The sequence below is a fragment of the Uranotaenia lowii genome, chromosome 1 (assembly GCF_029784155.1).
Source record: "Uranotaenia lowii strain MFRU-FL chromosome 1, ASM2978415v1, whole genome shotgun sequence".
Lineage (NCBI taxonomy): Eukaryota > Metazoa > Arthropoda > Insecta > Diptera > Culicidae > Uranotaenia > Uranotaenia lowii.
The window spans coordinates 20,208,490-20,352,668 of record NC_073691.1 but is presented as its reverse complement, the minus strand read 5'-3'; the positions used below and the strand labels follow the sequence as shown (position 1 = coordinate 20,352,668).

Sequence of the window (144,179 nt, the reverse complement as noted above, 5' to 3'; positions counted from 1 at the left end):
TAATTGGGACCTATATTTGGAGCATCTTGCTACTAAATTTCATGGATATACACCTGAAATTACTACTCCTCTTGAGTTGGATGAAGTGGTTGCAAAAACCACCGAAATTATTTTGAATTCTTATGAAGAAGCGTGTCCCCTACGAACGTTGAAATTCAACAAAAACAGTACACCATGGTGGAACTCAAATCTCAGTAAATTACGAAAAAACTGCAGACGCTCTTGGAACCGAAGGCGCACGGAAGGTTTTGATGCTTTCAAGTTGGCTCGCAGAGCTTACCGGAAAGCAACAAGAGCTGCCGAACGCTCAAGTTGGCAGAGCTACTGCACAAACATTTCAAGCTTGCACGAAGCAAGTAGGTTAAATAAAGTCTTAGCCAAATCAAAAGATTATCAGGTTTCATACCTTAAAACCCCTAGTGGTGATTATACATCAAACGACGAAGAAACATTAAGTTGTCTATTCAATACTCACTTTCCAGGATGTGTTGATCAAGATTCATCGATAGAGCCTGAGTTCTTTTCTGGAAGTCTAGATTCCTTGCATTTTGCTCGGAAAATAGTTACTACAGAATCGATCAAATGGGCAATCGATGGTTTTGCTCCATACAAATCTCCTGGAAGTGACGGTTTATTTCCAGTTTTGCTTCAAAAAGGTTTCGATCATTTCAAACACATATTAAGAAAAATAATGATAAACAGTTTTGCTCATGGATATATTCCTAAACTTTGGCGGCAGATAGCCGTAAAATTCATCCCTAAAGGGGGACGATCATCATACGACGAAGCCAAAAGCTTTCGTCCTATTAGTCTTAGTTCATTTCTATTAAAAGCACTTGAACGTTTAATTGATCATCATATCAGGCAAGAATGTCTTGTCCAACATCCGCTTAATGCGACACAACATGCATACCAAACAGGAAAATCAACATTAACTCTTCTGCACAACGTAGTACATAATATTGAAAATAGTTTTTCACAGAAAGAATCATGTTTAGGAGCATTTCTAGACATAGAAGGAGCATTTGATAATGTTTCGTTTACATCAATAATGGATGCGGCACTACTTCATGGAGTGCCTAGTGTTATAACTAACTGGATTAGCGCAATGTTAAGTAACAGGAATCTTCATTCGTCTTTAAGACAGGCTTCAATTACAAAAGTTAGCACACGTGGTTGCCCACAGGGAGGTGTACTATCACCTCTTTTGTGGAACCTAGTTGCAGACGGCTTGTTGAAAAAACTCAATGACCGTGGAATACCAACCTATGGATTCGCAGATGATTATCTTCTGCTGGTAAGAGGTTTGTGCATAAGCACATTATTTGATATAATGCAACAAGCTCTGCGCTCTGTTGAACGATGGTGTTCTCATGTAGAACTGTCAGTTAATCCTCTAAAAACTAATATTGTTTTATTTACTAAAAAACGTATCACCCGCGGGGTGCGCCCTCTGCTGTTTTATGGTTCCGAAATCACCGTGTCTAATCAAGTTAAATATTTGGGTGTCATTCTTGACTCCAAATTAAACTGGTCTGATCACATCGAATTCAAAATCAAAAAAGCATGCATGGCCTTCGGACAATGCCGACGTGCAATCGGAAAAAACTGGGGACTCAAACCTAAACATATTCACTGGATTTATTCCACAATAGTAAGACCAATTCTGGCCTATGGGTGTCTAGTGTGGTGGCAGAAAGGAGAAGTTGCAACAGTTCGGACTAAACTAAATCACCTTCAAAGAATGTGTCTTTTGGGGATGTCCGGATCGTTCACTACAACTCCTACTGCAGCACTAGAGGCTCTGTTTTCTATCAAACCTCTACACTTGTTCCTAAAACAGGAAGCCTTCTCATGTGCTTTTCGTCTACAGGCAGTTTGTCTCTGGCTGTCAGGAAGTATCGAAAGATCATCGAGTCATACAAATGTGTGGCCTGAATTAGTTAGATTAAACAAGTTTAATCTAGCGCCAAACGATTTAACACTCTCGAGTAGTTTTCCCTACATGGGGTTTAAAGTCAAATTTCCTTCTCCTCAAGAATGGTTATCAGGTTTCGTAGAGGACCAAATGTCCTCTCATATTGTATTCTATACTGACGGTTCATTATCAAACGACCGTGCAGGTGCAGGAATTTACTGTCACGAGTTGAACATAGAATATGCTCAACCTCTAGGAAAATATTGTACAGTCTTTCAGGCTGAGCTATATGCTATAATGTATGGAGTGCAAATTGCACTTCAAAAGAAGATTATGTTCAGAACAATTTATTTCTGTTCAGATAGCCAAACTGGTAATCGCATGCCGGAAAGCAATCGAAGAACTTGCTGAAGGCAATGGATTAAACCTTCTATGGGTACCCGGACATAAGGGAATTTTTGGAAACGAATGCGCCGACGAACTCGCTAGAGCTGGGTCGGAAAAGGAATTTTACGGACCAGAGCCGGCTGTCCCAATATCACCATGTTGGTTCAGAAACCAAATTCAAACTTGGTCCTCTAACCAGCATGAACGATACTGGGAAGAGTTGGACACTTGTCGTCAAACTAAATTATTTTTAGAAAAACCATCTCCAATCATATCGAGTTACTTATTAACTTTAAATAAATCTCATTGCAGCATCTTGATCAGAGCACTCTCCGGTCATTGTAAACTCAACTATCACATGCACAACATTCAGCGTGCCGAATCTCCAGTATGTGGTAGTTGTGAATCAGATGTGGAAGATCCCTTCCATCTTATATGTAGCTGTCCCTCATTTGCCAGACTACGTTTTCGTACTCTGGGTTCTTACGCTTTAAGCGAATCTGAGTTTAAGAAATTAAACTTAAAAAACATTCTATCATTCCTTACCGAATGTAGAAAAGAGCTTTAATGCTAATAATCCCTAGTGGAACGGCTTTATGCCATCTTAAATAGATTGAATTTATTTCTTCCTTTTATAGGTTTTTCAGGTTTCTCAGGTAAATGATGAAATCTTGGATAAAAAAAAAAGGCTAGGCACAATTTTCCCGTATGTTTGGATAACGTGCCGCTATTAAGCCTACCCCCATTCTGATACCTGATACCTGACGCAAGACTTTCCGGTCCAAAGTTTTGACCACCGGTCCCGATTTCCACCCAGATTTGTTTTGTCCACAAGGCTGCTTTCCTCTCCATACTTCCGAATCGAATTTCGGACCGCTCCAATGCTTACATCTTTCAATTTCGCCAACATCATTGATGCACAATATATTTGCGTTTTTCCCGGGCAATGCTTCTCAATTTCACGAAAATTATTATAAGTGAACCTCACGCACGATACGCAGAGTTTTAAGTTAAAATGTAAACAACAGCACCCAAAAGAAATCAGGTGTTTAAATGTTTTCCGGAATAAGCAGACCTGGGACACCCTATACAAACTTGTTATTTAATTTAAACCCTTGGCAAGACCTAGACCTGCCCAAGACAAACGGTTGCACATTAACCCTAAGTAGGTTATATCGGACATCTCCGATAACATGTCAAATTTTCGCCTTGCCTTTTTTTATTTTGAAGCTTTACACTCAGCAAAAATAACACTCTCTGGAGCCAAACTTTAGAAATTTCTTTTCTGGAGTAGTTATATTAAATCAAGTTAAGACATGTCTTCGCTGGGTTATTGAACAGAATTATCGATATTAATTAAAAAAAAAAACAAGAAAGAAAGAACCAGCCTTATTTCCAAAGCACCTGGTGCATAACCTGATATCAAGAAAAGGCCTTTTCTCGTAAAAATTAATTCAAACCACACGATATGTAGGGGAAAACTGTACAAGACGCTCCAACCTACGGTTCCGAATGAGGTGCTCCTGCATTTTTATCGAGGTTTCACATTGAGATTCGTAGCTTTTAAACTTTATTCTAATGCTGAATTCAAACATAAAAAAAGCTTCAAAATGGCGAACTTGCTTGAATTGAAAACTTAGGTTCACCATTCGAAATTCATATTTAAATTCAAGTTCACAACGATGAAAAATAAATATCAGAAATAATTAATTAGGATCAAAACCCTAAACTTCAAAATTTAAAATGAATACTCATACATGATTGAGGGCTCTGAAGCAAGTTTCTCTTTTTGGCTCTCATTTAATATTGTGATCTAAACGTAAATCGTGAATCGTAAACAGATTCCAAATTCAAATTTAGGATTCAGGATCAGAATAGATATTCAAAAAGTAGATTAAGATTTAGCCAGTTACAGAATTTTACAATCAAGATGGAAACCAAGATGGCTTTTTTTGTAGAGGAATTCAAGTCCCAAGAGATCGCAGATTTATTGTTTTGATTGGTAATTCATTATCAAAATTTTAAATTGTTTTTAATCAAAGACAGTTTGTGGACAATACTCTGTTAAAAGTCACAAATATAAAGTTGTATTTGAATTTATTTTACAAGTTGATTCATGAAAAAACTGAATCTGATTTTGAAAAAGCCATCTAGAGGCACTGAATTTTTTAACACATTGAGAACCGCAAAGAATCTAAGCCGAAAAACATCTAAATTCGGCTTTCTATATCTCAATATTACACCATTGGTCCAAATTCAACAAATTTAGTATTTTTGAGTCACCGAAAATGCTGTGTTCAGTTTCGTAGAACAGAATTTCATTATTAAATTAAAAACATTTGAGTTACGCTTCTAAGAGTAGCACATTCGCGAAAAACGAAAAACGAGATTTTTCATATTTGGTCTGCAATGTGTTAATTATGGACATTTCGACATTATTGATATTACAATTTATTTAAATTTCAATTTCAAACTAAAATCATAAATTCGGTTCGAGAATACATGGATCAGATTTGAACTGCAAAATTCAAATCCTTTTCTTTGAAGTTTGAACATTTGAAAAGTCGATGATTAAAATATTTTGATTTGCTCAGGAGTTTGATAGATTTAGATAATGTGGGGGGGAGGGTGTTTTTTCAAAAGATTCGATTTAAAAGTTTAAAACTTAAAAATTAATAATCAGTTGTACTTTTTTCCAAGTTTTCTTTAATTCATGCATTGCAAAAAATAATCATGAAAAAATTCTGTCAACAACCCCCTCCCACCCCCTTGAAGCGGTTCTTCCTACGACCCTGGTGCTTGCTGTTTTTTCTGATACAGATCAAGTCGCATGATCAGATTTCGACTTCAATCTTGTGGTTTAAATAAATAATTAACGTTCAAAATTGAAACTATATTTCTAAATTTAAGGTTTACTAATTTTAAGGAGACGTTTTAAATTTGAGTTGTGAATTCTAATTCAAAATGAAATCAAATTTCTGAACATCGTCGATGTTAAGGAAAATATTAAGAGTTCAAAATATTCATTCAAATTTGTATTTTAAAACTTAAATCCTTAAACAAAGCTAAAAAGAATAGCAATTCAGCATTCGAAACCCGAAATAGGATAACTTATTAAAGTTTTAAGTTTGTGATTCAGATTTCATACAAAGTACGCTGAATTCAATTTTCAGAATTATCATGTTTTCGGATTAGATTTTTTTAAAAGAAAAATTATTTAGCGTTTGTAAAATGAAATTATAACTTGTAACGCAGATTTCAGATTTAGAATAAGAATAAAATGTTCGGTTAATTTTATTTTATTCATTACTGAGATAACCAACTCCTGACTTAAGCTTTTGAAAAATATAAGTCTGATTAGATTAATTTTGTTTTTCAATAATTTAAACATAATAACAATTCAAGCTGAACGATTTGTTATGGAAACGTTTGTGTTTTGTTTGCACAAACATTTGCCAGAGTAGCCATGCATTGTTTTTATTATCTTTTCCTCCAAAACCCAAAATATAGATACCGTCAAGCATCTTGAAATACTTTTCAAGTTCAGAGGATTCTCAAAACTGAATGTCCATAGATAATTATACCGCCTGCACATCAAAAGTTTAAAGTTTGATGGGACATCAAATTGACATAGTCAGAAAAATTATAGGTTTCACCAGTTATTTTAAAATTTACCAAAACATGCGATTTTCACCCTACTAAGGAAAAGGGAAAAGTTGCAAAAAACTTTGGTTTTAATGAAAAATCAAATGAAAACGTTTGAAAATTTATAGTTTTTCATGTATTTGTGTTGTCATAATGCATAAAGTACAAATTACAGTAATTTTTCGATTGGTTCGAATTAAATTTTACATTTTTTCTGTCAAAAATGTTTTCAAAGAAAAAGCATAACGATACTGCATACATTTACTTAACAAAATTCTACTAGGTACCTGAAATTATAAAAAAATGATGTTTGGATGGACAAAGTTTTAAAGTTAACAAACGCGTGATGCAAACCAACCAGATTACCAACCAGCATTATAAAAGAAGATTAAAAAGGTGAATCTTTGATTTGCATTTTCATGCATTTTAGCACAGACTGGTAACTGAATTAATTTAAAAAAATTGATGATTGTTTTAAAAATCCAACAGTGTTGGTATGGGATAATAAAAGCAATATGAAGTTTAGAGGTGTTAAAAACTATATATAAAAGCTTGTTGAATAAAAAAGGGAAAAAAAGACGGACAATAATCCTGACGAACTGATTGTTTTTAGCTGATCAAAATAGCATATATTAAGCATCCCAGATTGCCCGGTTTATGCCGGGCATGTCCGGATATTCAATTAAAAATCAAAGGGCGGTTAAGTCTGGCCCGGTTAGCCGGATACCGTACAAAAAAGCTCAATTTTTGCCTGATTTATTCGCTTGTTTGCAAAGGCAAATGAAAAACTCAAGTTGAGCCATTAAAATGTATGTTCTTCACGTCCTATAGCAATCTGGAATTATGGACTCAATTAGCTACACGCCTTATCATTTTCCCTGTAGTCTCTGGAGCCACTCGCTTATAGCTTTGGTAATTTTCACAAAGCTTACGCGTAGAAAATCTTATCACTTCACAGGAAGGGTTGGCAATTCCTTCATTGAACAAAACCAAGCTTCAGTTGCGTGCCCTCAAAATTATTTCATAAATTCATCCTAAATAGACATGTTAAAACTTTAAATGATTTTGTTATCTTTTGTTTGGATTTGCTACCATTTGCAGCCAATTGTGGTTTCATTACCTTTTCACCTTTTGTTTCCACACTGCTGCTGGGTCGGTGAAATTTCATTGAAAACCATCAAACACCCGAGAGAGCACGCGGGCCGGCGCTTATTATGACATCTCATTTTCCCGCGTCGCCCGGACATGGTGAAATATAATTAAACGTGTCGCTAGTACAATTATTTTGCTTTTAATTAAAATCACTAATGGGCAGCAATTTGTCCCGCTTTCTTCTAGGTTGGGGGTGTGGTTGGGGTCATTGGGTCTCTCTGCCTCATATTTCCTTCTCCTACTCCCGGATGGATTTGGTTCTGTTCACACTGAACAATAACAGCGCACGACATGTCGTCCCCATCGTTGGCCACCATTTGTCATAACTTCCTGCGTAAAATAATAAATTCATTTGGGGTCTCTCTCTCGCTTTTTCTAAGAACAACCGCACGCTTCTGGTCTCTCCGTTTTGTATGTGTCTGTCTATCATACTCTATTGCTCCAACAATGGAACAACAATTTACGCTGAGCGCCCGAAAGTGTACCCAAGATTGAAGCAAAAAAATGAATAAACCAAAAAAATATTTCGTGTCCCTGGCCATGGTTTCGCACAATTTTTCACACGTGCGAAACCACCAGGGACAAATTAGGCGCGATTCTTCCTCCCCCACAAATTGTTGCTTGCTTTCAACTTACATTCTCTCGATTTTGTTAATCGGAACAATACATCCTCCAACGTACAGTCATTTCACTCGGGTCTTCCGTTTTGTTATTTTTTCTCCTTTTGGATTTTAACAACTTTCTGGTCCTTTAAAAAGGGAAATTTCTGCCAACGTTTGGCTGTCGGGCAACAAATGAGGAGGGTTCAATGTAAGTGTACGTGTGTATATTTTTGTTTTGTTTTCTGTTTTATAATGGGCTATCCTTCCAAATGGCGGTGCTGTGCCGAGTGAACTACTCAGAACAGAAAAAGGCAATTTTCGTGGCTTAGCTTTCGGTTTAATGGATGTTTTCCCACACCGCCCCGCGCCTAGAGGAGTGATCTGATTTCGTACGCGTAAGCTTTGTGATAAATTACCAAAGCTTCACGCGAGTGGCTCCAGAGACTACGCGGAAGTTGATTACACGCGCGCACAGCTAATTGTGGCCATAAAGAATGAGGAAGTATTTCGGGTTCTTTATTTGTGCTGTAGTATGATCTTCAAAAGATTTTCAAGAGAACTGAATATCATCATTATTTTAATGATTTAGCGTGTAAGACACAAGCTAAGGAAAGAGCTTACTGAAAAGTGTACTTATTTAAATATTTTGACTATAACGGATTTCCGATAGAGAAAACACCCTAAAACGAGAAAAAAAAATACCTTACTAAAAAGTAGAGGAGGATGGGTATAGTTGATCCCCTTTTTTTATTTTCATCATATTTTTTGGGAAAATTCAGCAACTCACCGTCTCCTGCATTTACTGTCAACGTTTAATTTTAAGTTTAAATGCTCCAATAGCTAGAACGATGCATGAACTCGTAGATGAACTAGAAGCATTTTCGTGCGACTAAAAAAATTGTGACATTTTTTTAACTTACAGGAGACTTGATCCTTTACTAAAGGAGACTTGATACTTAATCCAAGGTAGCCTGACCCTAGGCAAAAATCTAGCAAAACCGAAAGATAAATGTTCCGTTGACTATTTTTTGTCATATTAGTTCTCATTTCACAGTTTGTAAGTATCAGCCAAAGATAATTCTAAAAGTTTGTCTACTGAGTAGTAAAGTCATTGCATACTTTAAGGCGCAATTTTTCTGGATTTTAGATAAATACAGTATTCTTAGTCCTTATCAACAGATAATTACTGGATGAACATTAGTTATTGGACAGATATCAGTTACTCATGAGAATCAATGATCACGATCCAATCAGAAGAAAAATATATCTTTTTGGACTCTAGGGATTAGTTATACCCAGAACATACATTTTGGAAATTTTTTTCTTGAACAAAATTGAGAGTTTACTATTGCTTAGAAAATATGGCATTATGAAGTTCTTATTATACTCTAACGAATGACATATTGGATAAATTTTTTTTTAATAATTTTTCTACGTGAGAAACATTTTAAAGTGATGAAAAAGATCTTCAAATCACATTTCGTTAAGTTTTTCCATCATAGTTCAATAACTAGAAAAACAATTTTTTCATAATATGTTGAGATAATAGCATTTTTGTTTTGTTTTATTTCGTACATTTTTCTAGAACTTTTGATATTTGTAAGACATTCCTGTTTCGAGGAATCAAGAATCCCCAGGGATCAACTATCCTCATTCTCCCCTATACATTAGGGGGGCAATGGGTGTATGGGAAAAATGTCATGGTCGAATTTCGCACACCGACCATTTACATTTCGTAAATTGGCCCAAAAACTGACCTGTGCTAAATTTCAGCTCAATCGGACTTCATTTCGAGGTGCCTCAAAGAGCTCAAAGTTTCAGTTTTTGACCCTCAAAAATCAAATCAGGAGGGGGGGGGGGGGGGTGGAGGGCAAAGGAAATAGGAAAAATCTAAATTCCAATTTTGATGCCAAATGACCTTAAAATGCACAAAAGGTCGAGATCTGGTGATATCTTAAACAAAATTTTTGCCTAAAATCGACTTTTTGAACTATGTTTTTCAAAAGTCCAAAAAAAGTCGATTTATGGAAAATGAAAAAAAAAAATCGAGATAACACCAGATCTCGTCGTTTAAAGCATTTTCAGGTCATTTGGCATAAAAATTAAAATTTCGATTTTTCCGATTTCCTTTGGCCCCCCCTTACGTGATTTTTGAAATTTTGAAGCCAAATTTTGAATCAAGCGAGCTATTCTAATCTTCTTTAAAAAATTTTTTTTCTTAAGCAAATTTTGATAATGGAGGAAGGTTACTCGATAGTAACAATCTTTACGCAGAACTGATGACAAAACCTCGAAAACTAATCTTAGATTCAGAATTCAGCAAAAGTTTTTCAAAAGTTTTCTCACTTATTGTTAGTAATTCATTTCTTGATACTTAATTTTAAATAAGATTCAATTTATTCCAGAGATTCTGGTTGCTTATAATAAAATTCGAAATTATATTTGTGTTTTCATGTTTCGCATTGTGTATCCAGTTAAGGATTCTCGATTTTCGGTTCAAATTATCATTATAAACTGAAATGAAAAACTGTTTTTGAAATCGTCTTTTAAATTCAGATTAAAATTTTCTTTTAAAAATCGATTCATGATTTTTGAAACTCATACGCATTTTTATACATTTAGTTAATATTTTTCTGAATTTCAAGATAAAAATTTAGAAATCATATTATATATGATTAATGAAAACATAACAAAGCATCAAATGGCAATATAGATTCATCATTCGATATTTTTATTTTTATTAAGATTGGCAAGTCAGATTAGAAACTCATAATTGGAATGGAGAATAATCATTGAAACTCAAAGCATCCAAATAATAATTATGTATTCATGATTGAGGGCTCTGAAACTGATTTCAATTTTTGACTCATATTTCTAAATTCAGAAACTATTTTATGAATATTTCAGAAATCGAATTGAAATTCCAAAGAGATTGAAAATTCAAACTTCGAATTCAGTTTTAAAACTTAGATTCTGATTCAGATAAAATGCAAGAGATCGCAGGCTTCTTATTCTGATTGTAAGTTCGATTTTAAAATTCAACCAAAATCAGTTCGTTTGCAGAATTCTACTGAAAATGAAAAAAATTAGGTAGGATTTGAGTTTATTCTACATGTTTTGTCTTAAGAAAAACTGAATGAAAAAACCATCCACAGGAATTGGTTTTGAAAAGTAATTGATGATAAAGAAAAATGTATCTTCTCTCAAAGAAATTGCAGGGAATTCCATATGTTATGGCGCATTGTTCAAGATCATTAATTTTGCAGATTTTTAAAGAACCAAACTTTAAACTAAAATTTTAATCTAGGATCGAGTTTGCATAAATTCGATTTCAACTGCAAAAATATCATCTTTTATTTTTACTTTGGGGAAATTGGATCTTAAAATCTTAGAAATTTATATTTTCTAAATTGAAGACGTTTTAAAAAAAACTGATTGTTAGTTCAAATCAAATAAGCTAAATTCGGCTCGCAAGATTATCCTGTTTTATCCGGACTTGCCCGGATATTTATTAAAAAAATGGGAAAGGTTCGACCCGGCCCGGTTGCCCAAATTTTGTTGGAAAACATCCTGATTTTGTCCGGATTCATTCACATTTTTTTTTTTTTTTGGAAAATCAAACAAAAAATTGAAATTACATCATTATAATTTTAAATATTGTCGCCGAAAAAAGACATTTTTGCAAGCCACTTATTAAAATAAGCATTTTTAAGAATCTGAAGTACGATTCAAAATCCGGTTATATTTTTCGATAAATATCAGGGCCGGATTAAGCCGTCGGGGGCTCGGGCAGTTTTTTTAGGGGCACCTAATTTTTTTTATTCATTCTAATCAAAGATATATCTGCAGCAGTTTATTAACAAAAAAAATCCAGTTTATTTACTCTAAAAACAAGCTTTATTTTTGCTTAGTAAAATGCTAAATAAAACTGCAGATCGTTTATTCTAACTCTAGAGATTAATCCTGATTGAATTTTCATCCTCACAATAAAGTTTCAGTTGAAAAAGTCGTAGTAAAAATTAAAATCAAAATTCTCCTTTAGAAATATTCTTGTGAACCACAAAAATACCATTCGAATTCAAGTCTCAAATAATTGTGCAGAATAAAATTTTGAAAAAGCAAGTGGCTTCAACAATAAAGATTTACAAATAAAAATCCAGTGCCAGAGCTAGGTTCAGTCATCCAGATATGAATTCGAAATCAGTCTATAATTTTAAATTATTATTTATAATTATAACTATAATAATCAAAATTCTCACTAGAAAATGAATGGATAGTTTGAAGAAAGAGCATTTTTGTCATTACTTTATTAAAAACGGCTCAAACTTAAGGAACAATAATGAGCATCGTAATACTCAATAAAAGCATTGCAATGCATTGATTGTGTATCTGAGAAAACAAGCAGAAGAATTCTTTAGAACTCGGATATTGAATGCTGGCAGATTGGAATTTGAAAATTGAAAAATTAAGTACCGTATTCGTTATTTGTTATCAAATCAATTATCAAGCTCCGCACTCGAATAAAAAAAAATCAGTTTAAAACTTGGAATTTATCTCATAATAATATCATAATCCCCTATTCGAAACCAAAGATTTGTGATAAGTTGCTCCTTAAAATTATGCTTGTAAATAATTTGTTGCTTTGTCGAAACGTATGAAACGTAACTGTATAATTTTACCGTTTGCTTAACCAATACGAGGTCTTTAGAACCAAGGGGGCAAAAGTGAAAAAATGGTCAATTTTAAGTTTATAATCCATAACGATTTTTCATGATTCATGCTATATTTGGTGAAATTTTCAGATTTATAAAAAAAATTCATCATACTTTTCCGGTCGAACGAAAGTTATAACTTTTTGAAACATGTATTAAAAACTAGAAAAAAAATAGAAAACTTTGAAGCGCGTTTTCTCGGAAACAGCTTTGGTGCACGTTTGACCCTTCGTTTCATAAAGTAACAAATTTGCAACAATTAATGTATGAAAAAAGTGAAAAATCGTATTTTATTTTAATTTGTTTCTTGATGTACACATCATTTCCATCTGTTTAAAATGATTTTTAAGGGAAAATAAAAAATCATGAAACGTAGGGTTAACTCTGTTGCTCTAAGGTAAGCTTGCCAGATTGCTCGGTTGTATCCGGGTTTGCCCGAATATTTAATACAAAATTTGGGTAATTTTGGGTCCGGTCCGATTGCCCGGAATTCATTAAATATAGCCCGGATTTTGGCCGGATTTATTCACTTTATTTGCCAAATCAAACAAAAAAAACAAATATCGTTGTAGAATTTTTCAATTATGCGCCCAAAACGAAATATTTTGAGCAAGTATTATTGAAACAATCATGAAGGGTTTTTTGGAAGGCTAAATTACGATTGAATATCTGCTGATAAGTTTTGAGGAAAAAACATTGCCCAGATATTGCCCGGATTTTAGTTCGACTATTTTGAAGTCAGGTATGCCAGGTTTTTAGATAAAAAAAAAAGCCGGGATTTACTCGGCCCGGATACGTGCTGAAGAAATTCTTGAATCCTTAGTCTTGTTTTCCCCAATGTATATTTTGCCACTTAATGTTTTAGAACTTATGAAAGTTAGTGTACGCTTCTTCAGCAAGCTATGGAGGCATCTGAGGAAAATTATTTTGACAATTTAAGGTACACCGGGTCGTGGATAATTTTTTTTTTTTTCAATATAGTGTGTATTACATACGCTAAGTTACAAATCCTGAATTAATTTATATTATGGGAGGCCCCCGCCCTAGTTTAAGATTTCATTATTTTTGAGTTTTTTTTCTTTAAATAGTCTGCTAGTTTTGATAACTATTTAGAGAAAAACTTTTTTTCTCCACTGGGGGCCCTTTGAGCCGGGGGGAGGCAGGGCAATTGCCCCCTTGCCCCCTCTTCCCTTAATCCGGCTTTGATAAAAATATAATGATTCAAATGCTTTGTTTTCTTAATTTTGAATATTTCCTGGATTTTACCCAAATTTTCTCAGATTTTGCCCGGATTTTGGTTCAAATATTAGGAAATAGAATTTTGCGGATTTTTGCCAGGTTTTAAATAAAATAGCACGGATTCGCCCGACACGGATACGTGCAGGAGAACTTGTGGCATTCTTAAGCTCAGTTCACCAGATTTTGATGCAAATTTTAGGAATTCAACCATCGATGAAAGTAAGTTTCCTGTTTTGTTACTAAAAAATTCTCTGTACAAATCCTAATAAATGTTTTGAAATATTTCAAGATGTATTTTCAAAAAATTCCATTTAACACTAAAAACTGTTTATGAAAAAGAACTTAATAATGAATTATCATATAGTGGGGCTTATTCTGCGAGGCGAGTGACGTGAAGTGCTTGGTTTTAGAGTCTTCTTATTCTAGCAGGCGAATGCCGTGACTTGAATGAACTTTTTCTAACTGTCACCGTATTCTCAGAGGCGAATGGCGTGACTCGAGTCGGTCGCAAGTGACTCGGAAGCAAAACAAAATAAATTCAAAATTATTCGTTAAATTTATAAACTTTTTCGACTTCAACAATTAGATTGATCTTTTAATAGAGGAAAATGTATCACGAAGTTTCTTAATTGTATTTCAATCGTAATCAAGTTTTAATCTTGAGTGATAAGCAATCAAACAATTTAGTCAAATGCACATAGCTTTTTTCAATCCTAAATATTTGTTCCAATTTAGATTCTGGAATGAAATTTCAGATTGAGATTTCAATTGGGAACTTGTTTCAACACTTACATAGAATAAAATATTTGAATGAAAATGATAAAGGAAACTGATATTTAATTTCATGAAAAGTTAATTGATGGAGCCTTGAGTGTAAAATTGAACGCATTTTCGCTTGATGCCTGTGAGACCGGTTCCGGAGTCTACCGGAGAACCGCTACGGCGATCTCAATGATGCCTTCATCCGGACAAACGGTTGTGTGTCGCACGGCAAAACTGCGCGACCGTCGAGGCGCGCTAAAGACGAACGAATGAGAATTGGCTGGGCCTGTCACGATGTCCGGGAGAGAATGAGAAGGATTAGAGCGAGAAAGGTATCATTCGTGACGTTCGTGACAGATCTATCTAACAATGCTGGCAAATAGTGATGCCAGCTGCACTGTTTATCTTAATCTTAACATTAACATGATTCATTCACTGATATCTCACAATGCCCTCCATCAAAGTTTTTACACTGTCATCCGGTACCAGTTTCTCAGTTTTTTTTTTTCATTTTCTTAACATGCCCTTCACGTCTTTAACCGTCTTCTGCCCAGGAGCTCTGGGCGATCAATAATTTCCTCCAACGCAGGCGGAGTTAAATCAGCTTATTGGTGGGTTCACCTCCATTTTCGTTGAATCAACAAACACGACTTCGAGTTTGACAGCCTGTAAACAATACACATCAATGAGAAAGTGTGCAAAAAATTTGGTTGATTTCTACCCAATGGTCAAAAAAGTTATGCACTGTTGAATGTGTCGCAATAATTTCATGTTCGCTCTTTAAGTTGCTTCAAAATGATTATTGATCTTAATTTTACGACAGAATCTTAGTTAAATTGCTTTTTATACATCACTTTTTTCGACTCAGTTTTCTAAAGTATACAATGATGAAAGTTTTTTTGAGTTTTCAAATTTTTCAAACATATCTGAAATATATTGTGTGTTAAGATAAAAATTTTATAAACGTCGTTGGTGAACTGGCATCATGGCTGACTTCCTACCAAAACATATTGAGTTGTTTTATTTAAGCGTGCGCTACGAAATTTTCTGTTTTCAAATTCACATAAAATCAAGGTTTCCACAAATTCATTTGAATCGTTTGTGTATCTCATTCTTGTCCGTAAGAATGTAATGTATGTAGAGATACTCTGGTGGATACAGATTTATGTGTGGCAGCGTTGCATATAATACACTGTTATTTTTTCAAACACAACTGTCAAAAGTTCGGAAGCACACAGCAAAAAATTTCTAATAGTATACGGAATCTAAAATGAGAGGGATCTATTTTTCCACAGTGTAATTGTGGAAAGATGTAATTTTACACAGTTAAAATAAATTGTTCATAAAGTTTATCACTGTTTTTAGTAGCATATGAAACATCCAAAACCTGGATTATTTAACAAAAATTGAAAACATCCAGAACAAAGCTTCAAAAATTTTACATCGTCGTTTATTTTTACACGACAATAAGCTGTTCCATTTTCGTGCATTGTTTTCGATCTAAATTTACACGCCTCAATAGAATTTTAGATCAAAAACGATGTTCCGTTTTCGTGCATCGTTTTCGATCTAAAATTACACTTATTTTTCTTGCTGTGTAAGTTCGAGATTGGAAGTCCGGACTTCCGAAGTAAAATTTAGTGCTGGCGCTATAATATTTGCTATTGCACAAAGGTTTTTAAGGCGATATCAAATCCGCCGTTGACATGTAAATAGGACTTGAAATATTTCTCTCAAATGTCGTGTCAATTTGGGAGGACCGTGGAAAACAAACGTGTTTATGACAAAAAAAAACCGTGTAAATAGAAGTCATGTAAGAAAAACTGAGCGAAATCAATCCGCGTTAAAAAAAACCCCATGTGTACTTTCTATGAATAACGTTGGCTGATAGTTTACTAATAAATTTGGCAATAAAATTAAGCTTTTTTTAAGAGTTTCTCAAATGACCGCTTTATTCGGCTGTGTCCCACTTTTTTGTCGTGAAATGTCCCGCTTTTTTCTGAAAGTATCTGGCAAGTCTACCCTAAAATGTGTTGTAAGCCTACTTGGGTGAATAATTGTACTGAATCAAAGCAATTGAAAGATTCCCTTTAATTCAACCACGGCATAAAAAAAATCAGATACCGATATTTCGATAGCAACTTAATATCTTCCTTAGTGAGCGTTTTGGATTTGAATCGATTTCATCTAATTTTTATATATTTGATTTTTATTAATATTTAGGTTTTGAAATTCTGTTCTGCAATTTGTGAACCATTGCAGTGCCTGTTACTCAGAAGTAAGGGAGATATTTTTGATTTTTTTAAGCATGAGCAATGGGCATTTACTCACAGATTCAATAAGTTAAATAAAGTTCTACTAAAGTTTACCCCTTTTCTGATACAATGTTGGTTGAATCAACATTTTATAGTTGCCACAGCCTTTTTTTGTTGAGTTTACCCAATTTGACAAAACAGACATGTATAGGCAAGTTGAGTTCAAAATTGAAACTGAACAATCTGTTATTCTGAACTTTGAAATTTAATTTAATTTATCTTCCTCTCGGTTTCAGCTGATATGATTTCAATTTTTCATCGAAAATCAAGAGCAAAGTGGGAAGCAGCAACGGAGAGTGAAATAAATTCAATTTTTTTTTTTCACTGAACGCAATAGAGACCATGGCAATGCTGTATACACACACGCCCACACACCTATAACATGGACATACTTGAACCATACACAGCATACAATTCCTACTTCACTTGATCCGATTTATGAATACAAATAAGGCACAAATGGTACACAATCTACTACTAGCAGCAGAAGTAGCAACAGCGGACAGTAGAGGTACCAACATACCTCCTTTTTTTCTCTTGCAGTTATTGTCGTTAGTGCTCTCGGGGTAAGATTTTCTTCTATTGCTTTTTCATCCTTCCAGGATTATTCAGCCCTGATGTGGTTCTCAAACTTCGTTAACCACGTTTTTTTTTACTTTTTCAAAAAAAAAACAATATATAAACTTCAAGACGAAAAATAGGAAAGCTAAGAAATTAACATATGGCGACCGTGACAAATTCTCAAAATAACTTAAATTTCCGTAAATTGTTAAAAAAAAATGTAAATTTGTCACGGTCGCCATAGGACCCTAAATATTCCACTTTTTCTTGAACAATTTGAGCATTTTTGTCTTCTGAAAATCGTAACTGGATCGAATCTATAGGAACCACTGCTAATCCTTTTCCCAAGCTTAGCCAAATCGCATTTCCCAGCCTCAGCTTGGGGTTGGTTTGGGGAAAAGTTCGCTGGAATAATGCGAGAAGCACTTGGCTCGCTGGCTGACTGCCCAGTCTGTCGTGAAGTGAAATATGTTGGCACTTGGGGAATGCGTTGTACTTCCTCAGATTCCGCACACTGTTCCACCATGTTACGTTCCGCCACCCACTTGGCTGGTACATGGAAATTGTGGGTCTGTTGAGCTGCCATTTTATCCCCTTCCCACTCACACGAGATGGACACGTTCCGTACGTAAATGCGTATATACTTTTAGCCAGCCTCCGGCTGTCTCTCTGCTTTCAACCATACTGAGCGAAATTCGACGAAGAAGTATTAAAGTTTGGTACTTTGGGAAGTTGTGACGATCTTCTTTCATTCTGTTCTCATTACTCGAATGCACTAACCCAAAAAAAAACCTCATTTTCGGAACAATTTCCCCTAGACTAACCCAATGTGCAGCATTTGGGAGTTACATTTTCATCACAATCACGTTCTCGGGGTCATATTTTGCACTCCTTCAACGTCCGTCTTGCTACTGGTTAGATGTGGTGGGTTGTTGCTGGCTGATAATGCTGCCGGCTGGTTCCTAACTTGGAGGAGGGAAAAAAAGTGGAATGGAGACCGACGAAGCCTGCAATTACACTAAGCCATTTGTCGAGAGGTTTGTTGAAATCCTTTTTGAAGGATTTTCCCAGCAGAGCCCTTCCGCGTATCGTTACTGCTTCCCTTTCTGCTTTTGGCTGGGTTTGGTGGTCGATGGTTTAATGGAAAATTGTGGCAAATTGTGGCAGCAGTAGGGTTTTCGCGCCAGGAAAATTACTTGGCCCGTGGACATGAAATTCATCACATGACCCAACCAAATGCTCGCTGTTTGCTCGTAACCAAAATAAGGAAATGGATGAGTTGGTTTCTGGCGCTCCTTAAAGTGGAGTTGAATGAGAGAGTCGAAATTTTACATTTGGTTGTTTGCTGATTATTACGAGGTTAAGTTGGTTATTGTAAATTCTTTATGTATACGGAATTAACTTAGGTGGTTTGCATTTTTCCAAGAACTGTTTTAATTCTGATCTTCTAGATAATTTTACTTTTTTATCCCAAATCGTGTGATTTCACTATTTGATGTTCGAAGTTTAGAATTTTTTAGAACAATAATTCAAATCTTTTATGACAAATTTAGAAAAAATACTTTCGAACGCAACAGCAAACGCCGAACCGGATACGAAGTAATTTCACATTGCAGCTCTTTATCCGGGTTTTCGTCTGAGTCGCAATTTTCAGTTTGTGCCCTTGCATTGCATCTGATCCAAGTGGTTTGTAGTGCTTTTAATCCGGAGCATCGAAGAAATGGAATGGTAAGCCACTTCTTTTTCCTGTACCAAATGCTTTCAGCAAGAAAGGTTGCCATTTACAAAAATTAGAAAAATAATTTCTTCAATAATTTAATATGAACATTACCAAGTCGGTAGAAATCCATTGTACCAACAAATTTCAAAAATAAAGGTGTTTAATGACTGCAAAGTTATTCTTTCGTCTTAGAAGATGAAAATTTATATGAAGTAAATTTTGATATCTGGATTCATTACAGGTTCGAGCAAAATGACAAAAAATTAATTCGTTGATAAATTCTGAAAAAAAAATCTAGTTAGTCATGAAATGGTTCAAGACAATACAAAATATGCCTATATTTAAGCGTTTCAAAACAAGGAGTATGATAATCAAAATCTTGGGAACTGCAATCCTTTCTTGGCCATTGCCCAATTTTTTGGCTCCAACTATTATGAATTACGAGCATGCATCGACCGCTCTACAAATTTGGTTTTCTAATAGTTATTTATGTATCGAGTTGCAAAAAGTGGATTTTTTCAGCACGAGTCCTGAATTTATCCTACGAGGCTTGCCGAGTTGAATAATTACGTCCAGCGCTGAAAACATCCAGTTTTTCAACGAGTTGCATTACACAATGTTATGCAAATTCGAAAAAAATTCCTGAAAATTTATTAATTAACCTACAAGAAGTGCATGTCAACCAATATGTGGACTTTTTTTTGTTTCGACTCTAGTCGTTTTAACATCCTTATGTCATTCGCGACTTATATCAACGATGCAGTTGGCGAACAGTCATTGAAAAAATTTGAAAAAAATTAAAATGATATAAAGAGTGTATTCTTTTATAAAATTCCTAGAAGGTGAGCCTCATCAAATTGCACACTCAGGCAAATTCTTACTATAATTTTCATAAGATACGTCTTATGAACCGATTTTCAGAGAGTAAAATAGTTTTTCATAAGAATCTTATGAAATTCTTTCAATTTTCATACCTATGGAAAATAGAAGAAACGGCATTGTGAAAAAATAATGAACACATTCATTCCACCAGTCATCTTTTTCATCTTCGTCAACAGCATCAACCAATTGCCAATTTACTTCAATGTCAATGACCCTTATTCTGCGCCGCGAGTGACGTGACAGTTGGCGAGTCACCCCACCGTCACTCGACTCTTGTCACCTTATTCCGACAGTCGGTTGAAGTGAGGTGACAGCAAGGTGAGAGCAAGTGACAGATACTCATTCCGAGCTGAGTGACTGGATGAACCCATCTAGAAAAATGGCGAAATTTGCTCTGATTGTGTTGTGCCGGTGTTTACGATTCGGGTTTTGAAAATTGAATTTAAAATAAACGAGTGAAAATTGTGCCCCGTCCTGGACAATTATCGGATTGTACGGTATTAGCAAGCTGGTCAATAAGAAAAAAAGGACGAATTTGGCTACAAGAGTGGAAATTTCAGACACAACATCAAACTGGAGCAACAAAAACTCGAACAGCATGCTAGGCGACTGCTGTCTCACAAACCGGTGCGCAAAAAGGCTTCCGAGTATGTGCGACAACCTTAGCAGCTATTTCAGGTTGGAAAAATAAGTTGCTTCTTTTAATCTCACCATTTCTAACTTCTGTCTACCTATTTTAGGTTTTAGGTTTAGGTGTTGCGGCCAGCTTGGGGCGAAAATCAGCGAGGACAAGTGCTGATGGAATAAATCGACGCGGTTTTAGAGTCGGTGGTGTCGATTATCGTTTCCAATCGGGGCGAAGCAATGCGACCAGGTAAAGGAAGTCTTCCGCGGAGTCGATCAGCTAAAGGCTAATGTACAAGCTGTACCGTCTGTTGCACGACGTCCTCCAGGATACAAACAGTGAGCTGCTCGGAACGTACACGGACAAAAATACCAGCTACGCCCGGGAGGATGCCATGAAGTGTATCGTGATGGCCCTCGCCGATCCGAACACATTCCTGCTGGATCCGTTGCTGTCGCTGAAGCCGGTCCGGTTCCTCGAGCCGATTCAAAATCTGCTATCGGCGTTTGTGTTCGAGAAGCTATTTACAGTTTCTTCCAAATTTTTGTTTTATTTTACACCAAATTCAAACAAGTTTTGAGATACGTGTTAAAAAAGTTACGGCTACTAAATAAAAAGCGGGGTATCGACTTTTCGAAAGTGTTAACAATTTTGAATTATTAAAAGTTTATAAATTGTATACAAAATCATATTTTTCAAAATTTCAATCTCAATGTACCTACTGTTTTTGTAATTAATCCGGGCCCGGATGGACCTGAAAACTCGCACCGTGTACATCTCCTCCTGCCCTCAGTGGCAACAGTTAAGATTGCATGCCAAGGAAGATTTGGTAGCCTAATCCCTTAGATAAAACCAACTCTTTTTGTTATGTACCGGGAAATACGGATACACGAATTAAAAATACGCGAGATTTACATGATAAAATAGAGACTTTTATTACGAACTAAAATTGGGACGTGCGACTCGCTTGGACAACAATAATAAAAGCACGTTAATTAATATTTACATCCCGCTGGTTGGCGCGTCGATCAGCTGACAATAGGCTGCCAGCAGTGAGCCCAGCAGTTTTGTTGTAGGGTGTTTCACGCCCTAACACTTTTAAACTCCAACCCTTCTCGTAAAAAGAAATAATCGTTGTGTTTACAAATTTATTAATAAATTAAGCTAAAAACAAGCTAGGTATAATATTTTGATTGATTTTTAACAACTAACAACTCCGCTTTCTGTAATTTTTGTAATTTTTCATTCCATTTTAATCTCGTCACCACCTGAAAAGGTACCGACATTTGTCACCTAAAATCGTCACCCGAATGCGACGATTCTCACCCACGGTGACTACCAGAATAGGGTAAGAACTCACAAAGTTCATCCGAAGTGACGTTCCTCACCTAAACCGACTACTGGAATAGTGTGACTTGGGTGAGTCGACTATCGTCACGTCACTCGCGGCGCAGAATAAGGGCCAATGTGATTCTGATGTTCTAAATGGTAAGTTTTCGTTGCAATTTGATTTAAATGAAGGTTGATAATACTTGTAAACTCAATAGATGCATTTTATTTTTTATTTACATTACAGATTGACTACCGGCAAGAAGCGCGAAGTCAAAGATCCGAGGCGGCAATAAAATATTTTTGGAACCGGGTGTTGAAGGGCTGCTGATTGTCGCCACGATGTTATTTGAAACAAATTAAGCAAACAATAAAAAAAAAGAAATAATCTTGAATTATTTTTATTGTATGCGACATTTTTTTCCCATAAGAATCTTTATATAAAAAAAGCAATTTCTGTGGGTTTGTTTGTTTGTCCTCTATAGACTCAGCCATCTTAAGAGCTAGAGAGCTGAAATTTGGCATGGATGCTCATTAGGACCAGGAAAGATGAAAAATGTTTTTAGATTTTCGGATGACCCCTTCTGAAGGGGGTCGTCCATACAAGGCAAATATTGTTATCGCGATATTGACGTTATTTTTCGTCGGATTGTGATAAAAATTTGCACATGAAGGTTTTCAGAGATGAGAAATTGATTGCGTGTATTGAATTTCGGGTCAGGAGTCAGCCAAAGGGGGTTGTCCATATTAACTGTTTAATGTTTTTGCGATATTGGCTTTATTATACATTGGATTGAAATGAAAATTTCCACATGAGTGTTTTGTGTGATGAGCAATCAATTCCAGATATTAAATTAAGGATCAGGGATCGGCCAAAGGGGTCGTCCATAGAAGATAAATATTGTTTTCGCGGTATTGACGTTATATTTCGTAGGACTGAGATGAAAATTTGCACATGAGGGGTTTGAGAGATGACCAATTGGTTTCAGATATTCCATTTTCGGTCAGGAGTCGGCAAAAGGGATCGTCCATATCAACTGTTTAATATATTGGCGATATTGGCGTTTTTATAAATCGGATTGAGATGAAAATTTACACATAAAAATTTTGAGTGACGAGCAATTGATTCCAGGTATAAAATGCGGAGTCAAGGGCCAGCCAAAGGGGTCGTCCATATAAACCATTCGCTGTTTTTGCAATATTGACGTTATTATGCATCGGATTCAGATGAAAAATTGTACACGAGAGTTTTGATGGACGGGCAATCGATTTTTGGTAACGAATTTAGTAAAAGGGGCCGGCAAAAGGGGTCGTCCATATTACGTTTCAATATTTTTGTGATATTTACGTTATTACACATAGGATTGTGATGGAAATTGGCACATATGAGTTATTAAGGACAAACAAATAATTCCAATTTTCCAAATCTTGGTCAGGAGTCGGCCAAAGGGGTCGTCCATATTAACTGTTCACTTTTTTCGCGATACAGACGTTATTGTACATTGGGTTGCAATGAAAATTCACGCACGTGGGTTTTAAAAGTCGGGAATCCGATTTCAGGTATAAAATTTTGCAAAAGGAGTCGGCCAAAGGGTCGTCCAAATTACCTGTCTACTGTTTTTTTTTTTTTTTTGTAATATTTACGTTATTAAACACCGGATTTAGATGAAAATTAGCACACGGGAGGTTTAAGGATCCAGCAATCAATTGATTCCAATTATCCTATTTCGGGGCAGGGGTCGGCAATATTGGTGTACAGGGCCTGCCAATGGGGTCGTCCATATTAACTTGTGGTTTAAAGGTACGGGCGATTATATGGATGTGAAAATTAATACACGGGGTTTTTTCAGGTGAGACGAATTGATCCATATTGTGGAATTTTCAGTTTGGGCGATGAGGTTGGGCCAAGTTATCTATTGAGAATTTTGGATATTCAATGTCGGATAATTATGCAACGGAAAAGTGTCATTCCCATAAACCAGTAACATTTTTCGCGACATTTATGGATATTATACGGGTAAACGTACGAATTGAAAAACGGGTTTTGGAAAAAAACAGAAACGTTGTTAATGGGGGTGGTTTTCCAACTTTTCAATAAGAATACTGTTATTGAAAAGGAACTTGTTGTTCAGTGTAGAGAATATTTTACTTTATTTGAAAAACATCATCTTATTTTATCACATTTTTATAATTGCTTGCGAAACGAAGTTCGTACGGGATCAGCTAGTATCTCATAAAAAAAACAACAACCACTCATTGAAATCGGTGTTCATCCTTTGAGTTCATTTCCATCATAAGACAATCTTATGAATTTCATTATTTCAGAATATTAACTTTAAACTATTTGTGATTTTTTGGTTTTTATATTTAATTTTTGTTGAACACCATATTCGTACAATCGAACATCAGGCCAAACTCTACCCAAAAGATTTTGTATAACATCTTAATACAGCTTCTTCTTTACACAAACCAACTTTTTCGTATTTTGACGTAGAATTACGTCTTACGGCAACACTATAGGGGGGCAAATTGAAATTCACGAACGGATCTCGCGTCACAAAAAACTGCTGTTTCACAGACATCTTTTTCGTACATTTTTTTGGGTTGGCTATGTGTTGGTACACCAATACTCATTCAGCGCATATACGGATGGCACGGAAATCTTCCCCGCGCAGATATAAAAAGAAGTGCGACTCGTTGCCTCATGTTTCATTCGTGTTCGTGCTTTCAAGGAAACAACATCGCAAGCAGCTGGCGACCAAGGCTGCCTGATGGAGTGCTCCAGCCACCGGAGGAGTGAAGGAGAAACCGCATTGTTTCCGGCCTGGGTTCACCCATGGCCCAACACAAACCTACTGCAAGCCTCCACCCACACATCGTACATCACCACCAACCCAGCACCCAACCACCCACCGCACACCACCCACCCACCGCATACCACCAACCCTCCGCACACCACCAACCCACCGCACACCATCCACCCACTCACCATCCACCCATCGCATCCACCGTCGCTCGCCACCCGACTTGCACACCACCCACCCACTCATCGCACACCATCCACCCATCGCACACCACCCCCCCATCGCTCGCCACCCGACCCGCACACCACCACCCACCCATCGCTCACCACCCACCCATCGGTCGACATCCATCCGCACGCCACCCACCCGTCGGACACCAACCCACCCACACCCACCTATTGCCCCCCATTGCACTCCACCCACCCACCATTGGACACCACTCACCCACCATTGGAAACCACCCACCCACCCATTGCACACCACCCACCCACCCATCGCTCGACATCCACCCGCACACCACTCACCCATTGCACACCACGCACCCAACCATCACATAACAACCCACCCACAAAACAATTGGACACCACCCACCCACCTATCACACGTCACCCAAGCAACCAGAATTCCCTTAAAAAGGTTCCATAGAAGCTTAATCAGCTCTCGTTTGTGTCTGAAGAGAATGCTAATCAGCCCAAAATTTAAGTTCTTAAAGCTACTTTCAAGTTCGTTTAGGTGGCTGTAGAGAACGCTATTCAGCTTCTAAGAGAATGTCTGAGAATGAATTCTAAGAGAATTGCTCTGACAACCACATGTCAGATTGCTAGGTTGCCGGTCTATCATGGTCTATCTCATTGATTTTAATTATATTGTTTTGATTACAAAAGCTGCTTAGACGCCTAGAGAATTGAACCGCTGCTCTCTAGGTTGCAATTAAACTCACCAGCCTCTCGACCAATCCAGCAATAGTTGTTTGCCACTGTAATGATTAGTATAAACTCAATGTCATTTGAGATGATTGAGTGGGTTGGTCAATAGAAGGTACCTTATTTCGTTCAAAGGACTTTCAGTACACAATATGAATCATAACATAAATTCGCATCATCAAAAATTTATTCGAATATCTTAACATTTATAAGAAAAATTCGAAAAAATCTTGAATTCCATTTGTAAATATCAGTACAGATATAAACAAATCAAATACCATGACAAGAAATTGACAGACATTTTTGACATGTCGCTTAGAATTCCCATATAGGTTCTTTAAAACACCTTCAAGTATCTTAATGGTGCGCTTTAGAATGTTACGCGAACGTTATCGACCTTCTTGAAAAACATTTTTGACATGTCGCTTAGATTTCCCATAAAGGTTCTTTAAAACAACTTCAAGTATCTTAATGGTGCGTTTTGGAATGTTACTCGAACGTTATCGACCTTCTTGAAAGAAGTTCCATTAAAAGCGCTTAGAAGTTCCGTTATCGATAGTTTAACCTTTCAAAGGGCGATGGAAGTTCCTGAGTAATTTTTACGCGACAAGAGTCACCTGAAGTTCCCGTAAAACATTTTTTCAGCCAAATGTGAACTTCGGAGTTCCATCTTTAAGTAAAAACGCGAATTTTGGTTGCTTGGGCACCCACTCAACGCTCATCCACCGTCCAAAAAATGAAAACTCAAGAACCTCTCTCAGTTGACGACATCGAGTTTAATTCGCTGCTAGATTATACGGCAGAAAACGCTCATCGTGCCCCGATTGATAGTGCTCTGTTTACCCCGAGTCGACAAATTTAACTAAAAACACGTTTTAAAATTGATTAAAGTGAAAAATCAAAAATTTAATGCTGGTGAAAATTGAGAAACAATGTGTAGGTAATGTAGCAGTGCGTACATTTTAGATCAAGATGGTTTCAATGTCATAAAAGCTTATTCCGAGGTGCTCAAAAATTATAATATTTTCGTTACTTGAGAACCTAGGTGGTTTTTTTATTATTTCTGTAAAGATGATAAGGAAATTTCTTTTTTGGTTAAAAATTAATACTATAGGAAGTACAAAACAAATCCTCATGAAAATTTATTTAAGAAAATACGTACTTTTGTAGAATAGAGGAGTGCTCATTATGCCCCGGGTGCTCGTTATGCCCTTATCTCCCCTACTTATGCACGCATAAATTTTTCTACGTGTCATTAGAACACGCTGAGTAATTTTTAAATGCTATCGCCGGTAGGGTTGCCATCCGGCCCGCATTTTATTGAATGTCCCACTGTCCCGGTTTTTCCTAAAAATGTCCCGCTTTTTCTTGGAGTGAACTTTTATAAAGTTCACTTACTTACACTGAAAAAATCAAATCTTAGCCTAAATTTGAATTTATTGGTTCAACACAGAAAAGCATTCAAAAACTTTTTTTCACAAAGCAGCATTTTTCATATTTCATATAAGACAATACTGAATAACTCTGATGTTCTTAGCATAACAGAAAGATTCTGATTCAGTTAACCGTTCTTGGAGCACGTTCAACCAATGCAATTTAAATAACTTTGGTATGAATAAAACACGGTTTAAGTTGCTTCCAAATGATTATAGATCAGGCCCGTGCGAAGGACACGCTCATGGGGGGGGTTTTCAAAATTCAAATTAAAGATTTTCAAAGTTTTGAATCATTGCTCTCTCCGGCAAATCATCAATAAATTATTGAAAATAATGTTCCTTTTTCTGAACTAGACATTTGCTTAAAAACAAATACGAGGCAATCAAGTTTACAAATGTAACATCAGTATTTCTGAAAACACAGAAAACAAATGCAAAATAAAATTTTGAATAAAAGATTCGGGCATAAGAATAATAGAAATAAAATTCATCAATTTAACCTAGATTAAAAAAGAAACTTAATCTGAATTCTAAAATAAATTTAAGAAAAGATAAGAAATTAATCATGATTTAAAATTGTTCAGCTAAATTTTAATTTTTGTTTATTAATCGTCTTAGTTAACATTCCTTTCCTTCATTTTTAATCGAAGGCTTGATTGAAAAACTTCACTGTAATATTTTAAATTCGAAGAAATATTTAATCACCATTTTTGTGAAATCTTAATAAGGAAAAAAATCCATTTTGAACTTGAGAGAATACCTACCTACTTGATGATTAAATTTAATTTGATACAAAGAAGAATATCAACTTTATTTCAAGAGTACATCAAAATTAGACATAAAATCATTTTTTATTTCGCCCAGTTATCAATCTAAAAGACTGAAATAGTTAAGTTCATTTCTGAAGTTTACAATTATTACTTCATATATTTATAAAACAACATGTTCAGTTATTTATTTATTTCTGGAGTCTCTATTGAAAGCTTTATTGTCAAAGTACAGGTTGGGAAATGGGTGATTTCTTAAAAAATCAATAAGAAACTTATAAAAATAAAAATATTAAATTTGAAGTTTTGTTAAAAATATTCAAAGTACAAAGCAAATACTTATTTAATTTATTTTTTCCATTAAAATTAAGCTTTAAAGTTGCTGCTTCGAATAATTTCGAATCTTTTCATAAATGAAAAAATCAATAACGATAAAAAACAGATTATTCAAAGTAATAAAAATAAGTAAAACATTTATAAATTTTCAAGCGCAAGTTTTATAGTTTAAAATTTTAAGCTCTGAATATATCAAAGCCATCAACTTAAATACCGGGTCCTAGAAAGGACAAAAGGTAGAAACTAGGTTTTTCTTTTAAAAAAAATTAGATTAGTAGGCTTATAATGTTTTCAGAGCACCAAAATGCAGACTTGAAAAACAATGAGGTACTTATTTAAATTATTTCTAAAGAAATAAAAAATGTTTGACTACAAAAATCGGAAAATTCATGTGAAAATTTAAAATAAAAAAAAATAAAATTCGGTAACTTCAAATGAATTTTATATTCAAACAAAATAAGACGTTGAACAATATACGTTTCTAATATCGATGATGTGGAGTTTATAAGTATAAAAATGAATCAGTTTTAAGTAAAATCAATCATTGATAACTGATGTTCTAACAAATCTTTATGAAATTAAAAAAAAAACTGATTCCTTATTTGTTCATTATATTTAGGTTATTTAGGAATAATCATGATATAGAAAAGTTAAATTCGATAGTTTTTATAAACTTGGAATATATCATTAACATTCCAGCATGTCCGATTCTAGTAAGAAAATTTTAAATAGAAAAGATATTATTTAATTTTACCAATTTGTTGAAACCTGCATTTGTTTTTCGCTTAAAATATCTTAAATTAAATTTGATTTAAATGGAGTAACATGAACAAGTAGAAGACTGCTATAGCACTTTTCGCCGAAACCAAAATTAGTTGCGATCTAGAGGAAAGTGATTTGATTTGAAGCCTTTTTTTCATTTTTTATGTTTCAAAGATTTTTCAAAAAAGTTAAAAAAGAAATTCTTAAATGATTTTCACCTGTTTGCAAAGATTTGAGTTTCAATACAAAAGGTATTAACTGAATTGCAAATCGAAATCTACGTCTACAATTAACTAATTTCAACTCGTAAACGTCATATGGATCCGTAAAATGAAATGTCGTTAGCATAGAGAATGATTTAAGATGAAACTCTGCCGGAGGCGAGCCCAATTTCTGACATATTTTTCAACACTCATTTTGGGATCAAGTGATTTCCGATAAATTCTTTTCTTGTACTGAAAATTTTACTTGGAAAAAATCTCCATGGGGGGGGGGGGTTAAACCCCTAAAACCCCCCCGTTCGCACGGCCTTGTTATAGATCTTAATTTTTTGGCAGAATCTTAATTAAACAGCCTTATATTGTACATCACCTTTTTAGACTCAATTGATGGAAGTTTTCTAGAGTTATTAATTTTTTAAAACAAACATGATTTTTTTTATTACACAATGGTTTTATACGCGTTATTAAATCTGCCGTTTACATGTAGGACTTGAAATATTTTCTCTTATTAGTGAGATCCGTGGAAATTAAACGGGCTTATGGCAAAAATCAGGGAAAATAGAAGTCATGTAAGAGAAAACTGAACAAAATCAATCCGTTTAAAAAAAAACCTTAGTGTACTTTCTAAGAACAACGTTGGATGATAATTGGTTATATAATTGAGCTGTTTCTAATTTTTTTAAAGAAAAAAAAGCTATTTTTAAGACTTTCTCAAATGTCCCGCTTTTTTCTGAAAGTGTCAAAAGATGTGTTTTCGATGATCAGATTCATGGTTCGAATCATCTTTGTTTTACATAGAAATTTGGGTAAGGATTTAAAGTTCAATTTAGTCGAACATTTCATGAGGTGATCATGACCTTTCAAAATTCCGGTTCAGCATTCAGATGCAAATTCAAAGGGGTTAGATGAGAAATTGTGCATTTAAACAAATTTCAATCTGAAGAAAAAAGTAACACAAGTAAACTTTTTCCACGTCTCGACTTTATGAATATTTTTATGCTTCCTTAATGTTTTGTCGTTTCCTAGCAAAAACCTGACCACGTTTCATCAATATTCTCAGTCACTACGCTCCGCTCATCAACGTGTGCCCGAGACCGAAGCGTGAAACTTTTCGCATCCACCGAGAATGTCAAAGAAGCCGAAGAACAGAACGAAAGAGAAATTTCTCGGGAAAAACCGGCCGCCACCCATGAAGGAAAAGAGGATGGAGATCATCAGCTTTTCCACATCATGCAAGTGTCCAATCCAATCGAAGTGATTCGATTTGAGGCTAAAAGCTTTTTCGGATAAGTGATTCCGCTTTCCGTGCCAAGTGTCTTGAAATGTGTTTTCTTTTTTCCATCTGAATAAGTTTGAGTAGATATGGTAGGTAGGTTGATGAGTTGGTAGATGAAAAATTTTGGGGAGGGGGTACTCCGAAGGGGAAGAACATCACCGGATCTGGTCTCACGTGCGATTTATTGGATGGTCAAACTTGTGCTCTGGTGGAGGACGTCTTAACTTCGTCGTGTCGGTGAAGAAAATTGTGACCGAATCCAATCTTCACTCAGCCTTTCCAATCTTTTTTCCCTTCGAAGGGTTGCTTTTGGCGAAACAATTGAATCAGTGTTGATCATCTGTAATCATTTTGTCTGAACTATAGGAATAAGTTCGAGCCCATCGACCGCAAATCTCGTCTGGACGAGATGGAAATGTTTTCTGGTGGTTGTCCTTTGTGATGCAATTTGAATTATGTTGTGAGATTGTTTAACAAGAGCTTGTGCAATTCTAACTAAGCTTAGTTAGCCTAGGCTTCGAAAATAAACTTACGAATATATTCAAGCTTAATAATAATAACTAACTGATTATCCTAAATTTACGAATATTTGATAGTTTTTAATTTTTTTTCATTTCCTGCTGCATGATTGGTGGACGACTAGACCCCAAGCATTTGGAAGAAAATAAATGTCGGATTAATCAACGATTAATACGTAATACGAGTTCCTGAGTTTTGCGTATTCATGCATTACAGCGCTCAGGATAAGCATTTTGAATGGTTTCATGAATGAACGTCCTATGGAGAGGCTACAGCTTATGGCTTGTGTGTGGCGGAAGATGCAGCATGAGTCTGGGATTCATTTTATGTCTTTGAAAAACAAACATCGGTGGAATATAATTTCCGGTTGCACTAATACACTCCTTATGTAAAACAGAGAACGTACTTTTGAAACTTCCACCGGCTACAGGATTCATGATCATATCCTTGCCAGATCTTATCCATCGTAGGCAGTTCTGTTGATTACCAAACTAACGGCTGCTTCTCGTATAGGGTAAATGTACGCGACCTTGGCTCCTAAGGCACGGTTTACCCTTTTTTCAAGATTCCAACCTTCCTGTTGAGTGCACCATAGAACATCCTTTGAAGAATTAACTTGCTAACTTGCTTAGAGTTCAACAAAAATATGTTTTCTTCATGAAACTTTCATTAATGCGAGCAAAATGCATGTAAAGTACTTACTGCGGTGCTCCAATTACTTGGCCGCCGTACCAATTGTTTGCCGTTTCGATGATCCGATTCTTGGCCACCAGCAAAGTGCAATAGATCTTTACCAACAATGCTTAATTGACAGTTAACAGAATCGTTGGCTATTCTGAATATAAGGCCACTGACAGAATGACGTCAGCTGAGCGTAAAGTTCTATGCGACGATGGAACACCGGGCTTCACTCATACAACAAAAAGGCTTTTGAAAACATTGATGAAATTTGGGTGGAAGGGAAGCACAAAATAAGCTTTCATTTCAAAAAGTCGGAAGTCCAGAATTTCCGCATTTTTTTTTAATTTTTAAAACTTTAAACTTTTTACTCATTTGAACAAAGTGATGATTGGTGGTTTGAACTTTCTCTTCTTTATGAACATTAAATCCCTTTGATGAAATCTAAACTAACATATTTTGTAAGCAAACTTTTTAAACTAAACTAAAAGGCATGTTGGCACGCCAAGATAAGGACCATGCCAAAGTGGGGCTCACTTACCCAGTCATTTTTTTAAGAGTACCATATCTAGCGATATTTTTAGCTTCTGGGGAGAATATGATTTTCTTGCTTTAATTTCAATTTCCAATCTTAGGCTTTTTTGAAAGCTAAAACGATGAAAAAATTTAATTTTTTATTCAGTTCATTTTCCATATTTCTTGACCGGCCATATTGATTTTTTTTTACTTTTCAACGCCATGACAATTGAAAAGAGATGATAGAGATAATGTGAAAAAATGGTACGAATTCAGGCAGACAAAAAAAAATTAAAATCAGTTATTAAACCATAGGCGTATAAATGTTGTTAGCTTGTTAAATTGATAAATTTTAAAAAATTTTGGTTATATCTTGACACTAGATGAAGTATTGCAAATTAACCATTCCCTACGAAAAAAATGTTATATGAATTTAATTGTAGTGTTGAAACGCCTATTCTATGTTTCAATAAACGAAAACAATAATTAAAAAGGGCGACAATTTTTATCTCGATGGTATCAGTTCGTTCGCTCTCTTCCACTTTTGCCGGAACAGTGTTGTTGTTTTGATTACGTAATGGGAAAACAATTCGATCGAAACATTTCACAACTAAAACTAACCGGGCTCAACCAGCATATCGAATAACGAGACGGGTCATTGGATTTGATTGGATGGATAACCTGTTTTGTTTATCACCAAAAATTCCCCCTGCTTAGCCATAAATAATCCTGAAGATGGAACACATTGAGCATTGCAAAAACAGATTCTCGTCTTTTCTCAGGTGGAGATATCTTTTGAGCTTCTGCTAAGTAATACAGTAGCGACTTAGCACCGAGTCGTACTTACCCTCAATTGAGCTCAATTTCGATTAATTATCCGGGACGCCTGGTTTCACTCCCACGCACACGGTGATTCCGGTTTGTCACTTTTCAAAATTCCGAAATTCTGCAAATTTTAAACTCACTGATAAAAAACCGCGACAGGTTTGATATTACGCTTGATCAGTCCGGAGTGCTCGAATCGACTGCGCAGCAGACGACGTTTTTAAGAGGATGCCGAAACGAAACAATCATGCGACGGGACGCTTTAGCTGGCGTGGCGACGTCGTCAACAGACAGACTGTTTGCGCGAGAACGCGTGGACGCGCAAACCAAATGCGCATCACGTATTTAACGTCTGAGGTGTCATTACATTATTATTATTAGCTAATGTTGGTTGCTGTCAGCTTAGTGGCGTGTCGTCTACACGTATTCGATTAGTATTATGATGAATAATGCCAATTAGACTTACTCACTTAATGATACCGCGTTTATGCTCCGGCGCATAGGGCCGTGGTAAAAGACCTCCACTTTTGACGATCCGGAGCCAGCGTCTTCACTTGGTCCCAGTCAAGGTTCTCGTCGACAGTTCGGGTTTCTGCGGCTAGGCTTCGCCGCCACGAGCTTCTTGGTCTGCCTCTCCTCCGATGTCCTTCTGGATTCCATTCGAGCCCAGCTACCATGAAACTGGAGGGATTTCTGTGATGATCTCCATCGACTTGGTCTTTCCGATATTGACTTTAAGACCTGCTGCTTTGGAGCTTTCGGTCAAGTCGTCGAGTTTGCTCTGCATATCCGGTTGTGTTTGGGCGAGCAAAAAAATATCGTCTGTCAAGTGCCGGTCGTTTAGTTGCTCCGTTGTTGAAGGATTCCACAGTTATCTTCGGCTCGATGCACATTCGATCGATCCAGTCAGAATCTCATCCATTACGATTAGAAAAAGTAGCGGTGATAAGATACATCCCTGTCTCACTTCAGCAGATACCGGGATTGGATCGGACAAGACACCGTCGTACAAGACATTGCACGAAAATGCCTCGTACTATGCTTCGATGAGATGGACTAGTTTCTCTGGGATTCCTCTACGTCTAAGTGCAGCCCAGATGTTTTAATGTTTAAGTCGGTCAAATGCTTTTTCGAAATCAACGAACACCAACAGAAGACAGTCCTGGAATTCGTTAATTTGTTCCAGTATCATTCGTAGAGTTGTGATGTGGTCCACACATGATCGTCCGAATCGAAATCTAGCTTGTTGCCGTGGGAGTGTAGCGTCGATTTTCTCCTGGATCCTGTTCAGAGTACTTTGAGTGGTGTACAGATCAACGTTATGCCATGCCAGTTACCACACTCTGTTAAGTCTCCTTTTTTAGGGACCTTCACAACAATACCCTGCATCCAGTCGGCCGGGAATGTTGCAATAGCTCAAATGTCAGCGAACGGTGCAACATTTGTGCTGACAAGGCAGGGCCAGCTTAGTTGGATTTCATGTCTTTGATTGCCCCTTCTATTTCAGCCAGCGAGGGCGCTTCTGAATTGATGCCATTAATGCGACTCACGGTATGCTAAAAGTTGTTGCCAAAGTTCCAATTCAGTTATCTCTTGTCTCACTTTCCGTAACGATTGATTTATCAGGAGCAGTAAATTGTTAGCCTAAGGTCCCTATCCCGTGATGGGGCTGCCATCTTGGACTTAGCTGGTGAAGGCGCATTTTGAGTCGCCGCTAAAGAAAAAACGCGTGCGGCCACCTGAAATGAAACGGTTTTACCAAATTATGCATCTCCAGTTGTTGATCGCTCCGTTCGACTTTGTCATCCATCGGTTCTCGATTCGCATCTTCACCACAACTTTGTTCAAGAGCTTCTAGAGCTAGTGTAGCCTTCGGTAGGCTCTTCTCGTCATCGATCGACCGACCAGCTCGGGAAATGAGCATTTTCATGGAAATTTAAAAAAGGGAAAAGAAAGAAAATAAAAGCCAATATAGTGTTTATCTCAAATGCTGTGGAATGATGTTGCTTCCCTAAACAAAGAACGCTATCTCAATGTACCATTAAATTTACGAAATTGAAAAAACAATCATTTTTCACCAAATAGGCCTCCAGTGATTGTAAAATGCATACTCACGGTTTTAATAATTATTTTTTTCAAGATTTTTTTTTTCGAAAAATACTGATCATAAAATCTTCTTTGCCTGAAAATTAAAAAAAAATAGTGAAAAGATCTAAATGGATGTGATATGAAATAACGATTACCATTGCCATTGGTGGTCCTCCAGTCTAGACTTTCTACTTCGTATATTGAAAAGAATTAGCGCTCTAATTTTTCACAGACTATCAATGTTGTAATCAGTACCGTTAAGCTTTGTCAGTTGCAAAACATCATTGATTTTGATTGATACAAATTAACAGAATAATCTAGTTGAACCATGATAAGGTTTGTATATCACTTTCAATAAGTATAAATTTCTGATACCTAATAAGATGCAAAATTTACAAGCAAATGAGCAAGCGCACTACATCGGCTTAGTGCTTCAATGGTAAATAGATATATGAAAAAAGTTGGTGGCAAACGCACGCCAATGATAGAAATAACTTACAAATAACTATGCTTTAAATTGTCACTAAAGTAAACGGTTAGGGTATGCAGCGCCTCCAGGATGGCGACCAGCATCAGCGAAAGCGACAGAGAAGCAATTTTACGGGGATCCAGCTTGCCGCGGAGTGCTTCTAGGAGTTCCAGCTCCGGACAGCAGAAGTAATCGAGACTATCGTCGGCAGCGGTGAATATATCTTCTGGGAATTCCAAAAGGTCACCTTCGTTGTTTGAGAGCAGTTGACTGCTGAAGGAGCTTTTGATTCTTTGGATGCAGAGCAAACTGTCACAGGTATGCTGGGAACGTTCCGTCGCTATCATGGATGGAAAACTGGTTGTGGGCTCTGGCCTACTGGTTCTAGTTAGTCGTAGCTGGTGCAGGTCGTTCAAGCTAAGCGAACGCTGCATACGGATTCCGTGCGGGTGACACGCGTTGTCAATTTGGTTCTTCGGATGACTGAGTTTTGTTGAGAGTCGCAGAGATCGAGTGGCTAAAGGGGGACGTCCGTAAGCCGGTTTTTCAAATCACGATTCCACCACACTGTCACCGCCTCCGATTTCATCCTCGATGACCGGCTCGTAGTTGCGGGATTCTTCGACCTCCAGGAAGATTAGCTGGTGTAATTGTAAAACTTATAAGATTTTTGAAAGGTCGTTAAAGCTAAGAGATAAAATTTACCGGCGGATGATCCAGCTGCATTACTCGGAACTCATCCGTAAAGGTGAGGATGTAGAAGCAGAACGCCGTTGCCACGATCCACTCGGAAATTGAACTGGCCACGTGGTACTCCCAGCCACCATCCGATGGGTACCACTTTCGAGGGTCTGTTCCGTTGAACAGGATGTGGGATATGATTCCCGTAACTGCCACAATGATGAAGAACACGGTGCAGATTACCGATATGGCCAGCCGAACGTGTGCCTTCAGCATTGAGCCGATGTAGGGCTGAAGGTAGTATGAGATGTACGCCTAAAAAGATTTATCAGTAAAAACGTTTTCTAGAAACGAAGAACCTTGACACAAACCTGCATCCAGTAGTAGATCGTACCCAAACCGAATGCTAGGAATGCTCCCGCATAATGAACGGGTCTGACGTTTGTTTCCTGAAAGTTCCCGACCATGCTGACCCCGAGACAGGACCCCATCCCGACCCAGAAGGCGCGTCCATTCATTCGCTCCACAGCTCGCTGCACGTCCGAGTGCCTGAAGCCGATTTCTTGAATCTGTCGGTATCGGACGTAGATGGTGATTCCCACTTGAAAAAAAGATGAAAGAATAGAATATTATATCTAAACTGTCGCCATATCAAATTGATGTCTGTATGTGGAGACTACAATAGAAAATATACCTCATAAGCAACTCGGCGAGTTATTTCTGTCTTATCCAGTTATAATTTTAACTCAATGTTTTTGATTTTAAATTCCTCCAAGCTGGATTACATCTTATTTCGATTGACATTCGTTTGAACGATATTAAGAATTTGAACAGACTATGATTCCGGATTTCAATACAGGTATTCGGTGAATAACGTCTGTTGTTCGCTAATGACCGACTTGTTTTTTTTTACATCTAATCTATGTATGATATACTTGTGTTTTTCTCTCCTGATCGAGATGGGACTCAATTTGTATGAAACTTACACAAAACGCATCCAATGCTAATCAGCTGTCCGAAAACGCAACTTTCCGGTGAATAGGTGGCGGCATCGCTGATGTACGGAACGGTAGGCACAACATGACCTTGCAGTACGGCAGCTATGTACCTATGTAGTAAAATAAATAAAACAAACATTACGGCTTTGCTGATGCAACTGCACATATGAATCATCTCTGATACTGATTATTGCATTGTTAAACATTACTCACGTTCCAATAAATGTGAAGTTAAATAGCAGGAAAACAGATATCGGAAGCAAATATAGATAGGCCATTTTGCCTAAACGAGTAACTGATTAAAACGAGGAATAAGCAGTTGGCACCCTCGAGTTAAGGGCCTCAGCAGTGATCCCGGAGCAGGACGTGCTAATGGAATCCTTCGGAATCAAAGACAGCTATCAGTAGGGTGCATTTCGATGTATCATTTTCGTTTTGTCCTTTGCTCTGAAGATTGTTCTCAGCAGTCTGTCTGCTAATATGCTGACTAATCTCCTCAGGAAATCACCCCAGACCGGATCCTTCTCAACAAACGAATAAAACGAATTACAACAGATAACAAAACTACCACCTTATCAAGGATAAATTATCTGATATACGACACTGATTAGCTCCAAAAATAAACGTGCAAATTAAGTTTATTGCACGGTTTGCTTTTGGGAAAAACTGATCTTGTTATGACGTCGTTTATTTTTCTTCTGCTCGCTGCATGCTAACTGGAAAACAGTTCGTGGTGAATTTTCACAATTTGACAGCTGGGCAGCTGAATTCACCAAAACCGGGACCACTCGAGAGAGTGAGTGCTGGTTTGTATCCGTTAAACAGAGAGAGAGTTGAGTTGGTTTGTTTACGTTCTGTGGGTTCTGTGGAGCTTTTGCGGCTTTTGCACAAGAGTTTCTCTCTCATACAACTTCACGTGGATCTAGCTTACCTAACCCCAAAATATAACATTCGAGCGTTGCTTCAGAAATTTTGAAAAAAAAATCGATCACGTGAATGAGTGCAAGATTTTTACCAAGATTCTAGTCATGAAATATGCATGTAGATAACATATAAACAAGTTTTAAAACATGCAGACATTCAAATCGCAATGATAAAACGTCAAGGTAAAATAACGGTTCTCTTCAAAAGATGTCCTCGAACCGTTCAAATTGCTTATGGGAGGACGAAAAACTCTTCTAGTTTCCCAAATTAAGGGTATGCAAAACACTTCTTTTTTTGAATTTTGCCACATAAATTTCGTTAAACGGACATGTAAAGTGAGAAACGGGATACTACAAATTTTAAACTAAGCTTATCCTAAATCGGCTTACCGGGCTGTGAATCTGTTAAAGATTTGATCAATAACTTATCTTGGAAATAATGAATAATGTTTCAAGATAAAACTTATCCACGTTTTCGATACGCATCATTGTTTATATGATTAACAAAGTGTTGCATACCCTAAGGCTGGAGAAAATTCCTAATAATTAACAATTAATATTGTAATTTTTATTCAAAACCAGAAAAAAAAATTCACACAAGACATTTAATTCGAAGTTCGTTTCATGCTCTGGAGAGCTCTCAAAAAAAAAATCTAGCTGGCACAAGATAAAGCTAGCTGAAGAAACTTCTACAGAAGCCGCAATGGAAATGGTTGAAAACTTTCAACAGAAATTATAAGCTGTTTATTCAAACAAGGTTGTTCAATCCTGAGTTTAACATTTGAACAGAACCCAAATTTCACGTCTTAGAATCCGATTGCCGAGCAGTCCAACCTTTGAAGTTCGAAATCGGGATAAGACTCGTAATCAATCGATGTTTCTTATTATTTTAACGTAGGTATATGAACCCTCGATTCCTCCTAAGCCAACGCGAAAACTTCCACACTGGGTCGTGGTGGCCAGGCCAGGTTGATTCCTCGGTTGTCAGGTGGCAACCGCATAAACAATTTCCTAGTAGTCGTCGACGTCGTCGTCCCAGAAAACTGAAATTCGATCAGAAACAAGCGAAAAAAAACCAGTTCCGTGCTCCAGAAAGTAGGCAACTCCAGTCGATACCCATTCGAGTTTAGCCTGTTCTCGTGCGTGGTCGTTTCCGTCGGGAATAAATCTCCCGGAGTTACTGGTTGTTAAGTTTTCAATTTTATCGATTAAGTTTAATTATTTTCTGAAAATCTTTCGATTTCAATCGAAAGCTAGAAGTGAATAACCCAAAGATTGCATACTTCCGGGCCGTTTTTTTCCTTGTTAACAAGAAATTTTTTCTCTCATCATCTAAAATTTTGGAATGCAAAAACTCGACAGTTTCTCGTTTAATTACTGCAGCTGACACAGTGAATTTCGAATTGAGTTTTTCATTGCCCGAAGAAAACTGGGATCGCCTAAAAAAGTGTTCAGTTGGATTAAGTGAACTCTATAAGAAGATATTGGATACACACGGTGAAAATTTCGTTTCGACCACATCGAAAGCCGAGCTAGTCAGTTTTGGATTTCAAGGATCATTATTACCCAGAGGAATAGTTACGAGCCGAGATTAACCCGGTCTTCCGGAAAACCTGCGCTGGAGAAAAACAAAATGCTTTCGCCCACCAGTTTGGACGAAATCAAGGAGAGGATCAGTAAAAATGAAGAAAGTAAGTCAGTCATTTTCCTAAATATGCTTTCACTGTTATACCTAGTTGGTGTAATAAATTTTGTTCACTTTTCATAAACCTGTAAGTCAGATACCTTTATTTTTATTTGAATGGAGTTTTCGGAATTAATGGTGATAGCCTGAATTTAGGCGTTTTTGGTGTACCCAGAACAAAAAAATGATAATTACACAAGAAAAACAGCATTTTTTTTTTATTTGTGGTTGTCCTAAGACGGCCAAGACTAAAAACATTTTTGTTGCATATGTTTTTATAACTGATATTGGAAATTATGGCGTCCTGAAATAAAACCATTCGACGGGTTTGATCTTTCACCTCTAGTTTTGGTGATAGGGCATGTGGAACTTTTAAAATTGATAAGTTATGAGTTATGACTGTTATGAGTAAAACCGATCTTTGATAACTTATAAACTATAAATAAACCCACATGAATATTAAGAATTGATTTTGAATCTATTTACAAGCCATCATTCAAGCAAGATTCAGTTCTTGATATTTTAGTTTAAAAAATACAACGCTTTGAAAAATTTATTGTACAATTTTTTAGTTAGAATAGATGAGGCTACTAAATTTTTGACTAATTACACACTTCTCTGATCCTAAGCGCCTCATTTTTAAACATCATATCTGTTAATCAGAAAATAGATGCTGAAATATGATATGATATGTACAATAGTCGAAATGTTTTTGTAATATTTCTGTCCAACTTAGCTTCGTCAGTTGACAATTAATTTAGATTGCGTATTTAGTGGGAAGGCAGATGAAATTTCATCTTAGACACATTAAAAATACAAAGTTGAGCATTCAGCAGATGTTCCAGTTATGTAAAATCACATTTTTTCCTCTTCACGCTCGAGAAAAGCTTCAAGGATATGCATAAGTTCAGGGGTAAAGACTACAAAAAATCTGTACTTTTTTTATGACTCCAGTAAAAATCATGACAAAAATAACGAAATTCACAAAAAAATAACAAAATTAGCAAAAAATGATAACATTGATCTAAATGAAAAAACAATAGGGGAGAATGAGGATACTTGATCCCTGGGGATACTTGATTCCTTAGCTATATCTCGAAACTGGAATGTCTTACAAAGATCAAATGTTCTAGAAAAATGTGCCAAAAAGAGCAAAACAGCAATGCTTGTAGTTTAAAAATTTTTAACAAAACAATTGTTTGAGTGATTGAACTTTGTTTGAAAAGTTTCACAAATTGTAACTTGAAGATCTTTTTTCATCACTTTAAAATGTTACTTACATGGGAAAATTATGAAAAAAATATTTGTTCCAATATATCAATCGTTCGAGCATAAAATGAACTTCATAATGCCATATTTTCAAAGTTATGGAAAACTCTCAACTTTTTTCAGAAAAAGTTTTCTAAAATGTTGATTATGGGTACAATTGATCCCCTAGAGTTGGGTACAATTGATCCCCCTTCCAAACGGCATATTCTTCTTCTGAATTGATCGTTATGATTGCTGTTTACGAAATTACTAATATTTATCCAAAAACTAATATTTATCAAACAATTGTCTGAAGAATAGAGCAAAATAATTAATTTTCTCTTAATTATAAAAAATAGCGCCTGTAAGTATGCAATGATATTAGCGTTGAAACAAAGTTATAGAATTTTCTTCTGATGTCTGCTATAAATTGTGGAATGAGAACAAACATGACCAAAATAGTCAATTAACATTCTATCTTGGGGTTTTGATTGATTTTTATACAAGGATTAAGGCTTCCTTAATAAAATATCAAGTCTCCTTCAATAAGGGATCAAATCTCCCCTAACTTCAGAAAAATCGCATTTTTTTTACTCCCACGAAAATGCTTCTAGTTCATCAACGGGTTGAAGAATCGTTCTAAATTTTAGAGCATAGAAACTTGAAGTTACAAGCTGTCAGAAAATGTCAAAGACGGCGAGTTGCTTAATTTTTCCAAAAAGATATGGTGAAAATAAGAAAAGGGGATCAAGTATCCCCACTCTCCCCTATAAATTTGGCAGACAAAGTAACGATGGGTTATCTTCTTTCGATGGGTAACGATTGGTTATCTTCTGGAATTTGTTCTTAAAATTTTTTAAAATATATGATCGGTGTAAAGTTTTGAAACTTTATTACATTTAATCCACTTATTCATATACATTCAAAACGCCTAAATTCCTACTATTCACATGATGTAGAAAAGTTCATACGTCCTATAGTATATACTATACTATAGTATAGTAGTATATATAACGCCTTTGTATAGGCAACGAAAGGACTTTTTATAATGAAATTCAGTTTAATTTATTGCATTTCCTAGACGTTTACTTATCATGAGCTATTGTTTATTTTGCTTTTCAACCTTCCGCAAGCTTATTAATAGAGAAGAGCTCTTGGTAAAAAAGACTAAAACGATTTGCGAATGACAAAACTTTTCCTGACCCACTCCCATCCCCAATTTCGTGAAAACAAACAGGATTAGATGGCATCGATTACGGCGGAGCACGCCAGCCAGAGGTAAACGAATCTCGGGTCATGTGGTCGATCGTTTTGGCGACTAGTTTTCGGGAAAGTAGATATCCATACATGGGAAGGGGTATCGAAATGAAGTCACAGTTCTACCCACATTTCCGACTTCATTGATCCAACAAAATCCTTCTGCTACCCCACTACCCCATAGCTTTGCAGCTTGAGTGCGCCTAGGCCAAAACAATAACAACCACAACCAACAACTTCCGCAGGCCTAGGAGAAAAACAAAACAACAGCAAATGGTAAGTTGGCGTGTGCGAAGTTTTTGCAGCAATTCGTGTCCCGAGTTCCCACGGGAAGGAATCGATTTTTCTGTTTTCCAAACCGAAAATCGTTTCCACATTTCGCTAGTAATTTTGAGAGCCCACCCCTGCAAGATTACCCTCCTCAAAACAACTCCACATCAGGCCGCAACGAAGCCACGTGGCACACGTCGAGGAGGGGCAAAGCTCCGACCGAAGGCTTGTCGGAATAAACGGAGCTGAACTCAACCCGGAATAGGGTTAAGAGGTCAACGCGTCACTTCCGGGCAAATGTTTGTTTGGCGGAATTGTTTTGCACGAGGCTGATTCCCGGATTGTTTGAGGAATAAGGGGAAAGAAAGGCGAGAATTTGCACACACCAATCAAGTTTTGTTTTGTATCTTTGATGGATGAACCATAACTGCTCCCCAATCAGCACAGGGGCCTTCGGTTCCCGTACCATAACCTATCCGATCGACATGTTATGGAAAGTACTATTTCTTTACAACACGGCCCGGAGTCAGTGAAACTCCCAGCTACCCTGTAGGGTGATTGGATTGTAACTGCCTCGGTTTGACAGCGACTCATCTTCTGGAGCAGAAAAGGGTCAAGGCAGTAGGACATAACCGGGTTTCGGTTCGACCTGTGTTGGGAGAAATATTTTTCAAAGTTAACAAAATAAGTAATCGTTGGGTTCTGAATGATCTGGATAATTTTTCACTTCTCTTGTTGTGAATCTTGTTGGTTAACCCAATGAGGGTCCAAAACTGCCAAGCGAAATATTCTTCTCCAAACTCATAATTTCAATTTCCTAATCAAATTTTTAAGAACGACTAAAACGATTCAAGAGCAACAATCTTGACTCAGGACTAAAGGCAAATCTTCGAAATCTTACCTCAGCTACACAATTTTACTACAGTTTTTCAAAAATATTCTCACTTGTTGATAAAAATTAAGTCCCGATAGTCAAAATCCAATAGGATTTTGTCCGAATTTTCCACTTTTTTTGCAAAGCCAAACAGAAATTTCAATTGAGTCTTGAAAATTATGAATTTTGAAAACAATTTTTCAGGGGTTTCTTTGTTTCTTATCTGTTTTCCTTGAGGAAACAAAGGTGAAAAGTTCTTTGAAGTAAATATTTACTTCAAATAACTTTTCACTTTGAAATTAAGACAAATTTTATGATCCAAAATATTTTTCAGTTGAAAGAATCAATCGTATGTTTCTAATTTTTTCTTCTTAACACTAGAAGGACCGGCAAATTGAATATACCTATTCGGACCGTGACCAGTCAAAATGACTGGTAAAGGAGAAATTTTTTCTATCAAAATATTTTTAAATTTTTTCTTTTGAAATTATTTTGTTATTAATTCGATAACATTTTTGTTATAAAATTGAAATATTTTTTCACCATGGGTGCCCGGAATCACCTCAGTTTGGCATAGTTGACGAATGCGTGTATGTCATAAAATGAATATGTCAAATAATTATCAAAAAATTGAAACACATTATCAATCTAATAATAAAAACATGTTAGATGGCTATGGTTATTGACCATTGGTGCACGGTTTCACTTCAGTTTTGTTTTAGTAGATGTTTTCTAGCATCCATCGCTCTGAAGTTTTTCAACCCGATGCCTATAAATTATACCTGATATTGTAGGTTTTGAAGCATATTTTTTTTATATAAGTAGAGCAATTTGTTGGAGATAACGGTGGAAAACTGAGCAATCGGGAAAATAATAAACAACTGAAATTACCATAGTTACCTGTAAATTCAGCTATTTAAGAAACGATCAGTTCAAGTAAAAGTTAGTCTTAATAAACCTGTTAAATATACCAGTAGTCTTCTCTTGGTAGTCCGATCTATGGCCATAAACCTCCAATAGGTTATGGGCCCAGGCGTGAAGAAAGTACAAAGAACCGTTTCTGAAGTGTTGGTGAAAAACTCGTCGCAATTGGATTTGCCAGAAATGGACGGAAGCAAGTACGGAATCGAGAAACTCAACAGTACCAACTATGAAAGCTGGAGTTTCAACGTGGAGATGCTCCTTGTGCGAGAAGACCTGTGGAAGTTTGTTAGGAGTCGAGCCCCGGATCCGGTTACCGAAGCGTGGAATCAAGGCGACCAAAAAGCACGTGCAACAATTGCTTTGTTGGCCGAGCCAGCGAAGGATTATTCAGAGGTGCAACACGTCGAGCGAAACCTGGGACGCCCTGGAGAGACAGTTCCGAACCTGGAGTGTTACGTCGGTTCTGGCCATGTTGCGGAAGGTTATCAACATGCAGTACCAGGAAGGTGAAGATCTGGAAGCCCATCTCAACCAAATGGAAGATTTGTTCGAGAGAATCGCCAAGGCCGGGTATGAAATCCCTGCCAAAATTTCGATGCTGATGGTCCTGCGGAGTATGCCGGAGTCATACGACAATCTGGGCCTGGCTTTGGAAAACAAGCCGGAAAACGAATTGACAATCGAAATGGTCAAAATTCGATTGTTGGACGAAGCAATCAAACGGAGTGAAGGAAACCATGGCAACCGAAGTGAGTCCTTGTTACGTGTCCAAACATCGAAGCCGTTGCTATGCTACCAGTGTCGCCAACCAGGGCATAGGAGGCGTGATTGTCCAGCAGTGAAAAAGGAAGAAGAAGCGAAAAAGTTGCCAAGGAAACCGTTCAAACGTGAATTCAAACCACGTGCACGTGTCGCAACTGAAGAAAATTTTGCGCGTGAGAAAGAGTTTGCGTTTGTGACTTATTCAACGAAATGTGCTGCCAAATCCTGGATCGTTGATTCGGGTGCAACAAGTCACATGTGCGGCAATTTGGATTTTTTCGACGAATTGGTTCCGGAATCTGGCATGAGTGTGAGAGTAGCTGATGGAAACATGTCCGAAGTGAAGGCCAAGGGAACCGGTAAATTGGTGCTGTGCGATGCTGAGGGAGGCAAGAACATTATCACCCTATCCGGTGTCCTGTACGTACCGGGTCTAGAATCGAATCTGGTGTCCGTAAGCAAGCTGACTGAAAAAGGTGCCGAAGTGGAGTTTTCCGGAAGTGAGTGTTTGATTTGGCGTAACAATGAACTTGTGGCAACTGCGTTCAAGTCGAAAGGGTTATATTACTTCGAAGAAACCCGAGTGGAAGTAGCAGCCAATGCACATACTGAAGGGTGCATGTTCGAGTGGCACAGAAAACTTGGCCATCGTGATCCGGAAGCAATTCGACGATTGGTCAGGGAATGTCTGGCGGATGGTATCGAAATTACTGACTGTCCCTGTGCAACCAATCAACCCTGTGAATGCTGTTTGGAGGGGAAAATGGCACGGCTCCCTTTCCCCAAGGAATCTGGAACATCATCAAATCGTGTACTGGATCTGGTCCATTCTGACATCTGTGGTCCCATGAACACGGTTTCTTCTGGTGGTTCGAGATACTTCATGACCATGATTGACGACTTCTCAAGATATAGTGCAGTGTATTTCCTACAAAGAAAATCTGAAGCAATAAATGTTATTAAGCACTACGTTCGTTCTGTTGAAAATCGTTTTGGGAGAAAACCGGTGGTGATCCGATCTGACCAGGGAGGTGAATACAAGTCATCAGAACTTCAACGATTCTACAAAGAAGAAGGCATTACCCCGCAGTACACCACATCCTACACGCCGCAACAGAATGGGACAGCCGAGAGAAAAAATCGGAGCCTAGTGGAAATGGCTCGTTGTTTGCTGCTGGATTCGAAGCTGGGATATCGCTACTGGGCGGAGGCGGTAAATACAGCGAATTATTTACAAAACCGTCTGCCGACAAGGTCCATTTCGAAAACGCCGTACGAAGTCTGGTTTGGGAAGGTTCCCAGGCTGGAACACTTGCAGTTGTTTGGAAGTCCTGCGTTCGTCCATGTTCCAGATCAAACCAGAAGCAAACTGGAACCGAAAGCAACGAAAATGATATTGGTAGGCTACTCCGATCAACACAAAGCCTATCGGTTCATCGATCCTGTGACTGATAAATTCGTTGTCAGTCGTGATGCTCGTTTCCTGAGCAGTGGTTCCGGAATAAAGTTGGCTCAACCGTCGCAGATAGTGGAATATTTCTCTCCACTGGCACCGAATCAAGAAAAAGAAACCGAAAATCCAGAATCTTTGCAGACCGAAACTGAGCTGGATCCAGAGTCTACATTGATTGAGGAGGAGCCTTTGGATAGCAGCCTCGATTATATCAGCAGTGAGGAGCTGCAATCCCCAATCCAAATCCGGAGGTCCGAACGATCCACGAAAGGAGTAAGGCCAGTGAGGTACAGCGAATATACGAATTTGGTTTCCAAGCAAATCCCGGAACCAAGAACGTACAACGAAGCAGTATGTGGTCCAGAAAAGGAGTTGTGGTTGGCAGCAATCAACGACGAGCTACAGTCATTGCAGCAGCATCAAACTTGGGATATAGTCGATCAGCCAGCTGGTGTCAACGTTATCGGCTCGAAGTGGATTTTCAAGCGGAAAGAAGACGAGGCCGGAAATGTGGTACGATATAAAGCCCGACTCGTTGCCCAAGGCTTTACACAGAAATTTGGCACGGATTACGACGAAGTTTTCGCTCCGGTGGTAAAACAGGTAACATTACGTATCCTTCTTACCATTGCCTTTCAGCGAAAAATGATCCTCAAGCATGCCGATGTGAAGACGGCATATTTGAATGGCGAATTGAACGAAACTATCTACATGAGAATCCCTGCTGGTCTGCCAAATAATCGAGATGGAACGGTTTGCCGCTTACGACGAAGTCTGTATGGTTTAAAACAATCGGCCAGAGTGTGGAACCAAACCTTCGATGCAGCCTTGAAGAAGATGCATTTTCAACAATCAACCAACGACAGCTGCCTCTATTTCCGTGGTGGCACGTATCTGGCGATTTATGTGGATGACATCGTTGTGGCCTGTCCGTCCGAGGAGGAGTATGCTGAAATTTTGTGTGAATTAAATAAATCGTTTGTTGTCACGTCACTAGGAGATCTACGACATTTCTTGGGCATTGAAATTTGTAGACACGAGGATGGTATTGCGCTGAAGCAGAGTCGATACATTTCCAAGTTGCTGAAGAGGTTCAATTTGGACAACGCCAAGCAGTCGAAGATACCGTTGGATCCCGGCCATCTGCAAACCAAGGAGGAGAGTAGTAAACTGCCGAACAACCGTGACTACGCCAGTCTGATTGGTGGTTTACTCTACGTGGCCGTCAACACCCGTCCAGACATAGCTGTTTGTGTATCCATTCTTGGGCGGAAAGTGAGCTGTCCAACACAAGCCGATTGGGTTGAAGCGAAACGGATCCTGCGATATTTGCACTTCACCATCGATCACGAGTTGTTATTGGGAACAACAACTCAACCGCTGATTGTGTACGTCGACGCTGATTGGGCAGGTGATTCCAAGGATCGAAAATCAACATCTGGATTCCTGGTCCAATTGGGTGGCGGAACAATTTTTTGGTGCTCGAAAAAACAATCTTGTGTGACTTTGAGCAGTACGGAAGCAGAATACATCGCTTTGGCTGAATGTTGCCAAGAAATTGCCTGGCTATTGCGCTTGCTGGGTGATTTTGCTGTCAAGGTGGACTTACCGCTGAACGTGAAGGAGGACAATCAATCCTGCATCAAACAACTGATAGCCCCTGGTATTGGTCGTCGCTCCAAGCATATCGAAACCAAACATCATTTCGTCCGGGAAATGCAGCAAAATGGAACCATCAACACAACCTACTGCCCGACTGGAGAGATGATCGCAGATATGTTAACGAAGCCCCTACAAGCAACAAAACTGAAGCAATTCCGAGAAGCAGCCTCAGTACTTCCATCGAGGAGGAGTGTTGGAGATAACGGTGGAAAACTGAGCAATCGGGAAAATAATAAACAACTGAAATTACCATAGTTACCTGTAAATTTAGCTATTTAAGAAACGATCAGTTCAAGTAAAAGTTAGTCTTAATAAACCTGTTAAATATACCAGTAGTCTTCTCTTGGTAGTCCGATCTATGGCCATAAACTTCCAATACAATTTACCATGGGTGCACGGATTCACCGCCATTAATCCAAAATCAATTTTTTTTGCATGGTAAAGGTAAAGAATAAAGACTTTTAAAGATTCAAATGAAAATTTGTGTTATATACATGGTTTTTCACTATGGGTGCACAGATTCACCGCGTTTTAATCAAATATTGGACTTTTTGCAATTTTTTAAAAAGCATTATTACAAATCTTAACTAAACCAAAGTCGAAATCATGTCTTTCATGTTGAGACATAATTATCTAAAAAAGATTTTTATTTTAAGCTCCGTTTTTTTCATTCCTGGAAAAGAAATACAGTGAGCATTCTTTATAAGCAACCTTTACACAAGCAACATTCTATTGAAGCAACCTCTGCATTAGCAACTTTTTTTATTCCAAAATTTCTGTACAAGCAACCATGGTTTTTACTTTCATTTTAATTTCACTTCTCCGGTAAAAATGGATGCAGAGTATCAATTTCTTTGAAAACAAAATTATTAATTTTAAATTAACTCCAAGATGGCAAGACACCGACAGTGATCTGCAGAAGCTACAACATCCATATGTCGACTTTAACGAGGATAAAAAATAATAAAGAAAACTTGGAAGAATTCGCCTCAAAAACGTATGTTAATAAAAAAAAAAATCAAGCGAATGAAGCCATTAAAAAATCTTGATTTTGATGATAAACTATACGCATGGTTTTTACTACGGAGAAGCAAACGAATTGGTTTCAAACGAGATGCTCAAAGTTAAAGCACTTAATTTAAAAAGGTCACTCAATGGACACGAAGAATTTTCAGCCAGTGATGGCTGGCTTGATAAGTTCAAAAAACGCCACGGCATAAGAATTTTGACGGTTTCCGGTGAAAAACTTTCCTGCAATGCTGAGAGTGCTGCTACATTTACAAGCGATTTCAAAAAGATTATTCCCTAAAATGGGTTTTTACCGGAAAAGATCTACAATTGTGACGAGACCGGTCTGGTTTACAAAGGTTAGCACAAGAAAACAAACGTTACCGTTTTCGAAAAAACTGCTGAGGACGGAAATCCATAAAGGAAAGGGTCGCCAACTGGGACGCATTAACTCGATTTGATGGTGGTTGGAATATCCAAAAATCCTCGGTGTTTTAAAAATGTAAATTTACCACTGTGTTACAAATCATCCAAAAATGCTTGGCAAACTTCTGCGCTTTTTAAGGAGTGGTTCAACGATTTATTCATCCCTGAAGTTTCTCGTCACTTAGAAGCTAAAGGCTTACCAGTAAAAGCAGTTTTATTGGTCGATAATGCCACCTGTCATGGGACAGCAAACACTTTTTCCCATGATGAAAACTTTAAGGTTATTTTTTTCCACCCAACAATACACCTTTGTTGCAACCACTTGACCAAAATGTCATAAAATCCCTTAAGCAACGGTACCGAAAGCACCTTCTGTCAACACTCTTGGCGTTATGGCAATAACGACATGGTCTCAGCTCTTAAAAATATTATTTTAAAAGACGTGGCATTTTTGATAGTTGAAGCCTGGAATGATGTCCCACGATCCGTTGTCATGAGTTCATTTAAACATCTGTTTTCATCGATCGACGCAATAGAATTTAATATGCCGGAAAATCATTTTGTGGAAGAGGACGATCCCCCTGGCTAGACTGACAATTTGGTAATGAAAATGATTTAAAACTGCTTATTTATCTATAAATCACAAAACTGATTTTTCTTAAAATTTATACTCATTTTTTCTATATAAGCAACTTTTTCTACATAAGAAACTTTTTTGAAAAAATTGGTTCAGATTAGTTGCTTGTATGGAATGCTCACTGTATTTCAATTATATCTTGAAAGAATAATTTTATTATTATTAAAAAACAGGTTTTTGCCATCGTATATTTATCTGATAAGATCTGATCAACATCCAAGAAATTGGAAAACGGTTATCATGGATCGAGTGAATTTTAGGAATTTTAAGCATCAAGTTATGTCGGGCGACGGAAAACAGTGAAAATAAAAATAATGAATCAACATGGTCACATTGATTTGTTTTTCCTTAAAAGTTTTTCGATTGATTAATGTAGCATTTCAAATGCCTATCATATCTAACTCAAAAATATTTTGTGTTCTGAAGCAAGTTGAAAACTATTTATTTCTATATAATTAACAACGGCGAATTTACAGCCATTCCGTGCACCCATGTTGAAAAATCTTAGCGCCAATGTGGTCTATCAGATAGACTGGCGTGAGTCTAGTCTAGGTATGCCAGGAGTACTGGGTTCGATTCCCGGTATCGGCAAGAAAACTCTAGGGTTCAAACCCCGTAAGTTGCCGACAGGTAAGATGTGTTTCCTCTTATAATAAGAATGTTCAATCAGTTGCCAGCTTTATACACGGGTGCCGGAATACCTGTAAGGGAACTTGAATTGGAAATTTGTCGAACCTAATAATCTAAGAATGCATGTGAATACATACTTGGGCAGAAACTGCGGTGAATCCGTGCACCCATGGTGGATAACCAACGTATGAAGAATAATCAGATATAAAAAAAATCATTTAAATTGTTCAGTTTCATAGACATAAGGTCTTCAAATTTGAATAAATAAGTACACAATTCATAATTATTTTACTCATACTAGTTCAGTATAAAACATATTTATCACCTAAAATTACTCGATTACTCGAATGGACATGTATTAAAACTAACATAACTTTTACAAATCTTGATGAAATTTTGCCAAATTTTGACAGAAAGTTCGTTTATAGTTGAGCAACAAAACAGACTAAAAAAATTGGGAGTCAAGTGCTTGAAGCGCCACACAGCGGTCGATCCGAGAACTTTTTCTACAAATTTCCATGACTTCGCATCGAAAATCAATAATTTCATAGCTAATGACACACTCCTGCCCACCATAAATCAACAAAGGCTCTTTGTCTTGAATGTAGATTGCAAATAAAACCAAAAGTAAGCGAAAAAAATTTTTCTTGTTTGAGTTATAGGTTTGTGAATTTTACCAGTCATTTTGACTGGTCACGGTCCGAGTGTCCATGGCGAAATTTTTCTCGCTTATTAAAAGAGCTAGAAAAATAAAAAATACACAGTTTTGTAGAGATTCAAAATTCATGAAAAGTCGTATTTTTGCGAATTTTTAGAGCGTAGTGTTTAAAAGATATTCAACAAACAAAGTGTCTCACCAGTCATTTTGACTGGTGCGGTCTTTCTAGTGTTAAGAATCAAACTCATAATACATTGTATCAAATAATAGTCAAAAAAATTTGCTGTGTACCCACTACAACATGATATACACATTGTTCCGCAATTTTCACCATCATTAATTTTTTTGATTTTTCACTTCAATCAATTTTAAAACGCGATTTTACTTTAATTTGTTGACTCGGGACGAACAGAGCAAAATTAATCGGGGCACGATGAGCGTTTCTGCCGGGGAATCTAGCAGCGAATTCAACTCGATGTAGCCAACTGAATGATAGAGCTACAGCTGCACCAGTTTACATTTGAAGATTTGGGCTATTGGTAAGATGTCGGAGAGGTAATCAGTAGGCTCGAGTTCGATTCCTGTTCGAGGAGATTTTTTTTTCATTTACCATTCATGATCGATTTTTTAGATTGTCGCATTTCATGAGAAGTAGCATCTTGGCGGGTGATGCAAAGCACCAAAAACGTAATGTATGATTGTGTGTGTGAATTGCTTGTATTCTATAAAAAGTCATACATTATTTGAGTATTGCTTTGTTTGATGAATCTACGTCTCACCGTTTAGTGTAAAATACATCGATCATGAATGGTAAATGAAAACAAAAAACCACCTCGAACAGGAATCGAACTCGAGCCTACTGATTACCTCTCCGACATCTAACCAATAGACCAAATCGTCGGATGAAACAAGTCAAGCTGTAGCTCTATTCGAGTGAAATGCGCTGCTAGATTCGTGCCCCGATTAATGTTGCCCCACTAAGGGGTTCTTATTATGCCCCTACAGTGACTAATTTTCAGCTTTTGGAAAAAAAATAATTAAAAAGCATTTTTAAACGATTTTATTTACTTTTTCAAGTATAATCCAGTTAGGAAATAGACTTTTTCAGTGTCTGAACACGAAACAATTATGTAAGTCACATATAATAGCTGTTTTCTATGGTAAAATAAACGTCTTCCTTAAGGTGGCCATTATGCCCTTATCCACCCTAATTGTTGCAAATTTGTTACTTTATGCAACTAAGGGTTAATCGAGTGTACAAGAGTAGATTATAAATGTGATTTGAACTGCAAGTGTTATTTTTTACTTTTATTTCTAAAAACATATTTGATACATTGATACCAATATTTAGCATGGTAATGTGTGTAGTTTAAAATAATAAGCTTGAAATTTTGTAATTTATTAAAATACAAAAAAAAATCTTTAAAATGAAACCTTCAAAATCTTTTATTTATTTTTTAACGTCATAATAAATGGGTTGCTTCAGGATTTATTTCCGAAAGTAAGGATTAAAAATAAATACATTTTAATGTTAAATAACTAGAACTTGAATAATCAGATAGAACCTGTTTTTTTTTTACTTTTTTATATGTCATGCTTTGTATAAAAATGTCAAATTCTTGGATTTTTACACTTCCCATAACTTTTTTTTATTGTTTTTTCCTGCCAAAAGTAGCAATAAAATTTTTGGAAACGATCCATTCAGTCCAGGCATCAAAAAAACATAGCAAAGCAAAAGTCATTTTTTTCAGCAGTCTAGTGTGCATAGTTCAAGCTAAAATGCCTCCCCCCTCCTCTCCTGAAGACGGCCGTTTCTTCCTACGGCCATGCTGAGCTGAAGAGACTCCTCATGAAATAGGACGAAAATAACAAAAATGTCACAATTAACAAAAATTAAAAAAAAACGACAAATGACGAAATTGAAAAAAATAAAACCAATGACAAAAATTGCACAAATGATAAAAATAAAAAAAAGGACACAAATATCAAAAATGCAAAATAGCAGAAATAAAGAAACCAAAAATGAAAGAAATTACAAAAATGACACTAATGACGAGAATATAAAAATGACAAAAATGATGAAAATTACAAAAAATAACAAAAGTGACAAATTTTGTAAAAATGACAAAAATGAAATGAGCGATAAAATTGACAAAATTGACATATATGACAAAAACTGCAAAAAATGACAAATGAACAAAATTGCCAAAAATTATAAAAATTGACAAAAAATCACAGAAATGAGAAAAATTCAAAAGTGCCCATAGATGATAAACTGATAATAAATAAAAGAAGAACAGGAAAAAAATAAAAAAATGGCAGAAATTATAATGACAAAAATGTCACAAAATGACAAAGACAAATATAACAGAAACATGAATTACAAAAACACAAAATAATTACAAAACAACAAAAATTAAAGAAATAACGATAATGACAAAACTAGTTCAAAAAACAATAATGTGAAATGACAAATATGACATATTTAAAAAAAATATATTACAACCAGGGCCTTAGAAAGAACCGACTCAAAGGGGGGGGGGGGGGAAGGGGGGGGAGAGGGGGGGGGGTTTACATTGAAAGTTTACATATTATTGAAAGTTTACGTATTAAATCGTAACTTTAGACAATTGTTCTTAAACCTAATAATTCGCTTTTATCGATGGTTGAAATCTTTTAATTTGCTTGCCGCTAGTATGCTTCCATTAAACAGCATAGTCCAAATGCTTATCAAATAATGAAACATTATCCTACAAAATTTAACAAAACACTTCCCGTTAATCAAATATATCAAATTAGCTGGATTTTGTCTAATGGTTTCTGAAACATAAAATGCTGAATTTTGGTGTCTGGCGGCTTAGATTTTTTCGAGGTTCTTAATGTGTTGATAATTTTTAACAACACACTGAGAAAATATAGAATTTTGTGCGATTTTTTAAGGTGGAGTTAAGATACATGTTTCTTTAACAGGAAATAGTTTTCATAAAGAATCAATTCCATAATGAAAATCCTGTGTATAATTTTTTTTAAATAGAATTTGGGTTTTTTGCATAAAACAAAACTTTGAAAATTAACTCAAATTATACTTTTTATTTGTAATTTTCAGCTGAATTGTGTCTACAAACTAATTTTTGGTGAAAATTTGATAGCTGGAAATTGAATTTACAAGCAATCCTAAGTTAATGATCTCCAGAACTCCTCAGCAATAGACTGGCCCAAATTTGTATGGGATGATTTTAACAACATTTTTTTCTACGCGGCACCCCCTAGATTGGTGCATTTAAGTGAAAAAATGACATTCTGAAAGTTTCAGGACATTTGAAAGAAGCACGAGCTGGCGCAAAGGACTTAAAATTTGTATGGAGATTTTCGGCTAAATGTATGAAAAATCGACATTCTTTCACTCTTTGTGTCCTAAAATATGTTTCCAGTATGCTAGAAAGCTAGAATATCAGGAATTGTAGATCAAACAATGACAAACAAGTTTGTAGAAGATTGTTACGTGATACGAGTTGACTGTGATGAGTTATTTGCAATTGAATGTGTGATTTTTTTTTTCGTATTTCATCGATATGTCGTGAACGGTGTATTTAGGTGGATTATTAGAACTAATTTGATCGCCTTTTCACACAATGAGAATAACAGATAGAACAGATAGAAATGCCCATACTCCGTTCACGAATCAAAGAAATGCGAAAAAATCCCACATTGAATTGCGGATAACTCATCAAAGTCAACTCGTATCGCATCACAATCTTCTACAAACTTGTTTGTCATTGTTTGAACTACAATTCCAGAAATTCTGAGTTTTCTAGCATACTGGTAACATATTTTAGAACACCAAGAGTGAAAGTATGTCGATTTTTCATACATTTTGCCGAAAATCTCCATACAAATTTCAAGTCCTTTGCGCCAGCTCGTGCTTCTGCCAAATGAACTGAAACTTTTAGAAAGTCATTTTTTCACCAAAATGCACAAATTTCAGGGGTGCCGCGTGGAATATGAGGATTTTTTTTGTTGTGGGCCAGTCTACTCAACAATTTATGTTGATTGTAAAATTTATTTACAAGCTAAATCTTTTTCCGAATTTTGAATCTGCATTCTGAATTTGAATTCTGAACCTGAATTCAAAAATTGAGCTTTGAATCTGTATTCGAATTTCTATACGATTTCTGAAACGTAAAAATATACTATTTCCAAGATTCCAGAATTCCAGATCAGAATTTTATTAGCCAAGTTTTAGAGCCCTCATTCATGAATCTATTATTTAAATCAGGGATGAGCAACAGGCGGCCCGCGGGCCGCATGTGGCCCGCGAGACCCTTTTGTGCGGCCCGCAAAGCTTTTTCCAAATTTAAAGCCTAAATTTTTTCCTACAATGGATTGTAAAGAAAATTTATATGACTTGATCAAATATGCATTTATCTGCATTTGCCCCATAATCCTTCAGATATTAAACTTTTCTCTGGCGTTTTAGTCGGGAGAGCAGCCAAAATTCGGAAACTACACATGATCAAAGTAATTTCGAAGTCCTTTGTGACGTCGTTCTTCGTGTCAAGCAAAAATAAAGTTGTATGTTAAAGAAATATTTTCTGCTGATATTTTTTTTTTAATTATTCTATTCAATATGGCAAAAAAGCTTGTTAGCATTCATAAACTGGGATATTATAATTAAACCTAAACCTTGTGAAATATTTTTTATTTCTGAATATTGACGAAAATTACGGAAGTTTCATAATAAGCTTGGGTGAACGATTTTCAGATTTTTTATCAATATGAATCAGCCGGCATCAAAATGATTAGTTCTTGAGAAAAACAATAGATATCTGAAATTTGGTGATTCGACCCAAAAGGTCTTTGATGGTTATCTGTGATGATTTTTTTCAGAAATTTGAACAAAAATTTATAACAAACATCGCTAAATAGAGTTATTTCACTTATAACACAGAGAAAAGACGTACAAGCTCAAACAACCAATCTTCCAAAAAGTGTATAAGATTTCAAATGCTGACATCCAAAAAATACTTTGAAAATTGACTTGAAACAGTGCCATCTATTGCGCCGTTCAAAATTTACAAATCAAATTTTCAAGTGCCCAGTTTTCGAAAAAGCGTAATCGTATATGAATCCATTAATAATTATACTAATGCCGTTCTAAAAGACACGAGTTCAATTTATTGCTAAATAAATGCAATAAGAGTTACCTCTGGCTGGATAGAATTTCACTTCCTTTACTTTTGCACTACTGAGACAGTCAAAATAACTAACAGTTTTGCAATAAGTTTTTGCACTTCTTGACAGTTGTCGTCAGAGGACGAATCGGCTATATCCAGTCAATAAGAAACATTCTTAACGACCAGTTTTACTCATCAGAACTGATTCTAGACATCTCAAAGCGGAATACTTTCGAGCTTAGCTTTTGCATCCCATTGTTCAAATTTGTGTACTTCCAGCTTGAAGGAAATAGCGATAAGATATTTTCCCATTATGCAACGTGACGAAAGTGTCACGAAACTTCAACATCGATTTTCTTGAAACATGTCAAACAGTTCATACGACCTGTTCAAAACTGACCAAAATTTTGTGTTTTTCTCGTTTTGGTTTTGACAGTTCTCTTTGGCGTGCTTGGAGACATCTGGTGGCCCAGCTAAAAAACAAAGTTAGTTCAAAACAGTCGTTGGAAATTTTACACAAGTTTCGTAGGCTTGCTTGTACGTCTTTTCTCTGTGCTTATAATCCGCACTCCACATTACCAAAGTCATAATATAGCTTTAGAAATCCTATCCCAATTATAAATAAACAAGATTAAAAATGATAAAAATCTGGATAGAAATTCTAGAATCAAGAATGTAGTTTTGAAGATAGTTGCTTAAAAATATGTGAAATTGAACATTTTTCTGTGATTTCGACAACCTTCAACATCTCAATGCAATGATCCAATACAGAGCTTCAATTTAAAAAACGGAATTTTTACCGTTTGTAGGGAAAAAATCCAGGCTTTGAAGACAAGTTATAATCGAGAAAAAAAACCACAGAAAGTCAATTAGCGATTCAACGTCCAACGCTAAGAAGACGGTGATTTCTTTGAATATATATTTTGCACACTCTTAGTTATCCAGAAGATTTTTAAATGGAAGTGATAACGAATGTTTGTCGAGAAGTGCCATTAAAAAATTGAGAGAATCAAAAAATGTTAATGATTTAGTGATGTACCTTTTCAATATCGGGTATTCAAAATGTTGCGTTAAATTTCTGTTCTTAAACACGTTTTATCTATACTTTTTCAGATTTGCTTCCGCCAAAAAAATTCAATAAAAAATGAAATTGGTATTAAAAAACTGCTATTTTGTGTGTGGCCCGCCGACAAGATTTAAAATTTAAATGGCCCGTTGGTTCAAAAGGTTGCTCACCCCTGATTTAAATTATCTTAATCTAAAACCATCATCAATATTATTTATTTTTAATATGTATTGTGAATGTGAACAAAAATATGATTTTAATATGATGAATTGGAATCTGAGTTTTCAATTTAGGACTGCCATTTCGAAGCTTTCAATTTTTTTGTTATGTGTAAGATTTAAGTTGATGAACTTTGAATTTGCATATAAAACAATTTTTTTCTTTTTTTTTTTTTAAATACGGAAGGCTATGCGAATTATGCTATCAGAAACTGTAAGCGTTCGTACTATGAAAATATTCTTTGCAATACAACGCACTCAAAATTATGGAAACAAATTAACTCAATGTTGGGCAGAACAAAAAATGTGTCAACAATCACTCTCAGAATTAATGATGTCCAAATCGACAATAAACGTCAAGTGTGTCAAACACTCAATAATTTCTTTACAGGCATTGGCAAATCTCTCGCCCAAAATATTAATATTGATCCTTCCTACGACTACTTGTCGAGAATTGATCGTATCTCTAGTTCAATTTTCTTACGACCGTCAACTCCTGCTGAAGTTATGCTAGCGATTCAGTCATTGAAAAATAAAAAAAGCTGTGGACCGGATAAAATCTCGTCTAATGTTTTGAAAAACCACTCGGAGTCGTTTGGCGGCATTCTTTCGGAATGCTTTAACAATATTTTGGACACAGGAATATATCCAGAAATTTTGAAAACAGCTAGAGTCACACCAATCTTCAAATCTGGAGACCCTACTGATATAAATAATTATCGACCCATATCCACTCTGAGTGTTTTCAGCAAAGTCCTCGAAAAATTATTAAAAGATAGAATAAGTTCTTTTTTGAATGATAATAATGTGCTTTATCGCCTACAGTATGGTTTCAGATCTGGGTCAAGCACTCTGATTGCTATTAGTGAACTGATCGATACAATAGTTGAAAACATTGATTGTAAAAAACTTGTTGGTGGTTTGTTCCTAGACCTCAAAAAAGCCTTTGACACGCTTGATCATAATGTTCTCCTTGATAAACTAGAACGCTATGGAATCCGAGGCATTGCCAATGATCTCATCCGTAGCTACTTAATCGGTAGAAAACAATGTGTCTCTATTGAAGATGCGTTTAGTTCCTCAGAGATCCTTGAAGTTGGTGTCCCTCAAGGTAGCAACATCGGACCTCTTTTATTCCTACTATACATAAACGACATAAGCAAACTTCCACTTCATGGTTTACCACGTCTTTTTGCGGACGATACGGCTCTCTTTTACCCGGAAAAATGTCCACACACCATTATCAAAAAAATGGAGGAAGATTTAGTGATCTTACAGCAATATTTTTCTGCCAACTTACTTACCCTCAATTTCACGAAAACTAAATACATGATTTTTCGTTCATCACGAAAAGAGATTCAACCACACAGGGATCCAAGTTTTTTAAATGGTGTTGTTGAAAAAGTTGTTTATTTTAAATACCTTAGAATCCTACTAGACGAAAAAATAACCTGGCACCATCACATTGATAATCTGCAAAAAAAAAATATCATCTTTCAGTGGAATTATATGGAGAGTGAAAAACTTTGTACCGCGTCACGTCATTTTAAAATTTTACCACGCGTTTGTGCACTCTCGTTTAAATTATTTAGTAGCTGTCTGGGGTAGAGCAGCATTATCCTTGCTCTCTCGGTTACAAGTATTACAAAACCGATGTTTAAAAATGATTTTTAATCTTCCCAGCTGGTACTCCTCCAAATTACTTTACTCTGACAGATCTCACAATATCTTACCGTTAGCGCAACTATGTGATTTACAAACATGTCTTTTCGTCTTTGACAATTTAAATTCCTCTTATAATTTACAGAATTTGACGTTCACTACCGGTGTATAGCATATTAAAAACACCAATAGTCGGAACATTTTTAAGACCAAATCTTTACAACATTTTAAAGAAATAAAGCTTAGTCCTTTTAGAAATGGGACAGTTACGAATGCCTGTATCTCAAAAACCATTCGTTTGAACAAAATACTTTCTATGAAGAAAATGAAGGTAATGTTATGATCTTTCATGAAAAAATTTGAAAAAAAATATTTACCGTTTTTTGTTCAAGAAATTTCTACTTTATTCTTGGTATCTCCCATTGGCCGGCGCACACTTTTTTCAGTCATGGTATTGATCAGTTTCTCCAACTTATACTTCGTAAAATCTATATTTTAGGTGGTTTCACCCTTCTTCTTCAATTTCTGATACTTTTCAGTCCAATACTTCTCTTTTAAAAGAAACTGGAAGCATTTTAGTGGATACAGTTGTTTCGAAATGAACAAATTTGTTTATTTTTGACCACATTTTTGAACGTTTTTTTTTTTGGTACCGGTTTTACAGCTTAAGAGCTTTGGAACTATAAAGAAATGGTTGTTTGAGGTTGGATTTCAATGATTGTTGAAAATTAAAAATGCTGGTATGAGACTTGACTTCCTTGATGATCCTTAACCGTTGTTGCCGATCATGTGCTTCACTCCAATGCTTGATTTGAACTTTGTGGACATTATTGACAGTGTTTGCATACTTATCCACCACAAAAACTCAGTAATTCTTTGAATAATCAACGGTTTTGTCAGCTATCAATTTGATAATAACGAATTTTAAAGGTATCTGTGCAAAATTATTTTTTTCTTTTTCTCTTGTAACGTACATATCTCAAAAACGCGTGAATTTTAAATTTTGAAAAAAATAGGTCGAATAGTACTTTTTACAGGCAACAAAATGCTGTCAAAATTTTTAATATCCAATAACTAGTTAACGAGCTATTAGCAAATCAAAGTGTCCCATTTCTAAAAGAACTAAGCTTTATTAGCTAATACGCGACCAACAACTTAGCCAGCTTTTTATATATTTTCCTTAATCAATCCTAATTATAAGTTTTAATTTTTTTTGCTTATAATTATATGTATTAGTATTAGTATTAGTATAAGTAGTTATTTAATTATGATGAGTCTCACTCATATTGGTCACCCGAATATAGATTCGCTATTGTATTGTTTTGAAAACCCCTTGTATCGTTGCTATAATTTCAATCTTATATGTTGCCAGTTTGCCATTGTTTCTTTGTAACCATTTGTATAACTTGAGCGGGAAAAATTGATATTATTAATGCGAATGAAATAAATGTCCTCTTTCCTTTTAATCGCGAACAAGAACGGTTGTCTTTTATTTCGCTTCCTAAGAGTTTTCGAATGGTCCAGCCACAACATTTGGTGCCGTGACCAGGATTGGGTAGCTTTCGCCGGGAGTTTGATGCTCCTGATAGCGCGTTAAGTCACCCTCCTGGTTCCCACTGGTTCAGTCCTACCCCAGATCGATCACGCAACCTGAATAAGACGGAATTCCTTTCAAGCTCAGTCCACCTAGCCCTGAGTCCCGTGCTACGTCGTTGCAGAAACATGGAGCTACCCTGGCAAATGACCCAACTTCATACTATGACCCAGCTCCAGTTTTGCAACGATCCCTGTGTTAATTGTACCCCGTTTCCGATGTGTTATAAGAGCCGGATTGATAGAACTACCCACCCACTGCTTCATCAACGTTCCGTTCCTGTTAAGAAAGCAGCCCGGATGGGTGGAACTGGTGTTCAGGTCCAACACCAGCCATCCGGACAACTGCAGTATTGACTGTCCGGTCAATACTCGCTGTGAAATTGTTTTGCAGTGTTTCGAAGAAAAAAACCAATTTGTCCCGGCGGATCCGATAGAGCGATGTTTGCCAAATCCGAAGGTTAGCAGCCGATGTACCTACCACTTCCAAGGCAAAGCGATTCCCAGTTCTACCAGCTACTGTCCAGTTTTCGTGTTATGAAAGCCAATGATGTCCCAGTTGACGAAGAAGTGATAACGTTTGCGCTAGAAGCTGGAAATAGGTTGAATTTTGTGTGATTGTGTAAATTATAGTCCAAATCAAAACAGAGCTAGGGCTACCAATGTTAAAACTGTAGTTTTAGGTGGCCGGTATGATGAGTCTCACTCATATTGGTCACCCGAATATAGATTCGCTATTGTATTGTTTTGAAAACCCCTTGTATCGTTGCTATAATTTCAATCTTATATGTTGCCAGTTTGCCATTGTTTCTTTGTAACCATTTGTATAACTTGAGCGGGAAAAATTGATATTATTAATGCGAATGAAATAAATGTCCTCTTTCCTTTTAATCGCGAACAAGAACGGTTGTCTTTTATTTCGCTTCCTAAGAGTTTTCGAATGGTCCAGCCACAACAAATTATTTAATTTAATTCCCTTTTTTCTAAGTGGATCTCTTCAAAGGAAACTTTTTCCACTGAGATTCACTTTTAGTGTTATTTGTTTTGCTTAAAGTTACATTACCTCGCACATTAAATAAAAAAAAATTGAGTTCTCGGCATGAGTAAATTTTGAACGCGATCTTGAATTATTTTATCTTAGCTGCCAGACGTGCCGAGAACTGATGTGTCCATTACCAGGAGGCTCAAATTGAGTTTTTTGGTGTGGGGGAGTGTGGCGGGCCATTAAGGAAATAACCTCCGAAATGGATTTAATTCAAATTAAAATCTAATATTCAGACCTGAATTTCTTTGAAAAAATGAGAAAATTTTGAAAAAGTTTAGCAGAATTTTGAACTTTGGGTGGGTTTTTAGCATCAATTTTAGTCTAGATTGTTACTCTTGATTAACCTTACTCTATTATTTTAATTTGATTCTGAATTCAAAATTTTGAGTGTAGAGTAGAATTTCTCGCTTGCTTTTTTTAATCCTCATGGGGGAGGGGGGGTTTTACCCCCAAACCCCCCCCCCCCACCCCGTTCCTACGGCCATGATTACAACCAGAGCATCAATTTTTCAAACATCATAGTTGACGTGGTTGCTGATTTTCCTTCACCATCACGTTTTAGACCTCATTTGACTGCCAGTCATTCTTCAAGGGACTGGAAAAGCTTGACTATCGTCATGGATTTCTGTTCACGTGACGCATGTTATTTTTCAAATGACGGTCGTCAAGCAAGATGACGGCGTCGGTTGAAAGCATTTGTGTATGATTTGAAAAATTTCGAGTATATGGATTGCTTGTTGGACTAATTGCCAGTATCGAGGACAAATGAAATTCAGATTTAAATAATACTACTAAACATTTTGAAAGACTAAATAAAAAGCACATTAAAAGAAGGATCGTACAGCCGCAAGGTCGATTTGTCCTTTTTAGTCCCTACGGAGTTCTCCTCGGTTGAGATAGTTGATGTTTGGTTCGATTTTATCCCGGGCCTTGACTACCCTGAACTGATCTCCAAAAACGGAAACTAAGTTGAAAACGTTTCCATTCCATTGTATGTCTATCTGAACCGAAACCCGGTAACGGGTTTCAGTTTCATTAATGGCATGACTAATGATGAACGTGTCCTTTTCGATGACGTCTTAGATTTTTTTTAATCTAAACAATATCCCGTCACAGTCAAAAAGACGACGACGGGCTGACGGCGACTATGATTTTTCCGACGCTTCATTTGACTGAAGGTTGAGGCATGTTTGTTTGCTTGGTTACTCATTTGAAGGCGTCTGTTATGAATGCGACTGCTTTAATTTTTTCACAGTCACAGTTTTATGACTGATGACGGTGAAGTTTTTACGCTCTGATTACAACTATTGAAAAAATAACAAAATAGACAAAAATAGGATGTTCTACGTTAAACAAAAATTGAGTCAGTTCATTGGCGAGAGTTCGACAGATTGCACTAGCAGAGTAAAATCGCAGACACCAGATACCTGGTGGTATCTGGTGTCTGCGCTGACAGTCTTTCTTGAAAGCGTTTTGCTTAAATTTGTGTTCTGAATCATGGAAGTCAACAGCTCACATATTTTTTAAGTCATTTTTGAAAATTAACTTCTATTTAGAATTGTAATTTAATGGTATTAATATTCAAATTGAGAATTACAAACAAATAAGGGGGCATCCATAAATTACGTAACGCTCCTAGGGGGGGGGAGGGAGTATGCTCGATCGTTACGAATTGTGACATAGGGGAGGGGGGGAGGTACGCTCATCGTTACGTAACGATTTTTCCTTAAAAATTTAAGTTTTATTGCAGCTATTTTGATGTCATGCAATTTTGGCAGAATGATATGCAAACCCAAATCAGCTTAAGATTTGTGAGCTTCAATATGATTGAAACTGGATTGTAACCTTTCCTGTTTAAAGATTCTGAGATATGTACATTCCTTAAAATGTGTATTGAATATCCGTTAAATAACCGTTGTAAAACCGAATATTGGGTACATTTATCCCCAAGAACTCAATTCATCCTTAAGACGGAAATTTTACTATTTTTTCTCAATTGATTTAAAAAATGCAATTTTGATTATTCCGACGAATATTACTAAGTGGAGTATATTTTGCGTAACAAGTTATGCGCTTTGAACAAAATTAAGTAAACAAGTTAAATCATCAGTTTACAAGCACAGAGCAAATTGTATGAAGACATTCAATTTATTTAATCAGAGAATTATCATCAATTAGTACTAAGAAACGATATTAATTCCGTTTTAAAGAACGTTAAAAAAATTTAAAATGTTTTTTTGACCTTCGAAAATCAGTATTTAATAACATGAGAAAATCGGAGAAGGGGGGAGGGGGGGGGTAATTATCAGCGTTACGTAATTTTCATAGGGGGGTACGTCGAAGCGTTACGATTTGTGACATACGGGGGGGAGGGGGTCAAAAAAGTGCATTTTTTGCGTTACGTAATTTATGGATGCCGCCTAACCATATATTTTTTGTTCGTAATATTATATGTTATAACAACTTTTAACAAGGTTATTAAGTTTTCCAATAAAATAACAAAATTATGAGACATACGGATGTTTCATCCTGTTAAAAAAACTGCATAATAGTTCGATAGATTAAAGACTCTTGTTTCAATAAAAAGCAAAAAAAGATTAATTCAGATTTTAACAAGCTCAATAATTTCAAGTAGAATGATGATACTTGAACCCAAATAGAATCAGTTCAAGGACACACAACAATAAAACCACTTCATGGAAGCACATGGAAGTCAAACAACGCAGTTTGTCAAATATCCATTAACATATCGACGCCCATTAAACCGCCATAAAACCGCACACAACCTCGCGAGAAAACACCCAGTTCCCGGAAGCGAAGAAATTCTATTCGTCGTGACCCACATAAATTGATAGCTTCTAGTTATAGTGTCAGTTCATTTTTTTTTACAACAACCGGAAGTACTCTCACGTCCTTGAGCTTCGCAAAAGTTTTGGCAGTAAGCCGTTAAAAATGGGCCAATTTAGGCGGAGGTAGCACTCACTAAGTGGAGGCTTTCAAGTAAATTGGGAAGAATTAAGTGCTGCGGCTGACTAGAAGAAGTTAAAACTATTAAACATATTTTGGAGTTTCCTCAATCCGTCCGAATGGCCTTGAAAGTTTGTGCGGTTATGAAGAGTGAAAAACTTTTCTTTTGAGGGAATTGACGTGAACAGTAGGTTGATTCTAAAGAATGAAGCTCTTAGATTAATTTATACAAAATTTGATTTACTTGAAAAGTTTTAGAAACAATTTTTTATGTTTTGTTTTTTTCTTAACAGAAATCAACGTCCTACAATCAATCAACAATGTCCTGAAGGAACGCCACGATATCGAATCCAACTATCGGAAGTTGGCCGTTAAATTCAGGGACATGCAGGAGGAGGAAGCCCTCCGGAGGGCCAAGGTCAGTTCAGTGAGTTAGGTTTCCATTTTTATTCAACATTGGCTTCATCAACATACACTGTAAAAAAAAATCAAAACAAAAATGACGAAAAGTAAGCGATACTGAAATTCAGACTGCTTTGAAGTGCCATCATGTGGGAATAATTTTTCAGTAATTTTTCCTATTGGTTTTTAAACCCCACAGTTTGACGAGGTTCGGAAAAAGCAGCTTGCCGAACTGCAGGCCAAGGGCGAAGCCCTCTGTCGGGAGAAGGCGAAGCTGCAGCACCAAATAGAACACGTCACCTGGCACATAGAGGGCTGCCGGCGGCGGCGTCCCTGCCTGGCACGGTTACCGGAGAACTGTCCGCTCAAGGGAAACGCCCCCAGCTGTATGCCACACTCGCCCGAAAAGCTCAAGATTATGGTAAGCGACACAATGTCGAGAAATCGACTGAACAGTAAAAAATGTCGACATATTTTGACGAGCATGTTTAAATTTCATTTCAGGCAAACATGAAAAGCACGGCTGACCATTTGGTTCGAGGAATCATGGACTTGAGGAAGAAAATTCACATCGTACAGGACAAACTGGAACACGAATTAGCCGTAAGTCAACAAACAACACCTAAAATAGTTTCAAGGAGTCGACATTCATTAGAACTAACTCATCCCTTTCATAGCGCAAGAAAGACATGGAAAAGAAGCTGTCGGATTTGCGCAAACAGATATGCCAGCACAACAAGTGTATGCAGCAGCAAAGTATTCGAGAGCACGCTCACCATCACGCTCACCACGGGCACCACCATCATCACAATCACGGCGGCGGCGGTGGAGGTGGAGGTGGAGGAGGAGGCGGTGGCGGCGGCCATCATCATGGTGGGGGTGGTGGAGGAGGGGCAGGAACCACCACCCTACCTCCGATTAAGAACTGCGTAGCTGCCAAATAGCAGCGGTCCAATTCGGAGTCCGTAAGCGAATCGCGGCGTGGGGGTGGCAGAAAAGGTGGAGGCGGCGGTCGCAGTCGACGAGATGGCCGGCATACATGTCCCCACGGGAAGTTCGTGGTGCCGCTGCCGAAACCCAGTTCCGAAGAGTCGGTTTGAATAGGTGTGTTAGGTGAAACCACGTGGCTCGCACAAACCGAAGCTTGATTTATCTTTTTTGTTGAGGTTACGTTTTCGAAAGAATGTTTTTGAAAGTTTCTGTTTCAACGATATATGTAGAACAATGTATGTATTTAACAATGAGTGTTCTGTTGAGATTTGCATCAAATGCGTAAAGTTTAAAATAAATACAGAATTGTATAAGAAGTTAATTTAGCTTGTTGTATTAAGTCTCAAAGCCACTCCATAAATACAGTTGACAAGTAATAATTACAAATAAAAAGTTATACTAAGGGATAGTAATTGCGATGGAGTGGCTTACCTTTTGTAAGTAAGGTACACCGGGGTAAGTGTGGACGCGGGGTAAGTGTGGACGATGGCTATAAAAACAATACTGTGCACTATTTTTTCAAACTTTTGATGCAGAATGTTCAATTTACTTGTAATCTATCCAATAACTGTGAAAAAGATACGATTCAGCCAATAACGGTTGTTTACAGCGACTTTTTCGGAATTTTCTATTTTCAACTACGATGTCGAGTTGATGTGCATCTTTTTCAATTGCAAATTTCTCCTAAACTAGCTGGCTCTCGATGAAAAACTCTACATTGAAACAATCCTTACATTCCAAACAACCAGTTAGGAAAAGAAACAGCGGTTAAAAATTAAGAAAAAAGAGTTTATTTACAAAAAACTAAAATTTTGTCTCCAACCCCTACCTGGGGTAAGTGTGGACGGCTTTAAAAAGACTTGATGTTTACACATTTTTTCAATTTTCTGTCCTTCATCCTTTATGAGTTGTATTATTTAGCTATATTAAGCATTCGGATCATGAAAATTTGAGTAAAGTACTTATTTGTTCTGTGTTTTTGATGAAATCGGATCTCGTGTGTTGTAACATAAATTACACACTATAATTATAGTATCATGAACTTTTTTCAAAATTTTGGACGGTTCGAGCAATAAAGTAACGTATTCAACCAAGAAAACACAAATTTTTTGAAAATTTCCTGAGAAATCAAAGGGAAAATCTACCGTCCACACTTACCCCATAAAGCAGGGTAAGTGAAGACACCAGCCGTCCATAACGATTTGCGTGATAACTTTTTTCGCTTTGCTTCTATCGAGCTCATCTCTTCAGCTATTGTAAAAAACATGTTCTGCATCACATTGAACGTCAATTTATCAAAATTGCTCCACTGCTGATTTTTTTATGATTTTTTAAAGTTGAACTATACGAAAACCCGTCCACACTTACCCCGGTGTACCTTATAATGTTTTAAGTGCTAAGCAACAATGAGTAAGTAATTGAATTGGCTTTTTCATACTAGATATAGTGTTCACATTTATCAACCGATAGCAACAAAAGATACGAAGTTACCCATTCACTTCACACAAATAATTCACCGAGATACCGAGTAAAGTCTTATTCCATATTCTGCTTAAGCCGCAATCAGTTGTTTTTTTTTAATATTTAAAGTTTATGATGACACATAAAACCCCGATATTTCCTCTCTTCTTCCTTCGTGTTCAAGCCACAAACCATAACCTGGTTTTGTTTTGTTTCATGTTTAGTTCAACAATTTACTATCCACTATCAGACTACCAACCGTGGCGTTTGGCAACCAGACTCCGGTTGTAACGAACGCGATGATAACAAACTGAGAAGGCTACACATCGATAGGTCCGTTTCTGAGTTGACGGGAGCTTTTCTGAGCGATCACATACCATCATTTTCGTTCGTTCGCACTGCAAGTTACCACTTGTGGGGCAAACCGCGCTTGACCTACTAATGTGTTCTATCTGTATCTACTACAGCATAGTAGTTGGCCCGTGCCGATAAATAAATTGGTATGTGATGATTTTGCTTCTAATAAATTCAACCCGCTCATTTTCACCATCTTTCGTTTCCTCCAACTTTCAATCCGTCTATAAAATTTCATAATCTTAAGATGTTCTTACTAAAAACGGATATCACTTTTCACTGATAAGGCCGATAAATTAAGTAATATTAGTATTTATCGTTGCCAGAACCAATCAGATTGGCCATCACTACCATGCTCTCAGATATAATCCTGAACCGCAATTTTTAGAGCGTTTCCTTCTTGCTCAGGACAAAAACTTTCCTGATCTCAGTTTGCATTGACCACGGCTTGGCGACCTCGACCTTGACCATCATATACTCAGTCCAATTATGAGCTGATAACTGAAGTATTTTTTGGTTTCGGAATCGACTGGAATAACTCCTGACCATGACCTCTAATAGCACCTGTATTCGTTGTCTTTTCTTGGGTCTAATTTATACAAGAATTGGACCAACAGAAGATCCAATCCAGTGAAAAAAACTGGCAACCCCACACGTGTTTCATTAACTGTCAAACGATTTAGAATTGCGTCAAATTGGGCCCAAATCTCATCAAATTTGGACCTATCTTTATATCAAGTTGAGTTGAAACTGGTATAATGGACCCCGGGTGCGGTTGCTTCAATCGGAATTTGGATCAGGGGTGTCAGGTGGTTTCGTCAAAAATCAAGACAACGCGAATCTATAAATCGGGATTTTTCAGGACACCTCTTGATTCATGGAAATAATAAGCAGCTATGCTTCGATTGCATAAATAAAGGCGCAGTACAGGTGCTGTAAACGCCTTAATTTATGCTAAAGAAGTACGCAACTTCTTGGCCGGCCTGCAGTTTTTTTTTTTTTTTTTCATGCGGCAGCTTTATGAGAAATCACACGGCCCTTTTGAGGCCAAAATTTTTCACCGCGGGGGAAAGCTAGGTAAATGAAATGGGAAGGATTGGGAGGAGACCGCAATACACCGGGCGGATTAAGAATGTGTCTCATTTAAACTCCGGTTGCTCTCTGACAAGTCAAACCCTGGCGAACCAGGGCTGGGCTTGCCAATGAGCTGTATTGCGAGCGAGGGTATTTTATATCGGTTGAATAATGTGTAACACTGTGTCATGTGAAGTGAGCAACAAATAGTAGCTTTAGAGGGCTGAGGTTTGTCGTGATAGTATTATTGTGTCGTGTGAAGTGAGCCTTTGTAAGGCCGAGTTTTGTTTTCACAGTGAGTAGTATTGTGTCATGTGAAGTGAGCAACAAATAGTAGCCTTTGTAGGGCTGAGGTTTGTTGTCACAATGAATAGCATTGTGTTATGTGAACAACAAATAGTAGCCTTTGTAGGGCTGAGGTTTGTTGTCACAGTGAGTAGTATTGTGTTGTGTGGAGTGAGCAACAAATAGTAGCCACTGTAGGGCTGAGGTTTGTTGTCACAGTGAATAGTATTATGTTGGACCCTACCTGTCACCTAACCTTACTCGATTCAAGAACTTTGAGCCTATGATTGTTTTCGCTAGAGATTAGCATAGATTGGCTAATAAAAGATATTTCCAAATATGTAATTATATTAACAACTTGGATACCATAAAACCGAATCTCCATTGAAAGGTGTTTATCACTGGCAGCACTTGTAAAAATTCTACGTTACACAAAGAATAAAAAATAAACTGATTAATAACCGAACAGGACCATACTACTAATGACAATGCTGTTCTTCTAAAGCCTCATCGCTAACTCTGAACAATTTCTCAGAGCAACTTTCCTCAATCTGTTTCAATTGAAATAAATTACATTTCTATTTTTGATTCCCGATATTATTTTCCTGGACTACCTTTTTATTACTGTTTTTCCAAATCGTACCGTCTTTCTTCGACTTCCTTAATTGAATTTCAAACCTAACCGAGCAATAGGCAAATCTTGCAAAAAACGTTGAAACTGAGAAAGAATTATTATTAACAGGAAACTGTCCAAAAAGCATTCTGATCCAATGAGCCTCTAGTTCTTGTAAAATGCTTGATTTAAGAATAAGCCTTCGAAATTCATAAACCGCAAATGCACACTTACTAGAGCATTGGGGACGCGAATACTACTACCTTTACCTTGCCTAGTAACACATTGAGTTATTAATCCGTGACTCCTTGAAGCCTAGGGTACGGGGACACATCTGGACTTCTTAAAAAAGGACCTGAAATATAAAACTTTATTGAACAAATTGTATGAATAATTATATCAGGTCAAATAATCAATACTGATCGGACCATATTGAACACTGGTAAGACGTTAGTTTAAAGCCGTGGGGCCAACACGTAGGTTCCGTTTCACTGGTGTTCATCAGTGATCCGTTCGTGCTCGCAAGATCTGGTGTGATATTTACACTATTCGATATTTTAAGATCTTGCGCGACAAGGCATACCCATTTATATCAGAGTGATATAAATGAGCCTCTTACCATGCCCACGGAACTTCTTGGCCGGCCTGCAGTTCATATAAAAAACACATTTAAATATCATCTGGACCGAAAATTATCATCTGTTAAATGGGTTTAACTATTATATTACCTATTAATTTGACTTTATCAAAGTTTAACTACAAATTCGATAACATTTGAGAAGTTTTTATAAAAATCAGGACATTTTAGAGACATAGGAGCAATTTAATGTGCGTCGATATGCTGAATAATGTTAATTTGTGTATTTTTGAACAGAATAGAGATTTTTTTATAAATAATTTTTAAACAATAATTGTTAACGTTTTTTAAATTAAAAAAAAAAAACATTTTTTTAAATAAAACAAAGGTTCACTTACCATTGATGACAGTTTTTCACCTCGTGGTTTTTGTCTCGGCTAAATCAGCTGCCCGTTTTCTCTCCCGAAATCGTGACACTCACTCTCCCCAAACAAAAAACCACTCAAAAGTTCAAATTTGACGACTCATTCCATCGGCCGGCGATTTTCGTTTCGTGCAGGATAAGTTTTCTTGATTTCAACCAAATTTTCACAATATTGTAGGTTGTTTTGCCTTAAAATTGGTTACAAAATGGAAAAGGACATACCCCTGTACGACCTGGCTCAGCAGGACTACCACGTGTTGGAGGAAATGATTTCCTCCAAACCGGAGCTCATCACCAAAAAGGATTCGGTTTGTTGGCTTGGATAGTGGGAAAAGAGGTAGATTTAATAATTTGAAATTCGTGTTTTTTAGAACGATCGTTACCTTCTTCACTGGGCCGCCCTTCGGGGACGAGAATTGATGGTCGAAGAGCTTCTGAAAAAGGCTCCGCAACAGCTGGAAACGCATGACGATACCGGTGCCAATCCGCTTATTTTGGCTGCCCTTGGGGGGCATCTTAGCACGGTACGATTGCTGGTCGGACAAGGAGCTGTGATCAACCACCGGAACCTGCAGGGACATTCGGCGTTACAGTACGCTTGTTCTAAGGGGCATTTTGAGGTAGAGGCATTTTTTAAGAAATGATGTCCTTTTTTTTCAATTATCTCTTTTTTCTTAGATTGCCAAGTTTCTTCTGGACGAAGGGGCTGACGTCAACGTGACCGATAATCGGCATGACACAGCTCTTCACCGAGTTGCTTCCCAAGGGCGAACGGAAATTCTCAAATACCTCCTTGAGCATTCTGCCAAGGCAGATGTTCAAAATGCCGAAGGCAACACTCCGCTGCATCTGGCATGTGAGGATGAACAGAACAGCTGCGCCCTACTGCTGGTGGAACATGGAGCCTCGATTCATGTTCAGAACAAAGAGAAAAAGACTCCTCTTGATTTGGCAAAACCTGGACTTCGAAGAAATCTCAAGACAAAGCTCGGAATTGGTGATGAATAAATAACGATTTTTTCTGGATCTCAACGTACGGTATTTTGTCTTATAGCACTAAAACCTATCGTAGTTTAAGCTTAATCTCACAACAAGATTTATCCACAGTCGAAAACATTCTTTATAATAATTTAGGTTGAAAATTTGTCTTTTAACACTGGAAACATCACTGGCAAGGTGCTCTCTTTTAAAAGCTATTTCATTTTGTTCGCTTGAAAATCACAGAAAAATGGAAACGGCTAGGTAGTAGTTAAAAATGGCGCCGAGTCTCACCCTCTAAATGGGGGTCCAATGTTCCGCTGTCCAAACCAGGGCATGCATGTTATTCGAACGATCTTTGAGCAGCGATTCCTTAAGGCGCTTGTCCTGTGACGGAATCGAGGAACCTGGCGTGGTCACCTGTCCCGTTGTGAAATCGGTGTAACGATCAATGAGCGAACGATAGCCACGACCTATGGTTACGATCATCGGATGTGGACCCCCGTACAATGGGACAATACACCGAACGTCTTCTTCGTACGGGCGGAATATGGTTATCGGTCGAAGAGTAGTCTTTTCTACAATTATAATACAACCCCAGGTGGTGCCGATGTACAATTCGCTGTTGAGCGCTGCCATGGCTGAGATCTAAAACGAAAGTAAAATATTAATCCTGATATTCGACTTGTTCGAGTTGTTTTAATAAGCCTACCTGACACTTTCCGGGACTTAGATGTTCATCAATGGCAATGCTCTTTAAACTTTCCGAACAGGGAACCAGCTTTGAGCAGTCCAAACGATTCTCAATCTGTTTCGAAGATGACTTCCACTGATACAGAATGCATCCAGGGGCTACGTACGAAAAGATGAAGTCATCCGAAGAGTGTAGCAAAGCGACCGTTAGGCCACGTGTTGGGAGCGGCGTTTGAAAGTGTGTCAAGTGATGCTGCCCAGAAACGTGAGCATTCTTCAGCGAAAACACATTCATTGCCCCATCGGTCTCTCCGCACCATAGCTCACAATCGTTCTCGTTCTTCCACAACGGACAAACCGCGAACAATCGTTCGCCAGAACCGAGTTCCGAAAGCACAAAGCTACCCTCACCCGAAACCGAACTACTGGGCATCAAGGTTGAGTCGATCAAAAACAAACGTCCGTTCTCCAGTCCAGCAGCAACTCGGTTGAATCGCTTCAAATATACGATCGCAACTACCGGGCAGGGCTGGGCAGGTTCAAGTGCGTATGAGAACTGATGACCACAATCCGAAGCGTTGAAAGCATAAATATTTCCTTCAGCATCACCGACCCAAACTGCCTTCTCCACGATGCAGGCCGCAGTCAGTTTAATTTGTCGAACTTGATGAGGAGTCGCAGGCTGCGAATGATACCCACCGGAATTGGCATTCTTCACCGGTGTTGATATCTGAGGACACAGAATCCGATGGTACTGCTGCCATCCCTTGATGGATCCCAGCAGAATGTCGATCCTTGAGTTGGAACACGGCAACCACAATTCATGACCGGATATCACCGTCTCGTCATCGACCCCAGCAATCGGATACGCAATTCCATCAATCGTATAACCGGCATGGTTTAACGACATCACATCCACCAAATGAGTAAACTCTGGAGCACTAGCAATCGACACAATCTGACTCGCCGAAGGTCGCACTTTAGGCTGCTGATCCCAGCACAGCACCATCAAATCCAAACAGTACGAAGGAAAGTGCGTTTCTCGTTGGGTTAACACAGGTCGTCCTCCCTCCAAAATACATTCCTTCACCGCTTCGTGACCTTCGAAGGGTTGCCGCAGAGCAATCAACTCGTACAGGAACATCCCAAATGAGAAACAATCGACCTTCTCGGTGTACTCTTCTTCCCCGTTGTGCCGCATAATTTCCGGCGCCATAAAACCTTCGGTACCCCCGAAGCCTTTGGAACCGGACGGCAGCGTTATGCGGCTGATGCCGTAATCGGCCACCTTGATGTGAACCGCATTCGTTGGGTGGTCGTCGCTGTTGAGAGAAAAAAAAAGATTTAGATTTAGGAATTTGGTTATAGAGTTTATAGACTAATAAATAACAAATAAAGGTCTTTGGTCCTGAAAAAGGTTATCGGCCCTGAGCAATTTTGTTGAGCCTTAGATAGGTCTTTGAACCTGAGTAAGATCTTTGGGTCTGAGTAAAGTCTTTGGGCCTGAGTAAGGTATTCGGATCTGAGTGAGGTACTCGGATCTAAGGAAAGTCTTTGGACCTAAAGAAGGTCTTGTGGAAGATGTTCGGGCCTGAGGGATGACTTTTGGCCTGAGACAGGTCTTCGGGCCTTAACAAGGTCTTCGAGCCTGAGAAACGTATTCGGGTCTGAGGAAGCTCTTTGGGCCTTAAGGAGGGTGATTGGTCTTGAGGAAGGTCTTGGAGCCTGAGGAAGGCCTTTGGTTCTGAGAAACATCTTTGGGCTTAAGAAAAGTCTTTGGACCTGAAGGTTTTTGGGCTTTAGAAAATTTTTGGGCCTGAGAAGGCCATTGGGACTTAGGTAGGTCTTTTGGCCTGAAAAAGGGCTTTGGGGCTGAGGAAGGTCTTTTGGCCTGAGAAAGGGCTTTGGACTCGAGTAAGTTTTTTGGGCCTGAGTATTGTCCTTGGGCCTGACAAGAATCTTTGTACCTGAGGAAGGTTTTTGGACATAAGGAAGGTCTTAAGATCTGAGTATGGCCTTTGGGCCTGAGTAAAGTCTGTTAGATGGTCTTTGGGCCTGAATTAGATTTTTGGGCCTGATGAATAAGGTCTTTGGACCTGATGAATGTCTTGAGGTCTAAGTAGAATATTTAGGTCTGAAGAAGGTCTTTGGGTCTGGGGAAGATCTTTGAACCTGAGAAAGGTCTTTGAAGCTTGGGAAAAAGGTCAGGTTTGCGGAAGATCGTCAGGTTTGAGGAAAGTCGTCAGTCCTAAAAATGTTATTACGTGGAGGTAGTCACTTACGCATGCGGTTCCGGGAACTCCCAAACCAAAATGTTCTCCGCCTTCAGGTCCCGATAGATGACTCTCCGCCGGTGGAGATACTCCATCGCCTTAGCAGCCTGCAGCACCAGTGACTGGAAACAATAGGAACCAATCCGTGCACCACTACGCCTAAAGTGCCGCAAAACTGCATCCAACGCTCCCTTTGGAGCCAAATCCAGCACCAAGGCCAGAGGTTGCGTACAAACACCAATCAGCGGCACAATATTCGGATGTCTTAGGGTCAGCAACACTGCCAATTCCTGCCGTGCGGTACAGTAAGCCTTGCACGAATGTTGCAGCGGATCCCGTTCCCACTTGCCCAAAGCCGCTTTGTACGCTATGATGGCACTTTGGCGTGCCCTCGGACCCGGCGCTACCGGCTGCAGCATCTTCATCGCCACCGGAATCACCGCTCTGGAACCGCGAGTTTTGCAGGTCGCTTTGAACACAAAGCCGAACGCACCTCGTCCCAGCAGCGGTCCCCGGGTGATGTTCTCCGAACGGATCAGGTAACTCTCGGATAGATCCATGAAGTTCTACAAAGCGGAGTAGTGATTAGTACATTCGCAAAAAAAAAAAATCGTTAAGTTTCCAACTTACCACATCCGGAGTAATTCTGCTGAGTTCGATTTCCCCATGAATAGGACAGTCTACGGATTTCTTATCGTAAGCCGCCAAAATGCACTCTTCAACCATCCACGAATAACTCGGTGGTCCGGGCATATCCCCCGCATTAACCAGGGGATGTCCCTCGATAGAAGTTGCCCGGGAACTATCGGCCGACTCTTGACCGACTCCCGAATCACAGTCGGACCAACCGACGGAGTCCTGGGATTTCCTTGTCTGAACTAGATCATTCAGAATCCCAGGGAGTTCGTTAAGTCCACTAGGTTCTCCAAACTCCGATCTCCTATCGACGCTTAGCCGTTTGTGGAGAGTTGGTCGTTGACCTCCTTGCATTCCTGCATTGTTTGGTTTCACCTGTGATGGGAAATTCGGAACGTGCCTCTCTTCGCAATCGCGTAGACATTTAGGACACGGCACTAATCGGGTCACCAGAAAACGGCCCTCCGAAGTATGCACGAATCTGGTTCCCAAAGTTGGGTACCAATCTTCCAGCAGTAAATCGATGTGGTCAACGCTAAGGGCCAACAGCTGCGTAACACACTGAACACTGGCTTCGATTTCGAACGAACTCAACTCCGCACCCATTTCGTCCAATTTCCTCACCTTTAGCGCGTTGAACGGGAAGAAAATTTCCAGGATCGAGGTCGACGTGAGATCGATGTCACACCACACCCCGTCTTGTTTTAACTTGAACCGATTCATGGGATTACGATACGGACAAGTGGGGCAAGTTACCGAGATCTCCCTCATTTTGAACACCAACGTTGAGCCGTAGTACAGCGCAAGTCCCGTTTGCCAAACGGCCCAGTGAGACGACAGGTTTAGTAACTGATTGATATCTGGATCGGATGCAAACTCTTTCGGTAGCGGATACAGGCTACGAATTGCTTCCACAACCTGATCGTCGGCAAGAACTCGAGTTATCAGTCGAGACCAAAAGCCCGAGGGGAAGTAAGACATTAGCAGCAGACGGGATATGGACTGTTCCTGGCGGGGCAGAGTTTGTATGTCACAGGCATTGTTTAGCACTGGAGTTTGTGGTTCGGAAGAGGCCGGCTCGTACAAAGGAAAGCTTGTGTTGATGGGGTTGTGACGAGATCGCATGACCCAACCCTTAGATCGTGTGGCGATCTGAAAATTACCAATTTATTATTACCTTGATCAGAACGAGAGAGAGAAAATATTTACCTTGACCGTCACAGCTCGTTCTGCGGTGCAATCTTCCTCCAAAGGAAGCAAAGATGGTATCAGTAGGGTACGAGCGTCCCACGAAAGGGCTACCTCAAATTTATTCAACAGACTTACAATGTAACTGGAAAAAGAAAAAAATGGAGATTATCAGTTAGGATTAAATAGCCTTTGCAAAGCTTCAATTGTATTGTTACCTTCTGTTGTCGTTAGTACCCAGGCAAGAACTCTTGAAGACATGCTGTAGGTCGTCGATCTTCATAACTCCTGTCCTTGCAAACGGATTGATCTCTCGAACAGTAACCACATGGGCCAACATATCGCAGAGCCACTGCGGATCTAGGAAATAAAGATCCCGAAGTGTAGCATCATCATAGTGCAGCAGCACCCCGTTGTCGTGTAGGAACATTGTAGCTTGGTTCAGTTCGGACCAATCGCGGAACCCTTTGAACCCTCGCAAGTGCATTTCCTGGGTCACCATCTGTCGATAGCGCTCCGCATCCAGCACCGGATCTGCTCCGAACTGTCTCAATGAGGAAGCAATCGTGCTAACGACGTCTTCCAGCGCGAGATAACTGGCAGGAACTCTTTGGTAAAGTAGTGGTTCTTTACAACCTGGTGGCCTCAAGGAAAATGCCGTGTCATAAACTAAATTCGCTAGAAGCTTGATATTGTGACCGGTTTTGCAGCTGACTTCTATTGAGTCCAGAACTCTTGGTAGTCCGATTTTTTCCGCATCTGAAACAGCTATAAAGCGGTCTCTTATGATTTGCTGCAGCTCTTCAGCCTTCTTCGCTGGCAGAGTTTCTCCGACGGCATCGTAATGTGTTCCAACGATGATCACCGGTGAGTTGGGTGCCCTAGCTTGGATGTTACCAAGCCACTGTAAAACTTCAGCTAATCCCTTCCTACCATCGATTATCCGCCACAAAACCAAATACAAACTTCTCTTCGATAGGAAATACTGGTGCGTTGCGTAGTACTCTTTCTGCCCACCGAAATCCCACGTTCGAAACACTACCGGTCCATGCGATGAATGACCACGAATCTTTTTCTCACAAACCCAATCACCGATATCGACGCCCACCGTAGACATGTTGATACCACGACTAGTCTTGGTGTTGATATTTTTATGACCCATGCGCTTAGCCCAATGATCAACCTGCTTTTTGTTTCGGGTGGGACCTTCGTTCCTCAGATGATCCAACAAACTAGTTTTCCCGATGCCCTGAACTCCAACCACCATCAACTTCATTCTAGCGTAAGGCCTGGCGTCTTCGTAAACTGATTTCAAATATCCGATAATGTCCATCGTTTTGTACTTCTTACTATCGATCATTGATCGCAAAGGGTCCTGAAGCGAACAGCCTCGGGTATTCAAATTCCACAACCTGGACAGCAAACCCATGTGCGGTGGCAACTCGGTAACGTCCATATTACCACTGATATTCAACACGCTCAAATTAGTTAGCTCATGAATCGAGGGTGGTATTTCTTTCAGCGAATTGTTGCTTATATCCAGCATCGAGAGATTGGGGAAAATCAACCGGGACTTAGCAACCCCAATCAAGCTCCACTCGGCGTCTTCAGATTCCCCAAGCGTAGTTACATCATCAGTCGATAACTGAATACGGTTCAGGGAGTTGTCTGCCAGAACTAGTGTTCGCAGTGACTCTAACCTCAAATGCCTCCGATGGACGCAAACGCTCTTCAGCACTGCAGTCCGTAACGAAGTTATGTTACTGGAACTGGTCGAGGACTTCACAACAGTAACTTCATTGGTATACGGTGTACTACCAACACTTCCACTACTAGTCACCGAATTCTTCGATCCATTTTTCTTCGGTTCCTGTGGATTATAGCACATTAGATGTGGGTCCGAAGCAGCTATGCGTGGTAGACTTGGCCAACAGCTGATTTCGTTGTGACCCAGGTCAAGTTGTTTGAGCGATGCTGGATAGCTGGTAACGTGACCCATCGACCGTAGACTATTGTAGGACATGTTTAGGCGGGTCAGGTTCACGGCAAGGCAGGGCAAAGCAAGTGGAATACTGGTAAACAGGTTATTGGCAAGGTTAAGACTGCTAAGCTGCGATACGGTGTTGTCGTTTTTGGAATCTGGTAATCGAAGTTCTTGGTCGGTGACCTCCAGGGATTTGGACCAGATGTGATGCTTAACGATTTCCAGGCTTGCTACGTGTCGGTTACGGGTGAGCGAGTCATGGCCGTCCTCGTAGGAATAGGCGTGGTACAAGCAAGCTTCCGTTACCGGCGAAGGAGGTTCAATAGCTTCTCCGGCCATTTCAGTGATGTTAGGAAGTGAGGGAAGATCTTTCAGGAAGTTGAAAGCGACGTTTAGCTCTTTGAGCTTGGGAGACTTCCACAGCTCGAAGGGAAGATCCTGCAGTTTGTTATTCGATACATCTAATATAGTGAGACTAGGTAGAAGGAACAAGCGGGATGGAACGTTTTCCAAGCGATTATCTTGTAGGTAAAGTTCTTCGAGTACCGGACAGAGGTACTCGAGAACGGCCGATTTTGACGGTCTTCGTTTTTGTGAGTGATAGTGAAAGTCGGGATCGATATCTTCCGGTAGCGGAATACGTTCGATTTTATTTTGCGCAGCATTTAGGTATCGGAGACTACCAAGGGAGAATATTTCAGGTGGAAGATGAGTCAAGCAATTGTGAGATATGTCGATCCGTGTTAGAGCTCCCAAAGCAAGTTGATTACAGCGTGGATGACCTTTGAGCTTAGGGTTGCACTGAAGAACGGCTTCGCTCAACCAGGACATTTTTACGGTGGACAACCGACAGTTGTTGCTGTGCCAGTTAACCATGGTCGCGGTACTCGGGAACAAGGAGCTATAGGTGAAGCTTCCCACCAATGGGAATGTGCTGTACTCTGCCTCTTGAGCAAAGACCTTCTTATTGATTTTATAGTCCGGGTCAGCGTGAGCCTTGATCGACAACAATCGGCACACAATTTGTTCGTCCGAATTTTGTATAGCTATGCTTAGAGCAGCAGACTGATCATCTTTGGCACCGTATTTGAGTAGCAGATCTACCATGGCTAGTGACTTTTGACGGGTTGCCTCTGCCAGCGGGATATTGGAGAATCCGTAAATCTCATCCGAGGCCCTAAAAAATTCAAGCTGTGAAAACTTTTCTCAATTTTTAGTTCAGAAAAGGTACTTACTTCGGATCATTCTGGTCTTCAACGGCACGCGCTACAACGTTTGGATCTGCTCCATTCTGCAGCAAAAGTGTTACAACGTCTATAAACCCTCCTCGAACAGCTGCTAACAGAGCAGTCTCTCGAGCTGCACCACACAAAATGTTCAAATCCAAAGGACACCGCAGCTCTACATTTTCGTCTCGGTCATCGCCATGATCTCGTCCTAAGCTTAAGCGGGACATGATCGACTGAATACCGAATGATATCCTCCGATTCGCTGGACTCAACGGGTTACTAGAAGGAGCAGTGGGATCGTTCATATGTTGACGCAATGCCGTGTCTCCACCTCCCTCATCTGTTAGGCTGTGTCGAACGGCTTTGACCTTCCAGTTAAGGAGCAGTTCTACCAGCTGTCGGTTCCCGAGCAAACAGCTCACGTAGAGAGCCGTCTGACCGGTTACATCCTGGGTGTTCGGATCGAAGGCAAGTCGCCACTCCAGCTCCCCACTAGGATCTCTGCAATGGGGCCATTTATTGCTACTATGTTAGGTAGGTGGATGGTTAGTGCATTAGTGCGGATTGTGGAATGTGGATGGTGCCAATGGACAATGGTAAACATAAGAGAAAATCGAACGAAACCAATGAAAACCCATGTATTTTCTAATGAAACATAATCCAAAATAATAGAGACAATTTTAAATGCAATATGACTTTTTTTTTTCAAGTAAGTATACCTGTAGGAACTAAGTAATTCCTCTGGATAGCTGTGGTTGATCAGCAGTTCCACCACCGAACAGTGTCCGTTGATACATGCGGCATGAAAGGGAAGCCACTTTTCCACCGTCAATTGCTGTACCAGTTCTCCGAAGCGCTGTAGCAACATGCCGGCTACCTTGGTGTGACCATTATGGACGGCCGTGTACAGGGGCGAGTAACGGGTCACCGCATGAGCTCTACCATCGGCTCCGGCATCCAGCAGCAGTTGAACAATCCGCTCCGAACCATTTTGAGCAGCTCTACAACAGGATTTTGTAGTTAAAAATCAGTTCTATCTAAAAAAAAATAGCCGACAACTCACATGAACAGAAGTGTGTTGGCACCGCCAGGAGCCATGTTGACTATGATCTCCCGCTCCGGACCGATGCTGTCCAACAGTAGCTGTACCAGCGTCTCATCCGAGGAGGTAACCGCTTCCCGGAGGTTTTTGTGTTTCTGGGAGCGGATCTGCTCTCGGGTGTCTAAAAAAGAAAAGCTCTTGTCAATAAGGACATCTCTCATATTGAGAACAGGTGGCTTGGTGCTTCCACTTTGAACTTTAGTAACGCTGCAAAAGTTTTAACGGCCTTAAAAACTTCTTACTAACATAAATCGTGTATATACGGATATGTAAAGGTTTTTTGCAGTGTCAATCGACTAAATATTTGCGAAAGTCTTCAAGAATGTTCGATGAACAGAACTCTTAATTTAATAAGTAATCACATTCAATTTTTTTTTTGATTCTAGATGTCGATCAAGCATAAAACATGCGATTGAAGCCGGTTGTTATTATTTTTGAGCTGAGTGGGAAAATGGGAAGAATACATGAAATTCATTTGCGAAAGGATTTTGTACAATACCATAAAAAATCCTGAGTAGTGTATCTTCGGACTAGCCTGCAGCTTGCCAGAAACAAGGAACGCATTGAAAACGAAGTAAGAACAATTCCACACTGCACTTATCAAAATGGAAAATATAAGCCTCCCGTTTGGACTTGATATAGCGCCTGGAATGTTCCGGCGCATGATTGTTCGGAATTATTACGAAGTGGAGTTGAAGTTCTAGAGTCTCATGCCTGCCGTTTCATGTTAGAAGGGATTTATCGACAATATGTATCAGGTCTTAAAAAGGGTTGTACTCCATTTTCCCGAAAACCATTGCCCAGAATGAAAAATCACCCGAATTTCAATCACCAGAAATCCACTTTTCCAGAATTTTTTTTCCCAGAATGCACCATTTCCCAGATTTTTTTTCCCCAGAATGAACCATTTCCTAGAAAAAAAAATTATCAGAATGTTCCATTCTGGGGAAAAAATTCTGGGAAACAAATTTCTGGTAAATGGTGCATTCTGGGGATTTTTTTCTGGGAAATGGTTCATTCTGGGGTTTGATCTCGGGTATTTGTTATTCTGGGGAAAATTCATTCTGGGCAAACGTTTTCGGGTAAATAGGATACAATCCTCAAAAAGAGCCCTAAGACATCTCAGCTATCATGTCTCATATATCAGAACTGAGGTCTCTCTGAAACCTGATGTGTCGAAATGAGCCCGTTTTTATCGCACGGTTTCCCGTGATTACGGATCATACTTAGTTTGTTTTGGACATTACACATTTGACATCAAACTAATTTTGTCGAATCAAGAAATCTTCAAACCTTTGGAATCTGATAGACTGGATAGGAATTTTAGAGAATCACATCAAGGTGATGAAACTGAAACGATAGCTGGTATCACTAGCGATCGCTATTGCAATAAGAGGCGGCATGATTAAACTGTTAAACTTGTCCCACCGGTTTGAAATCTCAAAAAAAAAAAAAAGAATTGAACTTATACAGTTTCTGAAACCTGCGTTGAATTCTATGACTATGAATAGGGTGAGCGCGCTAACCAGTGTCCGAGGATATTGCGCTTGTCGAACCTGCAGAAATTTGAAGTTTATGTCTTCTGTTCTGAGTTCTCTGTAAGCTTCGAGAATTTTTCGAGTTCTATGCGGAAAAGTCCGGATGAAGGAAAAAAAAATTTGTTCATGTTTAATTGTCAATTGGACTCGTCACTCATTAAAAAACGATCTCAAGTCTGTCTTCACCTATGTACGTCTGTTAGAGGCATCAATTCTAACATTTTGTGTGACGCATTGACTGACAGAAATTTGATATTCTATACCCGTTTTTTTTGCAAACCTAATAAATTTGTTACCCTGGCCCACTTACTTCAACCGACGGCTACGACGGGAGGAAGACAACCAGAAGCCGGATCGGATTTTAATTGCGGTTTATGCGGTTGACTGCCGGTCCTCAGAGAGGTTCGCTTCAAGTTTCAGTATCCACCTGTCCGTCTGTTGTTCACAACCAGATGCCGAACGTTGCGATCGCGCACCCACAAAAATTCAATCAAGCGTGAACAATTCTACTCAATGGTAGATACCCACATACAAACATACCTGCTTCAGGTATAGGGTTAATATGTCGTTCCGAATAGAAGCTTTTCAAGAATGATTGATTTGTGTGCTTCTGGGAGACAAGGTTTAGAATGACACCTACAACAACTTAAAAATGCAGGGCAAAAAACCAAGAGCTTAATGCTTCAACTTTTTTTTCGTCTAACTTACATTTTTAAATTGAGATCAATCAGATACAATCAATTTGTTAGAGCTGTTCAATCAAGACACCCATATGGTAACTAACCCAGATGGTTTCGCAGTCAAAAAGAAGAGATGAAAAAACTCAGTCATGATCAAAGCAAGCACCGAAAATGAACATCACAATGCCGCATTACGGATTGCATTCGCGCCATAACACCTTTCTCGCACAAATCGCATAAAGCGCCAGTTAATTAGCGGTTATTGAATCATCACAAAGCATCATCACAGAAGAGATAAAAAACCGAAGGGGTGAAGATTTATAGTTTTTCCAAAAACCGAGATTACTTCACCCCTTTCGTTTTGAGCATGATGTCGTTCAGATGGGGTGCTGAAAATAAAAGTGCACTTTGGTCAGACCAACGAGTTGTTACAAGTTTGAGCTGCACTTTTTAGAGTTTCATTATTCGGAACGAGCCGCTCCTATCTATCATCGGTTGTTTATGAGCGACAAAGCATGACGACGCTGAAGCCCCACCGAGCCAAAGTTATCCGCAGCTAGTCGGAGCCAATCTCATCCCACGCTCCAGAAAAAAAGGAAACACACACCAGTAGCAGAGCACCCACACAAACCTTACGAGTTGGCAGACATCCTTAACTGGCCATTTTGGGACGAGGAAAAATCGATAGAACTTAATCGTATGAAACTGTACCACTTGTTGTAGAAATGTGCCAACTTTTGTCTCCAACGTTTATTCTGGTTTGGTCAATAGTTAGCTAATGTTTGTCTAGATGTATGATTTTCATTTATGACCCCTCGTTGAAAACAAGCTTGATAACCTACCTGGAATTTTCCACGGTTCAATGACCTCATCAACAAAGTAATCACACGCATCCAAGGCACGTTCGGCACCCGATTTGGGAATTTCCCTGAAGTTCCAGGACATTTTCGGCAGCCTTTAACCCTTGACAACAGGAATCGGAAGCTATAACCCGCTAAAATATGGTAACACCATCAGCGTGGCCTACTACACAGCTGCGACAAAAAAACTGCAATGCACCACACCTAGTATAATTAGATTATCCTGAACCGGAACTGCGAAAAGTTGGCAATAACCAACCGGATTCTCGACTTCCGGTCCCACTTATCTTTTTCAAACAATCGACTTAACTACAGCCATCCCGGGGATCACAGGTTTTTCCATTGACGAGATAAAACAAAAAGCTAGACAATTCACTCCTAGATTGTTTTAGCGTCTTGCCATCTTCAACGCCGCGACACAATTGACCCACACACTATCATCAGCAAAAACTTGGAAAAATCGATAATCATCATCGACAACCATCATCGGTTTCGCGGGAGCCGAACACTGGCCGAAGGACCGCGTGCTTCAGAGCCGAACGGTCACGTGTAAACCGACAACGACCGAGACAGACTGTTACATTTACGGATGGCCGGAGCAAAACAGAAGCCAAAAGTTGATTCAAGTGTTCCTGGTTGTGTGTTGTCGTCTCGTGCTCTTGTCGTTGTTATCTTTGTTTTGGGAACGTGTCTTCTCATTCACAGTGTTCCTGTTCATAAGCACGCGGACGGTGGGACATTTGTTTGGTTTCGATGTCCGTTGTGATGCGATTTTGATTATTTTTGGTTATAATGCACTGCGCATGATGCCAAACTTTGCACACTAGCGCCGATAGATGCACGTGGCGAATCGACTGAAGCACGTTTTCCATTGCCAAGATGTTAACAAAAACAATCGAATGAAACCTTTAAATATGCTGTGACGATTCCAAAAAAAAGGATTGTGTACATGGTGCTTCGAGTAGAAGTAGATCGTGTTGCTGTAATTGTCATTTGTTATATCACGAGATAACCATCAACCCGACGCAAAGTTTCTGTAAAAAAAACTGAATAAGAATAACTCTAGACTTTTTTCTGGAATTTTCATCCTGTCGGATGATTCATAGCTAAGACGGCCCCTCAACTGATCTCATCGATAGGTGGATACTGGAAAGGTCCATTGTACTAGCGATGCATAACATCGTTGATGATAACCTCGATTCTCTCAAACACTTTTTCTATTGTCAGAGAACAGAAGTTTTGTGGTTGAAGGCTTTTTGAGCAGTGGAAAGAAGAGATTTGTTCTGGTTGGTGTTAGAACTTGGAATAGTTTATTTCTAGCGTGTGTTGCTATTCATCTCATCGATTGCTTTGATGAGACGAATCTTAACACTCCTCCTTAACACGCATTCCGCAGCCTTCTAACTGCCTCCAGCGGCCCCTTCTGACACGAGTCTTCTTCGAACCGCCGTTGTGAAAGGACGTTTTTTCCATAGCAGTGCGCGCCTATTCTGAAGTGACTATTCGATTCGATCATTTGCTTTTCGCAATCACGGACATCCTAACCAAGTGACTTTCACTACCTGTGTGCATAGTTATTCCCGCATAGCGTCACCCTTCAATGGGGGAAAATTCTCCCCCTTGGGGCCGGGCCCCAATCCCTTCCAGCTCAAATCAACGACGGATTCCCGAATGGATGGACCCCAGCGGAGAACACGGGGAAATGCAATTCCTCTTGCTCAAACCTACTCCTCCCAATAAAATTCCCACTTATCCCTTCATAATTTCGAAAACTATTGAACTTGCTGCTGGCCAAATCGCCGGCGGGCATCCTTGTGATAAAGGGCAAGCCTACTTACTTAAAGTTAGGTCGCCTAAACAAGTTGAAAAACTCCTAGCAGTAAACCAGTTAATCGATTCCACCCCCATCTCCATCACCGTACACCCTTCTCTTAACACATGTAAGTGTGTGGTTACGTGCCCAGAAGCGGCCGGAGCTACTAACGAACAGTTAGCTGAAGACTTGGCTAGCCAAGGAGTCACTAACGTATACCGATTCATCAACAAGACCGATGGCAAAGAAACTCCAACCAATACTTTTGTCCTGACCATTCGAGGAACCACCGTTCCCACCCACATCCGTTTTGGTTTCCTGCAAGCCCGAACCCGTCCTTACTATCCCCGTCCCATGACCTGCCTCCAATGCGGAAAGTTCGGGCATACTAAAAAGTACTGCAAGAACGAACTGATCTGTCTCATCTGCGGTGACAATGAAATTCATCCGAACTGTAAACTACCATCCAATTGTGTGAACTGCCAAAACGCTCACCCATCCAACAGCCGTTCTTGTCCAGTTTTCAAAACTGAACAGGAAATCATCAAAATTAGAACCGACCTTGGTATCTCCCATGCTGAAGCCATCAAGGAGCATCGCAATCGTCAAAACCGAAACACATCTATCCAGCAACGCTTGATTCTTGCCAGCACTAGTTCTTCCACTGAAAGCAAGGACCAAGAAATCGCCGAGCTTCGTAGACAAGTCGTTTTCCTCACAGCACAAATAGCCACCTTCTCACAACAAGCCAAGGAAATGGAACAGGATGACGATACTCTCAACAACTCCGAAAGCGATTCCAGCACAGATAGCAACAAATCAACCGTCAGCAAAACATCTATCGCCAAGAGGTTTTGGAAAACATCATCGGACGATTCTCCCACCGGAACAAGCAGCAAACCCCAAGAACCCAAAAAGAAAAGGAAACGCAGACCAGAAACCAATTCCCAACCAAATCAAAATTCAACCGCTAGAACCCCCGCAACAACCCACAACCTCCCGCCCAGACAACAAGGTAAACCTAACATCACCAACCAAACCTAAAAACTGGTAAGTCCCAAAAATTCTTTAGACCCGCCTTTACAATTCAAATAGCTTCCGTTCACTACCAACCTTGCTCCAACCTATAATTCCACCACTCATTTACACCATAGTCTCAATCCACAAATCATGAATACTATCAGTCGCCATAGCCCAACCAATAAAACCACAACTAATTTCGCCCTCCAGTGGAATATTTTAGGTTTAAATTCCCGACTACCTGAAATCCAACTATTAGTCTCGAAGCATTCACCAATAGTGATAGCCATCCAAGAAACTTTAGTCCCACACTCAACAACCCAATGCAACATAATTAAAGGATATCAATTCTTATCCCACAAAAACCCCTCCAACCCCTACAGCAGAGGTGTCGGCCTGGGAATTAAAAACGGTGTTCCATACTCACCAATACCCATACATTCCACCCTTGATGCCATATGTGTCCGACTTGAAGCCCCGATCAAAATCTCAGTATTATCTATTTACGCATCCCCTTCTCTCTCTTTCGAGGACTATGCGAAGGGGTTTGAAGATCTGATCCCCCAAATACCTACCCCTATTTTCCTGCTTGGGGACTTCAACGCCCACTCCACCGAGTGGGGAGGCGTAAGTACCAATCGAAAAGGTGACTTTATATCCGACTTTGCTCAAACCAATTTCCTCACCATCTTGAATGACGGGTCTTCCACCCGTCTATGTCCCCGCACTGGCAATACTTCAGCCATCGACCTCAGCCTGGTCTCCTGGAGCCTGGGTCCTAAATTCCATTGGAGATCGCTGGAGGATAATGGAGGTAGCGATCATTTCCCCATCCTTATCAACATCCATCACCCTACCCCCATTGCTGCCACCAGACCACGGTGGAAGTATCAAGAAGCCAATTGGACTGATTATCAATATCACGTTGACCACCTCCTTTCCTTAAATGACTCCATCTCTATCCAACAATTCAATGAGATACTGCTGGAGGCAGGGTCGAACTACATTCCTCGCACTAGCGGGAAACCAGGTAAAACCTCTGTCCCTTGGTGGGGACCAGAAGTGAAAGACGCTATAAAGAAACGAAGGAAAGCTCTCCGGCTCCTTCGCCGTCTACCAAACGATCATCCCAACAAGGAAGCGGCTCTAATTGCCTTCAAAAATGCCAGATCGTCTGCAAAAACTGCTGTACGCTCTGCCAAAAACAACAGCTGGTTAGAATTCACCGAGCAAATCAACCCCAACACACCATCTAAACTCCTCTGGAACAAGATAAAAATTCTGAATGGTGAGCCTCGTAAAAATCAATTTCACTTACTCCTAAACCGACACTACACCAATGATCCCTCACTCCTTGCTGAAGCCTTCTGCCAACACTTCTCCTCAATCAACGCTACTCCCCCCAGCAATACCATCCCTGACCTAACCCCATTATCACACCCCCCTTTTCCCCCTACACAACCTTCCCCAATTGATCTCCCATACAACTCCGACTTCAGTCTAGATGAACTAAACTGTGCTCTACAGAAAGTCAAAGGGGTCTCCTCCGGGCTTGATGACATCGGCTATCCTTTTTTAAAAAACCTGTCTCTATCCGCCAAAACCACCTTTTTGAAGATCATTAACCAGATATGGGAAAATGGATCGATACCCAACATTTGGAAGCGCGGCCTAGTTATTCCCATCCCCAAGCCACAAAAAGACCCAAATAATATCGATAGCTATCGCCCTATAACCCTGATTGATTGTTCGGGTAAGATAATGGAGAGGTTGGTCAACCACCGACTCAACTCCGTTCTTGATAAATACCACCTCTTGGACGATCGACAATATGCCTTCCGCGCTGGTCGATCCTCGGACGACTATTTTTGCCAACTGGAGAGCATTCTGGATAATGCTTTAGATCGAAACCTACACATCGAATTGCTGTCCCTGGACCTATCCAAAGCGTTCGATCGCGTCGACCAAGGTACAATACTGAATTCCCTCCGTGAGTGGGGCATATCTGGTCGACTATATCAATACATACAAAGCTTCCTCTCCAATCGTACTATTCAGGTACTTGTTAACGCTACTGTATCCAACCCAAAACCAGTCTCCACAGGAGTTCCTCAGGGATCTGTTATTTCTCCTACCTTATTCCTTATCGCCATTAATACCATCTTTAAGATCATCCCTATTAACACTAAAATCCTGATCTATGCCGATGACATCCTATTGGCATCGAGCTCTGTTTACGCTCGATTGGCACGAAACAGACTCCAAATTACCCTAGATAGGGTAGCCAGCTGGGCACCCACGGTTGGTTTCCAGTTTTCCCCTGACAAATCGAAGCTCTTACACCTCGGTCCCAATCGGAAAAAACTTAGAAAGCTCCCTCCTATAAAAATATACAGCCAAACTATCCCCTTAGTTCACTCCACCCGACTATTGGGCATTTGGATTGACGATCGGTTAAGCTTTCGAACACATCTGGAACAAGTAAGGAAAAATACCAAAAACAAGATAAACATCTTAAACATTTTAAGCAAGACCCCCAGTCTAGCAAATCGCGATTCTCTTCTTAGATTTGTTCATGGATGGCTACTCCCATCCATTCTTTACGGATTGGGATTCGTTAGCAAATGCGGTCCCCGTCTCTACCAAAAACTTGAACCCCTCTATAACAGGTGCATTAGAACAGTCGGCTCTGCCTTCATAACAAGTCCAATCGTATCGATCATGGCCGAATCTGGCCAACTCCCATTCACCTACCTGGTTGCCAAACACCTTGCATCAAAATCTCTTCGTTGGCTTGCCATCGGAGGCAACAGAGATTCCCCTCTAGTTAACCGCACCGAAGCCCTAGTTCAAGAACTAACTTACACTTCCCTACCAACTATCTGTCCCAGGAGAGAGACCGCTTTCCGATACTGGACCGAAAAAGTTCCTTCAATTGACTTATCTCTTTCACAAAAAATCAAAGCTGGCCAACACCCACACACTGTCCTACCACACTACTATGATCTTATTGATAAAAAATACAAGAACACCCAACACATATTTACTGACGGCTCCAAAACTGCTGATGGCAAAGTCGGATGTGGAATACATGACCCTCCCAACCCTCGTAGCATAGTCCTACCACCCCAGTGCTCCGTATTCAGTGCGGAAGCCTACGCTCTATTGGATGCCCTGCTGAATATTGAATGTGAATCAACCCCTACCATCTTTTCTGACTCGCTTAGCGTTTTAAAATCTGTATCCGCTGGTAATATAAAGCATCCCTGGGTATCATCCATAACATATGAAGCCTTAAACAGAAGAGCTACCCTGGTCTGGATACCGGGACACACGGGTATACCTGGCAATGAGTCGGCCGACCGACTAGCATCCGCTGGGACCGACCTTGACCCACTACAAATAGCCATACCCCAACAAGATGCCTACCGTGATACTGTGAAAAATATCTCCATCTCCTGGGAAGGCAAATGGGCAGCGAATCTTGATGCCAAGTTACGTGAGGTCAAGAATATCCCCTTGAAATGGGTAGATCGAAAAAGTCCCAAAGAACGAATAGCCCTTACCAGACTTAGGATCGGCCACACGAGACTCACCCAGTCCTATCTCCTTGATAGGGAACCACCCCCAGTTTGTCCGTGTTGTGACTGTGTTATATCTATTAAACACATCCTTGTTAACTGCCCTATATATGACGAGCAAAGAAAGCTAAGTCAACTAGCAAACAATCTTCGACAAATTCTTTCAAATTGTCCAGATGAAGAGCAAAAATTACTAGACTTTCTAAAGATTACCAACCTTCTCCCTCAAATTTAACAAAAACGTGTGCACTATCTTTCCCTATCCTTTCAATATTATAAGAATATAAAACCAGCAAAGCCATAAGATCTTCTCTATCAGCTCTATCCTTTTCCCTATTTTTATGTTAAAAAAAAAAAAAAAAAAAAAAAAAAAAAAAAAAAAAAAAAAAAAAAAAACACGTACGGATTAGGGATGAATCAGCCTATTGGTTGAAAATCCCCAGAAAAAAAAAAAAAAAAAAAAAAAAAAAAAAAAAGGCCCCTTCTGAAGATGAGGCTACTTCTCTTCAACGCACGCACCGGAACAAGCTCTCGCCCCTGCTGCAAAACGATGACCTTCCATGGCACCAGTTCGACGACCTTCACCGGGATCTGGCACAACGACCTTCCAGACTCTACCATTCTCTATTCAGATGCCTCGCGTTGGGGTCTAGTAGCGGTCCTGGTCCAGGTGGATCGCAGCTCTGGGCGACAACGCATCATTGCTTGCGCTTCCAAAAGTTTAACGAGTGCGGAAAGCAGATATCCTCAGTTGCACCGTGAAGCACATGCCATTGTTTGGTCAATGGAGCGGTTTGCATATTACCTTCTTGGTCGTCGTTTCATATTGCGTTCTGACAGTGAAGCCTTGATGTTCATGAAGAACAAAGCTTGTAAAGACGTTGGCAAAAGAATTATGTCTAGAGCGGAGGGTTGGCTTCTTCGGACGGATCACTTTTGGTACGATTTTGAACATGTAGCAGGATGTGATAATATAGCTGATGCAGCTTCAAGAATTGGTATTCAACGAAACGATCCGCCATACGGTGCCGAAATGGAAGCTCACGAACTATGTCCAGTTGTTGCGCATCCTGGTTCAATCAGTGACCAGCTTTTGGCACTGACTAGCGAACAGGTTAAGGAAGAATCATCAAAAGATGTCGAGCTCCAGGCGGTGATCGCAAATCTTAGTAAAGACGATAAGAGGCCAACGGAAATATTGAATTACCAGCCGTTTCAAGACAAGTTGTATCTGCAGGGAGATATTCTTATGAAGGAGGAGAAAATGGTTTTGCCATTAGCACTTCGCACGCAGGCTTTGCGTTTAGCTCACCAAAACCATCCAGGCATGTCCAGTATGAAACATATCTTGAGGCAAGGCTTATGGTGGCCTGGTATGGACCGGGAGGTCGAAAGATTTGTCAAAAATTGTCCTGAGTGTCAGCTTGTTACGTCATACAGCCGCCCGCCACCTATAACGATGACAGAGTTGCCGACCAATCCTTGGGATTATGTATCGATAGATTTTTCATCGGCATCCGATCTCCACAACTGGAAGGCATTGGTACTAACGGATAACTATTCACGTTTTCTGGTCGCCATCCCTATGGATAAAACCGACACGGAAGCGGAAGAGAGCCTTGAAACGAGTTTTCAATACATATTATGTACATCCCCAAGACGCTAAAGGCTGATAACGGCCCACCTTTCAGCAGCGTTGAGCTCAAGGTTTGGCTCAAGGAAGCTTGGGGTGTAAAGTTGATACACAGCACGCCATTGAACCCAACGGAAAATGGATTGGTCGAGAGAAGTATGCAAGGCATAAACAAAATAACAGCAATAGCAAAGCTTGGTAAACAGAACTGGAAGGAAGCTCTTGCTGACTACGTAGCTGCGTACAATACGTGGCCTCACCATGTGACGAAGGTGCCACCAGCTGAATTGAGGTTCGGACGAGTAGTCAGGAGTTTATTACCGGATGTTCGCACCGAGATCAGACATAAGGACGATGGTGAACTTCGTGACCGAGATCGAATTGCGAAGTTTGATCGTAATGTACGTGAAGATAACCGTCGCCACGCCCAGGAGTCGAAGATCATGATTGGAGATACCGTCTTAGTTTCTCAACAGAAACGAGATAAGGCTGACTCTGTATGTTTATGTCCGGATGGGCCTCTTACCACCAACCTGGCAGCTGTAACTCCGTCCGATAATGGTTCGTCCAACCTGGATCCAACCGTCCCTTGGGTGCCCAAAAAATCCAGTCACTATTGCTCGTGCAGCATGCAAGTCCCCTGGTAGGATGGGGTTTCCATGGATAGATTAAAACTCGCGGATTTTTTGGACTTAACGGTATAAGTTTACTTAACGTTTTACTTAGGTATAAATTTTAACTTAAGAACGAGAAGGCCTTTTAGTTACCCGGCCAGGGCTTAATTATGTTCGCGTCGATCGGTCGGTAGTCGGTGGTCAACTGGTGGATCGCTCGTCGGTTCAGTCGTTCTCGGCTCTGCAGTTGTAAGAAGTATTGTTCGAAGCAATTGCATTGTTATCAGGAACTCACGCTCTTATCACTCGTCCGGCCGATCATTGCTGATCATCGATGATCGTTTCCTCCGATAACGACGCCTATTATCGTGTACGGTGGAAGGAAAGGGCATGCATGGGACTTAAGCTCCGAAATGCGAGAGTACTTATGTATATCATTAGATCATTTCACGTTGATCTCCCAATACCTCCGCTTCTCTTTAATCGGGTTTATGCTAAAATACAGTGGTTCCCAAACAGAACATCCTCACCCACCCAGAAATTAATAATGAATTTCTGTATCGATTAAATTTTACCTTAAGAATGACTTGTGAGAATTTGTTGGTGAACTTAACTGACTCAATAACTGACTAAACTCGAACTGATTTTTATGTACTCGTTTAACTCAATATTCATTATCAACCGACGTTGAAGTCAGACATATTTTCCATTTTATCCAACCAGAAGTCTGACATTATTCTGACAAAAAATATTCCAATCTGAATATTTTCATTTCCCAATCTGACACAAAATCTGACACAGTTCTGACGGATAGCTGACATAACTCACTCTGTATCTTTTTCTGACGCATTCTGATCTGTATTTTCATTACAATCTGACATTGGTAACAGACACAACTTTTCAACAGGTCGCTTTTTTAAACCTGACTCCGTTTTCAGCGTAACAACCCGAGTGATACCATCCTGTCCCGGGTGAAGCTCAACAACTCTGCCCATTTTCCATCTACAGGGAGGAACATTTTCATCTTTAATGATGACTAGGCTACCAATATCAACAGATACAGAAGGTTTCCATCTTTTTGTTCTAGCTTGAAGTAGACATAAATATTCCCTACGCCACCGGTTCCAAATCAGGTGAACATTTTTCTGCATCAGCTGCATTTGGTTGAGCCTGTTATCTGGTGTTTGTTCGTAGGTTTTATCTGGCATGGACTGTAAGGACTCTCCGATAATAAAATGACCTGGTGTCAAAGGTTCTAGATCATTAGGATCGTTCGAAAGTGGTGTAATGGGCCGCGAATTTAAACAAGCTTCAACCTGAACCAGAAGCGTCGTAAAATCTTCCGTACTAACGGGGTTTTCCCCGATAACCCTCAAAATATGCTTTTTTGCGGAACGCACCGCTGCCTCCCACAAACCTCCAAAATGTGGGGCACTAGGGGGATTGAAATGCCATTTGATTCCATCGCTACCACATTCCTTGTAAACCTTTTCTCTATGATTCTGACTCTTCATCAGACTTAATAATTCTGACATTTGATTTCTAGCTCCGACAAAGTTCGTACCGTTGTCTGAAAATATCTCTGAGCATTTTCCTCTTCTTCCGACAAACCTGCGCAAGGCCTGTACGAACCGTTCTGTTGATAGATCTGACACAAGCTCGAGATGTACTGCTTTAGTGGACATGCATACAAAAATAGCAACGTATGCCTTAACTACTGGGCGTCTGGGAGCCGGGCGAATATATATTGGACCGAAATAATCCACTCCTGTCTTACTAAACGCACGCGAAACCGTTACGCGTGAAGCCGGCAGTTCTGCCATGAACTGCTGAATTGGTGTGGGGCGAGCCTTGAAGCATGTGTGACATTTTTGAATAACCTGGCGAGCTACGCTTCTTCCTCCCAAAGGCCAAAACTTCAACCTAACCGTAGCTAAAAGCAGCTGAGGACCTGCGTGCAATAATCGGCGGTGAAAGTGTTCTAGGATTAGTCGAGTAAGATCGTGACGGGCTGGTAAGACTATCGGATGTTTTGCAGCTTCTGACTCGGTCGAATTGCTCAATCTACCACCAATTCTCAACAACCCATCTGGGGATAATTTGGGATTGAACCACCTGAGTTTCGATTGCCTTGACACAAAATCGCCCTTGGAAAGAGCCTTCAACTCCTCAGCAAAACACTCTTTTTGAACACACATTGCTAAAACTCTTTCGGCTTCATCCATCTCAGCTGTTTGTAAGAAAGGTTGAAATTTGACCTGACGCTTTGACCTTAACAGCTTCATAAATCTTAACAAGTAAGCCGTACATCTGACCATTTTAGTGTAATCCGAATACAAACTAAAATACCAACAATTGAAATCTGACTCATGCTTGGAAGTGTTTGTTGCCAATACTGTTACTGTTGTTCGGCGCCTTTCCTCTTCGCCAATCTCCGTTAAGTGATTATCTGGTAGTTCTGGCCAGTTTTCCCTTTCAAGTGCTAACCATGACGGACCTTCCCACCATAAACGAGAATGACCTATTTCGGCGGGAGAAATACCGCGGGAAATCAGATCTGATGGGTTGTGGACGCCAGGGACATGCCTCCATTCACATCCCTCTGTGAGATTTTGTATTTTGGCAACTCGATTTGCCACATAGGTAGTCCAGGTAGATGGAACAGCCTGTAACCATCGCCACACGCATGTGGAATCTGTCCAGAAGTAAACTGGACATTCAAACTTCATGGAGTCTTGAACAAATTTGAAAAGCTCGGCAGTTAGTAATGCCCCACACAATTCTAAACGTGGAATTGACTGACTTGCTAGCGGAGATACCCTCGATTTGGCAGACAACAAACAAATCTCAACCTCTCCATTTGGGTTGACGCTTTTCAAATAGACGCAGCCACCATACGCCTTCTCCGAAGCGTCCGAAAAACAGTGGATTTCCTTGTAGATGGCTCCTGGGATTATGTTGCACCGTTTGATACGAATGTTGTTGAGAGAAACCAGTTGTTCGTAGTATTTCAGCCAATCCTCACCCACCGTTGGAGGCAATGGCTGATCCCAGTCCAATCTTTGGTCGTCGCTATTCCTTAACGTCCACAATTGCTGCATAAATATTTTAGCAGTTGTTATTGCAGCACCAAGAAGTCCCAATGGATCGAAAAGCGTAGCTAATACCGACAGCACCTTGCGTTTTGTTAAAACCGAGGATTTTGGAATTTCAGGAATGTTGAAGTTGTACTTGAAGACATCAGATTTCGGTAACCATGTGAGCCCAAGTATCTTCATCGAAGGATCTTTCTCCGATCCATCTGAAGACTCTTCAATAGCTACACTGTCTTGTGAAAGCCCTTGCAGGACTTCTGCACAATTTGAGGCGAATTTTCGTAACCGAAATCCTCCAGCTTTTGCAGCTTTATCTAACTGAATTCTCAGTTTGAGTGCTGCGTTTGCATCGTCTGCACCAGATACAACATCGTCCATATATGTATCTTCCGAAAATACCCGCGAGGCCAGGGGATATCTCTCTGCTTCGTCTAACGCCAACTGCTTTAGAGTACGAGTAGCTAAAAACGGAGCTGGTTTAGTACCGTACGTTACCGTGTTCAGTTCGAAAGTCTTTACTGGTTCCGATGGTGAATTCCTCCATAGAATTGACTGAAGTGGGCGATCTTCCTTTGCTACGTTGATTTGTCGAAACATTTTCTCGACGTCAGCCACGACCATGATCTGACACATTCGACAGCGGAGTATTATCGCCCTAAGATCATCCTGGATAACCGGACCTGTTAATAACCCATCGTTTAATGAAATACCAGTTGTAGTTTTACACGAGGCGTCGAATACTACACGCAACTTAGTAGTCGTACTACTCTCCTTCTCGACCGGATGATGTGGCAAAAAACAGCGTTTAGTATCTGACGTTTCATTTACTTCTCTCATGTGCCCTAGCTGTATATATTCGTCCATGAACTTGGTATACAGCTCACGCAATTCCGGACTCCTAGCTAGTCTGCGCTCGGTTGCGCCCAAGCGCCGTAAGGCTATTTCCCTCGAATCGCCTAAGTTGGGGAAAACCTCTTCGTTCTTAGGAAGAGAGACTGTGTACCTTCCATCGCCGTCTCTCTGTACCGTTTTCTGGAAAATTTCCTCGCAACGCTTTTCCTCTCGTGAGTAAAGGTTTTCCGAACCTAGCTCCTCACAAGCCCAGAACCGAGCGACAAGAGTATCAAGAGACTCTGTCGTTGAAACAGTGCAAGCAATCCGTGCTGAAGTCTTTTGCGATAAACCTCCAGAAACAACCCAACCGAAAACTGACTCTGTTAGTGTAGGCAATTGGTCTCCGATGGAAATCCGTTTTCCCGTTTCGAAGAAGTCGAAGAACGACTCTATACCAAACACCAAATCCACCACCTTCGACTCAAAAAATGATGGATCCGCTAACTCAATACCATTCGGGAATGACCATTCATCCGTTGAAACTGTAGCAGTTGGCAGATCGACCGTTACCTTGGGTAGAACCAGGAATTCCATTTCCTTAACGTAACTGTTCACCCTTGATCGCACCACTGCTTGAACCTTGTGTTTAACCCTGGTAGATGTCCGACCAATACCAAGTATCGCAACATCTACCCTTTTCCGACTCATCTTCAAACGCTGACTCAATCTTTCCGACATGAAATTGCTTTCTGACCCCGAATCGAGCAGCGCTCGAGCTGGATATCTATTTCCCATTTCATCTTCTAAGAGAACCACGGCAGTTGCTAAAAGAACCCGACAATTAGCCTTGCGCCCGACACCCGATGTCAAGCATGATGATGAAGCTGTGTTAGAAACCTGACAAGATGTTTCTCCTCTCTTAGAAGTGCCATTGGTTTCACCTGACCTTGAAGATTCCGAAATTTCTCCGTTTTTACTCTTAAAACACACCAGAGTATGATGGCGACCTCCACAATTCCGACACGAAAACTTTGACTGACAATCTCGAGCCATATGAGATGTTCTGAAACAGTTCCGACATAAAGAGTGATTTCTCAAAACCGAATCCCTTTCTGACACAGACAATTTCAAAAATTTCTGACACTGATGCAAGGGATGCTGACCATTACAAGCAGAACATTTAAACCCATTCATATTCACATTATTATGAAATGTTCTGACACTGACTTTCTGTTTAGCTGACATTTGTGGAGGTACACCCTTAGTATCATTCAACCTTGGTGGAAGAGCTTCCAAAACTCGAACCCGCCTGTGCAGAAAATCTGTTAAATCGCATAAAGTATCTTCTTCCTTCGAGGCTGATTCTTCTTCCCAACTCCTACGAGTTACTGGATCAAGAAGAGACACGAGATAGTTCACCAAAAGAAGATCCTTGTAATCCTTTGCCTCTAATACCTGATCCAAAGTGTTAACTATTCTCTCGAACCCTTCCAATAGTTGAAGAAGATCATTAACGGACTCTTTACTAACCGAAGACAACTTGAAAAGCGATTGCACCTGCCTCTTTTTTAGTTGTTTGCTGTTGTTGTACCGCTTTAACAGAATATCCCATGCAACTACGTAATTAGCTCTTGTGATTTGTAGAGGATCAATCAACGATTTTGGTTCACCTTGGAGACAACCTTTCAAGTAGTGGAATTTTTCAACCTCTGGCAAATCAGGTTTACAATGGATAAGAGAGAGGTAGAGATCGCGAAACCCAAGCCATTCGTCAATGTTTCCATTGAAAGACTGCAGCTTTATCTGTGGAAGCCTAACGTGATCAAAACCACTGCGATTATTAGGTTCACCTGCACGAACTGATTGATCAAGCTCTGAAAACTCCAAACGAACCTTAGCTTTATCCATCAGAAACGATTTTGCAAAATAATACCGGTCACTGAGCTCTTTTCGCTCCTTATCGTAAAGTTCTACATCCGCTCCAAAATCTTCATGTGATTTTATATCAATTAACACTTCACCAAACCTTTCCAATAAATCATCAATCGCTGAAAGTCGAACCGAAATCTGCGCATGAGTAGCATCCTCTTGAAACGTTTCCACAAATTCCCACACATCAGAAAAGGACGACTGGATCTCTTTTAATTTGACTATTAAATACTTCAACGAAGGATTCTTCGAATCCTTAACAGCTTTGACCGTAGGCATGTTAGAAATCCGCAATTAAATCAATCCAATATTATTTCAACTTTGTATCACCAAAATGTTGCAATAAGGGAGCAAGGTGAAGAAAAACCAAGGTAAAGGCCGAGAAAAAAGAGACAATTGTTCTAACGAACAGGTTTAATCTCAAGGAAATGCGCCGTTATAAATTACCACCAAAAATTCGTTTTACCATATATTATTTTAAAAACCAGAATCACCAAATTGAATAATATCATAAAAATATTGGAATCAAAAATAATCTTAAAATTTCTCACAAGTTCATCACTGTTTAGGAACCACTGATTATATAGTAGCTTACCGATCGTAGCATAAATGTGTCACCCAACTCGCCGTCGCTGTAGATCGAACCGTTGCCTTCCTTGTTGAAACCTCGCTTCGGATCTCGTAGCTAGCCCACCATGCACAGGACTACCCTTTCCTCCACAGCGATGATCAGGACAACCATGCACCTGATGTCGATCGAGCACCGATGTTGCACCAATTGCAACTAGCCAACAGTGGATGAGCTTGTAGTATTGTTGAACCAAAGGGAGGGGGCGATCGGAACCACCAGGACAGCCGCGCCTCACCTTTCGATGACCGTTTCGTAGGTTGAAAACCAAAGGACCGTCTGGCATGCACCGATCCTGATCCAGTTCAATTTCCGAAAACCCTTGTTGAGTTGAGCACCACCGAATCGTCAAGCATGCACCGATCCCAATGCAATCGATTTCCAAAGCGCTAATTGCATTGAACCTCACCGAATCGTCCAAAATGCACCGATCCTGGTCCAAATCGATAACCGAAATCCGGAATGAGATCACCTATTGATCCCAATCAATAGTGAACAAAACACCCTTTGTGTTTGATCACTATTCGCGATGGCGACGCTATCCAGCAAGCGTCCCTTTTCCCGTGCAAATGGCGAATTCTATGGTTGGCGTCCCCTTTCGTGTCCAGAATTCAACGGTATCGTATCCGGTCTCAGGCCCTCATCCGGTTCGAAGGACCAATGTTTATGTCCGGATGGGCCTCTTACCACCAACCTGGCAGCTGTAACTCCGTCCGATAATGGTTCGTCCAACCTGGATCCAACCGTCCCTTGGGTGCCCAAAAAATCCAGTCACTATTGCTCGTGCAGCATGCAAGTCCCCTGGTAGGATGGGGTTTCCATGGATAGATTAAAACTCGCGGATTTTTTGGACTTAACGGTATAAGTTTACTTAACGTTTTACTTAGGTATAAATTTTAACTTAAGAACGAGAAGGCCTTTTAGTTACCCGGCCAGGGCTTAATTATGTTCGCGTCGATCGGTCGGTAGTCGGTGGTCAACTGGTGGATCGCTCGTCGGTTCAGTCGTTCTCGGCTCTGCAGTTGTAAGAAGTATTGTTCGAAGCAATTGCATTGTTATCAGGAACTCACGCTCTTATCACTCGTCCGGCCGATCATTGCTGATCATCGATGATCGTTTCCTCCGATAACGACGCCTATTATCGTGTACGGTGGAAGGAAAGGGCATGCATGGGACTTAAGCTCCGAAATGCGAGAGTACTTATGTATATCATTAGATCATTTCACGTTGATCTCCCAATACCTCCGCTTCTCTTTAATCGGGTTTATGCTAAAATACAGTGGTTCCCAAACAGAACACTGTATATCGAAATACGCTGTATAAGGTAGTAGACCTAACGGGTCCAGGACGAGCGACAGTTATGGACATGTCTACGAACAAAACTTTCGACCGTAGCGTGAAACTTCTTAAAAAATTTGTGCAGCGTACATCTGGGGATGAAAAAAGTCCTGATTCGCCGGAGGAAAAGGAGGAATTGCCCAAAGCGGAATCATCTAACCAACACCATGGCGAGGAACCTAACGCAGATCATCAGAAACAGCGTCGAATCCAGCGACAGGTTAAACCACCGAGACGGTATATCGATTAGGTTAAGTTCAGATTCATTGTAGCAAATTCAATGACAAACAAGTTAATACTATTTATCAACTTTTATTGCAACGGGAGAATGTGGTATCCATAAGATTGATGTGGGGTTTTACTTCAGTGTATAAATAGATGGAATAAAGGAGTGACTTTCAGATAACAGAGGTGATCTTGTACTGTGTGTTTCATGCGTAAATTAACATCTAAAATCGAAGATATCACAATACCGATCAGTGCTGCCGCCAGCTCCTTGATTGATGGAATGAATTCGCTCAATCTGAATCAATACAACGCTATCAGTAAACATCTCGAACGAATACTGGATCTCGTTTTTGGCTCTTGTAAGGAACTAATTGCAATTAGAAATGCTCCCGAAATTTCGGAAAGACGGACTTTGCGTTGCTCCTTGAGTACTTGAACTGTGTTGACTGGGATGCAATTTTTGGAGACTTGTCAGTTGATGCAATGACAGATTCGTTCTGCAATTTGATCTGTACCTGTTTAAATTCGCACGTTCCCAGGTTTAGAGCACCTATGTCGCCGGCTTGGAGTACGCCCACCTTGCGGCAACTACGACGCGAAAAAAATGCTTGTTTACGGAGACTTAGAAAAAATCGAACTGATAATTTTCAACGACAATTCAAAGCAGCAAGCGTCGCTTACCGTAGATTGAATGGATCCTCGTATAAGTTCCACGTCCTACGCTTACAGTCAAGTTTACGCAGTAATCCGAGACGTTTTTGGATTTTCGTAAACTCAAAACGCAAAACGAGCTCCTTACCGACCTCCGTTTTTTACCATGATGCTGTTGCTAGCTCTCCAGATACATGTTGCAATTTATTTGCTGAGCATTTCCGATCGGTTTTCTCGGACAATGTCTCCTCCGAATCTGAGTGCAGCGAAGCCAACTCTTATGTTCCAGTCGATGTAATAGAACTTAACACTTTTGTAATAAACCAAGAGCTAATTGTAAATGCCGCGAAGAAATTGAAAGCCTCATTCGCTCCTGGACCTGATTCCAGCTGTAATTTATTGCCGCTGCATCGAAGCTCTTTCAATGCCTCTAGCACGAATCTACAACAGATCTCTTTAGCAACGTAAATTTCCTGAGATATGGAAAAATTCATCTATGGTTCCAGTATTTAAAAATGGTGACCGGAGAAACGTCATACAGTATCGAGGTATTACCAGTTTGTCGGCAGGTTTTAACTTTTCGAAATCATCGTGAGTGGCGCTCTATTACGAACTTCATCCCAATATATTGCGGCTGAACAGCACGGGTTTATGCCTGGTAGATCGGTGAGTACAAACCTTTTGCAATACACATCGTTTTGCCTGAACCAGATGGAGTGCAAAAAGCAAGTAGATGCTGTTTACACCGACACCAAGGCTGCGTTTGACAGGATTGATCACAGAATATTGCTTGCCAAACTATCTAAACTTGGTGTTCATGAGAACATGGTTGTTTGGTTGGAATCCTTCCTCACAGATCGGTGTATCAGAATTAAATTTGATGATAGCATATCCTTTACTTTCATAAATCGCTCTGGGGTGCCTCTGCTGTTTGTATTGTTTTTCAACGATCTGATAATCAGTTTGGATGATGGAACTAAGATTGCATATGCTGATGATATGAAAATATAAAATGTTTCCTCGGTTAAAGTTACCGGCATAAAATACAAGGCACGGTCTAGTAAAAATTATCGAGTTTTTGAGTCTATGAGTTGACCTTTTTTTCAAGCGGCAAAGATTTCATCTCGGAGCTCCAACAAGACAAGTACGCCTACATATCATTCGAACACTCGGGCCACACAATATTATGATATAATATTCAGTCTTCCACTTACCAGCTGCTTCCTTCAACAGGTTAACACACTCCTCATGGCCACTGCGCTCAGCCAAATCCAGCGCCGTCAGCCCATTGCGATCTTTGGCCACAAACGAGGCCCCTGCATCCAGCAGAACCCGAACATTGCTGACGTGCCCATGCTCGGCACTTAAATGTAGGGCGGTCTATAGAGAAATAAGATAAATACAAAAATAGTTATAAATGATACTGAAAAATGAAAACAATTGCTAAGGTTACCTTATTTTCGCCCCGTGGTCCACAAGTGGCATCGACCCGAGCTCCGCCGTTGATCAGCATCGGCAGACAGCGGGAATCGGCCGTTACTGCCGCAGCATGGATCGGTGCTCGACCCCACGAGTCCAGACAGTCGATCAGATGCACCTCCTCCTGCAGCAAATCCTCCAGCAGCTCCACATTGTCCCAGAGGGCGGCCTTAAAAATGGAAAGATTTCGATCAATCGCCAGCTGTAGGACTCCTAGTTCATGAATTTTCCGATACAGAAGCATTCTCTCTCTGGAGCCACCCGGAGTTTATCGCTCAAAAGTTTGGTGGCAACTGGTGGACAAGTTTATTTTTCGTTTCAGCCCCACGGGATTATACCGAGGGATTAGTCAAGGTGGCTTCCGAAACAAAGAAACGAATGGAAGCAACAAGCCTAGTCAGAGAGTTTTAATCCAAATATGTAGAACCTACTATTCTGGAGAAAGCAAACCTTCGACGGGGCCGTAGAAAGTCAACTAGAGGCAAAAATCGGCTTCAGGTGAATGTCCGTTAAACGCGTTCGAGAGAACCGTTGAATAAACTTGAAAGAAGGCCGAACTGCAAATCGGATTAAGGTACTTAGTGTTCCAATTCTTTGCACCTCTGCAAGTGTACCAGCCAGAACAGGAGTGGAGGAAGTCCCTTAAGTTGAACAAAGTTAAATCAAAGCTGGTAAATATTCTGGATTGCATAACATGTTGAACGCCCTCAGTTACTAGGGATTATTTTGAAAAAGTGTGACGAGATTTGCGATTGGATTACGCAAAATACCATTTTGCGAAATTGACTTTAATCTCCCTGGGTGTCACACGACAATCACACTTCAAAAGACTTCTGTAGGGCAAAAATCACAAATAAATTGAAAATATCAAGATTAGACTAACAGAATGTCAACCTGCATTCTGAATTTTAAGTTTGAAATCAGGAAACTGAAATCTGAAATGTAAATCTAATTTTGAAATCTGAAATCTGAATCTGAAATCTGAAATCTGAATCTGAAATCTGAATCTGAAATCTGAATCTGAAATCTGAATCTGAAATCTGAATCTGAAATCTGAATCTGAAATCTGAATCTGAAATCTGAATCTGAAATCTGAATCTGAAATCTGAATCTGAAATCTGAATCTGAAATCTGAATCTGAAATCTGAATCTGAAATCTGAATCTGAAATCTGAATCTGAAATCTGAATCTGAAATCTGAATCTGAAATCTGAATCTGAAATCTGAATCTGAAATCTGAATCTGAAATCTGAATCTGAAATCTGAATCTGAAATCTGAATCTGAAATCTGAATCTTAAATCTGAAGCTGAAATCTGAATCTGAAATCTGAATCTGAATCTGAATCTGAAATCTGAATCTGAAATCTGAATCTGAATCTGAATCTGAAATCTGAATCATTTGAATTTAAAATCTGAATCTGAAATTTGTAATTTGAAATCTGAAATCAGAATCTGGCGAAACTTCAAATTCGATTTTAATTTTTTAATCATGATTTAAAACATGGAAAATACACAGTTCAAAAATTTTCATTCGCAATTTCTGATTTTTTGACGTACGATTTTTGATTTTTTGACTTTTTATTTCTGAGTTTCGATTCTTCTTGATTTTAATCTTTGATTGTAAATTTTCAAATTTCAAAATTCAAATTTGAAATATTCAAAATTTGAAATATTTAACATTAAAAATTTGAAATACTAAAAATTTAAAATTTAAAATATGTATTTAAAATTTAAAGATAAAAATTTTAAATTTTAAATTTGAAACTTGAAATTGAAAATTTGAAATTGAAATTTGATATTTGAAATTGAAAAAATTTGAAATTTGAAATTTGAAATTTGAAATTTGAAATTTGAAATTTGAAATTTGAAATTTGAAATTTGAAATTTGAAATTTGAAATTTGAAATTTGAAATTTGAAATTTGAAATTTGAAATTTGAAATTTGAAATTTGAAATTTGAAATTTGAAATTTGAAATTTGAAATTTGAAATTTGAAATTTGAAATTTGAAATTTGAAATTTGAAATTTGAAATTTGAAATTTGAAATTTGAAATTTGAAATTTGAAATTTGAAATTTGAAATTTGAAATTTGAAATTTGAAATTTGAACTTTGAAATTTGAAATTTAAATTTGTGATTTGAAATATGTATGTATAAGTTTTGAAATTTGAAATTTAGAATTTGATATTTGAAAATTTAGAATCAAAGATCTAAACTCAAAAATCAAAACTAAAAAACCAAAAATCAAAATATAAAAATCAAAAATGAAAATTTTAAAATTAAAAATCAAAAATTAGAAATCGAAAATCAAAAATTAAAACTAAAAAATGAAAAATGAAAAATTAAAAATCAGAAGTCAAAAATTTAAAATCGAAAATCGAAAATCAAAAATCAAAAGCTCAAAAATCTACATTAAAAAATCAAAACTCAAAACTCAAAAATCAAAAATTTCATTATTCAAAAACCAAATTAAAAAATCTTAATATCAAAAATGAGAAATGAAAACATGAAAAATCCAGAATTAAAAAATTAACGATAAAAAATTAAAACCATAAAATCAAAAATCAATAATTTAAATAAAAATTGAAAATTTAAAATTTAAATTTGTGATTTGAAATATGAATTTTGAAATTTAAAAATTAGGAATTTTATGTTTGAAAATTTAGATACAAAGATCTAAACTTAAAAATAAAAAATTAAAAACCAAAAATCAAAATTTAATAATTTAAAATTAAAAATCAAAAATTAAAAATCAAAAATCAAAAATCAAACCTCAAAAATGAAAAATCAAAAATTAAAAATCAAAAATCAAAAATTAAAAATCAAAAATCAAAAATTAAAAATTAAAAATCAAAAATCAAAAATCAAAAATCAAAAATCAAAAATCAAAAATCAAAAATCAAAAATCAAAAATCAAAAATCAAAAATAAAAAATCAAAAATCAGAAATCAAAAATAAAAAATAAAAAATGAAAGATGAAAAATAAAAAAATGAAAAACGAAAAATGAAAATTGTAAAATGAAAAAAAGAAAAATAGAAAATAGAAAATAAAAAAAGAAAATTGAAAAAAGGAAAATAAAAAATAAAAATTAAAAATTAAAAATTAAAAATTAAAAATTAAAAATTAAAAATTAAAAATTAAAAATTAAAAATTAAAAATTAAAAACTAAAAATTAAAAATGAGAAATGAAAAATGAGAAATGAAAAATGAAAATGGGAAAATGAAAAAAAAATGAAGAAAGAAAAATGAAAAATGAAAAAAAAAATGAAAAATGAAAAATTAAAATGAAAAATGAAACATGAAAAATGAAAAATGAAAAATGAAAAATGAAAAATGAAAAATGAAAAATGAAAAATGAAAAATGAAAAATGAAAAATGAAAAATGAAAAATGAAAAATGAAAAATGAGAAAAATGAGAAAAAAAGAAATGAAAAATGAAAAATAAAAAATGAAAAACTAAAAATAAAAGGTGAAAAATGAAAAAAGAAAAATGAGAAATGAAATAAAAAATGGAAAATGAAAAATGAAAAAAAAAATGAAAATGAAAAATGAAAAATAAAAAATGAAAAACGATAAATAAAAAATAAAAATAAAAAAAGAAAAATGAAAAACATAATATAAAAGTTGAAAAATGAAAAAAATAAAATGAGAAATGAAAAATGAAAAAATTAAAAATTAAAAATTAAAAATGAAATATAAAAAATGAAAAAAGAAAAATGAAAATGAAAAACGAAAAATGAAAGATGAAAAATAAAAAATGAAAAACGAAAAATCAAAAAAAAAAGAAAAATGAAAAATAAAAAATGAAAAATGAAAACGGGAAATGAAAAATGAAAAATGAGAAATGAAAAATGAAAAATGAAAAATTAAAAATGAAAAATGAAAAATGAAAAATGAAAAATTAAAAATTTAAAAATTAAAAATGAAAAATTTAAAATGAAAAATGAAAAATGAAAAATGAAAAATGAAAAATGAAAAATAAAAAATAAAAAACAAAAAATGAAAAATGTAAAATGAAAAATAAAAAATGAAAAATAAAAAATTAAAAATTAAAAATGAAAAATGAAAAATGAAAAATGAAAAATGAAAAATGAAAAATGAAAGATGAAAAATGAAAAATGAAAAATAACAAATGAAAAAAGGAAAATGAAAAAAAAAATTAACAATTTAAAAAAAAAATCAAAAATGAAAAATGAAAAATTCAAATTAAAATGAAAAATTTAAATTAAAATGAAAAATGAAAAATGAAAAATGAGAAATAAAAAATAAAAAACGAAAAATAAAAAATGTAAAATGAAAAATAAAAAATGAAAAATTAAAAATTAAAAATGAAAAATGAAAAATGAAAAATGAAAAATGAAAAATGAAAAATGAAAAATGAAAAATGAAAAATGAAAAATGAAAAATGAAAAATGAAAAATGAAAAATTAAAGATGAAAAATGAAAAATGAAAAAAGGAAAATGAAAAAAAAAAATTAACAATTTAAAAAAAAAAATCAAAAATGAAAAATGAAAAATTCAAATTAAAATGAAAAATTTAAATGAAAATGAAAAATGAAAAATGAAAAATGAGAAATGAAAAATCAAAAAAGAAAAATGAAAAATGAAAAAAAGAAAAATGAAAAATGAAAAATAGAAAATGAAAACAGGAAAATGAAAATTGAAAAATTAAAAATTAAAAAAGAAAAATTAAAAATAAAAAAATGAAAAAAGAAAAATGAAAAATGAGAAAAGAACAATGAAAATTGAAAAATCAGAAAAAAATGAAAATCAAAAATTTGAAATAACAAATAAACTATCAAAACAGAAAACGGAAAATGAAAAAAATAAAACACGAGAAATGAAAATTGGAAAATGGAAGAAAGAAAATGAAAAATTAAAACATAATAATGAAACGGCAAATGAAAAATAAGATCTAATGCTAACTGAAAATTTAACTTCATAAACAGAATTAAAAATCATAAAACCAAAAATCAAAAACCAAAGAAAAATTGCGAATAAACACTAAAAAAAGCAAACAATAATCAACTATCACAAATGATAATCAAAACTCCAAACTCGTAAATAAAAAACCTTATTTTAAAAAGAGCAAGCAATTAAAAAAGAAATTAAAATGACATTAAAATCAAAAGCCCAATATTTTATACTTACAAATTTAAAATCAAAATCGAACATTTCAAAATTAAACATCTAAACAAAGATCCGAGAGTTAAATAAAAAAAAAACAGACAAGAAATCAGAAAGAAAATAAAACATCACAATCATCGAACTGAATCTGGATTGCGAATATTCACATTACAAGAATATTTGTTTCTTACTAAAAATTCTCCCATCCACTAAAAATTCTACCATTTTTCCCACTCACCTGGTGCAGTAGCCTTCCGGGAAAATCTTCCGCTTCCGGTGACGGTGTCGTACTCATTTTTTTGTTGTGAGACTCCGAGATGGTTGGCGTTTACTTTTTTTCAGCAACCTTGAAGTTTGATTTCCTTTGATTTTTTCGATTGCACGTCAAGATTGACTTGAAAACGGGGACCTTGAACTTCCTAATCCGATAAAGTTTAGTCTCCCGAACGATTTGTTTCAAGCTTTGAAACTGGATATATTTACAATTGGTACACAGATTTATCAACACCACTCCCAGAGGAAATAACCAATTTGGATTCATTAGCTCAGGCCATTTTGCGACCCTTCCCATGCGAAAATTTGTCTTCAAGGGAAACGAATGGGGAACACACACAACCCATTTTTCGGACGGTTTTCACGGATATGTCGATCCCCACAAACGATGTCGTAATATAGAATGCACTAAAAAAAGAAGCCTTACGCAAAACTCTGAATCGATAAAACGCAAAGGGAGTGAGGAAAAAATATGTTGAGAAAGCAACTTTTTCGCTTCAGTTCCCACGCAATGGAATAAATTGAGGAAACTTTTCCCCTCGGTATTTACTAGATTTTAAAACAACTGCGACATAATTACACTTATTTCTACTGGCTTTAGTTCCGATATTCTTAATTCTTCTCAGGGGTTTTCCCGCACAAACACTTAAAATAATTCGACACAAACGAGGCGAAACTTCCGTCCGCGTACTTTTTTCAATCTCGATTATCGATCGCTTTCGATTCTGTCTTTTTTCAGCAGCAAACCAACACGGGTACTGCCTGATGGCCTATTGGACGTTTTCTTCGCGAGAACTGTTTTGATGATGACCCCTATTGCGATCAGCTGTTGTTGACGTTTTGTTTTGATGCGCAACCATTTTGAATCACCCCTCGCCCACGCGTTATTAAATATTGCGTACAAGTCGTATTGTATACAAGTTAATGTGATAAGCAAATTTAACCGAAGGAATTCAAAAATCACCGTATGCTGACAATTTTTTTTAAAGCACGTTTCTTGTTCTATGTATTATCAAACCATCTTCTACTCATAATTGTTGGGTGCATGCGTGAAGTTCCCGGCGATTGTTCATAGTTTTCTACCTCCGGAAAATTGCGTTGACCTTTTCGAACACGTTGTGGATTCCTGCTATATGACTTATGTAGAAACCACTGTGCCGCGCCACCACATATTCCAAATAGCACACAAAGCAATAGGAAAATGATCAATGTTACATAAAATATTGAATATGCTGTAATAAGAGAAATTTAATCAGCGCTTTGGGCTGTGTAGGAGTTCAACTACGATATTTACCACAATTTGATTCGGCGAGTCCCAGCCTGTACGATAGATTGGGCAACCAAAGGATTTCACAGGTACAGAGCCGCGTTTTGACATCGCATATACCATGTCCGGAACACGTGTTCTGACAAATCACGCTCCGTATACCGACTACCGGTGCCCCTAGGAATGACTTATTTTTGGACAGTTTCCGCTTGAGAAAACGCTCAACTTTTGGTGCCGACATCGCACTGGAGGACCCGTCGCTCTGTTTCAAACATGAGAAAATATGAGCTTGTAATTTAGTTTTAACTCAAGTTCAAATCTAACCTCAATTGTTTCAACGTAAAACTGAATCGCAATTTGTTTTCCATCACGTGTTTTCTGTTTAGGTTCTCGGATATGTACTCGTAAAACTTGGTTTTCATCGAATTGTTTGGTCAACAATTCTTGAAACCTCTCCAGTTTTGACTTGGATAGCGTGGAGGGTGTCATGTTCAAGGTTATTTCAACCAAAGCCATCTGGTGTGGATCGGGGCACACAATGACCGAAACCTCATCGATGTCGGTGAGATTTTGGTTATCGGTGACCGATAGTTGAAATTTGTATTTGCCAGGGACGATGTTTGTTATCTGAAAAAAAAAAAAAAAATTAAGGATTTGTTACGAATTACAAAAATCGTGGCTTCCGTAGATCTCACCAACATTTTCGACCGTCTGTCGCTTCCATCGACCACGGTTCCCATGGCTTGGCTGCCAGGATCCCATTTCCACTGGTAACCGGCGATACCGTAATCATCCGTTGAAAGACTACCATCCAAAACGACCGCACTGACCGGCGCAAAAAGAACCTGATCCCTACCGGCATTGGCTCTGGGAGCTCGGTTCGTCCCATTGATCTCAGTCCTTACACCAGAAACTTGCAAATCAACAATCATCTTTAGAAGTGACTTTTTGTTTTTGGACGCCACCAGATTAAACGAGTAAGATCCATTTTTGGTCACGAAAACCGTTAAATTTTGTCCTTTCATACCGTGTGTTTCGATCCCGTTGGAAGGTTGCGCATCCGGTAAGTTCCACTCCCACATGACTTCGGATTGTTTCGTTGGATCGCTTGGGGAACGTTGAGGTCTGGCAACACGGAAATTAGGAGACTCGACGTGAACACGATTTTCATTAAAATTGTAACAAATATCCTCAAGTTCGACCTCATCTTGGTAGGAAAAGGAAAATAAATTATCAGCTTCTGTGTTCGTCAGGAATAGGAACACAATTAGAAGCTTTAAAACACCGTTATTTCGTCGTTTAATGGCCATTTTCGATTGTTTTGATCTGTTTTGATCACTTTTATTCAGTGCTGCTCGTTTCCGATTGTTTGAGACACTTCGCTGAAAGCACAAAAACGATTGCTGCTTTTACTTTTTTTTGTATCGGACGCGATTAAGGTTTTCTATTGAAATAATGATTCAAATAAACAATTATTTTGAAAAGTAATCATTTTGAGAATTTCAGGTTGCTTCCTGTTGCAGAAGTTTAAAGGTAAGCTACTGAGTTGTATTTTAAATAGCTCAAGAATCGCGTCAATTTTGCCGGTAAAAATAAAGAGAAAATTATTTCAACAATCAGGATTTTTACAGCAAAAAATGATGATGTAAAAACCAAAAATAAAATTAAAAACTATAAAAACTGAGTCTACATGGCAACACGGATCAAGCAGGAAACAAACTGTAATCATTGGTCAACTTTTGTGAGCATCAGACGTGTTTAGAAGAATTTCTGAATTGAGACCCGGAATGACCGTCAGTTCAAGGCAGTCGGCATTTTCTTCTGGCATCAGTTTCGAGGATTTGAGGTAAGAAAATTGAGAACACGAGTTACAAACACATGTTAAAATTTTATTATTTAAACTGTTAGCCAATAAGTATCTTATATTTAATTCTAAATATTTACAAATTTGTTATTCGATGTTTCGATTGGAATAAGTCTCAATTCTTCTGTAATGAATGCATTTTGAGTAAAAAAAATCTAAACAAAATAAACCACATTGTCCTCGAGCCCATCTATCACATTCCGGATCCAGCCCGTCTGATATATCACGTTGGAAAACACCACCGGAACGCCGGTGCCACAGCTCACACCCCAGGACATAATTCCTGCCAAAACGTAGGCTCCCTCACTTTCGCAAACAAGCGGACTTCCTCCAGAACCTTTGCAAGAATCCAATCCCGGCTGACCACCGGCACACAGGAAGCTGTCGTGCATCCGAAACCGTTGCCCCAGGGCCGCGGACCGTTGCAACCGGACCTCACATTCCTGCTTTCGCACCAGTGGCATTGCCGTGAACCGTTGAATTGGTTCCTCCTGATTGGCGCTGGTCGGACTTGCTCCCCATCCAGTAAGGAAACACTTATCGACCTCGGTGAAGCGTTGTTGAACCGTTGGTAGACAAACGTTGCCCACATTGGGCAACCGATCGTTGATATGCTGGGTCAGTATTAAGACCGCAATGTCATTGTAGAGCGAGCCGGAATAGTAGTTCGGATGCAGAATTACGCGACTAACGGTGCGCCTTTGGTTGGCCACTTTCTCCTGTTCGTGACGCCGATCCCAATCGCCGGCCACGATTTGGAAGTTTAGCGGATCGTTGCGGGCACTGAAAAGTTTGAAAATATGGCTTAAGATATTCGATCATACGGTAAAATTCGGATAAACATACTTAGCGACGCAATGTCCCGCGGTAATAACGACATTCGAGGTAACCAAGGCTCCGCCGCATTTGTACAGGAAGCTACCGTTGCCGAGCCGTTCCTCGACGTAAACCGTCCACGGAAACTCCCCGAAGCCGACAGTTCCAGTGAGGTGGTTTTCCAAACTTTCCTCATTTTCGTCCTGAAACAGAACTCGACCACCGATCGAATCCCGCCGTTGGCCGCATTTTTTCGGTTTTACCGGAACCGGAATAACCGGTGTTGGTTGACGAGGTTTTTGGGTAGATGTTGTTGTTGTTATAGGTTTTGATGTCGGAACACGTGGTTGTTCCGTGGGAAAAACAAATTCGGCTTCCGGTTCCAACTGTGCGTTGGATCCGTTCAGTTCCTCGAGTAGGGCTGTTATTTCTAAAAGAATGGCTGCATCTGGCGGCGATTGATTCGCTGAAGAAATCGTGATGTCTTGTAGGGAAACGGGAACCAGAGGCTTCGGTGAGGTAGTTTGTATGATGTAATTTCGACGGCAGCATGTTTTTCCTATGCCGCAAAGTCCATCCCTATAAAATAAAATTTAACTCTTAAGAGAGTTCAGAATCTAGACCTCATATAAAATGTTGATTTCATTAATTCAAATTTCTTGGATTCATTGTAATTTTATGTATGTATGTATAGATCTGCAGCCGAATTCCGGGCAAAAAATGTCGTGAAAGAAAAGAAATTATTGAAGACATTTTCAAAATTTTCTTGTCTTGGAATTCCGGTGAATTTAAAGAAGACATTTTTTGACGTTTAAAAAAGAAAACATAATTTTCAATCTCTTCGGATTTTTTTCGTTGCGAAATTTTCTTAGATTGACATTCCGGTCAATTCAAAGAAGACAATTTTTGACGTTTGAAATAGAAAACGAGATTTTTAATTTCTTCGGCATTTTTGCTTCGGAAATTTCAAAAGACATTTCTTTTCAGTGAGGTTTTTGTTAAATTATACGTTAATACCTATTAAAACTTTAAAATAATGTAGCAAATGATTGGATCATATTACTATGTAAAAAAAAAGTGGTATAAACGCCTAGAAAAAATCGAACTACTTCGGCATCGTCGTTATTTGAGAGATATTAGTAATCCATTTGATATTTCGGATGGAAATTTCGAAAAACTCTTTCGAATGCCAAAATGTTTGGCTGAGAAGTTTATTAACTTACTGGATCAACAATTGAACGCTATCCCATTAAAGGATGACACTTTCGAATGTACAACTATAACATATTTAATCATATCAACACATCCGATTGTTTACAAACACGTAACTTTCTAGATTCATTTTTCAAAACTTCCAATTATGCCTTCAACACTCAACGATATGTTTTTTTCATATTTAATTGCATGCACGATGAACAAGATTTGAAGTATTTTATCTAACAATATTGAATATTGCTGTTATAAATAGTTTTCAGTATTACAAATATAATTTTATTCTAATTACCATGCTAAATATCGGGAAACATGGGAGAAACACGGTGCCAACAAAAAGTCGTTTTGAAAAGTCTCACCGAAAACAAACGTCAAAGACGTCTAGCGGTGAATAGGTGAACTATACTTTTTTCTTCTCTTACATTTGGTTTTTTTTTTCTTTCTCTTTACTTTTTCGGAATCAGCCAAGAAGAAAAGACATTTTTTTGAAGAGAACGACAATTTTAGAATTTCTTTTCTAGAAGAGATTTTCGGAGATTTTCTTCAAGTACCGGAATTCGGCTGCTGGTATAGAATGGCAGAGAGTTTGATACTCTATATCACCACTACGAAGATTTTTTTTTTGTGTATTCTTGCTTCCTGGTATAGGGATGTTCTTTTTTATCATCATTAATTCAACTTTGATGTTTTAGCTTTTTAAATTTTCATTCGAGCTTTCTCTAGGAAACTAAGGATTTCTCTTAGTTTATCTTCATCGAAATTTTGAATCATTTCGAGAAGATTGGAATAACGATTCCAATCATAATGATTTCTTATGTGATTAAATTGAATGCAGTTTAGGAGTGCGTGTTCTGTTGTAAAATTCGTGTTACATAATTCACATAGTTTTGTGTCTCGAATCCTCATTAATCCTAAGTAATAAGGAGAATAGTCGTGTCCGCTATAGACGGTTTAAAGTTCGAATTTGGAAGTTGTTGAATTCGACGTTCCAATACCAGGGTTTAGTGGAGAAATTAGGTTGAAAACCGTAAAATTTGACTCCTTTTCCTTCATCATGTGCCATACTTTTATACCATACATTAGTGGATTCCAGGGCTTCTAGTTTAAATCGATTATATGCATCCTCAAGTCGTAGTTTGTTTTGAAGTATTACTGGTCCATCTAGTCCTTGTTTCGCGAGGATGTCAGCATTTTCATTTCCGTCAATGCCAACGTGGGAGGGGATCCACTGGATTTTAACCTTCTTCGTTGTTGCAAGCGTACATATATCATGAGTTATTTGGTCGAATTGTTTATTGATCATGTCCTTTTTTATAATTTTACAGGCTGCCTGCGAATCCGTGAAGATAACTGTTCCAGATCTAGCTTCATCAATTTGTTCCAAAGCAACTCTAATAGCTAAGAGTTCTGCAGTTGCGATATTCACTTCGTATGCTAAGGAGATACTAATCTTTGTGTTGGAAGACGCGTTATATATTCCAATGCCACACTTATTCATCATTTTGGAGGCGTCAGTGTACCACTGATCACAATGGCTATAATGATTATTTATCATTTCTATGGCAAGTTTCCTCAATACTGTTGGTGAAGTTTCTTTTTTTCTCATTGTTGAACCAATCATATTGTCTTGAATTTCAACTTTCAGTTCGATTTCTGGTTTAGTTTTCGTGTAAATAGTTTGAAATTCTTGAACATATTTAATGAAAATTCTTTCCATAAATGTGTATTTTACTTCACTTTGGATATTTGTAAGGTCTAAGGAGTGTAGTTGTTGTGCTATTAAGTCATTACGATGGATATGTAAGGCTATGCGTTTTTTGGTTAGATAGATCCGTTTAAATTTTAATGGTTCTTCACCAGCTATGGCTGCAAGAGTGTTCACAGGTGTGGTTTTGGTACATCCTGTAGCAATACGTAAGCATTGGCGATTTGTGATTTCTAGCATATCACAGTATTTTTTTGGCGATCCACCGTAAATAACAGTTCCGTAATTAAGAAAGTTACCGTATAAAGCTTTGTGATACAGCATCATTACTCTTGGCGTACCACCGTATTTGATTCCGCTTATGATTTTGAGCATGTTTTGTTTGTCCAATACTTTTTGTTTTAGTGTTTTAATGTGCATACCGTATTTTAGCGTTTGGTCTAATGTTATACCCAAATATTTATAGCTTCTTACTGTTTCTAAAATTTCTCCTCCCATCGTCAAGCAGAGTTGTTTATCACTGTCTTTAAATAGCATGGCTTTTGTTTTTGAGCTATTAAGACGTAAACCCAACTCAGTAGCTGTGGCCATAAAGTTGTCTATTTCGGATTGCATTTTTCTTACAGCTGATTCTAGTGACTTTGCTTTGACGATTTTCAGAAAATCATCGGCAAACTGTAAAGTTGTTACATCTGGGTCGAGATTTGTGTTGTGTAAAGAGGCTGTGTAGATATTAAAAAGAACAGGTGACATTACATCTCCTTGTGGAACTCCTGTACAAATCGTTTGACTGACAATTCCTTGTTGGGTAAAGACCAAAGTTTTCCGATTATTAAGAAAGTTATGTACCCATGTACATGTATCTTTGTTAAAACCATTTGTTAGCATTAAACTGTATAACTTTTCAACGACAACGGTATTAAACGCATTGGAGAAATCGAAGAAAACTCCAATCGTTGTATAGTTTGCTCTGCGTGCTGCTTTGATTAGATTTGTTGCAAAAGTTATACAATGTTCTGTAGACATTCCCTTGCGAAAACCGAACGATAGATTTGGTATGATATTGTTTCTTTCACACGTTTGTTGTATATCTTCCAGAATTGCTGCATTCAGAATTTTTACTACCGTTGGCAGAAGCGCGATTGGTCGACTTGAATCAACTTCATTCGGTGGTTTGTTTGTTTTCAAAATCGGAACTATCTTAATTTCCTTTAGATGATTGTCTAATGTGCCTTTGTGCCACATTTCGTTTAATAACTCTATAATTTTTGTAGCTGATTGTAAATCTAAATCTTTTAATGCACCGTAGTTTAGGTAGTCAGTACCTGGTGATGATGTTGGGGATTTATTTTTAAGGAATTCTTTCCATTGTTGGAAGGTAAGTATTGTTGTTCTTGTGTTATTATCAGGTGGAAGAGGTTCTTTGAAATTTGATGGACCAAAATTGTTGGTAAGGAATTTTAAAGCCATCTCTTTGTTGTGATTGATAGGGTTGTTTTTAGGGTTTGTAACGGGGAGGAATTTTAATCTTCTGACAAGTTTCCAGTTTTCTTGTGAATTTCTTGGATCTATAGAGCCAGAAAGCTCTATCATTTTTTCTTTAATATGCTTTATTTTAGATTTAAGAAATATTGCTGAAGATTTTTTCCATTTGATTAAGTTTTCACTACTGCTGCATCTGTTGTATTCTCGAAGAGAATTTTGTTTTTGTTCATAGAGATCAGACAACTCTGAGCTCCAGTAGTATTTTGGTGTGTAATTATTTATTTTTTTTGTGTTTTTTAGTTATGTCCTGTGAAAGTTTGGAGAGGTCTTTCAGGTCATTGAATTCCCAATGTTTAATAAGTGCCATTTCATCTGATATTTTTCGCTTGTCGTAGTAATATTTTTGTTTACGCCTGATACTCATATCGAGGCAAGTTTCGATAATGAGATGACCACTTCCGCCGAAATTTTTCTCCAACACTTTCCATTCGGCCATATCGAACATGTTTGTAGAGCATAATGTCAAATCAATTGCACTAGAATTTTGATTACTAACTGGAGGAAGAAAAGTAGTAGATCCGGTGTTTAGTAACATCAAATTTGAACCGATGATGGCATCATGTACTACCTTTCCCTTGCTGTTTGTGTCTTGACATCCCCATGACACATTGTGACTGTTGAAGTCGCCTCCTATTAATACTTTTCCGAATCTAGCTATTTCATTGAAAAGTGTTGTGATTGCTGTTTCTAAGTTAGAAATTGTTATTCTTGGGTTAACATATACAACAACTAAAGCTAGGTCTAGCGTCGAAATTGATAGTCCAAGTGTTTCAAAGTTGTCTGATGTTGACAGCTGAATGTGGTCAAACTGGAATTCTTCCTTTAGGAAAATTCCCACGCCCCCAAAGCCATCGGCACGAGGAGCAAGAAGACGATGGTAACCCTGTATGTTCCATCGTTCTGTTAAAAGTTGATCTGGTTTTACCCATATTTCAGAAAGTAGTGCTGCGTCGTAGTTTTGGGTGTAAAGTTCATGTGTTAATTCATTTTTATTCCTGTATTTGTATGTTTGCTTGTAATGTTCTGAAATCGCCGGTAAAGTTATTTGTCTCCCGGAGATCCCACCATTTTATTTAGCTCACCCATGATACAAGCCGATATATCTCCTCCTGTTTTTCCGTGCAATTTTGTGATAGCTTCTAATTTTATGTTTATTGATGATATTATTTGTTTCCATTCTTCAAAAGATTGTTTTTTAACAGATTCCTCTATTTCTTTTTTAAATCTTTCTAACTCTCCTGCCCTATAATTATTGAACAACCCTATACCTCTTGACTCTTCTTTTTCTTCTTCCATCTTCCTCTTCTTTGTAAATTCCTTCTGGTTTAGTCCCAAAATACTGGCTACCCCAGGTACAATTTCTACATCTACATGTGATTGGTTTGGTGTTCTGTTTTCTTTTCTTGTTCTATTTCTCTTGTCATCATAACTCCACTCCTTGCGTTTTTGTTGTAAGTGCTGAGGAAAGTTTTGGCCATTTGCTGCTACTTTAGAGTATGCTTCTGCTGGAGTTGGATAATCTTTTGTCGTTCTTAAAACATCAAAAAAGTTTTCAGTTGGGATTTCAAAATATTGTTTCGCCTCTTGATATGTTAAACATTTCTTTGCCATTATCGCTTGAATGTCATTCTCTTTTTTCCATCGTGGGCATTCTTTGTCAGTAGTCTTATGATTAGCATTAAAACAGTACATACACTTTAAAATATTACATAGATTTTCTTGCGAGTGTTCTGTATAGCACAATTCATACATTTTTCTTTTTTGTCTTTACAGTTTTTGGACAAGTGGTTATAACGTAAACATTTAAAACAAATAATCGGTTTTCTTATGTAAGGCTGTACCCTATGTATCACAGAATAAATGCTGACGTCAGTCGGTAAAGTATTGCTTCGAAACACTACACCCATTTTATAAGTAGGTTCCTTTTTCTTGTCTTTCATTCGATGCATTCTAAATACGGAATCTATTTCAACCTTAGCCTTTATAAAATTTTTGACTTCTTCTTCTTGTAATTCCAGTGGGATTCCGGAAATTACTCCTGTCACCGTTACAAATTGCTTAGGAATGTACGATTTGTATCCTTGCAGATTTAAGTTTTGGCAGTTAGCTAGTCTGTTTGCGTCTTTGATGTTTCCTACATATACAGTTACCTTGTTCTTCGCAGTCTTCCGGATGTCGTCGATGGATTTATCGAACCCGTTTTGGTGAAGTAAAATACCTACTTGCAGTCTGTTCATTACTTTCCTCCTTTCTGTATCCGTGTTTTCCACTATTACCCGATATGGTCGACAGTCTCCATTCTGGTAATTATAATTTTTATATATTTTTTCGATTGTCTTTCCAGGTCCTCCTTTGGTTGTTGTCGCTAATTCCATGTTTTCATCCTCCATCCTGTCCGATGATTCAGCATTTTCCAATGGTTGCGTCAGGTTATGTATTGATGCTGCTCCATCAGGAGCAGCATCCTTGCCACTCATTTTAGTACGGTCACCAGATATATCACTTGTGAGTTTATCACAGATTGAATATCACAGTTTTCCTTAATGACTATTGACACGACAACAATTTAAAATCTTAAAATTTAGTAAAATCTCCGCGTTAAAAAAAGAACATCCACACTCTATCAATGTTTCTTAAAAAAAAAATCCATTGTAATTTTGTTTCAGTTATTCATAAAAATAATTTTAATTAAAAAAAATGCCAATGTTACGCAACGTTGTGATTCATCTAGATCAGTTTCAACGGTCATTTCAAACTGTTTCCAAAGGGAGTGATGAGTGTTGACGCATTGCCAACCAAACGACGTTAAAGTTTTTTCATTCCTTTTTTGTCAAAACGCCTGAAATCTGACGTTTATCAATCGCATGCAAGTGTGCGGAACCAAAATCTGAAAATTGTAACTTTTAGTCCAGACCGCTGTAAAAATGGTTTATTGCTAAGTAAAACCTCCGGAAAACTAAAAAAACAAACGCTCCCGTATAAAATAACCTTGTAGGCGTCCGTAAGAAACCAACAATTCAATATGGTAAGTCCTATCTCCGTTTGAATGAGCGTTTTTCCGAGTGAATCACAACCTCATGCGGTTTCTTCTTCCATATTTCAGCACCGATTAGCCAGAACCGGAACTGTTTTGGCCTTGTATCGGCAAAGTCCGACGGCAGTGCTATCACGGTTTGAGAATGTCGCCCTCCAGTGTAGTGCGGTAAGTTTAATAAGGCATATTTTACGAAACATTCAGATTCACAACCCGGAACATCGCCGAGAAATGTTGCTTTATGATGTAATCCTCATGATTTCTCGTCTCCGTTTTGTGCCCTTCTGACGTTATGTTTTCAATGCGTTTTGTGTGCGTGCTTGTATGGTTGTGTGAGTTGATAACGAATATGACTCAAAACAAACTTTGTAATTTTTTTTGAAAATTATTCAAAATTTTGTAGTTTTTGAAAATGTTATGTTCTAAATTTTAGAAATTGTTAAATTTGTACTTTTGTATAATTTTACTGAATTGTTTCTCAACCAATTCCTTAAATCTCGTGTTTTGTGAATCAAGCTAATTTTTTAATGTATTCTTTGTGATTTTTTGTAAATTTTGTTTGTAAATTATTTCCGTAAGTTTTGTAAATTGTGTGAATTTGACGAGTTTCGTTGACTTTAAAACAAATGAATATTAATTATATATATTATTGAGGACTCAGAAAAAATTAAAATTTCTGTAAACTCTTCAAAAATCTGTAAAAAAAATATAAATTGTAATATTTATTTATTTTTTTTAAATTTTGTTTCATTTAATTTGCAATCTTTAAAATTTCATATTTTGATAATTCAGTTAATTTTGTGAATCATATATTACTTTCTTTTAAATTTTTTGGGAGTTTTTATGTTTTTTGTATTTTTAAGAAATTGTTTAAAATTTCCAGAAAATGTTTAAGGAATGTTGTGTAAATTTTTGTAATTTAAAATTTTGTATTTTGGTTTTTTTTCTTCAAATTTTTGGTTATTTTGTCTTTGGAAATTACATTTTTGTCAAATTTGTTGTAGGATGTATTTTTGCAATTTTCGTTAAATCTTAGTTATTTTTATAAACCATGTATTTTTATAATTCGTAGTTTCTTTATAATTTTTGCAGTGCTACTCCTCCCGACGGCCCGGATTCTTCTCCCAGGTGCTGGACAACATCAAGCAGGAGATGGAGAAGAACAAAGAGATGAAGGAAAATCTGAAAAAGTTCCGTGCCGAAGCGCAGAAGCTGGAAGAATCGGAAGCCCTCAAGGCGGCGCGTCAAAAGTTCAACACCGTCGAGTCGGAAGCCTCCAAGGGAAGCGAAGTGCTGAAAGATAATCTCGGCAAAATACGGGGGAAGGTTACTGAAGTATTGGACGAGGCATCGAAAACGGACTTTGCCAAGAAGGCCGGAAAGATCGGGGAGGAGCTCGGCAAAACCGCCAAAGGAATGGGTGAAACAATTGCCGAGAAAGGACAGGAGCTGGGCAAAACGGGAGCTTTTCGGGGAATTTCCGAAGCAACAAAAGCCGTACGGCAAGAAATCGACAGTCAAGGTATCCAATCGAGGGTTTATCGGGCTCCGGAACAGTTGCGAAAACGAATCGAGATTAATTTGGCCGATGCGAATCGAGTTTTCGAGGCAAACACCGAAGCTGTCGGCATGGAGCTACACAAGGATAGCAAGTTCTACGAAAGCTGGGAAAACTTCAAGAACAACAACGCTTACGTGAATAAAGTTCTCTCGTGGAAGATGAAGTACGACGAATCGGAAAATCCGATGATAAGGGCTTCCAGGTAATGATTCATAGAGTTCATTCAATTGAGAATAATTTAAATAGCAAATAATTTTTCCAGACTGCTAACAGACAAGGTGAGCGACGTGATGGGCAACCTCTTCTCAAAAACCGAGCTGTCGGAAACGCTCACGGAGATCTGCAAAATCGACCCGAACTTCGACCAGAAACAGTTCCTGCGTGATTGCGAGACCGACATCATCCCAAACGTGTTGGAGGCGATGGTTCGCGGTGAGTTGGAAATTCTTAAGGACTGGTGCTTCGAGAGCACATACAACATAATTGCGACCCCAATCAGTCAGGCCCAGAAGGCGGGCTACTTTTTAGATTCGAAAATCCTCGATATCGAAAACGTGGATCTGGCAATGGGCAAGGTGATGGAACAGGGACCGGTGCTCATTATAACCTTCCAAACGCAGCAAATTATGTGCGTGCGGGACAGTAACTTGGTTGTCGAGGGGGATCCGGAGAAGATTATGCGATGCAATTACGTGTGGGTACTGTGTCGGGATCCGAACGAGCTAAATCCGAAATCGGCATGGCGGTTAATGGAACTGCAGGCCAACAGTATCGAACAGTTTGTGTAAGTAGGAAGGGACTTAAGAAATTGTTAGCGTTAAACGTAGCAGGGGGAACCTTACTCCGGGAGCCAGTAAAAATACGAACAGTTGATATCTGCGTTGGTTCGTGTTTTGAAAAACCTTCCGGACGTTAGACCGTTACAAATCTTTGGAACAAGTGATCCGGTTTTATCATCTTGGATCTATCGGAAGCTTTCGGTAGCAACCAGAAAAAATTGCAAGAAACCAGTGTATGTGCGCTATGAGCTGATGATAGCTTTTAACTTTGTTTAAGTTAATGGATTTAGTAAGGAATTGCGCAGATGTAAAGACTATTAAGGAGAGCACTACTACAATAAAAGGAAACTTTTTCGTTTGTACAGTAATTTTGGTTGATGCTTTTGCTAAAATTGTCCGAACAAAAAATTTAATTTGAAATTTTCTAAGTTTACTTACCTTCCCGTGGATATGCTTCTACACTGCTCGTTTGGAACACAGAAACAATCGGGAGTGTCTACAAATGTGTCTTCCGCTACATTGGTGTTTTCACGCAATCGCACGGAATCGATTTCTGTTTCCTGTAATGGAAAACATGAATTGAAATGATTGACATTCTTAGTGAGTTGCATGTTGAAATTAGGCTTTCTGACAGTTTGGCAGGCTGGACCCAACTTTTCAAAGTTTCTAATCGCATTAAGATAGAAAACCCCCTTTTGTAATACGTAAACTCTCATTTTTATAACGGTAGCTAGATTCAAACAAACATTTTCCTCAATGATTGCTGCATCCTTATCAGTCTTAAAGATAGAAATATGTCTAGGCCTCACTACATTCATGGATTACACCATCGATGTCGATTAGGGTGACGCTTACAGGTAGAACAATTTAACAGTCTTAAATTTAGGTTCAAATGATTACCGGTTGGTTGTTTGGTTGTTGGTTGTTTGATTATTCAATATTTTAGGAAAATTGAATTCGCGTATCCCACGTGCGTGGAGAGTAGTGTGGAGTAATTCCACTACTCGCTACCGCAGCGCAACGACAACGGGTAAACGAGCATGTACGCACGAAATATCACGATTGTGAATAAATTTAGCGTTATAGTACCTAGTAGTAGTTTGCTACTCAATAAGAAATGTAAGACTGGCTGTTAGCCAATCGGTAGATTTGCGGTGAATCCCTAATAATCCCTAGGGTCGGCAAGCTTACACAGGGAAATTCGGGAGAGCTAATACGAAAACTCCTCGGATAAAGTTTGGTATCGTTTAATGATGCAGTTTTGTTCACCCATCACTTTCTTAACCTAGCTAAGCTTATATTGTGCACTGGTTTCTTCCTTGACATTGAGCACGGGTTCGATGAGGTCGGCTTGCAAGCTGGCCAACTCTAGCGTGTCGTGTTGAACCCGGTCCCACCTTGGGTGCTGAACCGAGCAATGCTGGCTTTAACGGCAAGCAAAGCGGCGTAGATGTGCCTGACCCCCTACCTACCTACCTAAAGGTCCAGCACCAATTGATCGACGCATAGGCCTGAGATAAAAGATCTCCACTGCTGGCGATCCGGAGCCAGCGTCTCCACTTGCTACCAGCCAAGGTACTCGTCAACTGTGCGGATTTCAGCGGCTAGACAACGCCGCCACGAGCTTCTGGGCCTACCTCTTCGATGCCCATCTGGATTCCCGTCAAGCGCCTCTCTGCAAATCTCGTTTTCATCTCTTCGCAGCGTGTGCCCAATCCATCTCCACTTACGTTCCCGAATCTCGATCTCCAGTGCCTTTTGATAACACCGGCGATGAAGTTCCACGTTTGAGATCCAATTGCCAGGCCACCAAGCGCGGATGATGTTCCGCAGGTAGCGATTCACAAAAACTTGAAGTTTTCGCGTCGTCACAGCATATGTGCACCAAGTTTCGCACCCGTACAGTAATACGGATTTGACGTTTGAGTTGAAGATTCGGATTTTAGTTCGTAGAGAGATCTGGCGTGAGCGCCAGATGTTTCGGAGACTCGCAAACGCAAATCGGGCTTTTCTGATCCGGGTTTCGATGTCTTTCTTGGTACCACGATCAGGCGTAATCTGGCTACCAAGATACTGGAAGCACTCCACTTTCTAAGCTTGTTGCCCAGCTACCATGAAACTGGAGGGATTTCCTGTGTTGATCTCCATCGACTTGGTCTTTCCGACATTGACTTTGAGACCTGCTGCCTTTGAACTTTCACATTTGGTTCACACATGATCGTCCGGATCGAAATCCAGCTTGTTGCCGTCGGAGTGTTGTGTCGATTTTCTCCTGGATCCTGTTCAGGATCACTTTGCAGAGTACTTTGAGGGTTGTACAGATCAAAGTTATGCCACGCCAGTTACCGCACTCTGTTAGGTCTCCTTTCTTCGGGACCTTTACGAGGATACCCTGCATCCAGTCGGCCGGGAATGTTGCAGTATCCCAAATGTAAGCGAAAAGACGGTGCAACATTTGTGCTGAAAGGGCAGGGTCGGCTTTCAGCATTTCAGCAGGGATGCAATCGATCCTAGGTGCTTTGTTGGATTTTATGTTTTTGATTGCGGCTTCTATTTCAGCCAGCGAGGGCGCTTCAGAGGCGCTTCAGAGGGCGCTTCGAGGTGCGTGTTCTGTTGGCCGTCGCTATTCGTGACTCGGAAGAGTTGTTCGAAGTGCTCAGTCCATCGTTTGAGCTGATCTGTTCGATCGGTCAATAACTGACCTCTTCGGTCTTTCAGCGGCATTCTGAGGCGGCGGGAAATGTCATAAAGTAATCGGATATCTCCATTGGCGGCAGCTCTTTCTCCCTCTTCGGCTAGGGAGTTTGCCCAGGCTCTCTTGTCTCGGAACATGCCTGCTCAATTTCGACTTTCGCCTTTCTCCGATCATCGACCATCCTCCAAGTTTCATCCGACATCCATTCACTTCTTCTTCCACAAACTTTACCGAGAGTACCATGGCTCGTCGTGATAAAGGCATTCTTGATTCCACACCACTGTTCTTCGACTGTTCCCTCTGTCGGCAATTCCGAGGCTCGGGATTCTAGCTGTTCAACGTATGCCCTTTACACCTCTGGATTCTCCAACCGGCGGACGTCGTATCGACACCCGACTTTCTCCTCGCGCCGTTGGACACGCGCAACTCTCAGTCGTATCTCGCCAAGGACGAGGTGATGGTCAGATGCAATGTCTGCGCTTCGTTTGTTGCGGACATCAAGAAGGCTCCTTCTCCATTTTTGGCTGATGCAGATGTGGTCTATTTGATTTTCTGTTCGGCCATCTCGGGATACCAAAGTGAGCACATAAGGTCAATGGGGGAAGAGCGATCCACCCATCACCCTGTTGTTGTTGCCACAAAATTCTGCAAACAGCTCTCCGTTTTCGCTCATCTGTCCTAGGCCATGGCGCCCCATGATGCGCACGAAGTTCTGATTATCGGGACCAATCTTTGCATTGAAGTAGCCCAAATGGATTTGAACGTCACCCTTCGGAATTTTCTCTACCACGCTGTTCAGTTGACTGTAAAACTGCTCTTTCTTCTGCAAATCGGCAACGTCAGTTGGCGCATAACACTGGACCATTGCACAGTGGTCCAGAAATGAAATTTAGCGGGAAACAATTATTTGTGCTCTTGCCTTAGGTTTGAGACATTTAGTGTCCAAGACATAGTTGTACAACATCACAAGGCGCTACTTTTGAATGAAACATTTTTAGGGTGGTTTATAAAACTCCTTAGATTCGAAAATTATTTTTTTACTGCAAGGAGATAGCACTGACCACACTGACATGACACTTAGAACAAAAATTCAACCATTTTCTGTCTAATTTTTTGTTGTCAGATTTTGCAGGTTCGCAATACCGACGGCAGGTGGCGAACCTGGAAAATTTGACAAAAAATGCCCTGTGGGAAAAATGGTCCTGTTTTGCCCGATTTTAGCGTAGAAATTGCGTGTTTTATTTTGAAAGTTGGGTGGCATATCCTAACTGGGATAGCATTTCTTCAAATCGATCGATGCGCACTCTGGAATCGACATTGCGTACTGTTGGAAAAATTATCCAGAAAACGAAATCGAGTGTCCTGTCAGTATAGTCAGTGGAGATAGTGCTGTATTGCGTTCAGCAATTATGTAGAACAACATAATTGATGAAACTTTGCAGAAGACTTTGAATGTCTATCTATTAACGTTTAGGTTTTATGATGATTTTTCGTGTACAAGTTAGGGTGGTCCTACAAAAACAAGTTTTTTTGTTATAACTTTGTTGGATATCAACTTATCAAAATCATGTGTTCGACAAGTATTTAGCAAATCATTACGCGCATCTTTTGTAGTCAACAGATTTCTTATATCTGCTGTTGATTCGCAGTTATCATGAATTTTGTGTTCAAAAATGGCCGTTTTGTATGAGCCATAACTTCAAATAGAGCAAACCAAAAAATTCAAACTTTATTTCGTTTGAAAGAACATGTTAAAATCTACATTATATCAAAAAATTGGAGAGGTGTTTTTTGTTTAAAGCTTTTTATTTACATTTGAACTTGACCAAAATTGTCATTTTTCATATAACAAAATATATCACTTTTGCTCTGCGACATGGAATTCTTCTTTGCTTTTGCACCCTTAGTCAATAATTCTAAATTTTTTTCCACTACAAAAGCAGAGTTTCCTATTCATAACCTTTTGTAAAAATTTTGAAAGACTAACATAGCCAGAGGGGCACAAATGAAAAAAAGAAATGAGGATTCTTGATTATTAATGTATAGAACCATAAACTGAAAACAATGAATTACTAACTACCCAACAAGAAAGTCTTGTATTGTATTTTTCTTAGAAGGAGTTATTATTCACTTATGTCCTTTTGACTGTGAAAGCCAGTTTTGGTTTCTCCGGTGATCATTTTGATCAAACCCAAGTAAACCACACAGTTTTCAGTTCAAGAGTTTCGATTATTCGTGATGAACGTTCAAAGGAAAGTTATAGTCGTTCACTGGCTGAAGGGGTCTAGTGAAAAAGATGTGGTTGAAGATCTGTTAAAAATGGATCTGAAGCTTTCGAAATTAACATTGAAAAAGAAATTAATTAATTACATTAATTTGGTGGATCATACAGTGGAAAGGTTGTTGAAATATTTACAAAATGATTCTACATTTCCGGAAAAAATGCTTCAACTGATTTTCAAATGGGGAGCATATGGTAGCTCAAACCACAGCAGGTATAAATTTATTTTGAACGAACCTTTATCTTTTGATCTTCAAATTATTTCAATATAGATTTAATCAATCATTCATTGACGAAGATGATGAAGGAGACATGCGTGAATACAGCGATTCAGACATTTTCGCGGTTTCTCTTGTTCCGTTACGTCTCGTAGATAAATCTAATGGGATACAAAACGTTATCTGGAGTAACGATTGCCCATCCTCAGTGCGTTTGTGCAGACCTATTAGGCTCATTTTTGCTAAGGAAAGTGCAGATCTAACAAGATTCGTTGGAAATGTTCATGAAGATCGCAGATCGTCTTTGTATGGACAAACCCACTTGGAGAGTCAGGAAAACCAATATAGAAGTGAATGAACGGCGTCAAAGTCTTCGAAACATACTAAAAGAACAACTGAACTTATGTATTGATGAGCCTAGGGTCACCGGTGGGAATTCCAATACAGGAAATATTGCCAGGAAATTCTTCGAGAAAAGGATTGAAGTTGCACATATTACGGGACTGAATGTTCAGCTTTTGGAAAAGTTTTACGTGATTTTAACCATTATCAACAGTAGCTCGTTTGAAGGGTATGCTGAAAAAACTCGGGTGCTTTATAATAATTTATATAGCTGGTATCCCGTTCTTCCAACCGTACACTTTTTTTCCGTTTTTCCGTTTCTGTTAACTTTAATGATGATATAAATGTTACGATAGTACGGTTGGTGGTACGGTTATTCCTCACGCAGCCAAAAGTAGTCAAAAATAATTTAGAAAGGTTATATGAAAAATGGCAATTTTGGTCAAGTTCAAATGTAAATAAAAAGCTTTAAACAAAAAACACCTCTCCAATTTTTTGATATAATGTAGATTTTAACATGTTCTTTCAAACGAAATAAAGTTTGAATTTTTTGGTTTGCTCCATTTGAAGTTATGGCTCATTCAAAACGGCCATTTTTGAACACAAAATTCATGATAACTGCGAATCAAAAGCAGATATTAGAAATCTGTTGACTACAAAAGATGCACATAATGATTTGCTAAATACTTGCCGAACACATGATTTTGATAAGTTGATACCCAACAAAGTTATAACAAAAAAACTTGTTTTTGTAGGACCACCCTAACTTGTACACGAAAAATCATCATAAAACCTAAACCTACGATTATTCTTTCGTTTATCGGTTCCCATCTAATGAGAGCCGCGTAGGCCTGCGGGCTTAACAGGAAACCAACTCCTCGTTCCCGAGTAGAATGTTCTCCTCGTATGCCAGAGTAAAGCAGGACTGTGTCTTGTGTTCTCCAGTGTTAGGCCAACGGACTTCGCTCAGTCCCAGAATTTCAAGCTTGAGACGGCTATAGCTTCTCTAGCAAGTTGAGCCAGCTTGCCTTGTTGGGCAAGGTTTTTTCATGCTAAAATTCGTCGCCAAAGTTCCAGGTCGGTCATTTCTTTCGGATTCCGTAACAATTTTATGAATCGGGAGCAGTAGGTTGTTAGCCTAAAGTCCCTATCCCGCGGAGGGCTGCCATCTTGGACCTAGGTGGCGGGAGCCGCATTTCATAAATTCAGCCGCTGGCTGCTAGACAGACGCTGTTCGAGCCGCCCTGACCTGGAGAACAGACGCGTGCGGCCACCTTCTCAATCTGCATGCGACCAAAGCATCCACCGGGGTTGGGTACCCGATCTCCGCTTAGGTTCCTCGTATCCCAGCCGGCACCGCGGGGAGGTAGAGATAGGAGTTGTGAATAAGAGGTGATTTGACCACTATGGAGTCTCGTGTTGCACATTCTCCACCATTTACCAGCCATGGCACCAGTCTATGTGCCCGCCTTGAGCAGAAATGTACGCTCAATCTTAAGTTTTTCACCAAAAGAGCTAACGTTTCTCAGGCCGAAGGTTTTCGAAGGCTTTTAATCGCGCTAAAAACCCTCCTGTTAAACCTTTGATTACTTACACTCATCAGAATTTACCATTAGAAGTACACTGACTCCATGGGTACTAAATTGAGAAGTGATGGTTAACGGCATAAACACGGTACTCAATCTCAACTACCGAATGCAATGACATGTGCTATCTTCAAGATATTTTTAAATAATAATTCTTTCACTTTGATTTTATTTTATTAACTGTGCGAAACTTTTATTCAAAATCATTGTTTATTTTTCAATTTATTTCTGGTAAATTTTTTAGACTAGAACAGATGTTAAAGGTGATCCGGTCCGATCGATAAACTTTCCAACCTGAATCGGAGATCTTTCCACAGCCGAAAGGATTTCCTTTGATGATCATATAAAACTGGGATACTGGATACTGGGTAGCGATGCTCAGGTCCAGGGACGTAAGTTTGTTCTCGGAGAGGTCGATAAATCCTAATTTTGGCATTTCAATTAGCTGCAGCGCCACCACATCGGTAAGTTGGTTTTTCTTGAGGGTTAAAGTCTCCAGAGATGGCAAAACGAACGGTGCGTCGACAGTGATTTTCGCGATGATGTTATTCGAGAGAATCAGGTAATAAAGGCGATTGAAATTGCAGAGCTTACTCATGTCAAGAATGCGAAGTCTGTTGCTATCCAAGCTCAATTTTGAGACGTGAGCTAGAGCATTGACTTTAGTGGGAAGTTCTGTTAACGCATTGTTGCCGAAGCTAAGTTGGATCAATTCAGGAAGATGCCAGTTCCCTACATCTACTGCAGTTAAATTTAAATGGGTAAGAAACAAGCGATTTAGAAATTTGTTTGAAATTGATGAGCGCACGAATTTATGTGAAACCGCATCCAGCAATAGCCTTTTTGTGGGTACGTTATTAAAATAGTTTAAATGTAATGTCGCTATGTCAATGTTACTGAATTGAATATAGTTAAGATTTTTTAACCTGAGTAAATTTCTTGGAAGCTTTTGAATTTGAGTGTCCACCAAGCGAATATCTTGCAGTTCTGAGAATTTGTTTTCAGCTATTTTAAACTCCTCCATTGAACTGTTATGGATAAAAACTGTTTTGCACGTTGTTGGCAGGTAGAAAGTGGTCATAGAGCAGTTCATTATTCTGATATTATTTCCCTGTGAGGTCAGTAGATCAAAGAGGTGCTGAGAAGGCTGAACGATCGCCATATCGCGCAAATTTATAGTGTCCACATTGGATACTTTCAGTGGTGGCCACCGGAAAGACGGATTAATCCATGGCACGTCCAACGTGGTGCATAACTCTCGTCTCGAAGTGGAACAAACCTGAATTCTGGCGCAGATCGATGAAAGCAACAGAGGCATGATGCTGAAATTAACAAGATTGAAGTTTAATTTTTGAGGATTAAAAATTTTCCTTTCATCGAAGATGTCGTCTCTTGACACATTATCGACTGGTTGAAAAACACTGCTGTAACACTGTTAGTAGCATTGTTCATAAAAGAATTATTCTCCTCCCACGGCGACCGTCAAAAAAATCGATTATCGCTTATCAACAAGTAAGGAAGACTTCTAAATCGTTTATAAACAAATCGGAACTTTTTTTTTCCAAAATTCTCATTTCCTTGTTAGGCTAATTACTTAATTTAATTTTCCCGTTTGATATTCTATCACTTACGCAAAAATATAAAACAATCGATGCATCGATGGAAGCTTAGTTTTAGAGTATTGAGCTGCTGAGTAGTTCTGCTTATAGATAACTTCCGAAATTTTCGAGAAATGGTTCGTTACTGTTCGTTCTATTGCGGTTGAAGAACGTTTTCCCAACCAACTCAATATGCATGACGTCGAACGTTTTCGATACGGATGCAATTATTCCATCGTTAGGTATAATTGAAAGATAACTATATGTCATTTTTTTTTATCAATTGAATTTTCATCATCCGATTTTTTTATCATTTGTTTCCAAGGCGTTTAACCTGCTGGAGTTGAACTATATTTAGAATTCAATGGGTGAATTTTCCAGAGTATATAAATTCTGTTACTTCTGGTTTTGTCAGGTTTGGATGAATTTTCTGCATGATCCAGTTCGAAGGACCACACTTATTTATGAGAAAATGATCACTCATGTCATGAAAGTGCATATTTCGTTGCCGTCCTAGCAAGTCAATGCGCTGCACTTGTTCGATCGAAGATCGTTCTCAAACCATGCGCTATCGCATAGCGTCAACCAGTCTGATGGATGAGTCAAGTGAAGCTGGCTGGCATAAGCGATATCATAAATAAATGTAAATCATGGCGTAGAATACTCACGTTATTCACCACCACTGCTTTAACGTCCTTCTCGTCGCGGAGCTGCTCTACCTTCTTGATGAGATCCGTATTGGTCCACCAGAAGCTTCCGTCCAGCTGACCGGCTACCAATGGCAATGACCCCAGCAAAAGACCTTGACCCACTATTAGCACCGCCGTCAAAATACGCAAGGACACCTGATGCGTAGGCATTTTATTTTTCGAAAAACACACCCCACCAAGACACTTATTTAAAATTAATCAAACTTCAGGCGGCAACTTAATCTTAATCACTCAACCAACTATCTACTATAATATAACAACTAGGCTTTTTCAAGGTCGAAAATACGCGCGATCACGTAGCGTTCGATTTTGTTTTTTATTTTATTTTTCTTCAATGCACTCACGGAAAACAGCTATAGGGGAGCAAAAAATAAGCCGCGCGTCCGATTTAGAAGCCGACGGTCAACGGAATGCATCGTCTTCTCGTCGTCGTCGTCGTCGCGGGCGCGATTGCAAAAACGGTTTCAGTTTTTAAATGCGGCATCGATTTGTTCTGTTGTCTGATTCTTAGTTATTCGTTAGTCAGTTTCCAGTCCCGAGCAAGTTTGTGATAGGTCGGGTGTTCTGTCTGCTTCATAGAGATGCCATAATAGTTCGAAGGCGGATGCGTACCCAGCGATGAATCAAAATGTTGATTTATTTAATTTTATTTTTGATGATATTGATGCGATTTGGATTCTAGGTATATCTTCATCCATTGGAACTTGCGGGATCCGGGCTTGGAAAAACTCATCGGATGATACATAAATGTGCAGGATGAGATAACGGATTGAAAATTCTGAATAATTACATTCAATGATTGATCTCGGTGGAGCCTCTTGGGAAATCCCAGACCTTTTATGAAGTGGATGAGTATTCCTTGAATTAAAAGGTGTGATTTGTATGTATCAAATGGGTCGTGGGTATTACTTAAGAAAAGAAGTTGTGGTTAAACAAAAGCGGATAAATTCATGTTTTACGCAACTTTTCGAAATCGACAATAGTGTTTTATTTCTCTGTGATAATAGGTTCTTCCAGGTAAGAAACACGGTATATGTTCTACGCCGAAGTTGCCTATACTGTTACTACATTGCTGTTTTCACCTTCGATACACTGCTGCGAAACATTTTCGAGTTTTCAACGATCGATACAATCCAAGAGGCGGAAGGCACATTGCGTTGTCGGCTGTCGCACTAGTTTTCTTGTCAGGTAAAAAGCCCTAGTAAAGGGTGATACGGTCAAAATTTGGTCAAGGGAAAACGCGTGAAAATCGGTGAAATCGTTTATTTAAAAAATCAAATTAAATTTCTTTTTCAAGTTTAATTAGTATAAAATTCAGGAAAAAAATATTCAGTTAGGCTTCCGCTTTTCCAAATCCGAATTGCCAGTTTGTCTTGAACCGCTGCTCGTCCTCAGCAATTTTTTTGGTCTTCTTTAGGTTCCGCTTGACAATAACCCAGTATTTCTCAATTGGGCGGAGCTCTGGCGTGTTGGGAGGGTTCTTCAGGAAAGGCAGCGACGTTTATTCAAACACTCTTTCACGTAAATTTCTTGGTTGACAGTCCCGGAAGCTATGAAAATGCTGCTTTTTTTTGGAGTCACTACCTTCTTGTAAGTCGATAGTCCGGCTCGTTTTTTGGCTCGATGCACGTTTGTAGACGATACACCCAGCTTATTTGCGGCATCTCGGAGAGAGAGGTTAGGGTTTCGCTTGGAACTACCGGCAACTCTCAGTGTCGTCTCAGCGGCTTCTGGTTTTCGATTTCTCCCCGACTTCCTGGTTGTCGACAAACGTTCCCCAAACACTTTAATTACATTTGTAACGGTTGATTTGGCAACTTTTAGCGATTTTACCAGCTTTGCGTGCGAGTAGCTCGGATTTTCGCGATGCGCGAGCAAAATTTTGATACGCTGCTCTTTTTTCTTGAACGGCATTTTGACAACTGAAGAGTGAATTCCAAAATCAAAGTAGGAGCAACATTCTACACACACCTTCAAAATGAGGGGTGTTCAGGTTTTTTAAATGCAAATTGAAAGAAATACGTCAAGTTGATATTGACCAAATTTTGACCGTATCACCCTTTATATGTCTACACCGAAGCTTTGGGCAATCAGCCTGCTAAACCAAGACTTTATTTCTTCCCCGAACGTGTGAGGTCGCCAAAATGCCGCTGAAGAAGACAGAGAAGTCGACATCGCTCCGGATGCTCCAATCGAAATTGAAGGGTCTACATTTATCCTTTCATAACATCGTGAAATTTGCGGAGGAATGCAGCACCAACATATCGGTCAATTAATACCGTTTTTTTTTCTCTTGGAGCCAAACCAAGGACAACCTGGGTTCGCTCTAACTGCTGTCATCGTGCTCATTTATTGCTTTAGAGCAGCGGTCGGGGAACCGGGGTAAATTACCCCAAATGGGGTAAAAGTGAAATTCTTGGGGGTAACAGTGAATATTTTGTGAGTGAAAAGTGTATATTTTCATTTTGCAGTTTTATGAATTTGTTGGTGCATAATATGAAGATGCTGAAAAAATTTCGATTTCGTTTTTTTGCTCTTCGTCATGGGGTAATATCAACTTAAATAAAAATGTTTTGGGGTAATGATTCAAAAAGTTCCCCGACCCCTGCTTTAGAGGATACCTAGTTTCGAGAAGAAAGTCAGCTTTGCGAGAAGTTCACCAATACTCTCAACGTTGTTGTCAAAACATTAAACAGCTGTTTGTGGCTGAAAGCAAAACAGTTGAAATAATGAACGGAAAATGATCATTGCCGCGATTTTGAACCTCTCAGCCAAGCAAAATCGTACTATCTGCTGTTCAGTGCAATCCGGACACGAAAAAAGGCAATCCGGATGTGAAGAACCGAGTGAAGAAATCCAGAAGGAAGAACAAAATGACAGCTGCATGTAAACATTGCACTCGTTCTCACGCACACCTACGTATGGAATAACTAGGAAACCGAAAGTCGTTTTTTTTTATTCTGAAGGATCCAGAGCCAAATCCGGAACCAAAAAAAAAAAAAAAAAACGTCATATATAACAGTTCGCTTGGAGTGCTTGGACGAACTTTGGGAAAAATTGGCGATACCATCAGTGAAATCGAAGGCCACGAGAAAGTTTTTCTTAAGGAAAGGGCAGACTTTCAGAACAAGTACTACGATGTTAAATCCTATATGTTAGATAAGATTAAGGAGATTCAGGGTAATGCTGCTTTAGAGCAATCAACGCGCAATGTAGAAGGGTCTCTCCCGGGTTTAGTTGATCATGTACGTCTACCACAGATCAAATTAAAGTCATTTGATGGGAATATCGACGAGTGGCTCAGTTTCCGGAATCTTTTCACATCGTTGATCCACTGGAAAACTGAGTTGCCTGAAATTGAAAAATTTCATTACCTCAAGGGCTGTCTTAAGGGTGAAGCTAAAGCCTTGATAGATCCTCTGAAAATTACAGAGGCGAATTGGTTACATTATTGCTCAACGTTTCAAGGGATGCCAGTTTCACAACGAAAACAACGAATCATAATAACGATCTCTGTTAAAATTGCCTTCCGAGATGTCATCAGGCACGGGATTGTACCTCCAAATATTCATGTAGGCAATGCAAAGGTCGTCGCCACGCTTTGGTGTGCTTCGAGGCAAACGGGGAGCAATCAAAAAGGACTCCGTTCGTTCCAGAAGGTGTAAAATCTAAAGAAGGTGGTAATCCTTCGACTCTCACTTCAGATCAGGCGATTTCTAACACGGCGGCACACGAAAGGGTTTCTTCGAATACTGGTCGAGTAAAGGAAACAAGGATACTTCTCGCTACAGAAGTGGTTTTCATTGAAGGTGAAGGTGGAGTCAAACATCCAGCACGAGCATTGTTAGACTCAGGCTCCGAGTGTAATTTTATGTCGGAAAAATTATGCCAGATGTTGAAGGCTACGAGAAAGAGCACGGATGTGTCGATCATCGGAATAGGGAATTCCTCTGCCAAAGCAAGGTATCGGGTAGCTGCGAGGATTCAACACAAATTCTTGCGTTGCATCAGCGAAATCATCATTTATCGACGAATTCATTACCAAATTTGCATCGTATTCTTCGCTTCTTAGAACTACAACACATTGTCGTCGTTTCGTTAACATTATTTGCAAAAACAACAGTAACAAATATCCACAATTTCTGACCGTGGAAGATATTCGCGGTGCAGAACTTACTATAATCCGTAAAATTCACGAACAGGAATTCGGCAAGGAAATTAAATCGTTAATTCATAAATCAGAATCCCCAAAGGGCTCGAGTCTAAGATATTTCAAACTTCTCATGGAGGCGGATGGTATTTTACGCTTGAATAGGAGATTAGGCAATTCGATGGAACCACCAGATACAGGGCCGTAGGAAGAACCGGCTCATGGGGGGGGGGGGTTTGATGGCAATTTTTTATCTATAACATTTTTGCTTGAACAATGCATACACAAGTGAAAAAAAGTCTATGTAATTAGTACAAATAATTCAGTTTAAAGTTATTTTGCATTAGAATTTTTGTTTTTGAAAATAGGTCCTAAGAGTTGCTTTTCTTCATGAAGCTTCAAAAGTATGGGGACATGTGATATAGCTCAGTAAGTAAACCAGTTGCCTCCTGAGCTGATGTCCAAGCTCAAGATTAAACATCGGACACAGTTGTTCCAGATAAGTTTTTCAATGCCTGATAAAAGTCGCGAGTGGCACAATTATGTAAAAACGACTATAATCGAAAAAAAGGATTTTGAACGCTTTACTCAGGAAAAAAAACATGTTTTACTCACTTACATAAGCAAACTAATTCATTTCAACCACAAGCATAACTATATTAAGCAAGGGTGAAAATGTATCAAATATTTAGAAAAAATAGGAAAAATTAGTAAAAATTAGATTTATGGTTCAAATGAGGTTTATTTTCTACTCTTGTAAACTCAATTAAAATATAAGGCTTGAATTAGAAACTTTAAATTTGAAGAATCTTCAATATATGTGTAAATAATGTTAAATAATATCTCCAGCTGAATTTTTACCTGAGGATAAAAAACAATTCAAAAATTATCATTTATTATTTTACAACTCATAATTTAAATCCTGTAATTAAAGTTTTCAAAACTTAAATCCAGATTTTTCAAAAAAAAACCTAATTCCAGGTTTGTGTTTCTAAACTGATTTTGCTTGAATTAAAAACTTCAATTTTCAATTAAAAATCGAAATTATGAAACCGCGATCTCCTTCAATTTGAATCCTTAATGGAATTTTAAAATTCATATTTTAATATTTATTATAAAACTTAAATTTGAGCTAAATCTGAATACAAACCTTGAATTCTAGTTCCCAGTCTGAATTTTGCCTTCAAAATCTCAATCTTGATTCCAAATACGAAATCCTTTGAATTTGAAACCAAAAAGCGAAATTTGTATCAGAGCCTTTAACAAGAAGTCTTTAATTTGATTTTGAATTTATGGGTTTCAATTTGAATTTTTTCCCAATTAATAACCTATGAATTTAAATAAAATGTTGAATGATGAAATTGTTTCACATTTTTCATTTCTGGACTCAGGAAACTTTCTTATGTTTCAACTCTGCATATAAATTAAGGATAAAAATTTCGGATCCAAATCTTAACATTGATTTAAATTTTAAATTATTTCTTTTCATATTTCGTTATTATTACTGAGTTTCGAATATGGAAAATTCATCACATTTTAGATTGAAATGCAACTCCAAAACATGCATATTGAAAATCAAGAAAATTATACTGGATACTTACTACACATTTTTCCGCAAGTATCCGGGCTGGGCAAATCCAGCAAATTTTCCCAAAAATCTGGTCAATATGCTGGCACATTTCGGAATTATTCCATCAAAACCAAGAAGAAAAACACATGGAAAACTGTTTTTAATTTGTTCGAAACACATCAGCCGATTCAGAATCATCATGAGAATAAGGCTTCCAAAAAATCGTTTTTGATTATTTTGACAAAATTTGTTTAAAAAAATATGTTGACGCAAGATACATAATTCTAAGGATTCATTTGAAATTTTCGTTTTATTTTGAAAATAGAGTGAGAAAACCTAGTCAAAATCCGGACAATCTGGTAAGCTAAGTCTAGTTTCATTGGGATTCAATATTTGGGACTCAATTACTATTAACAAATGAAATTTTTTTTGAAACACTGTTGTAGAATTGTTGTCCTGGAATGAAATTTAGAGGGTTCGGAGTCGAGAATGTTACACTATTGTTACTCTTTAATAATTATAGTAGTTTATCAAATTTTGATTAGAAATTTCAAATTTTATGTTTATTAAAAAAATTCACTTTTCAGTTTTGGACCGTCATGGAGGGGGGGGGGGGGGGGGGTTTAACCCCCAAAACCCCCCCCCGTTCCTACGGCCATAACCAGATACGAAATATCCTGCTGTTTTAACTGAAAAACTAACTTCTAACTGATCTGATATTCCAACACTACCATCACCAATATTAACGTGCTGCTCCTCAGCTATTACTGAACGTTGTTTGGCTGAAATTCTGGCATTTGAGAGGAAGAGATATCGCAAAAAGGATTGTTCATAAATGCGTACGTTGTTTTAAGGCAAAGTCAAAACGCATACATCAGCAATTGGGGCAGTTACCCTCAGCCAGAGTTACGGTTTCAAAACCATTTGCGAAGGTGGGAATCGATTATTTTGGACCAGTATACATCAGCGCAGGTCGACGCAAGGCAGCTTTGAAGACGTATGTGGCGGTATTTGTGTGTATGAGCACCAAGGCAGTACATTTCGAGCATGTCGCTGATTTTTCAACGAAGAGAAACCTACAAGTTTTGAGCAGATTTCTAGGACGTCGAGGGCGAATGACAGACATCTACTCGGATAACGGAACCAATTTCGTCTGGGCGAGGTATCAACTACATGAGTTATTCCAACTGCTCAAGGATCCAGCACATCGGGAGAAGGTGTCACGGTTCTGCACTGATCAGGAAATACGATGGCACTTCATTCCCCCAGGAGCACCACATTTCGGCGGTTTGTGGAAGGCCGCAGTCAATTCAGCGAAATTTCACTTGCTACGAGTGCTGGGTGAGCAGCCGGTAGGAGCAGAGGATTTTGCGACGTCGAGGCTTGCCTCAATTCGCGTCCGCTAACACACCTGAGTGGTGATCCGTTGGATTTTGCACCTTTAACAGTCGGATACTTAGGTGAATCGTTACAGGCTGAGGTTCTAATTAACCGCTTAGACCGTTGGCAGCTGTTTCAAAGCAATTTCCAAGATCTCTGGCGTCGTTGGCACAAGGACTCGAGAGTATCTCGGTGCTTCAACAATATCCGGTTTAAGAGCGATTAGTCGCAGATCAAGAGAGTCATTCTCCTACTATGTTACTGGTGCTATACGCTCAACGATGTCCCAGGAGTGATATGAAGGTTTAGCTCGAGGAAAATCTGAAAGAGCACTTGTGGATCCGATTTCAAAGAGGGTAGGGGACGTTGCAGCAGATTTTGAAAACGTTGCGGCTAGGAAGCGTATGAGTGACGTTTGCTGGTGGCCTAACAATTGCTGGAGCACCATGTAGTTATGGGTCAGAAAATATGCAATGGTTCCATGGTCACAACTAATGTTAAAAATTTATCCTTTATCAAGCTGGTTAAAATATAAAAAGTTAAATTTTAGAAACAAAAAAAAAATAGTAAAAGGCAAATCAATTTATTGAAAATTAAACTTTACAAACTTATTTTTCATGACGCCGCGCACAAGGTTTTGTCGATTAGAATGTGCGGCCTCGACATCCAGTTGGAATTCACGACGCCACTAGCTCGAGCCCACCGGCAGTCGATGGGATTTTGCTGAAGGTAAACGAAGCGCATCGTGGTCCACTTCAGTACCGGTTGGAATATTTTGATCTGATTTTCCTTCAGCGAAATCGCGTATATATTCGGGAGATCCACCTTCGACAGAGCGCTTATCTCTGTAAGGCGATTCTTATTCAGGTTTAGATTTTCCAGCCTGGGTAAGGATTTTAGTTTACTAACAGTGATTTTGCTAATAATGTTGCTAGAGGCCTGAAATTTTAATAAATTGTTAAAACCTATGAACAGGTCCATATCCAGTAGTTGCATATTGTTTTCAGAGATGAAGATATTGGCGATGTTCTTGTTCAGACCAGATAAGCTACTCGGTATGCTGTGTAGCTTGTTGTTTCCAATATCGAGCGCGTTCAAATTCGGTGCTACTAATCGATTAAAATCCACACCCAATCTGGACTTTCTGATGGTCAACATTGTAAGATTATCAAGTTTTAATTTTGCTGAACTAAGAACTATAGATCCCATCTCGTCGATGCTGAGTTCCTTAATTAACGTCCCCGAGAAGCTTGACAAGTCCAGTGTTTTGAACATTAAATTTTTTAAACTAAGAAATTTCATTTTTTTCATAATTTTCAAGTTAGTTGGCAGCCTTGTCAGAGGAACTTCCTTAATGTAAAGCTTTTCCAAATTCATCTCTACGTTGCTTGGTATAATCAGCTTCAAAGTTTTACACTCTTGAATCATCATGAATTTGGTTTTGGGGGAGAGAAAAATTACCTCCGTCGATATGTTGGTAAGAAATACTTCATCACTTTTCGAGGCCAAAAGGTCATACAAATTTTGGGTCGGTTCTAATATAGTGAGATTTTTCATCTCGACCAGTTTGTTTCCCTCTGGGGTGTTTGCCGGCCAACGAAATCTCGAGGACACCCATTCAACTGTAATAGTTCCACATCCCTTGTGTTTGTAAGACTTACATAGAACGATCTTAGCCTGGGTCACGTGTGCTGTCATAAGTAACGACCATCTGCAATGTAGAAACAGAGTTTTTACCTCAGTTCGATAACACCGGTTTTTTTTCTACTGACTGGTTCATTGAAAAACTCACATTAAATAAGCTTTCAGGAAAAACACCGCTCCATAGCGAGCCATAGTAAAATCACGTTAGGTGTCCTGTGTTGCAGAGTTGTTTATATCAGACGAAATGTCTATCGTTTTTAAATTACTTACAGATAATGACGCGCAAACACCGATAAGAATGATGAAGAAAATTTCGAACGATTCACGACCATCGTTTTTCGTTAACATTTTCATTTAACACAGAATAGAGCGGAAAGTTGTTAATGGATTGTTGATCGACTTGACAATTTAGTTGGCTCACTCAAACAGTGCAGCACAGAAAAAACATTCATTTGAATTCAGGAACATAAAAAACGATCTCGATTCGAGGTTGTTTTTCCACGATTCAAAACTTACTTATTTTTCTTAGAAAGATGTCCGACTTGGCTACCTAAAACTCCCGTCTCGACATTAGAATTGAGTCCATCTCACTCCTCACCGGTTGAATGTTAACTGTGTTGAACGTAGATGCCTTCATTTTGTACCATCGAGCACCATCGAGCTGAAGAAATTCCTAAAGCGCGATACTTTCAATTCAAGTGATTGCCATTTGGACTTAACACGGGTCCGAACAGTTTCCAGAGAGTGATGTGTGTGTCTGTTGATCCGTCCGTGTGTTAATAAATTGACCAGAAAATTTGGCGAAGTTTGATCCCATTTCACTCTAAGACCTGCAGTCTGGACTGTGTGCTGACAAAATTGACAAAATTGACAAAATTGACAAAATTGACAAAATTGACAAAATTGACAAAATTGACAAAATTGACAAAATTGACAAAATTGACAAAATTGACAAAATTGACAAAATTGACAAAATTGACAAAATTGACAAAATTGACAAAATTGACAAAATTGACAAAAATGACAAAATTGGCAAAATTGGCAAAATTGACAAAATTTTCGAAATTGACAAAATTGACGAAATTGACGAAATTGACAAAGTTGACAAAATTGGGTATTAGAAAGTTTATTAATGCCGGTCCGGCATAGAATATTGTACCGATAATTCCACCTTCAAGGAAGTTCATTATTGGAGGATTACTTTGGGTGTGCGAACAAGATAAAGGAGACATCGTTAAAAAGTACGTTGCGCTGTCCATAATGAAGTGTTTGCACTTGTTTATTAACGAAATAAGCAAATCCATTCCTTTTTCGATTTAACAAATTTACTTCGAAAAAACCGGTCTAAATCCGCTGCTGAATGATTCGTACAATCAACAATTACCCAATCTCAAATGTCGCCAAATTTGCCATTAGTCAGGCCTGAATGAAGACACTTTACTTCGATTCGAGTAGATAGGGGTTTTGGTGAAACTGAGCTACTGGCGACTCCGAACTGGCCGTTTTATATTGATTGGATTGACAATTTTGAGAAAGTCGATCTAAATATTTAATGTCAGAATGCTTTCGGGTGGCTTCCTGCATAAGCCATTCACAATCGAGAGGATTCCCATCAAGATGGATACGGAGACTAGGCTGAGTAGCGATTTTTAGGTCGCACATCTTGAGTTTGTTGCCTGATAGGCCGATATACTGAATGTTTGGCATTTCGATCAGTTGCAGTGCTGCCACATCGGTGAGTTGGTTCCTTTTGAGATCTAAAGTCCTCAAAGATGGCAGCCTTAGGGGTGCGTTAACCGTTATTTGCGAGACGTTGTTCTCAGAGAGGTCCAGCGTATGAGTCTGTGTCAATATGGCGAAATGATGCATGTCCAGAATTTGCAAACTATTGCTTCGCAAGTCCAACTGCCTGATGTGAGCAAGGGTATTGATATTAGCGGGAATCTGAGTGAGTGCATTCTTGGCCAAAGATAGAGTGGCTAAATTCGGAAGATACCAGTTGCCTACATCAATTCCGTTAAAATCAAAGTTGCTTAAGCTCAAGAGGGTTATGAACCTATTCGAAATTGATGAGCTCACAAAGTTTCTTGAAACCGCATCTAGTCGTAAGCTTTTCGTAGGTACATCATCGAAATCACTCAAGTGTAGTGTTTCAGTATCGATGCTGACGAATTCTATGCATTGCAGGTTCCCGAGAGTTTTAAAGTTTTTGGAAAACTTTTCGACGGATACGTTTTTGAGGGTAATGTCCTGCAATTGTTCGTATTCAGCGGCAGCTATCTCAAACTTTCCCACCAGACTGTCGGTAAGATAGACGCTCATGGACGTTTGCGGTAGGTAGAAAATGTTCATGGTGCAGTTATTCACTCGAAAAGATTTTCCGTAAGATCCCAATAGATTGAACAGTTGCTGGGACGGCTGGACGATCGTCATATCGATGAGCTCCACGCCTAGCACTTCCGGTATTTTCACTGGAGGCCACTGGAAGGAAGGACTGATCCAGTCAATTTCCAGCCGCTCGCATCCCAAGTACTTCCATCGGGGGCAAACCAAAATGTAGCCAACAGTGGACGAAACCAGAAGTTGGATGGCTCTGCAATAAATTTAATGTTACATTTGGAGGCACGGGAAGTCAATAATGTAAGGTTTAAGCTGCCTTTTCGTAGAAAAGAGTCATGAACGTGGTTTGTTGACTAAACGAGAGTAACACTTACACAATAGAATCACGAAGTCTACACATTTATTTCTAAAGTCCGTTTCAACAAGGTGATAATTCTCTGAAGTCGCACCTACGCAAAACTGATAACTCGGTGCCGGGGATTAACTTCAAGCTTGTTGGAGCTGCTATTAGGTATAGTGGTGATAATTTGGTCTAATGATAACACCGATTTAAAAATAGCACCCATATCCAAATTGCTTAGTTGTTAAAGCAACATTTCCAATTGATATGGTTGGATAAAGACAATTGGGTTTGATGATGTTTATTAAACGAAAAATCAGTTCGCACCATTCTCTGTATTTACCAAAATTATTACCTAAATTTTATCACAGAAACAATCAAATTTAACAAACTAGTTCATTGTGTGAGTTTTGACAATTTAGTCAAAATTGTCAATTTGGTCAATTTTGACACTATTGTCAATTTTAAGCTTTTGTGATTCTTGCCAACTTTGTCAATTTTGTCAATTTTGTCAATTTTGTCAATTTTGTCAATTTTGTCAATTTAGTAAATTTAGTAAATTTAATAAATTTAGTAAATTTTGTCAATTGTGTCAATTTTTTTTAATTTTGTTAATTTTGTCAATTATGTCAATTTTGTCAATTTTGTCAATTTTGTCTATTTTTTCAATT

The 144,179-nt window shown here is 38.5% G+C and overlaps 8 protein-coding genes across 12 annotated transcripts; 4 read left to right on the top strand and 4 right to left on the bottom strand.

Moving 5' to 3' along the window:
- Positions 1–35,163: 35,163 nt before the first annotated feature.
- On the bottom strand, positions 35,164–37,861 carry LOC129754303 (DNA damage-regulated autophagy modulator protein 1). Its single transcript, XM_055750276.1, has 5 exons — positions 37,362–37,861; positions 37,137–37,258; positions 36,522–36,751; positions 36,175–36,465; positions 35,164–36,110 (listed from the first exon to the last, which is right to left on the bottom strand). Exons 1-5 carry the CDS (start codon positions 37,424–37,426, stop codon positions 36,021–36,023), a joined length of 798 nt encoding a protein of 265 aa, XP_055606251.1. The 5' UTR covers positions 37,427–37,861; the 3' UTR covers positions 35,164–36,020.
- A 1,312-nt stretch (positions 37,862–39,173) lies between these two features.
- LOC129758360 (protein no-on-transient A-like) lies at positions 39,174–66,635 on the top strand. Its single transcript, XM_055755864.1, has 5 exons — positions 39,174–39,762; positions 65,583–65,716; positions 65,891–66,112; positions 66,196–66,294; positions 66,369–66,635. Exons 1-5 carry the CDS (start codon positions 39,705–39,707, stop codon positions 66,633–66,635), a joined length of 780 nt encoding a protein of 259 aa, XP_055611839.1. The 5' UTR covers positions 39,174–39,704.
- Positions 66,636–71,555: 4,920 nt separating this feature from the next.
- Positions 71,556–72,501, top strand: LOC129741242 (26S proteasome non-ATPase regulatory subunit 10-like). The gene is made up of 3 exons (XM_055732959.1): positions 71,556–71,777; positions 71,841–72,089; positions 72,148–72,501. Exons 1-3 carry the CDS (start codon positions 71,676–71,678, stop codon positions 72,475–72,477), a joined length of 681 nt encoding a protein of 226 aa, XP_055588934.1. The 5' UTR covers positions 71,556–71,675; the 3' UTR covers positions 72,478–72,501.
- Positions 72,453–109,553, bottom strand: LOC129741196 (leucine-rich repeat serine/threonine-protein kinase 1). Of its 5 annotated transcripts, none has more exons than XM_055732913.1 (12): positions 108,837–109,553; positions 103,448–103,642; positions 103,209–103,374; positions 81,514–81,673; positions 81,170–81,451; positions 80,457–80,975; positions 77,456–80,398; positions 77,259–77,382; positions 76,044–77,201; positions 75,423–75,979; positions 73,160–74,462; positions 72,453–73,095 (listed from the first exon to the last, which is right to left on the bottom strand). In XM_055732913.1, the coding sequence occupies exons 1-12, from the start codon at positions 108,891–108,893 to the stop codon at positions 72,745–72,747; spliced, it is 7,815 nt and encodes a 2,604-aa protein (XP_055588888.1). In that variant the 5' UTR covers positions 108,894–109,553; the 3' UTR covers positions 72,453–72,744. The 5 variants fall into 5 exon arrangements, with proteins under 5 accessions (XP_055588888.1, XP_055588896.1, XP_055588882.1 ...); XM_055732921.1 differs by having other exon boundaries at positions 80,457–80,951; positions 108,837–109,552; XM_055732907.1 differs by lacking the exon at positions 108,837–109,553 and having other exon boundaries at positions 80,457–80,972; positions 103,448–103,717.
- LOC129741250 (uncharacterized) lies at positions 86,861–88,959 on the top strand. The gene is made up of 2 exons (XM_055732966.1): positions 86,861–88,090; positions 88,206–88,959. The coding sequence occupies exons 1-2, from the start codon at positions 87,614–87,616 to the stop codon at positions 88,407–88,409; spliced, it is 681 nt and encodes a 226-aa protein (XP_055588941.1). The 5' UTR covers positions 86,861–87,613; the 3' UTR covers positions 88,410–88,959.
- Positions 109,554–109,782: 229 nt separating the features above from the next.
- LOC129741231 (dyslexia-associated protein KIAA0319 homolog) lies at positions 109,783–111,590 on the bottom strand. The gene is made up of 4 exons (XM_055732947.1): positions 110,834–111,590; positions 110,463–110,765; positions 110,166–110,400; positions 109,783–110,103 (listed from the first exon to the last, which is right to left on the bottom strand). The coding sequence occupies exons 1-4, from the start codon at positions 111,446–111,448 to the stop codon at positions 109,874–109,876; spliced, it is 1,383 nt and encodes a 460-aa protein (XP_055588922.1). The 5' UTR covers positions 111,449–111,590; the 3' UTR covers positions 109,783–109,873.
- A 455-nt stretch (positions 111,591–112,045) lies between these two features.
- LOC129757568 (phenoloxidase-activating factor 2-like) lies at positions 112,046–132,500 on the bottom strand. Its single transcript, XM_055754845.1, has 4 exons — positions 132,043–132,500; positions 123,093–123,214; positions 112,849–113,397; positions 112,046–112,785 (listed from the first exon to the last, which is right to left on the bottom strand). The coding sequence occupies exons 1-4, from the start codon at positions 132,232–132,234 to the stop codon at positions 112,158–112,160; spliced, it is 1,491 nt and encodes a 496-aa protein (XP_055610820.1). The 5' UTR covers positions 132,235–132,500; the 3' UTR covers positions 112,046–112,157.
- Positions 120,134–123,022, top strand: LOC129757578 (mitochondrial import inner membrane translocase subunit TIM44). Its single transcript, XM_055754854.1, has 4 exons — positions 120,134–120,305; positions 120,384–120,482; positions 121,407–122,077; positions 122,138–123,022. Exons 1-4 carry the CDS (start codon positions 120,303–120,305, stop codon positions 122,661–122,663), a joined length of 1,299 nt encoding a protein of 432 aa, XP_055610829.1. The 5' UTR covers positions 120,134–120,302; the 3' UTR covers positions 122,664–123,022.
- Positions 132,501–144,179: the final 11,679 nt, after the last annotated feature.

What these genes read in the sequence shown, in the direction of transcription:
- LOC129754303 (XM_055750276.1), bottom strand. Translation starts at nt 37,426, where the DNA reads ATGGCCTATCTATATTTGCTTCCGATATCTGTTTTCCTGCTATTTAAC. An exon ending in AACTTCACATTTATTGGAAC is followed by an intron (nt 37,259 to 37,361) that starts GTGAGTAATGTT and finishes TTTACTACATAG; the next exon opens with GTACATAGCTGCCGTACTGC. An exon ending in TAGCATTGGATGCGTTTTGT is followed by an intron (nt 36,752 to 37,136) that starts GTAAGTTTCATA and finishes CTTTTTTTCAAG; the next exon opens with TGGGAATCACCATCTACGTC.
- LOC129758360 (XM_055755864.1), top strand. Translation starts at nt 39,705, where the DNA reads ATGCTTTCGCCCACCAGTTTGGACGAAATCAAGGAGAGGATCAGTAAA. An exon ending in CCGAAAAGCTCAAGATTATG is followed by an intron (nt 66,113 to 66,195) that starts GTAAGCGACACA and finishes ATTTCATTTCAG; the next exon opens with GCAAACATGAAAAGCACGGC. An exon ending in AACTGGAACACGAATTAGCC is followed by an intron (nt 66,295 to 66,368) that starts GTAAGTCAACAA and finishes TCCCTTTCATAG; the next exon opens with CGCAAGAAAGACATGGAAAA.
- LOC129741242 (XM_055732959.1), top strand. Translation starts at nt 71,676, where the DNA reads ATGGAAAAGGACATACCCCTGTACGACCTGGCTCAGCAGGACTACCAC. An exon ending in TCATCACCAAAAAGGATTCG is followed by an intron (nt 71,778 to 71,840) that starts GTTTGTTGGCTT and finishes CGTGTTTTTTAG; the next exon opens with AACGATCGTTACCTTCTTCA. An exon ending in GTTCTAAGGGGCATTTTGAG is followed by an intron (nt 72,090 to 72,147) that starts GTAGAGGCATTT and finishes CTTTTTTCTTAG; the next exon opens with ATTGCCAAGTTTCTTCTGGA.
- LOC129741250 (XM_055732966.1), top strand. Translation starts at nt 87,614, where the DNA reads ATGAATACTATCAGTCGCCATAGCCCAACCAATAAAACCACAACTAAT. An exon ending in ACTCCACCGAGTGGGGAGGC is followed by an intron (nt 88,091 to 88,205) that starts GTAAGTACCAAT and finishes GCAATACTTCAG; the next exon opens with CCATCGACCTCAGCCTGGTC.
- LOC129741196 (XM_055732907.1), bottom strand. Translation starts at nt 103,717, where the DNA reads ATGCTTCTGTATCGGAAAATTCATGAACTAGGAGTCCTACAGCTGGCG. An exon ending in GCCAACACACTTCTGTTCAT is followed by an intron (nt 81,452 to 81,513) that starts GTGAGTTGTCGG and finishes ATCCTGTTGTAG; the next exon opens with AGCTGCTCAAAATGGTTCGG. An exon ending in GCAGAATTACTCCGGATGTG is followed by an intron (nt 75,980 to 76,043) that starts GTAAGTTGGAAA and finishes TCCGCTTTGTAG; the next exon opens with AACTTCATGGATCTATCCGA.
- LOC129741231 (XM_055732947.1), bottom strand. Translation starts at nt 111,448, where the DNA reads ATGGCCATTAAACGACGAAATAACGGTGTTTTAAAGCTTCTAATTGTG. An exon ending in ACAGACGGTCGAAAATGTTG is followed by an intron (nt 110,766 to 110,833) that starts GTGAGATCTACG and finishes TTTTTTTTTCAG; the next exon opens with ATAACAAACATCGTCCCTGG. An exon ending in ACTCGCCGAATCAAATTGTG is followed by an intron (nt 110,104 to 110,165) that starts GTAAATATCGTA and finishes CTCTTATTACAG; the next exon opens with CATATTCAATATTTTATGTA.
- LOC129757578 (XM_055754854.1), top strand. An exon ending in TCGCCCTCCAGTGTAGTGCG is followed by an intron (nt 120,483 to 121,406) that starts GTAAGTTTAATA and finishes TAATTTTTGCAG; the next exon opens with TGCTACTCCTCCCGACGGCC. An exon ending in CCGATGATAAGGGCTTCCAG is followed by an intron (nt 122,078 to 122,137) that starts GTAATGATTCAT and finishes TAATTTTTCCAG; the next exon opens with ACTGCTAACAGACAAGGTGA.
- LOC129757568 (XM_055754845.1), bottom strand. Translation starts at nt 132,234, where the DNA reads ATGCCTACGCATCAGGTGTCCTTGCGTATTTTGACGGCGGTGCTAATA. An exon ending in AAGCAGTGGTGGTGAATAAC is followed by an intron (nt 123,215 to 132,042) that starts GTGAGTATTCTA and finishes TTTCCATTACAG; the next exon opens with GAAACAGAAATCGATTCCGT. An exon ending in GCGGGACATTGCGTCGCTAA is followed by an intron (nt 112,786 to 112,848) that starts GTATGTTTATCC and finishes CAAACTTTTCAG; the next exon opens with TGCCCGCAACGATCCGCTAA.